The sequence below is a fragment of the Mytilus edulis genome, chromosome 2 (genome assembly GCF_963676685.1).
Source record: "Mytilus edulis chromosome 2, xbMytEdul2.2, whole genome shotgun sequence".
NCBI lineage: Eukaryota > Metazoa > Mollusca > Bivalvia > Mytilida > Mytilidae > Mytilus > Mytilus edulis.
Genome location: NC_092345.1, coordinates 96,368,853 through 96,513,031, shown reverse-complemented (window position 1 = coordinate 96,513,031; position 144,179 = coordinate 96,368,853). Strand labels below are relative to the sequence as shown.

General features: G+C 31.8%; 1 protein-coding gene and 1 long non-coding RNA gene across 3 annotated transcripts; one reads left to right on the top strand and one right to left on the bottom strand.

The window, feature by feature from the left end:
* Positions 1-39,953: 39,953 nt before the first annotated feature.
* LOC139513577 (uncharacterized) lies at positions 39,954-46,689 on the bottom strand. Its single transcript, XR_011662474.1, has 3 exons — positions 46,548-46,689; positions 41,968-42,016; positions 39,954-40,126 (listed from the first exon to the last, which is right to left on the bottom strand). It is a non-coding gene; the product is annotated as an uncharacterized lncRNA (long non-coding RNA).
* A 42-nt stretch (positions 46,690-46,731) lies between these two features.
* On the top strand, positions 46,732-126,182 carry LOC139513576 (methylmalonyl-CoA mutase, mitochondrial-like). Of its 2 annotated transcripts, none has more exons than XM_071302203.1 (19): positions 46,732-47,100; positions 49,511-49,636; positions 50,199-50,330; positions 51,020-51,126; positions 76,539-76,722; positions 77,448-77,582; positions 78,413-78,530; positions 79,151-79,230; positions 79,939-80,070; positions 83,128-83,304; positions 84,202-84,285; positions 84,860-84,965; positions 86,862-86,998; positions 89,092-89,217; positions 91,437-91,538; positions 101,011-101,151; positions 122,221-122,348; positions 122,967-123,055; positions 125,139-126,182. In XM_071302203.1, the coding sequence occupies exons 1-19, from the start codon at positions 47,047-47,049 to the stop codon at positions 125,219-125,221; spliced, it is 2,241 nt and encodes a 746-aa protein (XP_071158304.1). In that variant the 5' UTR covers positions 46,732-47,046; the 3' UTR covers positions 125,222-126,182. The 2 variants fall into 2 exon arrangements, 1 of the variants encoding a protein (XP_071158304.1); XR_011662473.1 differs by having other exon boundaries at positions 46,966-47,100; positions 122,967-124,457; positions 124,680-126,182.
* Positions 126,183-144,179: the final 17,997 nt, after the last annotated feature.

Sequence of the window (144,179 nt, the reverse complement as noted above, 5' to 3'; positions counted from 1 at the left end):
TACAAATTTATGCAATATTTATATAACACATAAATTACAAATAATTTAACAAAAAACAGCTCGTGTTTATCTTTTAAAACAAAAAAAGTTATGTGTTTCTATCGAAAGGAAAAATACGTCCACAAATCCATTTTAGAGGAAATAATTGAAATTTGAACCTCAATTTACTCAAAAAGTAGCACATGAAGGTATAGTTTTTATTATTTGGTTTAATCAGATAAAAAAATAGCCTACATGCAAATTGTCATTAAAAGTTAAATACGGGATCAAAACTGTATCGTATGCCCTTAAAAGGAACAAACCTTCACCCTCAATACAAAAATGAGCTTCAACCACTAGAAACGTATATCTTACAAGTCGCAAGCGAATTCAAGAAAAAAAGACCCAGACCAAAAACATACATCTTGACTAAGGAGTAAGATCTCGGATGCTCCGGAAGGGTGAGTAGATCTTACTCCTTATTAGAACCTGTCGTGTTGCTCATATAAAAACTCAGTGAGTGAGTAAGTCTGATTTTTTTTCTCACATTAACCAACTTATATAACTTAAATATTTCTATATCGAACTGAGGATCAATCGAGGGAAACCCTTGTGTATATATTAAAGAGTTTAATATACTAGTAAGCCGTTATTGTGACAGAAATTGAGTTTCATGATCTGTATAAAGATCTCATATTTGTGTCATTATATGGCGATCTTAATACTTTCTTTACGTAAGCGATTATCTATATGTAAATTATGTAAACAAAATTGTAAATATACACTGAATACTAGTACTTAGTATATGATTGGAATGATTATTGTATAGAACTTTGTGTCATCTTCTTAGAAAGTTAAAGAGTTATAAACCAGATCACAAAAAATACATTCTTAAGAAAGAAAATTGATGCATTTGTTGTGAACGAAATTTGGATGGTAATACTAAAAGTCGTTATATATACATTCCCGACCTGTTAAATTAATTTTATTTTGGGCTGTTGCCTTTATAAAGGGTTATTTTCATTATTTACAAAAATCATTATCATGTAAAATAGATTCTATAAACATGATAAAAAAATACGCAGGTGTATTATCAGAGAGGAATTCTTCTTAAAAGGTCGATGGTTTCATTTGTAAAGATTTGTTTGATTACCATTGTATAATTGGCAGAGATGAATATAGAAAACCTTTACGTACGAATTATCTTTATGAATCTTATATTTTAAGAGCGATCATAAGAAGTAATTAAAAGAGATATAGAAACTATATATGATAGCATACATCTCTTTATAATTTGAAGCTGAAAACTAGGAAATAACGAATAAAAAGCTCATGTGACTTATGGAGGGGAAAATCTTATGGAAAAGTGAAATAAAAACTAGGTATAAAATCATACTTTGATAATTTCAAAGAATTGTTTTTAAAGTATAGTGTAAATCAATTACATATTGAACAAGAAAAACCTTTCAAGTGGATGATCAAATTATTTGTCATATAATAAAAATAATAATAGACGAGGAGTATGTATATGTCTATACTTTCTAGGTTTTTTGTTATTTTTCCCCAAGGTATTATTTTTAAGTGCAGTTGCAGTGTCTAAGAATGAAATTGAAAATAAGTGACAGTAGTTTGCCGATGTTCAAATCTCATAAACTCAATCAAAAGACACAGGTAAAGGAAAAATACAAACACTATTGAAATAGCATGGTGCATGACCATGGCAGTGTCTTCTACTAATCAAGCAATATTTAAGTCCAGGAATATGACTTTTTAAATTGTAGTTATTTGAAAATCTTACGAAAGTACTAATTGATAAAATATGATATACTATTTTTCTCTCTTCACCTTAATCTTTTGAACCTGTACGAGCTCAACTATTTTCTAAACCTGACTCGATTAAAATAGACTCTTAATATAAACAAAACGACCTGACGACCTGTGATAAGCACAAAAAAACTAAGGATAATAAAAGACACAAGACACAATAGTCTTTTGATAAGAGCACTAAAAGATAGTGAAAGATATCTCAAATTCAATTGCAATCAATAATGAAATTGAAAATGGAAAAGGAAATTAGTAATGTGTCAAAGAAATAACAACCGGACATAAGAGCAAAAACAGCCGAAGACCACCAATGGGTCTTCAAAACAACGAGAAAATACAGCACACAGAGGCGTGCTTCAGCTGGCCCCTAAACAAAAAAAAAACGTTTAGTGAAATTGGACGTCAAATATATAAATGAACTAAAATTAAAAGCATACACGACTAACAAAAGGCAGAGAGTCCTGACGTGGGACAGGCGCAAAAATGCGGCGGGGTTAAACATATTTTGTGGTATCTCAACCCTCCTCCTATACCTCTAGCCAATGTAGAAAAACAACACACAGCAATACGCACAGTAAAACTGAATTTAAAAGAAGTCCTAGTCCGATGTTAGAAAAGGTAACAAAAGAAAGTAAGCAAAATGACTATGAAACATAAATTAACAAAGGACCACTAGCAATTACTGACAATCCAGCTCCACACCTCAATCAAAATGATTGAAAGATTATATTCATTATATGAATATCAAGCATGCACACTTACTAATAAATATACATTGATTCCCATAATGAATATCCATCTGTAGTTCTTCAATGGAATAATTGTTCTTTTTATAGTGATCAGGACTACTAGTATAACACAAAGCTGACTGCTGAAGCCCAATTTTTACATTTTTACCTATTATGTCTGTTTGCTTTGTTCACACTTTGTCGATATGATAGAAATGTGTTGGACTGTCATACAAGTGAGATGTTTATATCTAGCTATAAAACTAGGTTTCTACATAAATAAATGTCGGTACCAAGTCAGAAATATAACATTGTTTCTCATTCGTTTGATGTGTTTGAGCTTTTGTTGTTGCCATTTGATAAGGAACTTTCCCTTTTGAATTTTCCTTGGCGTTGGGTATGTTTTGTTTTATTTTACTTTTAAGCGTGAAGAAAACATTTTAAGCAGTCATGTTAATGTTTATATACAAACATATGTTTTTTTGCATTGCATCACATCATAAACAGAAAAAGAAGTTTGCAATGGATTATTTGTATATTGGTTATTTGTCCAGTAATCAACGTTGGTTTTCTTGGTCATGTTCATTGTAAAACTGAATATAAACAACGGATTGATTGGTTGATTGCTATTAGAAAATAAACTCATCATAGATACCAGGATTAAATTTTGTATTACGGCCACACGCGCGTTTCGTCGACGAAAGACTCATATGTGACGCTCGAATCCAAAAAGTTAAAAAGCCAAATTAAGTACGAAGGTGAAGAGCATTGAGGAACAAAATTCCTAAAAGTTTTGTCAAATACAGGTAACGTAATCTATTCATGAGGTAGAAAAGTCTTAGTATTTCAAAAATTTAAAAGTATTGTAAACATTTAATTTACAAATATGACCATATCAATTATAATTCATGTCAGCACAGAAGTGCTGACTACTGGGTTTGTGTTACCCTCGGGGAATTAAAACTCCACCAGCAGTGGCATCGACCCAGTGGTTGTAAAGAAACTCATCCTAGATACCAGGATCAAATTTTGCATTTACGCCAGACGTGCATTTTGTCTACAAAAGACTCATCTTTTACGCTCGAATCCAAAAAAGTTAAAAAGGCCAAATAAAGTACGAAGTTGAAGAGCATTGAGAATAAGAATTCCTTAAACATCTAAGGTAATCTATTCCTGAGGTAATAGTGGTCACGGACTTATGTTTCACCATTCTTACTAAAAAAAATAAAAATATAAATTGTTCAACGTTTGCTTGCTGAACCGCTGCTATTTAGAACAAACATATCTAAATTCATCAAAATATTTTACAAATGAGAATAAATCATTAACAAAATTAAATGTCATTTAGCGCAGTTGAAGACACTTTTGATACAATTTTTCTTATCTTTTTAGTCTTTTTGTCAAATTTGGCATCAAAGATAAAGGGTATTTCTTTGACGACAGTCTAGTGTGCGCAGAGTTCGATAAAAAGTAGTGTGTAGTGAAAGATTTAATCTTTGAATTTAATCACTACTTGTTCCGAACTGCAACCACCACCTCCTCCCCCACAATCACGTGACATTACACGCGGCAATAAAACCCTTTCCATTTAATTTATCAACTGTTGCAGCTATGACCTGTTACTCAAAGACATTTTACATTTGTTTTCAATCTTGTAGAATGAAACACGAATCATTCCCAGTAGAGAATGCTAGCATTACATAACAACAGATAATAAAGAGTAAGTGCAAGCAGTTTATAGTTTTTTGTAACTAAAGGGAGAGTTTACATAAAACAAATAAGTTTTTACATTATACGCAAATAATTAAGATCTATCTTTGTAAAATGTTCGAGTATCCTTCACAACGGGGGATGCTGAAATGTTTGGGGGGAACGAAGGATGCTATTCGAATATTCCTTTACACAAGGGAACGGTAAAATATTCAAAAAGGAAAATCACAAAAATACCGAACTCCGAAGAAAATTCAAAACCGAAAGTCTCTTCTCAAATGGCAAAATTAAAAGCTCAAACACATCAAAATAATGGATAATAACTGCTATATTCGAATTTCTTACACAAAATGGGAGGGTAAAATGCTTGAAGATCCTTTACAAAAAGGAATAGTAAATAATCAAATATCCTTCACAAAATGGGAGGGTAAAATATTCGAATATCTTTTACAAAATGGAAGGGTAAAATTTTCGAAATTTCCTAAAAAAAAAAATGGGAGGGTAAAATGTTCGAATACCCTTAACAAAAGGGGATGATAAAATAATTGGGTACCCTTTACAAATGGTGATTGAAAAATGTTCGAACGTCTTTTACAAAAGGTGATGGTAACGTATATTTTCAACATTCAGGGTCACTAGTTGTTAAAATACATAATGAATCTAGCATGTGAGGAGATTAAACCTAACTATGATAGTTTGAGGAACTTTACGTTTCTCTCTGCGATGCTTTCAAATCAGTTACCCGTTGTAGTAAATGTAAAGTGAAAACTATTTTCGGTCATTTAGATAATTTACTGATATTAAGGTCACACAGTGATAACGAGATAAAGAGAGTAATTATTCACTTAAATGTTCTTTTGAACCTCTAAAGAGTTAATCAATATTGTAGAGCATATGCAATGCAACAAAAATATACAATAGCTAAATATTGACAATAATAAATTATTCAGTTTATGACATGTCATAAATATTTTATTTTTGTATTTACTCCCACGAAGTTGATGCAAAATATGAAATGTATTGCGAATTTTCTCAATTCAATAGCTTTTCAAAACATTATAAGGGTAAATTAAAATATTCCATGATAGCAATATTGCGTTTTGCTACGTAAACAAAGCTGTATGCAAATTACATGCAGTTCTGTTGTGACCATATTAACCAGTCACAATTAATATGAAGAATGTATTCAGAAACAAATTACATAACACGTAAACGTTTGAGATGAATTGTCAAAGATTATATCATTTAAGATAACAAAAGTTAATTAATGTTATATGGTCACAAAATTAAGGAAATGTAATTCGTATTTTATAGAAACCCGTTAAACCTTAGAATTTAAAATGTCAGTTGTAATCGACGTAGAAAATGGTTCCTCCCCCATAATATCAAAGGTTATGGATTTCATTGTATACTTATTTGGATATGAATTGGAAGTAATGATAGAAACTTTAATTCTCTCCTCTATTTGTTCTTAAAATAGCCATATGCTCCATTTCCATTCATCAATGATATAAAATATTACTTTTAATTTTACCGAAATTAAGTAGAAAAGGGTTGATTATAAGACATTCCTCCACCAGATGCCAAATAAGAGTGGGCAAACAACTATATGTCACCGTAATACTATACTGATACGATGATCGTAAGTTAAGAAGGCTTTGTGAAATCAGGACTGACACAACGCTAATATAATAGAATAATAGTAAAATACGATGATTCAAAGAAGGTAACTTTACCTTGAGTGACACATAAGGACGTGATGACCCAAATATAAGAACATTGGTTATTTAATAAGTCAAATATCCATGGAAACAATTAAGTTGGTGCAGTAAATGATGAAAGTTTGCTCTCATAAATTCGTTTACAAACAATTATCTAAAAAAAAATTATTTATATATCTGGAGCCTGTAATTCAGTGGTTGTCGTTTGTTTATGTGTTATATATTTGTGTTTCGTTCATTTTTTTTTATGAATTAAGGCTGTTAGTTTTCTCGTTTGAATTGTTTTTCATTGTATGCGGTATGAGTTTTGCTCATTGTTGAAAGTCTATAATTGTTAATTTCTGTGTCATTTTGGTCTCTTGTAGAGAGTTGTCTCATTTGCAATCATGCCACATCTTCTTTTTTATATAACACTTTTCTTATTCTTTTATAAACTATAAAAAAGGCAACAGTAGTATACCTCTGTTCGGAAGTCATAAATCGATTGAGAGAACACAAATCCGGTTTACAAACTAAAACCGAGTTGAAAACATGAACTATAAGAGGAAAACAACGAAACAACAGAAACACTGAAGTGCAAAATAAACAAACGACAATGCAACACACAGAGAAACGAACTATAAGATAGCATTTTTCCCGACTTGGTACAGGACATTTAAAAAAAATGGTGGGTAAGACCTGGTTTTGTTGCTAACCAAACTTCGCGCTTTGTAAACACTTTTCCTTATTGATGCGCAAATGTTTGACTGATTATTCGGTATTATTTATTAAACTGTCAACACAATTAGCTATTTCATGGTGGTCAGTTTTCTTTGGTGGAGGATGTAGGAGTGCACGGAGGGAACACCATACCTTTAATAAGAAAACTGTCAATTATAGTCAATATAGATTGGAGTCAAACACACCTGTCACGTGCGTGTGAGGTTGTGGCTCACAACATCAGTGTTGAAAGCGTAGTTATAAAGTAGATAAAACTATTCAGACCATTCGACCATTGAAGCCCGCGACCCATTTAAGAGCAGATGTTAACCTCTTATGTCTTTATGTTCCCTCGGTTTTGGTTTGTAACCTGGATTTGTTTGTTTCTCAATCAATGACTTATGAACACAGGTATTCTACTGTTGCCTTTAATTCATCATATTGATGTAATCTCACCACGTATCTGCAGTTAATTTATCTGATGCACAGATATGTACATCTCTGGGTTTTTTTTTTGGTTTTTTTTTTTTTAGAATTTATTAATTTCTACATCAAAATTAGTTCACATTTCTCCTACTGAGATGTTAAAAAGAATCAAAACAGTCGGCCTAAACATGAAAACATTAGAACTAACTAGATTTTCTACATTAGTGGATTTCCACTGATTAAATCTTAATATGCTTTACGTTTAATAATAGTTTACATTGTATAACTGCTGTTGTGGTGGTGCTTTTAATTAACGTGTTTGTATGATTGATATCTGATTTCATTCATCATCTAACAAGTTATTTATTGCATTCCATCAATATTCAATGAACGTTAGTCTGAGATCATATGTTCTTATATTCCAAATAATATTTCAATTAGTTTTATTTCTGTGAATTTCAGGATGTTAGGACATGAAATGGTTATATTGGCAAACATCAATGACACGACTCCTCGGGCAAATCTGTCCATATGAAGTATTCTTTATATTCTAATCTTGTTTTAAAAACTCCAGTTTCAAAGCATGGAGAAAAATGAAATAACCCATTTTTCCTGTACTCATTTTTTTCATTTTAATATCTAATTTGTTGCATTTGATTTGAAGAAAACCCCAGTAAATGGAGAATATCATAGTGAAAACAGCAACCAAAATAAAGAAGTTTTGATTTTAAGGTTTTATAGAGTTATAATATTTGTGGCTATTTTGCACTTTTTAGCAATGAAATAGCACTCCCACATTTCTACAGACATGTACACATTGTTCTATTTACCATTTTGTGTGTTAAATCTATAGATTACTTTATAAAATTAATGATAGCTCATATGACGATCGTTTGCATATTTCAAAATGTTTATCCCTTAAAGTCAGAAAACTTTAAAAATTAGAAACAAAAAGAGTCCATCATACTTACATAATTTGGTAATGCTGCAAAAAAACACAGCTCATTGTGAGATCATCAAGTTATGACATAATTTCCTTTCGCTATGCAGCTGCAAATTTGGAATGAATTTCTACGGGTTTTAGAAAAAAACTATTTTAATCAATTTTCCTTGCTTAAAATTTGATAAATAGTTCTGATTAACGTGCTTTAACTGCTTTAGGGTTTTTAACTGCCTTATATATGTCCGTTTGATAATGATTTCTTGCTGTACTTTTAATTATGATCGCTTACTCTACTTTAAATAATGATTGTTTACTTAACTTTTAATATTTGAGCATAATATGACATAGTTTATTGCCTCATGTGATCATGTATGTCGTATATGTATGTATGTTTTCTGCTTTGATTATGTTCTTGTACGATGGAATTGTTTTAACCTTCATTATTAATTTGGTTTGTTTGTACTTATAAGATCAAAAGAGCTTATATTTTCTCTATGTTAAATTAGATAAAGCTTTCGTAATTTGAACTTGAAGCTGCTTTGCATGTAAACCTAGGACACTTTCAATAAAAAGACTGACACCGTTTGATTAAAATTAAATATATAGTTTGAACGTTTCCCTATGAGTGCTCTTGTTCAAGTCGAAAACCATTGTACAACGAAGCACAAACATTAATTAGCATGCGAATCGCCAGGTTAAATGTTTGGGAAGCGGTGTTTGAAACTTATGTAGGACTTTTTGTTATTACTATCTAGTTTCTACAGAATAACATTAATGTATTTTACGCATTACAATTGATTTGATTTTGTCCGATATAAAAACAATTAGTATTTCATCACAGAGATGAACCAAAATCAAATGATAAGAATCGGAAAACTATCACCAAAATGATATGTTATCTGTGTGCAGACCCTTAAGTTTCTGTGCAATATTCCCTTGATTTTAATCCACATTATTTCTTCGTTTTTCTTGTTATTTACTATTACACAAATGTATACTTAACCCATTCTTCCACTGCTTTGATTATAGATACAACGATTTAATAACAATATAACGCACCATAAAGTAAAACTTTATTTGATAATGTCAGTTTTATAGACCAAAACACGTCATTAGAAATAAAAGCAATAGTTTGCATTATCAGAATCAAAGGTTTGCAGTTGCAGAATGCTATAAGAAACGTGTTTAAAAAATAAGCATGTGCTCTTAATTATCATATATTATCTCAATTCATTGAGATAAGATGACAATCAGTTCAACTCCTACGGTGTATCAACATGTCTAAATTGAACCAAGAGTTTTCTAAAAGGGATCAGACATTTAAACTTGAAGCGAGTAAGATTAGTATACAAACAAGGGACATCTGAAAAACTTCAGATAATATGTCCCGAACGGTTCACAAAATTAAGCAGAAAGTATATAGCAATTATGGAAGGGACACGCGAAAGCAATTACTGTGTTTTAAAATGTTGAGTACAACTGTGCTCGAACAAATTTTTCCTTCACAACTCGATTATGGAAAGCACTTGATATTATACGTTGTTAAGCATTTAAAAATGAAATGAAATGTATAATTATTTCGAAGCCACCTATTTATGGCTATAATCATATTATGGGAAAATGGAATTTTAACTGATATATAATTAATAATATGCTCTTATTCTCAAAAAAAATCTTGATGTTACTATAGCTGACAATCAAAGTTATTTCACTTGTTGGTGATACCTTGCCTGGTAATACCTTGCCTGGTGATACTTTGCCTGGTAATACCTTGCCTGGTGATACCTTGCCTGATAATACCTTGCCTGGTAATACCTTTCATATCACTTTTGGTCATATTACAGCTCGCGTTTTTGAATTGTGTGCTTGAGCGTTACTGGTCATGAAGATATAATAAGGATTTAAGACGCAAGGAATTTATGAAGTGTTATTTTAAGCCCTAACTTGATATCGATTTTTATCAACTTAGTCGTAAATTAAGTCATTCATTGGTTGTTTCTTTCGGGTGGGCATTAACAAAAACAAAAACAAATGGCCACATTGCAAGCATCTTACACACAGACAAACATTGATTGGCATTTATCATGCATGATATCTAAAACCAATAAGAAATAATGATCAACATTAAAGACACAAGGCAACGCATACGATTAGTTGTAGATATCGTGACGTCAATTGACATATGTTACATGACCTTACATTATATATAAATATAAATGAAGTATATAAATACTTCCCCGTGTGTGATTCTTCAATCTTGCTGTAAGTTTCACAAAACGATTTTTTTTTTTATCTGCGTTACATGTAAAAGATACGGGAAACATTTCATTCCGGCATTTCAATATAAAACGCTATTAGCATTAAAAACTAAAAGGTATGCGGAATTTTCGTATTGTTTGTTTCTTCGTGTAATGCAGTTTTTCGGTATACAACAGGCGTTAGTATTACAAGACTATTTCACGTCCATTTTGAAAATACATCTATTGATTATGTCCGAAATTGGCAAAACGTACCATAAACTTGGAAATCAAACCATTTTTAATCCAGCAATATAAATAAAATAACATGATTAATGGAGATGTGCAGTAACATTATCGAGACGCAACAGAAAATTACTAAAAGGCATCTTTAAGTAAGATCACACTTTTACAGCAGATGTCTTTAAAGTTTATATGTTTGTGTGTCTAACATCAGAAATATAAACTTCCTCGCTTAGTACAAAACTCTCTTAAAGTTATGTCTTTAGGGATTTTGCTTATCATTAAAAAAAAAATCCCTTAAATTACGTAAAACTTTCAGACCATTTTTCGAAGAGTATATATATAGAATGCAATTTTTACACAATAAACAGCTTTGAAACTTTGACAAATCATTTTGAGAACTCTATGGAAAGGAACTCACCATGCATTGTTTGAGTGAAAGATACATTTTGAAATTATTAACAAGTCCGTCTGGATAAGTTAGATTACAAATACGCGGTCAGATTCAGACAGTTTATATATATGCGGTGATATGTCATGCGTAATGAACGTGCACTAGTCTGTATAACAACGTTTAATATCTTAATATCTGCACTGTGCGGACTACACTAGTCCTTACAGGGGCTAAAAGGTTTTGGATTTGAAAATATGCAGTCATTTCGGGACTTATTTTGGACAGTAAATACAATCCATAGTATGTGAGGGTTTGTCTTACTCTGTGCATGTACAATAGTCTTTACAACAAATCTTGCTAAGAGGCGTCCGTGTAGAGGTTTTGGTGTATAGATAAGCAGTCACGTCCGGAATGATTTTGGACAGTAGATACAATGCATAATATGTAGGATTATGGCATACTCTGTTGGTATACAATAGTTAATTATTCAAAATTAAAGGGCTGGAGGTGTAAATGTACAAATACACAATTTATGTCCGGACTGATTTAAGACCGTACATATTATACATATGTGAGAGTATGCCATGAGCTGTGACCATGAAATAGTTCATTCAAAAGTGCTAGCTTGTATGACTTCCATGTGGATATTTCTGTTGCATAAATACGTGACAATATCCGGATATATTTAGACAGTATATACATTTACATGTAAAGGAGCATGCCATGCTCTGCTGGTGTCAATAGTCCGTAAAACAATGCATGTTTTTATGGGTTTATGTTGGATGTTTAAATACACAGTCAAGTCCGGTCGGAACAAGGACATTAAATGTAAATACATGAAGGCATATAATGCTCATTGGCCAATATTGTATTGTTTGTTTGAATGAGTAACAGAATTGGGACAAGTCACTTGGAGAAGAAACCTAAACATACAGGTGATGATAATCCGGCGTGAATTTAATAAAATATGAGTATCGATGAATAACACACATTGTTGGATATACTCTTACAATTTAAAATATTCATCGCTTAATCTACATTTAACACGATTCGATTAATTCATTTTGTTCACATTAATGTTAACATATAAAAAGCTCTTTCCCTATAGCGTTAATTCGATAAGGGCTGAAATGTAATTTTTTTTAAATGTTGCGTTTCACAATTTGAAAGTATAGTTCTATAATTTGCGCTTTTAAAGTAATTTACTGTCGACATTGTATATTAAACATCAGAACATTCATTTAAAACATCATTAAATTTGTAAATCTGGCTGTGAACTATAGGTGACTCGTGACGAAGTCTAAGGTATCAATGGACTTCTACCTGAAGCAAGTTACAAGTTAATTTGTTAGAGAACGTGTCCGACAAATCAAAGTTGAGATCAGAATACTGGGAACCTCTTTGGTCTATAATGTGTTTGAGTTTTGAGCTATTTCATGTCATATGTTTCTTCCACAGTCCCTAATTCGTGAGAAAGGAGAATACATATTCCCTATTGGTCACACTTTGTATCATATTACTTATAATAATGAAACGGCGACCCTATAACACTTGAAGTGTTTAAAAATGACATATTGAAAATGAAAAGTGTGTCTATTTCTCTAAAAAAAAAAAGATCACACCAACACAAGAACAAAATAAAATTTATGATATTGCGAAGCATTCCGTACTTTTTACGGAAGGTTAATCTTGTGAACTATTATATAGGCTCGTCGAAGATAATAGTTATTAACATGGATACAGATGCAAGATAACTTGAACATTTTTAAAAAATCATCATTGTCACAACCAGTAACATAATAACTGTTTGACACACCAAAAACAATGTATTGGTTCATCTAAACTGATGTTATAACATTATAAAAAGTATTGTCTTTTGTCGAATAAGATCAAGTTAAGTTCAGTCTCAAGAAAATACAAAAATATACTTACAGAAATGGAAAAAAAATCTTTAAAATAGCCAAAGAATTGCTATATTCCAACAAATACAACACAATACTATCTGAATGGATGCATATTTTGATATTTGTGTACACTAATTCTACGTTAATGAGTATTGTCTTATCACAAATGGGACGTTGTAATACTGATTACGGACCAAGTCATTAAATGCTTATTATATATGAAATCACATTATGATTAAAAACACCCAATGTTCAAATTATTTACCGTCCGATCTCATAAAATTTGTACTTGCACTTGGGCCAAATTGGTTGTCCGTTATCTTTTACAACGTGTAATTACTTGTAAGGCCTTATCAACATAGAGAATGTGGGTTTCATTTGGATTTTGTATCAAATTAATTCAATTAAGGAAATTTCGGTTTATTATATTGAGGTTTATTTTAAGATTTTAAAAGCTGATTATGAAGAAGAAAAATTCTGACGGTCAATACAGATGGAACTACTATGGAAAAGTACTCAAAATGTGAAAGAAACTTTATGATCTCCAGTGAAGAGTGGTTTAACTGGTGACCATATATCTGATGGGGTGATACTAATCAGAATAGACGCATCCCTTTCAAAAACACATTGAAAAAATGAATTATAATTTTTATTTTATTTCCACATTTTTACAGCTGTCTTTCTCTTTTTGAATATGTCCTGTGACGTTGTTGCAATGTTCCTTAATTGTCATCAGTTATGAGTTGAGTTGTACCCATGGTATGCTATTATATACGCGGTTTTGTACTTTATCATGAAAGTTATACTTAGGTATATAGATATATAAATTGATATTTTGTGAACAAAAGATCTACATTGCCCTCTATTAATTTCCACGGACATATTTGTTGACTAAGCGAATATATGAACGTCTGATGCCTAGTCAGGAATGTAGCTAGCGACAGATAGCATCGATGTATGATTGAATACAAGCCACCAATTACAAATACTGTTTTCAAGCCATTTGTTTGACCGGACAAGCAGAAGAGATATATATCAGTCACATACTTATATTAAACTCTTTCAATAAATCAATGAAAGATACAAATTATACAGATCTTTTTGGCAGCGATAACTCAGCCTCAGCTGTTGGTATTTTCTTTTTGCTATTGTTATGGTATCACGCGACACAATTAAAACATAAGATATTGACACAAACAGAGGTTAATGCAGGGTTACAAGTCCCCGGGGGTAGTAAAAATTTACACAAACTGAGAAATACTGGATAGAAAGTCCCCGGAATTTCCATTAACAAAGTAGTTAGTGGCAAGCCATTTACATTATCTATAATATAGCACATATTTCTTAAAAATTTCCGTTGATGGATTTTTGAAAGAATTAAGAAACTACGGTTGCAGCTCCATTAATTGACAAAGTCGACCTTGTAATGTTTTAATTATTCTTTGTAATGTCCCTGTTGGTCATTAGCTCTTCAATTATTTAGTTTTTATATGTCCCGGCTCTTCAATTATTTGTCCCGATAATACGTTTCTCAATCCACCATTAATCCAATTTGTATCTTTCACATGGCAAAAAGCGACCGAATCTGTCCCGATTATACCGAATATGATCCAACTGAGATCAGACAATGACCAGACATGCAGTGAACCGATACTGACGGAAGATTCTTAAATAATTGAACTGTTTCGGCAAAGACGGTTCGCATTCGGCAAGATCTGGCAATGACAAATTTCACTTAATCATTCCCATTCCAAAGAACACCGTCCAGAGAACACAGAAAATTGTATCGAATTTGATCCAATACAGTAGAAGAGGGGCGAAAGATACCAGAGGGACATTCAAACTCATAAATCGAAAATATACTGACACACCATGACTAAAAAATAGAAAGACAAACAGACAAGTAATAGTACAAAAAACTCAACTTATTAAACTAAATACTAAGCAACACGAACCCGCCAAAAGCTGGGGTGATCTCAGGTAATCCGGACGGGTTAGCAGATCCTGCTCCAGATGTGGCACCCGTCGTGTTGCTCATGTTATTACAAGTCAGTAAATAGTATAATTCAGTAGGTCACATTCGTGATGAAAAGGAAAGTGAATTGTAATTACGAAATAAGGAACATATCCGATATCATCTGTGAAACGGTTATTCCATTACAGTCAATCAACTCGTAATGGCGTCCGTAAAAATTACGAAGGGGTGATTTCAACTTTACCATTTGGAACTCTTGGTTTGATAGCTTCCTTGTGAGCAGCAACCTTCTATCGAGTAAATCATGATAGGAAATACAAGCCAGGGCATATCGTATTAATTGGGAGAAGTATACTCCGTATGCAGGCGCTGTTGGAATGTTGCTACATAGAAATGGAAAGTTCACAATTTGGAAGCTGGAATCATCTCTTTTGTCGTAAAGTTTTGTTTTCATCCGACACTCATTGTCAATTTCTAGATGCAAGTCAAGATATGAGACATACTTAACTGTGTCTGTTGTATCCTTTATCTCTAGTTCGATGGGGTAGATGCGTTCAACATAGTTACCAAATTTTGAATTATTTAGTGAGAGAACATCATCTATATAGCGGAAAGTAAAGTAAATGGATATTGCAAACTTGCTATCTTTCTTCTTAAGAAGTTTCTGTACGAAGTCATCCTCATTATAATAAAGAAACAAGTCGACAAGAAGAGGGCACAATTGGTTCCCATAGGAATGCCGACAGTCTGTTGAAAAATACGTCCTCTAAACGTAACAAACATGTTGTCAATCAAGAACTCTAGTATCTTGATAATATTAGTTTTAGAGAATTTTTTGTTTGGAATGGGGAATGCTTGTGTAAAGTGTAGAATCTGTCCCGACATAGTCACAATTGTACTCCCACTGAGACAAAAATCGGCGGAGTCTCAGGATCATTGAAGGAATAGTAATCCAACGTTTTCAATTTTCGTGTCTTATTGCTGTCTGGTCTCAAACGGGAGCCTCAATCGGTACTGTGTGAACGCCGCATTATGGCGTTCTTGATGAAGTGAAATTCTGAAAAGTTGTTCGGACGTAACAAACTTATCTTTAGTTGATAATATGATAATTGCATATGAGTAACTAGTTATTTGTTCACTAAAATTTAGTAAATTTATACATGAGAAAATGGAGTAACACATACGCAATAAAATTTAGTCCATTCCAATGATTGACTCTCCCACTGGCGAACCGGAATATAAAAACTGAACTAACAGCTTATTCTCTTCTGTCAACTTTCATAACTTGCCCCTAGCAGAACTTTGTATTTTATATCAATTAAAGAGATATTGGTATACGTCAATAAGACACAAAACCGACACAATCAAACGACCGTGTCATGGAGGTCAAATCTCCTCGAGTTAGGATGTATGTCTTCTGAGCATTTAAACATCTAACCTTTTGGTATAAAAACTCTAAAACTCAATCCATTCTAAACTTGATTATGCCATACAACGGACAGACAAAACATATAAAAGAAGACATAGATTCGTTTCCAGTTGGAAATAAATATCAGGAAACTACCTGTTAGTCTATTATTAAAGAGCCTAAAAGCATCATTCAAAGATGTTTTATCAAAACCACAAATATGATTTTGATTATGTTTTTACATGTACAATGTATTTTTAGCTTTTCAGATTTTTATAAGTAAGTTTTTTTTTGTCAACTCCGGACTGTTGTTATTTATCAAGGCAGGTCTTTGACATCTTTTAGTCATTCAACAGCCTCCAATTTCTATAACGTATCATACTTATGAATTCTTCTTAAAAGTAAAGAAATGCTTATTCAGTTCGATATTTATCTTTCAATTAAGTATCTATATTTCTTGAAGTTATATATTTTGTAGATAATATGTTATCGACCAGATGAACAATGTAACAGTGAATGTTCCACATTGATAAATAATACCAAAGGAAGGATTTATCTATGGCACGTGTCAGGCAAGACAGAAAACACAATGATCACGTGAGCATAGTTTTCATCTCGCAACCTTGAACTTTATCTTTACAAATATAGGAAGATGTGGTTTCATTGCCAATAAAACAACTACCCTCAAGAGACCAAAATGACGTAGTCTATATGTAAGCAGCTATAAATTCAATGTTCGGTCTTCAACAATAAGTAAATACATTTATGTATTATTGTCATTTTGTTTATTTTCTTTGGTTACATCTTCTGACATCAGACTCGGACTTCTCTTGGACTGAATTTTAATGTGCCTATTGTTATGCGTTTACTTTTCTACATTGGCTAGAGGTATAGAGGGAGGGTTGAGATCTCAGAAACATGATTAACCCCGCCATATTTTTGCGCCTGTTCCAAGTCAGGAGCCTCCGGCTTTTGTTAGTCTTGTATTATTTTAATTTTAGTTTCTTGTGTACAATTTGAAAATTAGTATGGCGTTCATTATCACTGAACTAGTATATATTTGTTTAGGGGCCAGCTGAAGGACGACTCCGGATGCGGGAATTTCTCGCTACATTGAGGACCTGTTGGTGACCTTCTTCTGTTGTTTTTATCTTTGGTCGAGTTGTTGTCTCTTTGACACAATCCCCATTTCCATTCTCCATTGTATTAATCATTTAACAGCTTCACTCTTCCATAACAACAACACCAATGACAGCATGGAACCTCCTATGACATTCAAAACTGCATAAAAATTTACATGTTGACAACTAGAGCAGGGGCTCTCCTTTTAGTGAAAGAGTAGCCATTGATTAAATGTGCCACCAAATTAATCCTTAAATCTAGTTGGGTGTATCTTTTTTTTCTTTTTTTTTTTACTTGGTTGAAATGGTCATACAATACAAAGCCATTTATTACACACAAATTAGTGAGAACACAAATTAGTGAGAAAGAAGAAAAAGAAATTTCCACCACTTTTTGGAGCTTCTTCCAACAGGATATTTTGACCGAAGTTGGTCACAAATATTAATATCAACACCATGAAAGTTTGCCTGGTAATTAGTAATGATCCGTGGTCTTGTGATTTATTTAACAGTACCATCTTTTTGCCTCCTTTCAGCATTGTTCAGTAATATCACTCTAAAATAACTGGTATACAACAAGTAATATATTCTGTGAGTACAGGTTTTATGTGCTAAAGGTATCTCATTTATACATGTATTCTATATATATTAAGTAAATGTTTTGATTTATAAAGGATCAATTGCAAGGATAACACATTTTTAATTTAAACTAAAATAATCCTCTGGCTCATTCACATGTAAATACTGTGTCAGCTTTTTCATATCTTTTTACAGGCATGACCTCTTTTACACCTCCATTTGCAAGGAATTTATTTGTCGACCATAACAACTTGTAGTCCGGAACTTGTATAATCCCTATTAGAATTAAGATTCCTATAAAAGATAAAATATACACTTTTTACTTTTTGTCATAAAAATGTTACTTTAACTATCACTTTTAAATATACATCATGTACATGTGGATATAGGCTGTGCATACATATCTTGACATGTAAAATTTCTGTGATAAACCTACTTCTACTTTTGAGAATTATAAAAATACATGTATATATAACGTGCAAAGTTTTAACACAATTTTAAAATATCAGACATGTATAAAGGCATGTACAAACCAATAAATATTTTAAATAAAAGCATGTGGTTTGATTGCCAATGAAACAACTTTCAATCCAAGTCACAATGAATAAAAAAAAAAAAAACAATTATAGGTCAACATACAGCCTTCAACATAGAGCCAAGGCTTACATATTTTACACCAAACAGCAAGCTATTTAAAGGAACCAAAAATGTAAAAAACAAAAGTCTTATCTACAACACCTATGAACCGCATCAACAAACGAAAACCACTGAATAACAGGCCTGTACATAAACAGTGCATTGTTAAGAGTTTCTAGTGTAAAATTGAAATATCTAAATCAAAGAAAGGACGTGTTACAGTTAAGTACTGTGATAATATTAGAGAATTCTTAGTTATTTAACGAATACAAATATCATCAATAAGTGTTGTTGAAATAATCATTTAAATGAAACTTTAGACGACATTTTAGTGAGTACGACCATAAACTGTAATTCATAACAGTACATGAACAAGTCTGATATTAAAGGAGCACAATTGATACCCATAGGAACACCTACAACCTTTCCATACACTGTTTTGCCGTAACGTACATAAATGTTGTCAATTAGAAAATAGTTATTTACCATTTTGCTGTTGTGATTTTATGTAAATGGTAATTACAACTGGTTGAATGGTATTATGCCTTTTTGTCGAACTGTATTACCATAATTCATTCAATGTGGTTTAAGTTGTTTTTCGTTGTTTTTTGTTTTTTTATATTGATTGTTTGTTTTTACCGCAGTGTTTTCTTTCTACACGTACAAATAAAGCAAACTTGTATGTGTACCTGTTATTTGTACAATAGTTGGCTGATTACATCATAAATCGTTTGTAATATAAAAAAGAAGATGTGGTATGATTGCCAATGAGACAACTGTCCACAAGAGACCAAAATGACACAGACATTAATAACTATAGGTCACCATACGGCCTTCAACAATGAGCAAATCCCATACCGCATAGTCAGCTATAAAAGGCCCCAATATGACAATGTAAAACAATTTAAACGAGAAAACTAACGGCCTTATTTATATAAAAAAAATGAACGAAAAACAAATATGTAACACAAAAAACAAACGACAACCACTGAATTAAAGGCTCCTGTCTTGGGACAGGCACATACATAAATAATGATCACTTGTCGTTATGTTTGCCGTGTATATTGGTTGTAATGGGTTTTCAAAGTAAAAGTTTAATTATAAATAAAAAATAAAATGAAAAAATCTGTCTTTTTTCAAATAAATTATGAATAAACAAAAATGTCGGACACAAAGGCTGAAAACTGGATAATTATGTGTACAGAAATGAGACTATTTTAGGTCATTACGTTCAATTTCACGGACGTGTTTTAGCATTGAGTTAATTTGGTCGACTGAATTCAGGTTAGTTCTGCAAGTAAAATTATATAAAGTGTTAAAAGAACGGAAACAAATTCGTTTAAGCCAATCGTCAACGAATAGTTTTGCTATTGTTTGAATATATCCCCGGTTTTGTCCATAACAAACAGCCACCAGAAATGCGACAAGGCAATTATTTTTGAAGTTACTTCTGTAACCTTAATTTAAAAGCACTATTGAATAAGACTTACATATTCAAAAGTAACCGATGGAAAATGAACGATCGTTCAGTTGTGTTTGAGTTCTAGCCTTCATTATTGCTTATTGTTTAAATGTTCTCCTGGGGTTAATTCTAGGGTCCTTTTTATCATACCTATTTTTTCACAAGCATTCTGAGTTTTTAAGCTTTCTACGCCATTCGATCCACAATGCAAAACTTGTTTTATGATTTATCTTCTGATATGTTAGTGGCTTGAATATGACACAGCAAACAACAATCAATCCACTGTTGACTGCATGTATCTCTGACTTATATTATAACAATACATTTCTTACTGCATGTATCTCTGACTTATATTATAACAATACATTTCTTACTGCATGTATCTCTGACTTATATTATAACAATACATTTCTTACTGCATGTATCTCTGACTTATATTATAACAATACATTTCTTACTGCATGTATCTCTGACTTATATTATAACAATACATTTCTTACTGCATGTATCTCTGACTTATATTATAACAATACATTTCTTACTGCATGTATCTCTGACTTATATTATAACAATACATTTCTTACTGCATGTATCTCTGACTTATATTATAACAATACATTTCTTACTGCATGTATCTCTGACTTATATTATAACAATACATTTCTTACTGCATGTATCTCTGACTTATATTATAACAATACATTTCTTACTGCATGTATCTCTGACTTATATTATAACAATACATTTCTTACTGCATGTATCTCTGACTTATATTATAACAATACATTTCTTAACTTCATATATTTACTTACTAGCCCTTTGATAGATTATTTGTATTGATCCCTTTAAATATTACAGGTTTAACTTGGAAGTGATGCTGACTTTAATATTAATACTACCGATGCATTAAAAATGTGGCACAATCGTCTACAATATCATAATACTTTTCTTCTTCATAAAACCATTTCTTTGGCGCTTTTGTTGTGTTGTGTTTATACTTATGCTAATGCTGTCTATTATACCGGTATTATAGAATTAAGTGTTTCTGCTGAACTGATTTTATATTGTTTAATTTTGTGAACCTTTTTATGGCAAGCCGTCCTCGACAAAACTATGCTTAAACCCTTTTTCGAAAAAAAAATACACACTGAGATTTAAAAAAATAAAAAAACACACACTGAGAATTCAAAATTACACCGTGACTGAGATTTTAAAAAGACACACGGAGATAAAATAAATTGAAAAATACACACTGAGAATTGTTAATTACACACTGAGATTTCAAAAATACACACTGAGATTAATATGCAAATTACTAATGAATATTCATGAGATGAATAATTCAACAGATTAATATCTTGATCTCAATAACTCTTGTCATTATAATGAAATGCGATTCCTTCAACCAACATTCGTAATAAATTTCAAGACTTAACATCGCTCATATTCATAAGTTTGTTGCCTATTATAATTCAGATCATAACTACCAGTGTATCGGGATTTTTTTTAACTTAAAACCGTGGGTCCCTTTTCAAAAGTCTTCCAACTGTTTCTCTGATTTCGCTAGTTAATCTTTTATTTTTTTGTTACGTTTATATGCTATGATAGACACTTGAGTAAACATGTCACTGCATTCTTTTGCAGATTGTTATTTTGTAATAAGAGTAAGTGGGCATTTTTCTTGTTCTTGTATTTCTAAAGTTTTTTTTATTAATAATTTGGAACCAAATCGAAGAACTAACGAGTTCTGTCCCCTTGTTGTATTAAGCTTGTAATAGATTCAGATTAAGTATGCTTATTATATATGTGGGCATAAAAAGTGCTCACAAATCTCAGTGTGTAATTTTAAATTCTCAGTGTGTAATTTTAAATTCTCAGTGTTTAATTTCAAATTCTCAGTGTGTGTTTTCAGTTCATTTATTCTCAGTGTGTCTTTTTGAAATCTCAGTGTGTAATTTTCAATTCTCAGTGTGCGTTTTTCATTTTTGCAATCTCAGTGCGTCTTTATGAAATCTCCGTGTGTAATTTTTAATTCTCAGTGTGAAATTTTCAATTCGCAGTGTGTAATTTTCAATTCTCATGCAGTGTGCGTTTTGAAGATTTTAAATCTCAGTGTGCTCTTTTGTAATTCTCAGTGTGTAAATTTTTCGAAAAATGGTTTAAACATAGTTTTGACGAGAACGGCTTGCCATACCCTTTGTTATTCCAGTGTTTGAATATTTTTAATGGAGTTGATTGAGATCCCTAAAAACAACAGCCCGAAAAATGACCACTTGTCTACCTAAAATAGAAACATCTAAACGATTTATGTCATTGAGGTATGGGATAAGGATAGCAATGGCTGGTACTCGAGAGTCTACTTTGAATTATTTCAAATCTTTTCAATCTATTGGAGATTAAAATCTTATACCCAGTGGTAAAAATCATCAAAGAATTAGATAACAAGGCTTAAAATTGAGTGTACAAATGCGCGCGTCGTTTTGCACGAGATACTTCATTGAAGATCATTGAATACTAAAAGATCCATGATGTACATAAATATATACCCCACACAGTGAGATTTTACGTGAGTGTTATGTAACTCTCACGCCACTGAATTACGTGAGATTTATGTGAAATTCAAGTGAAAAAAAATGCCGTGTTAAATGTATTTGATCAAAAGAAAGATATTTCAACATTAAGTGCAGTCCAGTTTAACAAGTTTGCTTCTGCGAACGTGAATGACCCCTATCGTATCGGACCAACAAGCAAATTCGGAAAGGCCGACTGCTTGGCTTTGTTGATCTTTGTTAGAGAAATCAAAGTTTAAGCCTGTATCATCAAATTGCTGTTGATGCTATATTAAGTATGAAATAAACATTCAATTTAATTTATACAAATTTATATTTACATATATAAATGAGTCTGTTCTTGTTACAACTGTAGCGACTATGTGATATTTGTCACGGATGATGCTATAATTCTCTCAAGCATGTTTTTGTCATAACTAAAGCTACTGTGCAGTTTGGTGACAAGTATGACATGATGGTGTCAATTCTATTCTTATTACAACTGTAACGACTACGTGATTTGCGATTCTCTTAAGCATCAGCGATCTTCTTGTTATAACTATAGCTACTGTGTAGTAAGGTGACATGATGGTGTCAAGTCTGTTCTTGTTACAACTGTAACGATTATGTCATTTGTGATTCTCTGAAGCATGTTATGCTGTGCAGTTTGATGACAAGTATGACATGATGGTATCAAGTTTGTTCTTGTTACAACTGTAACAAAGCTGTGATATGTGACACGAATGGTAAAAGGAAAAGTGTAGGTTATCAAATTTGTGCCGTTTATGGTATGGGTTTTCTCATTATTAAAGGTCGTAGGGTTTCCTATTATTGCTTACATCCCCTTTATTGACATTTGGTGGATCGGCAATCAAATCGCTTCTCCTTATTTTGATATACATATATATAATTATGTCATATACATTGCATAATTCTCTTATATAGAAATTTTACTTCCATCCATATCAGGTCAGCTTTGAATTCATATTGTTTAATTCATACAACTCAACGAGTAAACGGACTGTTTAAAACAATACTATTAAATAATATATCTATCGTGCCTCTATGTCATATATATCATATCTTTCAATTTGTTTAATATCCCTGAATACAATTGCTAAAGTATCAAAAAAAAAAACCAAGTCAAGTCTCGTTTGTCTTGAACTGTTTCCAATCAATTTGACAACACTAGACTCTCAAGTAATTTTTCATTCTGTTACAGAACACAGTATCATTTTTCACTTGAGTTTTATCTCCATTTCTTTTAGAGGAATACTTATGTCATATGATTCATACCATCACATTAATCTAAACGTTAGAACCTGGTATGGACCATTTTTGATGCATGCTAATTATGTTGTCAGATTATTCTAGCTAATATCCATCGATTCAACCAAGTTTTTGTCTATTAAGAACTTAAGGTTATGTAAGCATTGACAATTCTGCATAACATGGTCTTACATAATTTCTAATCTCACTATATATATAGCGAGTTCTTACTGTGTCCTGTTACCCAACTGCCCCAGCTTAATAGAGGGTTGGTCCCCGCAAACATGTTTTACTATGCGTTAGAGTTAGAGTTATGCCAAGTTAGGCATATAACTTAGACATATTACTCTCTGATCTTTACTTGTTGTTTGAATGTATATTATGCATATAACATAGACATAGAGGTAGTAAAAAAGATAATTAAAAGTTTCAGTAAGACATCTCTTACAGCCGATTGTATTGAGTGTGTAGTTTAAGTTATTATCTTTGGTTAGCGTGCTGGCTAGCTGAACCTTAGGTATGGTATACTATCCTTCTTTCAAAGTAGTCTAGTCCTACAGATAGATTGGTTATATGTCGGACTACTCTACTTTTAAAATAGGGTAGTTTATCTAACCTAATTATGACTTCACGGTTCAGCTAGCAAGCAAGCTAACCAAAGATATTACATTTACCTAAACACTCAATGCAATCGGCTGTAACTGGGAAAACATTTTTCTCAGAGTTCCAGTTCAGAAGCGAAAACTTATCGTCACACTAAATTCTTATCAAGGTGGAACATAATAAAATAAGTTAACAAGGAATAACAGAAATGCATAACAAAAGTGTGCCAACAGGTCAAATTAACACGAGAGTATATATGAATAGGGATGTAGGGAAATTAAAATTAAAACCAGATGCTCCGCAGGGCGCAGCTATATACGACCGCAGAGGTTGAACCCTGAACAGTTGGGGCAAGTATGGACACAACATTTAAGCTGGATTCAGCTCTAAATTTGGATTGTGATTAAATAGTTGACACAGCATAGGTTACTGACACAGAATGAATGTGGTCTAATGAACTTAAAATATTTTTTTTGCCTTTGAGCAATTCACTATGCTGTTGAATATTAATCCTCTCAAAAAAATGTTTGAAGAAATTTTCTTTTTATTAATGAAATTTGAAATGAGAAAAATTTAACCCCCCTCCTCATTTTTTTTTTCACATCCCCCTTTCCCTTTTTTCAAAACTGATCTCAATTCAAATTCCTAATAGAGTTTGCAATAATAATTACTCATTTAAATACATCATAAAATATTAAAATGTAAAATAAAGTGCTTGTTATCACTGAATGGTAAAGATTGTTTTAATTTATCAGTTGGTAGTAAAAGTGAATATACATTGTATATTGTATAAAACAATGATTTAAGTTGATTCAACTACTATTCTGGACAAAGAAAGATAACTCCAATTGAAAATTTCTTGCTATTGCACAATATTGTGCAATTAGATATTTCTTGCTATTGCGCAATACTGTGCAATTGAAAATTGCTTGCTATTGCACAATACTGTGCAATTGAAGATTTCTTGCTATTGCTGAATACTGTGCAATTGAAAATTTCTTGCTATTGCACAATACTTAATATAATAATTTTGGATCCTGATTTGAACCAACTTGAAAACTGGGCCCATAATCAAAAATCTAATAAAATTGAGCATGGAAATGGGGAATGTGCCAAAGAGACAACAACCCGACCATAGAAAATCAAAGTGATGGAAATTACTCATGAAAAGATTAGAAGAGTAGTTTGAATTATTTCATATTAAGGTATGGTGGGGAAAAATGAACATTTATAAAGCATTGCATTTACAGCAGGTCTTTAGAAGGAAACTTGCTTTTCCAGTATGAGGATAAAATGAGCTCAAATTAAATAATATGGGTCTCTTAATTTGCACAATTTTATTTAAACTGCAGTTTATATCTTATCAAAATTATGTTGCCGGTTCTGAACATGTTTCAAAAAAACAAAAAAATTTCTAGTAAATATTACAAACTATCCTTGTAAGACATAAATCTGGACCAACAGCTTAAAACTTTAAAGTGTCAACAAAAAAAATGAAAAATGTTGTTTTGGGGCATTTTGTAAGTTGAAACAGAGGTTATATGGCATTAAAGATTAAAAGTTTTAGAGTGGCTTTTGATCTGAATTTTTAAAGTATTTTTCAACACAGGGCATTGAAAATGTACTTTTTCAACGTAAACCAATTAAAAAACTTATCTTATTGAAATGTGGATTCTTTCTTGATTGCAAAAATATATATTCACTTCTAATAAAAATTCAAATGACTAAAATAGACATAATGATTGATGGGAAATAAACTAATAAATAATGGTTTGTTATAATTAAAAGTTTTAAAATTTTAAAACTTTTTCAAGCCAATCAATTCCTGATAAAAATCAAAGCGCTGTAAGCACTGTAGGCAGTTAACCAAAAACCAAGGCAAACATAATTACGAAAACTGTGGCAATGTTGCTTCAACATTTTTTAAAGATTTAAAAGAACAAACATTAAACATTCATATATAATTGTACATTTATGTTCATTTAATGAATTAATTATTAAGGCAAATAATTCATATTTTATTAAGGTTTTCAATAGCAACGCACATGACCATTCGTGGTCATGAGTCTTTCATGAGTCAGCAGTGGTACAAATTTGCAATGATTGCAGTTCTTCTAGTTGATCGTAATTGTTCGTATTAGTTGACTGTTAGTAGTTCAAGATGACTTTAGTACGAGCTTGTAAAAGTATGAATGGACTTGCTTCCCTGGAAAGCAAACTGAGTTTGTGTTGTACAGTACAAAAGTTATGAGACACAAATCAGACAAATGTTTACTACTACAGGGATCAATGGTGAGGTCTGACTGACCTGTCCATAGTAAATGTAAACGACTCCCACCTTCACCCCAAATCAACGATGTCTAAGTTTGGAATAAAATGACAGGTGTTAGGGTCTAGCAAAGTGATATGCATATGTGTCACATATGAGATTGACCTTGTATGTCATTCAATTTTTTCTGAAATGACAAACAGGAATGAATATGGTTTAGGCGTTGGTATCTCAATCTTTTGCAAGTTTTAAAAACACACACAAGAGGGTGTGGGGTGACCCTAGGGACTATCCCTATTTTTCATTTGATTTTTTATATTGTCCCATATATGAATATAATTATATGGTTTATGGGTGGGGATCTCGGCCGTTATCAAGTTTTCCAACAGGAGGGGTGGGGGACCCCAGTGACTTCCCCTATATTTCATTTGATTTGTTAAATTGTCCAATACATGAATATATATGGTTGAGGGGTGGGGATAAAGGAAATAAAGATATGAATGAATGAATGTTTCTAAGTTATCAAACAGGAGTGGGTAGGGTGACCTTAAGGACCCTCCCTATATTTCATTTGATTAGTGCTCATACATGAATATATATGGTTTAATTTAAAGGTTGGGATCTCGACTCTTTCCAATTTCTTAATCAGGTGACTGCAGGGACTCCCCCTATATTTCATTTAATTTAGAGTTGGGGATCCCAACTGTTTCAAAGTTCTTCAACATGAGGGGTAGGGTGACAACAGGGACTTCCCCTATATTTCATTTGATTTGTTATATAGTCTTATACATGAGTATATATGGTAAAGGGGTGATGATCTCGAATGTTTCCAAGTTCTCAAACAGGAGGGGGTACAGTGACCATAGGGACCCCCTTATAATTCATTTGATTTGTAATATTGTCCCATACATAAATATATATATTGTTTAAGATTGTGGATCTCGACCATTATATATTCTCAAACAGAGTGGCCCCACGAACTCCACCTATATTTCATATGATTTGTTATATTGTCCCATACATGAATATATATATATAGTTTAGGGGTGGGGATCTTGTGCTTTACCAAGTTTTGGTCATTTTTGTCTCTTGTGGATAGTTGTCTCATTGGCAATCATACCACATCTTTTTTTTTTATATAAGAAACTTCCAGCTATTTTAACTGACCTATCAAAATTGAGAAGGAAAAAATACCCCTTGAAATTGCAGTAATATGTTCAACTTGAAAAGCATTTAACATGCATTACCAACATTTATCACTGATGAAAAAAAATTATACTGTTACCAGGAACATATATATTGTTAGATAAACTGTTCCCAGCTGTCACAATGTATTGGATTTTCACTTTAAAATTGGTGTACAAAATATTTTCTGCTTTTTCTTTCTTTTTCATATAAGTCTTTTGGTTTTTAATTCTAGTGTTTATATTTATTAACATGCATAGATGTATTTTGTAACCTGTCTGGATTTTTTTAGTAGCCAAGTCCGGGATTACCCTCATCCGCTTCCGGAATCGGATCCGATATTGTAATCTCGTGGCAGCCATTTTGGTTTCAATGTTGTTTTTGACAGATAGTGAGATACGATTTTACTCGGATTTACACATTATTTATCGGCGATTATAAAGCTAGCGGTAGAACAAATTGAACATGGCTGTCATGAATAGTAATCAAAGAGCTGATAGCTCTGAAGTGGAAGAAGGTGAATAAAAGGTAACTTGAATTACCATAAAAGCAGCCCCACTTACCCAGGCTGCTTTATTCCATTATCTTTAAAATGTATTTTTTTTTCTTCAAACAAGAAAAGGTCATAAGTACATGGATTTCCCATCCGTACACACATTTTCTATGTTCAGTTGACTATGAAAATTAGGTAAAATCTTTAATTTGGCAGTAATTAAGAAGATCATATCAAGAGGAACACATGTGTACTAAGTTTCAAGTTGATTGGATTTCAACTTCATCAAGAACTACCTCGACCATAAACTTTATAACCAGAAGCAGGACGGACGGACAGACTAGAAAACATATTGCCCATAAATGGAGCATAAAAATAGCAAGACTTGTTACATACCTGCCAACTTTTGAAAGTTCCCATATGGGTTTTTACTGCACAACAACAATTTTAAAGGTTACAATTTTTAGCGACGTATTTTGCAAGATCTGGATTGTCTAGAAAAAGTGTCATATTTGTATGATGAACTTACATGCCTTTTCCTTAAGTCTGGTTGCATGATTCTAGTTATATATTAAATCGGTAGAAAAAATATACATGAAGCTAGCAGACCAGGGTTTATTTTCCAAATTAAGAATATTAGATGCTTGTTGAAATTTCCAATTTTGAATTATGCAGATGGACCTTTAACAGGTTGGGAACAACACTCCAAATGAGGGTTACCTAACTGGAAGATCATCACAACCCACTGTCAAAAATGAGCACAAAAAAAGTCATTTATATTCATATTATTTGATGAAACTTTTCCCCAAGAACTATGCATCTATTAAGTACTGAATGGTCAAAACATCATGTTTTTTTATCGACATAAATTTTGTCGTAAATGTAACCAAATGATGTAGAAATTGTGTTTTTTCTTCAAATTTCCATCAAATTGTAATGTTTATAGTTCTAGACTCGTTAATAATAAGAAGAATCTGTTTCTTGTTTTGTTTTGTTTTGTTTTTGACAAATGATTGATCACTGCTTGCAAATGAATCATTATATTTATATATCTTATCTGTATATATTTTTGTTCATGTCTCCATCTCCGTATCATTTGTAAATGTATAGACAAATAAGAAAGAAATAAGCTACACATGTATATTTGCAACATCGTAAATTAATTAAAAAAAAATAACATACACTAACACTAGTACTGCATGGATTTTAAGCATTATGAAAGTCATATTTGTAGAAAGCTTATTAAAAAAGACTTAAAAACAGTGTAAAATGTCTTGCTATTTCTTAGCTTACACAATAAATTCTAATATGTACTAACATTTACAAATTTAAATTTCAAGATTTTACTAGGAATTAATCTAACTACTAGACCTTTTATTAGTCTAGTTGCACATATTGTATGTTAACTTCTAATCAGTTATAAACAAATTTATGATATAAACTTCAATTTAATCCTTGAAAGGAGGTCTAGATTGCTAAAATAATTTATAAATTTTAATTTTTTTATTTGTCCAAAATCACTTTAATTCATTTAATCAACATCCTTTTATGATTATTTGATTAAAATATTAATCATTTATAGTCTTTTTACAATTTACATTTTTAAAAGCAAAATAACTGAAAACAGGATAAAACAAAGGGAAGTAACAAAAAAGTATTTCAATATTCCTAATACACATCGTTTTGATAACACAACGGCAGTTAGCCGGAGGTAAACATCGTTGATTACCAGTATGTTTGACACCCAAGCTGTCAAGTGAAGCCATATAATTATACATCTTCTTTGATGTTCAGGTAAAATTTAACACAGGTGTCAATTACACCCGTACAGTAGTAAGAAATGATCAAATATAGCGTCTGAAAAATTTCATACACGGGAGTTTTTTCTCCTTAACGGGAGGTTCACATGTACAGTACTACCTGTGACATTATCTTATTCATGGTGGCCATAAAAATTATGTTCACCATGGTGGCCCTATATGTCCATCATTATACCCCCTGTCGCTTAATTAATACACAAGGTATTAATCAAAAACTAGTCAAGGGTAAAGGGAAATCTTGACTGCATTGAAGTGTTAAAATTATATAACTTACAGGTCATGTGTCTCAGGTAAAATATACATATATGTGTGTTTGTGAAATTTAATTACTGTGATTATGACAAGAAAATTCAAAAATAAAATAAAATAATATAAATAGTTGAATAAATAGCTGATTTTTTTTTTTAATTTGACTCATGACTATTTGTTTTGACATTATACCTTTCTAATCAATTTAAGCTATTTTTTACATGTACTTTATGATAAGTGAAGAATAAATGAATATCATCTTCCAAATGCCTGCCTTTTTCTATTGAAAAGTTGTTTCTCAAATTAATTTTCTTAAATCAAAATGATTTATATTTAAATCATAGTAGCCATGGTAGATAGACTTATCTGCATTCAATACTGTTTTACAAATTTAAAGATTGTCTTTAGAACTTATTCTAAATAAAATTTAGGCAATTCCTTATTTCTCTATTGAAGAAATATATTCAAAATATTCATTAATTCAACAAAATTTGATAATATTTGTTTTGTCATATAAACATATGGTATTTAGTTTGTGACAAAAAAAAACAAACAAATAAAAACACAATTATAATGGCAATGCAAAGAATTAACAATTCTATAAGAAATTAAAACACATGGATTTTTTTTAGGTTTCTGCCCTCAGTTCTAATAATGACTATTTTATAAGGGAGCCAATATTTTCAACATATTCATGTAATAAAGGTTTAGCATTTCTTTCACTTTTTGTTCTTGGGTAAGAGACATTATTATGAGAAGGTAAACAATTTTCAAATAGATTATCTTAAGTTATTTTGTTAATTTTACAATTAAGGAAGGAGTGGTCTTCATTGTCCAGCAAGTGGCGAAGTTTACATATTCTATCTTTTCTAGGAATTTTATATTGTCCACTATTTTCTATTTCTAAGTTATGACCACTAACTCTCTATGTGACACATTTGAGTATACAGTTTTTACCAAAGTTTTTATTCTTAAATCTATTTTCAAAAATGTTCTTATATTTTTCTTTAAATTGATTTTTCATCAAGGGTTTTAATGTCTTAATTCATTGAAGTCTCTGAAATTGTTAACTTTATCTAAAAGACCTGGGTTTAGGGAAATATTTGCAAATGTATACCAAGAATATGTATCATACCAGTCCAGCACTTCCAACAATATAAATGTACACAGAAAAAAATGATTTAATTAATAGACCATAAAAGTGTAACCATCTATATAAGTGTATTTTGTCAAATTTTGGCTTTTAACTGACAGATTTTAGCTAAACTGAAGATGCCATATTTAATAAGTTCACATTTGTTTAAAAAAGGCAAAAGAAGACAGTTTTTTTCTTTAAATATTTTTTTGGAAAATAACTCTCTTCAACATGTCCATTACGTTAACTCCTGATTTCAGATTTAAAAAAAAAGATAGACAAAACTAGTTTTTCCTATTAAAATCATATAATGATATTTGTAGTTTTCCTGAATAATGGATGTTATAAAAATTTATTATAAGAGGATTGATATATTGTCTGATCATTTTATAATGTTAAGAAACAGGCTTGCTAAAAATTACTTCCTTCATGGTTTCTTTAAAAATATCATTTGCTTGATTATTAGTTATTATTAAAATGATAATTCATTAAATAATGCAATCTTTGATATTTTATTGTCTTTTTGCTTCTCAAGATTCTTACTAAGGAGACTTTAAAAGAATTTTAAAGAAACAAAATCATACAAAAATTAATAAGAACAAATTAAAAAAAAAAAATGAGTTTGAATAAATTCAAAAGACAGAAAAATCAAAAATAATATTAATTAACAAAGACTAAAACAATGTCTTATTCTACATTTTCAAAAAAAGGTGAAATGTCAATTTTGAAAGAAACCTAAGTTACCTGTACAGGTAAATTTTAAAGAAACATACAAGTTGAAAACTTCAACCCTGATTGATTACAACAGGTAACATTATTAGATAAAACATCAACCCCCAATAAATGGCCAACATCTCAAAATTGAATACCCCAATAAATGGCCACCATTGGATGTTGACCATGCAACAGGGTGGACATAATTAAGAGAATGTCACAGGCTGTACTGTATGTTACGAAGGGCATCTAATTCACATGACAAAGGAAAACCATGAATAAAGACAACACTTTATATATCCTTTTATTTATATAAAAACAAAATCTTCTTGTATGCAGGATTGCAAATTCGTAACTTCAAGGGCGAACTTCTAAACAGGGCGAGTTGTCCCGATACCAAATTCACACATGCGTAATACAAATATCTACAGTGAAAACATCCTGTTACATGTAAACAAATAACGTTCATGTGGATGAGATGAAATCTAATAATTTACATAAATAAAAGGGTTATATTTACGATAGTGATTGTTTTACAATCATAATTTACAAATTAAATGATTCAGATGCCTAATCATGTGTAAAAATCGGTGTCAGGAATCTAAGTTGTTTTGAAATTGTAATACACGAAATGAATGCGGCATACGGAGACTCAATGCAAATGGTCGGCCCCTTAAGTCTTCAGAAGACTTGACGTCTTCTTCCACTAATGATGAATATAAGTTTGAGATCGTTTATTAGGAAACTTTGGTAAAAATGTTTGCAAAGTTATTTTTTTATATTATTTCAAGGTCCGTCGGGCATGTCGTGCGTAGCTAGTAACAAAGTAGAAAGTCCGACTGCAAAAGTGGAAGGTCACAGACCTTGGACCACCGCTAATTTAAGAGGGGGGGCAAGGGGGGTCCCCATAACAGCAAAACAGTGAATTGATTTGGTGGAAAACAGATAACAAGGAATTGAAAAGGGATAATAACAGATAACAGTAAATGAAATATGAAAATAAATCTGCCCAGGACCAATCCAGTAGATGACTCGTAGATCTTAGTATATAACTTGTGGTATGGACCTAGAAAATTTTAAATAAGTTATAGTATGATTGTTGAATTTTTCTGAACGAAATTACTTGTTTCTGTTTTTGATATAGGGATATTTTTAATCTAGGGAATTTGAGGGATCAATTGTTAATGATTTAGGTTTTTTTTATTTAATTTTTGAAAATAGTGCAGCCAGTGACAATTTATTATCAATTTGATTTTTAGATTTTTTTTCTTCTGAAAAGCAATATATCAGATCAGTTGAGACAGGACATGTAACTGAAACACGCATGCCAGTTATGGTTCTTCTGATAATAGAAATTGCCTCAAGTGACAATTCTGATGGTATAATAGAATTTGCACCTAGTGAAAATTTGGATGACATCAAGTGAAACACCAATCATGCCTCTTATGTGAAATTATAGAATATGGAAAATTTGGGTACAGCATGGTGGAAGCTGTAGGATTTTACAAAGGGTATTTATCGAAAAATTAAACTGAAGACACATCTTTATTTGCAACAATGGTTTCAGAGCTTCAATTTTCGCCATGTGAAGCAGTTAAAAAACTGGTGGTCAGGGTCGTCTTTCATGTAAATGAAAAGAGAGGGAGTAGCACTTATAATATAAATGCTAAAAGAAAAAGATGTTGTATAATTTCAAAAGCCATAATTCAAACCCATGCCACTTAGTAATGTAAAATAATTCAAAGGAGAAAACTAACTGCCTAATTTATCCACAAAATAGTGAACGAGAAACTTAGTAACACAGTAACAAACTACAACCACTGAATCCAGGCTCCTGACTTGGAAGTAGGCACATACAGAATGTGATTGCGTCAACGTTAGCATGCTAGTTGGTGTCCAATCCTCCCCTAATCAGGGACAGTGGTGTAACAGTATATCATAAAGATTATTATGTGGTCATTGAATAAAAATAATCTATAGGGTGTACCAATGCTTTTTGTATAACAAAATCCATACTATAAGTTATTGTACAAGTAATAAGTGAATTATAATTTGTACAAAATGCTACATGTTCACAGACAATGGAATTTAATACAAAGTATAATAATAATATATACTGGAATGGTCCTGGGTCCAATTGATTTTAATATGTTTATGTGATGTATGTTACTGAAATTCTTCTGCAAATACAGGGCCACCCGATATTACCAGAAGAAAGACCCCAATAGATATACATTGTAAGAAGATGTGGAAAACGTGCCAATGAGACTATCATCCATTCAAATCACAATTTTCAATTATCTTCAAATTCTACGGAAGATTGGCTGTCAAATTGCTAACATTCCAGTTTTCAATAACAGTTAACAGCAAATACATTCTCACAATAACAGATAACAAAATAGATAATAGTTCTATAACAGCTAACAAAGAATAAGTCAATAACAGCTAACAGTAAATATATTTTCAGAATAACAGATAACAAAGAATTAAAATGCCCAATAACAGCATAACAGTTAAACCCCTTGCCCCCCCTCATTTAAACCCCTGCGTCCAAATTGAAAAGATATGAAAATTTCGTCTTCTTTTAAATTCAAAATTGCCGCCAACAGTTGAACTTATATACGTAGTTGACTACGTATTGTCGACAAACAATATTCCTACGACTTTTGCAATTTGGGAAATCTTAACTACTTGTCTTTAGAGATTTTCGGCGATTAGATATTTCATACATTTGTTCTTTGACATCTTAGCCAAAAGCTCAGAGGATAATAAACTACATAAGGATTCCTAATGTGCTCTACTTCCTATGTGCAACTTCAAAACTTTTGGGAAAATCGACGATCATTTATGGTTTTTCTGGTCATATTTTTTGTAATTCAGAATGAAAAGTATAAAAAAAACTGTCCAATAAGTTACAAATAATATAGTAGCCAGCTAGATTATAACAATGGCACGTATTTCAGCATTTATTGGGTAGCACACAAATCCAGAGTGCTCGCATAAGGCAGCTTAACTGCCTAAAAAGTGTACTAATTTAATTGTTGATTGATTACAGATGATTATTGGAAATTTATCAAGTAAATTCTAGACCTTACTTGAATACCTTTTATTTATTCATATTTCATTTTTTTTAAAGATTTTGTTAATCCATTAATCATTCATCTTTCAGATATAATTTACAGAATCACTTTATGTAATGTAGATCAAAAGTAATTGGCAATAAATAAATCTAACATCCTTATAAATATCAAACATCTAATATACACATTTGTGTATTCAATTATGAGGTCAAATACTTGTGTATTAAGAATTATATTGAGTGGTCTATATAATTATGTAAGACTGAGGTTGATAGGTAATGTGGTCAATTTGATTGTCAGTTTAGGAGGTGGGGCATTGTAGTTAAAGTTCCACCTTGTCTCTAATTGTTTAGTAATAATGACAGTTGTCAATCATACTAGTTGAATCAATACCCAGTTACCTAATCAAAATGTTTTTCAAAAAGCCTGCACATCAACACACCTTAATGACATACATTCTCTTAAATGAATACTCCAAAAATATACCCAGTTTTTTTTCAGTTTATATGTGTATTATGTGCACATACATCAGAACCATAGGGAACTATATTTCAGTGTGAATACATTTAGTAACAGTAGCTAACCTGTCCTGTTGTTAGGGAGGCCGGTGCCTAAGTAAAGATTTAGAACAAGTTCTAATCTTTCCAAAAACAACAGCAGAAGGTCACCAACAGGTCTTCAATGTAGCGAGAAATTCCCGCACCCGGAGGCGTCCTTCAACTGGCCCCTAAACAAATATATACTAGTTCAGTGATAATGAACGCCATACTAATTTCCAAATTGTACACAAGAAACTAAAATTAAAATAATACAAGACTAACAAAGGCCAGAGGCTCCTGACTTGGGACAGGCGCAAACATGCGGCGGGGTTAAACATGTTTGTGAGATCTCAACCCTCTCCCTATATCTCTAGCCAATGTAGAAAAGTAAACGCATAACAATACGCACATTAAAATTCAGTTCAAGAGAAGTCCGAGTCTGATGTCAGAAGATGTAACCAAAGAAAATAAACAAAATGACAATAATACATAAATAACAACAGACTACTAGCAGTTAACTGACATGCCAGCTCCAGACTTCAATTAAACTGACTGAAAGATTATGATTTCATCATATGAACATCAGGCACAATCCTTCCCGTTAGAGGTTTAGTATCATACCATCATAACATATATGAGAAGAACATAAACCGTGTCATGCCAACAACTGGTTTTTGAATCAATGTGTTTAGTTCCGATGCAAAGACCCTATAAATGAATCAATATTAACGCCAAAATATGCAATCTTTAATGACCTGACAACAGTATCGTAACTATATCCCTTCTTAATAAGTCTATTCAAAGGTTTTGTTAGTTTTTGAGGTGAATACTGACACCTTTGTGCTTTATAAAGAATATTTCCATAAAAAATTGGATGTGAAATACCTGAACGTTTAAGAAGTCTGCATGTTGAGCTATATTTACGAATAATGTCCTTATACCGATGATAAAATTTAGTAAATGTTTTGACTAGTTTGTGATATCGAAAACCCTGGTGTAATAATTTTTCAGTAATACATAAATTTCTCTCGTTAAAATCTAAAACATTGTTACATACACGAGCGAATCGTACAAGTTGAGATATATAAATACCGTAAGATGGTGACAAGGGAACGCCACAATCTAAAAATGGATAATTAACGATAGGAAATGAAAAATCATCTCTTTTGTCATAAATTTTAGTATTCAGCTTTCCGTTAGTGATACAGATATCAAGATCGAGGAAAGGGCAGTGGTCATTGTTAGTATTAGCTTTATTTAAAGTAAGTTCAACAGGATAAATTTCTTTAATATACATACTGAAGTCGTCATTATTGAGAGCCAAAATATCATCCAAATATCTAAAAGTATTATTAAATTTGTTTATCAGATGTTGTTTCAATGGGTCTTTGCTTATTTTTGTCATAAATTTTAACTCGTAGCAATACAAAAACAGGTCCGCAATAAGTGGTGCACAGTTAGTCCCCATTGGAATTCCGATAATCTGACGATATACGGAATCCCAAAAGCGAACAAAAATGTTATCTAGTAAAAATTCAAGGGCATATATAGTATCAAAGCATGTCCAATTGACATAGTTTTTTTGTTTATTGCTACTAAAAAATGACCTAAAAGAGTTTGAACATATATATTCACATTCTGACTTTTTAAATGCCCATTTAATTAGGTGTGTGATTTTTTTCTTAATGAGAATGTGAGGCAATGTGGTATACAGGGTAGAAAAATCAAAACTTTGAACAGATTTACAATCAATCAATCTAAGTATATGTTTAGATTCAGCATATCAAAAAAGCCCAAGAACTCAATTTTTGTAAAAATCAAACTTAGTTTAATTTTGGACCCTTTGGACTTTAATGTAGACCAATTTGAAAACGGGAACAAAATTTAAGAATCTACATACACGGTTAGATTTGGCATATCAAAGAACCCCAATTATTCATTTTTTGATGAAATCAAACAAAGTTCAATTTTGGACCAACTTGAAAACTGGGCCAATAATCAAAAATCTAAGTACATTTTTAGATTCAGCATATCAAAGAACCCCAAGGATTCAATTTTTGTTAAAATCAAACCAGTTTAATTTTGGACCCTTTGGACCTTAATGTAGTCCAATTTGAAAACGGAACCAAAAATTAAGAATCTACACGCACAGTTAGATTCGGCATATCAAAGAACCCCAATTATTCAATTTTTGATGAAATCAAACAAAGTTCAATTTTGGACCCTTTGGGCTCCTTATTCCTAAACTGTTGGGACCAAAACTCCCCAAATCAAACCCAACCTTCCTTTTATGGTCATAAACCTTGTGTTTAAATTTCATAGATTTCTATTTACTTATACTAAAGTTATGGTGCGAAAACCAAGAATAATGCTTATTTGGGCCCCTTTTTGGCCCCTTATTCCTAAACTGTTGGGACCTCAACTCCACAAATCAATCCCAACCTTCCTTTTGTGGTCATAAACCTTGTGTTTAAATTTCATTGATTTCTATTTACTTATACTAAAGTTATTGTGAGAAAACCAAAAATAATGCTTATTTGGGCCCTTTTTTGGCCCCTAATTCCTAAATTGTTGGAACCAAAACTCAAAAAAATCAATCCAAACCTTCCTTTAGTGGTCATAAACCTTGTGTTAAAATTTCATAGATTTCTATTTACTTAAACTAAAGTTATAGTGGGAAAACCAAGAAAATGCTTATTTTGGCCCTTTTTGGCCCCTAGTTCCTAAAATGTTGGGACCAAAACTCCCAAAATCAATCCCAACCTTCCCTTTGTGGTCATAAACCTTGTTGTAAATTTCATAGATTTCTATTCACTTTTACTAAAGTTAGAGTGCGAAAACTAAAAGTTTTCGGACGACGACGATAACGACAACGTGATACCGATATACGACCAAATTTTTTTCAATTTGTCGTATAAAAAAAAATATTTTTGGCTTTTAAAAGTGAATTATTATTTCACTTTCATTAATAATTGAACGAAAAAAAACATACTTTAGATTTTTTATATATCTCGTAGCTAGTGCCCCTTTAGGGAAAACTGAAGTTGGAGAATCATCTGAATGAAAACAAACTTAGGGATTCACGAAGGTACAGACCAACAAGGGTATAAACTTAAAGCACTCTCCGATACTGTGGGGGCATAAAGTGGAGGTGAATGGTACTAGTACTTCCCAACAACAAAAAGACACCCAAGTACACTCAGTTTCTAACAGCTATTATACTCAGTTACTGACAGCTTTTATACTCAGTTACTGACAGCTAGTATACTCAGTAACTGACAGCTAGTATAGTCGTTACTGACAGCTAGTATACTCACAGTTACCAACAGCTAGTATACTCACAGTTACTGACAGCTAGTATAATGCAAGATTGTATAAAGCCCTCTCAACATTGATTTGGTTATTTGATTTGTTTGATTGCTGTCTTAAAAAAGAATACCAATCATTTCCTTTAATTCATAATAATCATAAGATTAAAGCATACCGAAAAAAGTTGCAGAAAACTTAAGTGCAACAGACTGATAGGTAAAAAGACAAGAGAGATGGAGAGCAAAACTTTATTCCTTAAAGACTATAGACCGCTGGGAAATGATGCAAACTTAGTACTGTGAACAACAACTAACTGGTAAGAGCAATAGTTTTAAACTATAGTCCTGAAAGATTAGAGACCGCTTGGAAATGCAATTTGAATTATTTGTGATGTTTAATTAAGTTTAAACCGCTGCATTTTTGTGCCTGTATGGAGGCAGGAGCCTCTAGTCTTTGTTAGTTGTGTATGATTTTTAATTTCAGTTTCTTTTATATATTTTAGAGTTGAGGATGACATCCATTATCACTGAACAAGTACACATTTTTGTTTAGGGGCCAGCTGAAGAACACCTCCAAGTGCAGGAATTTCTCGCTGCATTGAAGACCCATTGGTGGACCTCAGCTATTTTCTGCTCTTTGGTCGGGTTGTTGGCTCTTTGACACATTCCCCACTTCCATTCTAAATTTAATTAGTACAACATGTACTGTGAACAATGCCTGACTTGTATGTTTATATACAACTACAAAGACTTCATATGTTAAACATGTAATCATGGTAATATGAGTTGTAATATATAAATATCACAGGTTTTTACAGTATAAAGCTACAATGTCAATCCATTTTGAAAAGTTCTGATGTTATGACTATCCATGGACTGTCTGGTCTTCAATATCTCTGTAGATAACTTCAACCCCAAAGTATACTGTAATGAAACATAAAAAGTTATTCAATACATCATGTATATGTTCAATTATCACACTTTTCTAATTGAAAATTTTCTGCTATTTAGTATAATTCATTATGTGTATTTTAATTTTAGAAATGATCGTATCTAATAACATGGAGTTATTGGAGTTAGTTTCACAAAAAAACTTACTACTAAGATTGGTCTTAAGTCATGAACAAATCAGTATACTTACGATCACACTTAGTTGTAAGTTTTTTTGTGAAATAGACTCATGAATATTAAGAGATATGTTCCATAGTTGTTTCATTTCAATGTTTTCAATATTTACATGGATAATGGAGGAAACTTATTTATACAAAATAGATGCTGATTGCTTTAGATGTACACATAACATATATAGGGTTGTTAACATCAACATTTTTCATAATAATAAATCAAACATTTTTTACCCAACTATTTTAATACTTGGATAATCTTTCAACAGATTAACAGGTTTACAGGTATAAAGTTGATGGTCAAAGACAATGTCTGCAGTGCTTTAAAAATGCATGGTTGTATAATATGATGTATTGGATTTTTTGAATAATATTTAGTATGGCATCCTTTCCTAAATCAATATGTAAACTTCATGTTTGCATGTTGCTGGTACAACCAGTTTGGAACAGAACAGAATTTCAAAGTCATTGAATCAGCATTTTGTTTTAAAATACAAATGTACTACCAAGTCTTATGCTTACAGCCACCATTGTCCACACAATATTTACATGGTTAAGTTAAGTAAAGCTGAAAAACTAAATCAGCAACATAGATCAGCTAACGTCATATACCACTGTTCAAGGAGTTCATATTTTAAACACCTTGTAAATCATGTTGACTTAAGTTTATCTGTCATTCTAATTGTATCAGTGAGGTTATTAATTATGTACAAGTGGAATGTTTTCATTGTTTATCAACAAAATAATATACTGGTCCTTTTCATTTAGTACCATGTGAATATATACTAAATTTAACATTGTTATCTTTGATTTCAGAACACATTTCTATCAAATTAATCCACATTGTAAAAGTCTGATTAACAGGTAAAGGTGTTTTATAACAATCTGCCTGAGAATAAGGCACTTGGTGAAATTGTGACAAACAAAAACTTGCTCAGCTTTACATAAATTGAAGTTCAGAATGTTAATTGGTATACTGTTTGTTTCCTTTCCCTGTTCTGGTAATTTAAGATATCATTTGGTTTAAAAACACTAGAAAATAACAATTAAGGGGAGATAACCTGTAATTTGCTATCATTCTAACCAATATATATCTAAATATTTGTTGAATTACCCGACATGCAGATACGAGAAAGTAACTCAGGTCACTATAACATTTAACAAACTTAATTCTATAATTCTTATTTCATGTACATGTAACAGATATAGAGCTGTCACAAATTAGTTTTAGATAGTGGAAGATTAAGTCTAATAAGAATTGGAATTCTACCAGTAGATTAAAATGGACCCCTTACATCATGTACACGCTCTACAAAATCAATTTCAGTTTAATCAATTGTGTCATAGTGTTAACATGTCAGAAATATGTAATTAGCAGGGTATTTTTTTCCATCAAATTTCTTAGTTTTTATGAAGGATTAGTTATATAATGGATTCTGGGTACAATCTTTGAACTGCATACAGCTGATGTACATTATTTATTAGTTTATACTTTAGATGTACAATATATGATATATAACAAGTCTTACCACCACATCCATCATACTAAAAATTTATATAAATTGCTTGTTTTGAATGTATATATTTAAAAAAATGATCATTCAAATCTATTTGATCATCCCATAGTTTATAACAACTAACCTTGCTAATTCTAATGGAGGCATTCCTTCATCAGCACCTCTCTTGAATCCTAAGAAAAAGAATAATAAAACAAGTTGCATTAATACAGTAAGTTACTAACTATGGTTACTTAACTATAGGTGAACAATGATTAATGCATACATGTCATGGCCATGTTAATTTTAAACTAACTTGAGAAAAAGAAATGTTAAAACTTTTTTATACAGATATGATCATGGATATAAAAAAAACTGAAACAAGTCAGAGATTATCTGTTCCCTAACTTTCCTTTGATATATTTTTTATATGTATATTAACATGGGATATGTCTGAAATAATAGAAAAACAAAAGATTTTGGGTTTCCATCCCTGTCAAAAAATATCACTACTTACATACCAAAAAAAGCAAAGGCATTTTCTAACCAATGCACATAATAAGTCATGCATTACATGAGGGTCTTGATTGGGGGTCTATAATTGTAAGTCATTTTTCTCTATTCAGACTTTTATTTATATTTCTAGACCATTATATTATGAATCTCTATTGTTTTTGTTTCTCTAAATCCCATTAAATATCGACTCAGGGACAGTAAAAGAGAAACAACAAAAACCAAAATGTGTTATTATTGGTCCTGAAAACAAACAGAAATCTAACTTTGTTAACCAGAAATTGATGCTAGCAATAATTATTTGAAACTTCTAAAAATCACGAAAAGAATATTTTGACGAATCGCAGTAAAATTTAACCAATTTGAAGCAAACGGAAGCAGTAAATTACTATTTGACGCCCGACAGTTAAGGGCATTACTACCCTCATACATATCGATAAAAGATCTTGCCATAGACTGTCTAGGGTATGATAGACAGAAATCAAAGCGCTGTAAGCGCTGAAGGCAGTTAACCAAAAACCAAGGCAACCGTAATTATGAAAACTGTGGCAATGTTGCCTCAACATTAAACATTCATATATAGTACATTCATGTTTATCTAATGATTTATTTATTAAGGCAAATAATTTATATGTTATCAAGGTTTCAAAAGCAAAGCATATATCAATGTATATTTTTTTATGGTGAGTCTGCAGTGGTACAAGTTCCCAATGATTGCAGTTGTTCTACTTGGTAGTTAACCTTGGTTTTATTTGACTGCTAGAAGTTCAATTTGACATAGTATGAACATGTAATAGTATGAATGGACTGGTTTCCCTGGAAAGAAAACTGAGTTTGTGTTCTGTAGTACAAAAGTTATGAGACACGAATCAGACAAATGTTCACTACAACAGGGATCAAAGATGAGGTCTGACTGACTTGCCCATATATAGTAAATGTAAATGATTTGTTATTTTGTCCCATACATATGAATATATATAATTTAGGGGTGGGGATCTCAACGGTTTTCAAGTTCTCAAACAGGTAGGGGTAGGCAGAGGATTTAGGGGGCAGGGGGCCAGGCCCCCCTTTTTGGGAAAAAATTTGGTTGCTTATATAGGGAATCACTGAAGCGTGACTGAAGCGGGCCCCTCTTAGGTCAGTCAGTGGGCCCCACTTATGAAAATTTCTGGATCTGCCACTGGGGGTAGGGTGACCCTAGGGACTTCCCCTACATTTCATTTTATTTGTTATATTGTCCCATACATGAATATATATGGTTTAGGGGTGGGGATCTCATTGGTTTCCAAGTTCTCAAACAGGAAGGGTAGGGTGACCCAAGGGACTCCCCCTATATTTCATTTAATTAGTTATATTGATCCATACATGAATATATATTGTTTTGGTGTGGGGGATCTCGACCGTTTCCAAGTTCTCAAACAGGAGGGTTGGGATGACCACAGGGACTTCCCTTATATTTCATTTGATTTGTTATATTGTCCCATACATGAGTATATATGGTTTAGGGGTAAGGATCTTGACCATTTCCAAGTTCTCAAACAGGAGGGTGAACAGTGACCTCAGGGACTCCCCCTATCTTTCATCTGATTTGTTATATTGTCCCATACATGAATATATATGGTTTAGGGATGGGGATCTCGATCCATTTTTAAATTCTAAAACAGGAGGGGTGGGGTGACCCCTAGCGACTCTTCCTATATTTCATTTGATTTTTCATATCGTCACAAACATGAATATATATGGTTAAGAGGTGTGGATCCTGACCGTTTCCAAGATCTCAAACAGGAGGGGGTGGGGTAACTCCAGGGACTCCCCCTATATTTCATTTTTTATTTATTATATTGTCCTATACTTGAATATATGCAGGGGAGGATTCAGACGGGGGAGGGTTGCGGGCTTGCACCCCCCCTTAAATTTGCAAAGCATGGGTTGTTCTCAGCTTAATAAAGAAAATTCCGATAATTTTAACCTAAAATCCTGGATCTGCCCCTCATATGGTTTAGAGGTGGGGAGCTCGACCGTTTCCAAGTTATCAAACAGGAGGGGTAGAGTGGCCCAAAGAATGCCACCTATATATCATATGATTTACTTACATTAAGGTATATGTAATATAGTTGCATTATTTGTGAAAATAAAGAATGAAACTTTCAGCTACTTTAATTGACCCTTCAAAATTGAGAAAAAAACAAATAACCCCTCGAAATCGCAGTAATATGTTTACACTTTAAAAGCATCTCACATGCATTATCATCATTTATCATTTATAAAGAAAATTTAGACTGTGACCATGAACATGTATATTGTTAGATATACTGTTCCCAGCTGGCACGTTGTATTGGATTTTTAAATTAAAATTTATCAAAAAGTAATTTTTAGTTTCTGAATAAAATATTTTTCTGCTTTTTCTTTCTTTTACATATATCTTTTGGTTTACAATACTAGTGTTTATTTTCATTTACCATGCATAGATGTATTTTTCAACTGCTTAGATTTATTTTGTAAATGATCGTCAAACCCGGAATTACCCTTATCCGCTCCCGGAATCGGATCCGATTTTGTAAAATTTTGTCTTCACGGCCGCCATTGTTATGTGTTTACAATGTTGTTTTTGTCAATCAGATACGATTTTACTCGAATTTATACAATATTTGTCGGCGATTTTCTGTATAAAGCTAGCGGTTGAACAAAATGAACATCGCCGTCATGAATAATAATGATAAAAATAAGTTTTTAGCTCGTTTAATTGGAGACTTTGGTGAACATGGTGAAAAGGTTTGCAAAGTAAATTCTTATTTTCTTTCAAATGTAAGGCGACTACGTCGGGCGTAGCTAGAAACCAACTATCCTAGTCGAAGTTCCGCTTGCAAAAGTGGAAGGTCTCGGACCACCGCTAATTTGCACACCTGCCTCCAAATTGAAAAGCTACGAAAATTTCTTTTTCTAATTTGAAATTGCCGCCAACAGCATGAACAGTTGAATTATATAATAGACTACTGATGTAGTTGTACTACGTATTGATGACAAATAATATTCCTACGACTTTTGTCATTTGGGAAATCTAAACTGCTTGTCTTAAGAGATTTTCGGCGATTAAATATTTCATACAATTGTTCTTTGACATCTTAGCTAAAAGCACAAGTCATAATGAACTACACAAGGATTTTTAATAAGCACTACTTCCTATGTGTAACTTTAAAACTTTTGGATAAATCGACGATCATTTACGGTTTTTCTGGTCATTTTTTTTGTAATCCAGAATAAAAAGTATTAAAAAAGTGTTCAATTAGTTATATATAACATAGTAACAAGCTAGATAATAACAATGGCAAGTATTTCAGGATTTATTGGGTAGAACAAAAATCTAGGGTGCTCGCATAATGCAGCTTAACTGCATAAAAAGTGCCCTAGTTAGTAATAAACTACCAAATGAAATAAAATGTTGTGAAAACCTGGACACTTTTAAACAAAAATGTGTTGATTTCTTGACTATAAATGATTTATAACAACTTACTCAAATATTCTAATGATTTGTATGTTATGTATATATATTTGTAGAGTTGTCACTGACTCAGACGTACTTATAAATATAATTATTTTCTGTGACTGTATATTACATTAATTTGTAGGATCCTTTACTATAGATAATTTAGCTGATCTGTAACAATAACATCTTCATGCCTCATATATCATGTACTGTAGTACGCCGCTAGATTAAAACTGACGAGGAAAGGTAACACACGGCCAGCGAAAGCTCTTTTTTGAGAGCCCAGGTGGTCGTGTGGTCTAGCGGGACGGCTGCAGTGCAGGCGATTTGGTGTCACGATATCACAGTGGCATGGGTTCGAATCCCGGCGAGGGAAGAACCAAAAATTTGCGAAATCAAATTTACAGATCTAACATTGTTGGGTTGATGTTTAGACGAGTTGTATATATATGAATTTATTTTTCTCTTGTTCTAGACAGTTTATAGTAAGAATGAATAGTGCATTTACATAATATGTTAGAAACTGTAAGCTTTGTAATATTGTGAGGGCCTCAAGGTAGATTAGTGAAAGCTAATTGAGTCACCCTCTTTAAATAAAGCCATTACTTACATGTACTTACTTACTTACTTACAAGTTCTGAGAGGAGTGCTATAGTTAAAATCAGCACTATAAATCTAACTGACCTATTGACGATTTTGTTTTTTTTTATTTCTAAAACCTAAATTACCCATATATAAAACTGTTGGAATGAATCCATATTGAAATGTTACTCTAACAAGTTTAAGAACAGAGGAAAGTCTCTTTTTAGCTTCTGGACTCATGTCTGCCATAGCTTTACTTTTAAGGTTAATGTTGAAATAACGTACAATTTCATTGGTTAAAAGTTTCTTTCAACCAATCAAAACCAGCCTTTCATCTGACAACAAAAATGTCTGCGCCCATGCACAACGATTTTTCAATGATTTCAAGGTCTTTTTATGCTTTATCATTCTTATCATTACTCTTTTATTGCAAATTTCTAAGCATCTTTAAAATATTAAGTAAAATTATCATTAACGACCTTATGAAAAAGAGAGAAAGTATACTATTTGCAGAAAAACGTCTATTCCATTCGGAATACACAAGTTTTTACGTAATAAAACCTGACCTTGAGAAAACATTCGTATGCCCCCGGTTTTTTCCTTGTCTAGTGCTAAGCCCACAGAGAAACCTCGTAAAAACAAATAATGTATAAAATACGAAATGTCACTGGCCGGTTTCTATGCAGACAAACATTACAGGTATATTTGAACCTTGAAAAAAGAAATCAAGAGAATGCCACTTCCATGAAAACAGTTTAAACTCGAAAAGACTCACACAACTTCACAAGTGAAGAGTGAAGAGGTTTATAGCTTAGAGAAACTTGAGCTGTAAAGACATTTCGGCCCTGGCATATTTTGTTTCGGACATTAACGTCTGCAGCCCTGTCATTTCATACTTACTTTCATTGTACTAAAAAAAACCAGGCTTCCCTCTACATGGTGTCTGTCACTGCGTCTCTCTGTCCTGTCTGGTTAGCGCTTTCATGTGTGCAATTCTTGCAAGATTTTTATTAACAGTATATCATCTAGGTTTATATCAGCAATGTCATGGATGAGTAGAAAAATCAGTGCCAATCAATTACTTTTTTATACGCCCGTTTAGTGTATTATGGTATACCGTCATGACCCTTGGCGTTGTCCGTATGTCTGTCTGTCCATCGTCAACATGTCGGACATTTCATGTAACTCCAAAACGCTTTACCCAATTTGCATAAAACTTAGTGAATTGCATTTTTCTATTGATGTTGGCTCCCTTTTGTTATTTCATAAATTTTATATTTTAGGTTTCAGAGAGGGGTTTAATTCATTAATAGAGTGTGTGGGTTTTTTTTATCTATTGACACAAGCTCCCTTTCAAATTTTGATTGTGCATTTCCAAGTTTAGTTATGGCAGGAACATACTGTTCCCAGGTTATGGGGTTTTATTCATTAAAAAAAGGAGGATTTTCTAGTTTTCAGACGTACATTACTTTTATAGCGCTTTGAGCAGTTTTCAATAAACATTTTTGCCTGTCTATTAAGATAACTTCCCTTTAGTTTTTCATAAATTTCTGATATATGACATTGAGAAGTTATTGCACTTTATTCTTAGAAAACATAAGGGGTGTATCATGCACTCCTGGCGCAGCTGTTTATTAAAATAGTTTTGACCCTACATGTATATAGCTAAGAAACATTAATTTTTGTGCAAATTCTCAAAATTGCATTGTGAATGCTGTCATGTGTTCAATTCTTGCCAGATTTTTTATACAACAAATATCATAGTTGATTATATTTAATGTGAACAATGTCTTTGACTAGTTAGTCAGTGAGGAGTTAGCAAAGAGTTATGCCCCTTGAAAACATTAAATATCTATGGAAAATTGCATTGTTACATGAAGCACTGAGACTCATATCTTCAATTTTTGAATTAAATCACAGGTTTATATATATCAGCAATGTCTCTGGCAAGTTCAAAAATCAGTGCTGATCAATCATTTTTAGAAGAGTTTATTAAATATGTGGGAAATTGCTATAGAGGATCCATCTATGCATCCTTCCATCCGTCCCATCTTGTTGACGCTTCAAGTGTAAAATTTTTACCAGAATTTTATAAACATTATATCATAGGTTTATAATATCTCTTGCAAGATTTTGAAAATTACTGCAGATCAATAATTTTTAAAAGAGTCATGTCCCTTGGAAATTAATAATATTGAAAATTGTCCTTTTGTCCAATCTTCAATTCTTGTCAGATTTTTATGAAACTTATATTATAGGTTTTATATCAGCAATGTCTTGGATGAGTATGAAAATAAATGCCAATTAATTTTTTTTTTTTTTATAAAGTTTTTGATAAAACATCATTACTTAAGTGTAATGAAGTTATTCCTTGAGGTTAAACAAGGTATAGAAAATGAAGAATGTATATCAAAATCTTTTTTAATGTAAAATAAAAGAACCCAGTTCCAATGTCCCTAAATTGCACATATTTTTTCTATCCTAGCTGTGTCAAAATTATGGTAAAAATTTAAAATGGAAAAGCCTCAAAGAATGAATGAAAACTAATTAGATTATGTGTGCTATTCAAGATCCAGCATGACATATTAAACATAGATTTTCAACATTATTTGACTTTAAACAATAACCGAACCAGAGGTAAAAACAGAGTCTACTAAGAAAGAACCAGTGCAGATGCCAACAGGTAATCTTTCCGTAAATCTTTCATTTAAAATGTAAATAGCCAAGAGAGAACTTTCTGTGTTAATGCCAGTCACTGTGCAAAGTTTTCGTGCAGATCCATGTAATTCAAATATTGAAATCCAGTCCCTTTTCTGAAAGAAGAAGAAGAAGAGTTGGTTTCTATCACACTGGATTCACTTGACTTTGACCCCATATCATGGACCTATGATCACCAGTACTAGTTTCAAGTGGTTTATATAACAAACTGTGCTCCCAAGCAATCATTTAGCGACACTTGGCTGTTCTTTTTGTGGACTATTATGTTTTGTTTTATGGTCTGTTTGATAGTTTCACAATAGTTCTTTAAATAAATGAGTTTATACTCTACTTCTACAGAGAACTGCACCAGTATGCTGCAGATGTTTACACATATACTCTACTTTTACAGAGAACTGCACCAGTATGCTGCAGATGTTTACACAGAGAACCAATAGATCAATCATGGAAAGAGAAAGCAAAGAAAGAAATCAAAGGAAAAGATCCAGATGATGTCCTGATGTGGCAGACTCCTGAGGTAAATTGTCATCATCATGATCATTGGATAAATTTTTCCAGGTGTACAAGTTTCTCTGTACTCATAGTGAAATTTGAGGTGTAAATACCGCCACATTTCATGTATTTACAAAAAGGTTATGATGAACCTTATATTTTGTTTTTGTGTGTAATTTTTATGCCCCCATCGTAGCAGAAGAGGCATTACGTTGCTCCTCATATTTTGAACACATTTGAATACTATTTGTAGATGATAAAACTGTTCAGTAGCATTCTTCATGTTTACCTAGGAGGTATCCATTTTGTGTAAAAAGAAAAAACTGCTCCTACAGTTTTAAACACATAGACAAACTTTTTTTAATATATTTTTCACCTTACTTAGTGTACTTATTAAGATGATCCTTGCCGACTTTTCAGATTGTGAAATTTAGTCATTTTTCTTGATGAAGGGTACAATTTATTATAATTTGGTCCATACTTACTTACACCTCCATGAAGTTTAATTTTCTATTGTTAAAGAAATCAGGTCATAGTAATGTATCAGGTAACAATAAGTTAAGTTGAAGATATATATTTAATTTCAGGGCATCAATGTTAAGCCAGTTTATACAAAGAAAGATACAGAACATGTGGAGAAAGAACTTCCAGGCCTATATCCCTACACAAGGGGACCTTATAGTACAATGTACACATACAGACCTTGGACCATCAGACAGGTTAGTGGATACACAAGGTCTATATAGTGTAGAGTGTTAAAACAGAGACTTTCAAACAAGATTTTCATACGTATGCTGTCCCTATATCACAGTGTATACATTCTGACTTTATATATCAGACATTCTAGTAGACCTCTTAACTAGAATACCGTTAATTCAGAAATGTTTGTGTTAACTGTTGCCATGTTCAACAAAGAATGGACAAACATATTACATCAATTGTGATTTAAGAAATGAAGCAAAGATATAATGCATGTTATCAAAATATAAAAGTGAATTGAAAAGGTTGAAAAGTTAAATGAAAACATTGTACATACAGACACTAGTTCTCTGTCAAATACAGGAGAGAACACATTGAGTAATATCCTTACAGAAATAGTTGCAACAGATAAACTGTCTTTTTCAACATTAATCCTTCAACTATGAGACCAAGATCCATAGATAATAACTTGAAAAAGAAAGGATGTATGGTAGTTGTCAATGAGTCAAAATGTGAGAATACAAAGGGAAACTTTCATTTAAATATTGATTGATTAATTAGAAAGATTACATTCACTTCTCTTATTTTCCTACAATAAAAATACCAACAACAACATGAAATGAAACAAATAAATATGATAAATAGAAGCTGTAAATTCACACCATATATAAAAACTGTTTAACAATAAAGTTTTGTCTCATTTTAAAAGTATGCAGGATTCAGTACTGTAGAAGAAAGTAACAAGTTTTACAGAGACAATATAGCAGGAGGACAACAAGGTCTAAGTGTGGCATTTGATCTTCCTACACATAGAGGGTAAGATTACTGTATTTATTACATTATTTCACCACCATATGCTTTTTTTTTGTCCTAGGATGTTTTTGTCGAGCCTTCGACTTTAGTCGAAAAAGCGAGACTAAGCGATCCTACATTCCGTCGGCGTCGGCGTCGTCGGCGGCGTCAACAAATATTCACTCTGTGGTTAAAGTTTTTGAAATTTTAATAACTTTCTTAAACTATACTGGATTTCTACCAAACTTTGACAGAAGCTTGTTTATGATCATAAGATAATATCCAGAAGTAAATTTTGTAAAAATAAAATTCAATTTTTTCCGAATTTTACTTATAAATGTACTTAGATTTTTCTGCAGGGAAACATAACATTCACTCTGTGGTTAAAGTTTTTAGAATTTTAATTACTTTCTTAAACTATCCTGGGTTTGTACCAAACTTGGACAGAAGCTTGTTTATGATCATAAGATAGTATCCAGAAGTAAATTTTGTAAATAAATAAATCCATTTTTTCCATATTTTACTTTTAAATGGACTTAGTTTTTCTGCGGGGAACCATTACATTCACTCTGTGGTTAAAGTTTTTAAAATTTTAATAACTTTCTTAAACTATCCTGGGTTTGTACCAAACTTGGACAGAAGCTTATGTATGATCATAAGATTGTATCCAGAAGTAAAGTTTGTAAAAAGATTACTCTGTTTTTTATGTAATTTACTTTTAAATGGACTTAGATTTTCTTACAATCATAAAATAGTAACAAGAGGAATATTTTTATTGATTTTTTTCCTCATTGTTGTTGAGCCTGCGATTTACAGCAAAAATAGGCGAGACACTGGGTTCCTTGGAACCCTTACAAATTTTTTTACTACTTTGACCAAACAATCTACACACCAATTTGAAGTTGTATGTACTATTTAGACATAAGAACTAATAGTCATTTATGAAAACTATCCATATTACCAAGTCAAGAGTATTACCTATTAATATCTATACCCAGAAGTTTTGAAAATAGTTAAGATCTTTAATCCTTTTCAAATTAAGTTAGTTCTATTTATGAATGGAGAGGATGGTTAGATCCATACACTAGTGCAGAATTACAGTTGTAAGGTCACTGTGATGTCATAAAATTGTTAACAATAAAAAAAAATCACATATTTGACCTAACATGGCCATTTGGTATATAGTTTTTTCAAAAATTAGATATTTAACACAAGTCTAAAATTCAGGTCTTAAGTAACAGCTTTAAAAAAAATCTTTTTTTTTAAAGGAACCTCATCATTTAATCTTGTAACAGCAACATTGAGGCTGTTTTAGCAAAAAAAAAGGCTATCATCAGTTCCAAATTTTCTTTTCTCATACTGATAACATGGAACTTGTATTCTACAATAAATAGTTTAAAACACCTTATCGCTATTTGACCGCCATTACTGGACACCACACAGGTTCCTGTAAAATTTTGATGTCATAATACAAAATATCTGATGCTACAATGGGAAAGTGATTGTTGTATGAGGTCAATAGTTCAAGCGGTACAGATTCTCAGGTCAGCAGGGAATAGCGATAAGGTGTATGCACATAAATATTGGCAGATGGAGATTTATTAAACATATAATTATTTATTCCCAAAACATGAACATTTCAATGCTTTAAAGGTTCTTATATTAATTTGAATGTTATTTTAGTTATGATTCAGACAACCCAAGAGTAGTTGGAGATGTTGGTATGGCAGGGGTAGCTATAGATTCAGTACTTATATTTAGTTGTTATTTTAGTTATGATTCAGACAACCCAAGAGTAGTTGGAGATGTTGGTATGATAGGTGTTGCTATAGATTCTGTACTTATATTTAGTTGTTATTTTAGTTATGATTCAGACAACCCAAGAGTAGTTGGAGATGTTGGTATGGCAGGTGTTGCTATAGATTCTGTACTTATATTTAGTTGTTATTTTAGTTATGATTCAGACAACCCTAGAGTAGTTGGAGATGTTGGTATGGCAGGTGTTGCTATAGATTCTGTACTTATATTTAGTTGTTATTTTAGTTATGATTCAGACAACCCAAGAGTATAGTTGGAGATGTTGGTATGACAGGTGTTGCTATAGATTCTGTACTTATATTTAGTTGTTATTTTAGTTATGATTCAGACAACCCAAGAGTAGTTGGAGATGTTGGTATGATAGGTGTTGCTATAGATTCTGTACTTATATTTAGTTGTTATTTTAGTTATGATTCAGACAACCCAAGAGTATAGTTGGAGATGTTGGTATGGCAGGTGTTGCTATAGATTCTGTACTTATATTTAGTTGTTATTTTAGTTATGATTCAGACAACCCAAGAGTAGTGCGAGATGTTGGTATAGCAGGGGTAGCTATAGATTCTGTACTTATATTTAGTTGTTATTTTAGTTATGATTCAGACAACCCAAGAGTAGTTGGAGATGTTGGTATGGCAGGTGTTGCTATAGATTCTGTACTTGGGCCATTTTAAAAAAAATGAAGCAAAAGTGTGACATGGGGGGTCCAATTTCAAACTTAATATTTTGTAGTTCTTTTTGTCTTGCCCTATTACCAATACTTTAAATTTTATAATTCCAAAGTTTCAGGCAGAACGAAACAGACACATTGAATAATCTTAAATTTTAATAACATACATCTCAAAATTTTTTAACAGAAACCATACTACTTAAAAACAAGTTTGGTAATAAAACAGTCAAGAAAAAATTGCTCAGACCTTTTCCAAATGAAAGTCAATATAAAAAGGAAAATTTTAAAACCAAAATTTCCATCTTTTCTGCTAAATCATATAATAACAATCAAATTGAATAGCTTAATTTGAAAAAAATAATAGTAACTAGTGATTGAAGTTTTTGCCAATAAAAAGAATCTTAATATATTTCGGTACAATAGTAAACTTTTAAAGCCCTGAGTTTTTGTGATCATTTGCAAAAAACAAAATGTCATTTCATTGTACCGTTTTAATGTAATTGTATGTAGAAAAAGCCTTCTATTTTCAGTATTTTGTCACACTCCTGACATATTTTATAAAGATTGAAAAATGCTTTAAACTTTCACAAAAAATCACTAAACACATTGCTTTATCATTGATTTCAATTTCTGGTATCTTTTCCCGTAGAACAGAACTTTCTTTTTAGGACCATTTATAAAAAAAAACGAAGAGAGGCACCCCAAAATGTCAGGAGTGTGACAACTGTCTTTAAACATCTACCAAAGAACACAAAGGACTTAAATGTTTTCTTTTTTTTTATTTTTCAGAAGTGGCTATTCCAAAGAGAAGAAAAAAAATTATTACCACTGTGATATGTTCATATCATAGATGTGGGAGTGCATTATATATGTCAGGAGTGTGACGTTTTTTTAAGGCATTTTCTGTCAATTCATAATTTCACTAGGACAAGTTCCACAAGTTTCTTTGTGTTAGAAATGTTAAAACCAAGTAATATTCATATCATTTACCTCTTAAATGTGTTATTTATCATGATTGTTTTGGCACAATCAGTTTTAATTAGTCATTTTTCTATTTTATGTGCACAGTAATGCAAATTTATCAAAGGAAATAAGTGTGTACAACTATAATATCATATAGGAAAGTGAGGAAATGAATTTTGTACAAAATAGAACAATCATTTTGATTTAAAATGGTATATTTAAAGATGTTTCAAGGATTAACCATTCAGATGTTATTTGTCACACTCCTGACATGAATTTAACAATTTAAGAAAAATATGAAAATAAGCTTTATTTTTAGGACAGATAATTGAAAGACAGCTAGTAAATAGAAACAAATTTTGGTAAAACTTCCATTCCTCAAAACATCCACTAGATTTGCTGAAATAAGCAGGGCAGAATTCTCTAGAAGAAATAAATCAAAGAAGGAGACTTGGAAAGAGCGAACCTGTAAATACTGGCTGAATCTGAAATTTAAACATGATCAGAGGAAGTTGGACAATCTTAAACAAAATAAAAACCTATAAAACGAAGCTAACAAAAAAAAGGCTTAAAGTAAGAAGAACTTTGAATTCCAAATTTGATAAACAATATAAAGAAAAACAAAGGCAGTGGCAGAGAAACAGTAGAAAAAAGGAAGAAAGATAAAAAAAGAAGTTGGCTTGAATAAGGACTTAGAATCGAACAAAAACACCTCAGATTCAAATGAGAACAGATCTGTGACTGTGTCAGATTCCAGATCTACAGTGAGAAAACCTGCACAACACACAAGAAATCAACTACCACAAAACCCAAATGCTTGGACGAGTACTTTGAAACACATCATAAAAAATGCTAGGAAAAAATGGGCCTTCTAGACGAGATCATTTATAAGCATTTGGGTTTTGTGGCAGTTGATTTCTTGTGTGTTATGCAGGTTTTCTCACTGTAGATCTGGAATCTTGACACAGTCACAGATCTGTTCTCATTTGAATCTGAGGTGTTTTTGTTCGATTCTAAGTCCTTATTCAAGCCAACTTCTTTTTTTATCTTTCTACCTTTTTTTCTACTGTTTCTCTGCCACTGCCTTTTTTTTTGCTTTATATTGTTTATCAAATTGGGAATTCAAAGTTCTTCTTACTTTAAGCCTTTTTTTGTTAGCTTCGTTTTATAGGTTTTTATTTTGTTTAAGATTGTCCAACTTCCTCTGATCATGTTTAAATTTCAGATTCAGTCAGTATTTACAGGTTCGCTCTTTCCAGGTCTCCTTCTTTGATTTATTTCTTCTAGAGAATTTTGCCCTGCTTATTTCAGCAAATCTAGTGGATGTTTTGAGGAATGGAAGTTTTACCAAAATTTGTTTCTATTTACTAGCTGTCTTTCAATTATCTGTCCTAAAAATAAAGCTTATTTTCATATTTTTCTTAAATTGTTAAATTCATGTCAGGAGTGTGACAAATTACATCTGAATGGTTAATCCTTGAAACATCTTTAAATATACCATTTTAAATCAAAATAATTGTTCTATTTTGTACAAAATTCATTTCCTCACTTTCCTATATGATATTATAGTTGTACACACTTATTTCCTTTGATAAATTTGCATTACTGTGCACAAAAAATAGTAAAATGACTAATTAAAACTGATTGTGCCAAAACAATCATGATAAATAACACATTTAAGAGGTAAATGATATGAATATTACTTGGTTTTAACATTTCTAACACAAAGAAACTTGTGGAACTTGTCCTAGTGAAATTATGAATTGACAGAAAATGCCTTAAAAAAAGTGTCACACTCCTGACATATATAATGCACTCCCACATCTATAATGTAAACATATCACAGTTGTAATATTTTTTTTTCTTTTCTTTGGAATAGCCACTTCTGAAAAATAAAGAAGAAAAAAACATTTAAGTCCTATGTATTTTATGGTAGATGTTTAAAGGCAGTTGTCACACTCCTGACATTTTTGGGTGCCTCTCTTTGGTGTCCATTAAAACAATAAAATATGTATTTTAGAGCACCAACATACCCTTAATTATAGTGCTAATATACCAATACAAACTTATTTCACATACTGACATTATTGGACTTTAAAACTTGGTTACAAGGAAGCTTTAATTTTAAAAGTGTCATTTTTTAGAAGATTTTTTTTTCTGTACATACCTTCACAATAAAGGTCAGTGTTTACTTATTTTACAATTTTATTGAACAAAATTGCAAAAATATTTAAGACTAATAATGTAGCAACTACCAGAAATATTTCAGTATTGCATCAAAACAATCCACTTTTTTCAATACTACTTTGAAAATTTTAATTTTTTTAAATGTCACGCTAAAAGCGTCACACTCCTGACAAAAATGGCCTGTTTTTTTAACATTTCTCTGAAGTGGTTTGAGATATCTTCATGAAACTTGGGAGCAAGCTAGCCCTGACTAACCTGCATTTTATAACACCTTTGTTATAATTATAAACTTAACTAATATAAAAATATACCACAAAAAGTAAAAAGCCTCATTTTTTTTGAAATGGCCCATTTATATTTAGTTGTTATTTTAGTTATGATTCAGACAATCCAAGAGTAGTTGGAGATGTTGGTATGGCAGGGGTAGCTATAGATTCTGTACTTATATTTAGTTGTTATTTTAGTTATGATTCAGTCAACCCAAGAGTAGTTGGAGATGTTGGTATGACAGGTGTTGCTATAGATTCTGTACTTATATTTAGTTGTTATTTTAGTTATGATTCAGTCAACCCAAGAGTATAGTTGGAGATGTTGGTATGGCAGGTGTTGCTATAGATTCTGTACTTATATTTAGTTGTTATTTTAGTTATGATTCAGTCAATCCAAGAGTAGTTGGAGATGTTGGTATGATAGGTGTTGCTATAGATTCTGTACTTATATTTAGTTGTTATTTTAGTTATGATTCAGTCAACCCAAGAGTAGTTGGAGATGTTGGTATGGCAGGTGTTGCTATAGATTCTGTACTTATATTTAGTTGTTATTTTAGTTATGATTCAGACAACCCAAGAGTAGTTGGAGATGTTGGTATGGCAGGGGTAGCTATAGATTCTGTACTTATATTTAGTTGTTATTTTAGTTATGATTCAGTCAACCCAAGAGTAGTTGGAGATGTTGGTATGGCAGGTGTTGCTATAGATTCTGTACTTATATTTAGTTGTTATTTTAGTTATGATTCAGACAACCCAAGAGTAGTTGGAGATGTTGGTATGGCAGGGGTAGCTATAGATTCTGTACTTATATTTAGTTGTTATTTTAGTTATGATTCAGACAACCCAAGAGTATAGTTGGAGATGTTGGTATGATAGGTGTTGCTATAGATTCTGTACTTATATTTAGTTGTTATTTTAGTTATGATTCAGACAACCCAAGAGTATAGTTGGAGATGTTGGTATGATAGGTGTTGCTATAGATTCTGTACTTATATTTAGTTGTTATTTTAGTTATGATTCAGACAACCCAAGAGTATAGTTGGAGATGTTGGTATGACAGGGGTAGCTATAGATTCTGTACTTATATTTAGTTGTTATTTTAGTTATGATTCAGACAACCCAAGAGTAGTTGGAGATGTTGGTATGGCAGGGGTAGCTATAGATTCAGTACTTATATTTAGTTGTTATTTTAGTTATGATTCAGTCAACCCAAGAGTAGTTGGAGATGTTGGTATGACAGGTGTTGCTATAGATTCTGTACTTATATTTAGTTGTTATTTTAGTTATGATTCAGTCAACCCAAGAGTATAGTTGGAGATGTTGGTATGGCAGGTGTTGCTATAGATTCTGTACTTATATTTAGTTGTTATTTTAGTTATGATTCAGTCAATCCAAGAGTAGTTGGAGATGTTGGTATGATAGGTGTTGCTATAGATTCTGTACTTATATTTAGTTGTTATTTTAGTTATGATTCAGACAACCCAAGAGTAGTTGGAGATGTTGGTATGGCAGGGGTAGCTATAGATTCTGTACTTATATTTAGTTGTTATTTTAGTTATGATTCAGACAACACAAGAGTATAGTTGGAGATGTTGGTATGATAGGTGTTGCTATAGATTCTGTACTTATATTTAGTTGTTATTTTAGTTATGATTCAGACAACCCAAGAGTATAGTTGGAGATGTTGGTATGATAGGTGTTGCTATAGATTCTGTACTTATATTTAGTTGTTATTTTAGTTATGATTCAGACAACCCAAGAGTAGTTGGAGATGTTGGTATGGCAGGTGTTGCTATAGATTCTGTACTTATATTTAGTTGTTATTTTAGTTATGATTCAGACAACCCAAGAGTAGTGCGAGATGTTGGTATGGCAGGGGTAGCTATACATTCTGTACTTATATTTAGTTGTTATTTTAGTTATGATTCAGACAACCCAAGAGTATAGTTGGAGATGTTGGTATGACAGGTGTTGCTATAGATTCTGTACTTATATTTAGTTGTTATTTTAGTTATGATTCAGACAACCCAAGAGTAGTTGGAGATGTTGGTATGGCAGGGGTAGCTATAGATTCTGTACTTATATTTAGTTGTTATTTTAGTTATGATTCAGACAACCCAAGAGTAGTTGGAGATGTTGGTATGGCAGGTGTTGCTATAGATTCTGTACTTATATTTAGTTGTTATTTTAGTTATGATTCAGTCAACCCTAGAGTATAGTTGGAGATGTTGGTATGACAGGCGTGCTATAGATTCTGTACTTATATTTAGTTGTTATTTTAGTTATGATTCAGTCAATCCAAGAGTAGTTGGAGATGTTGGTATGATAGGTGTTGCTATAGATTCTGTACTTATATTTAGTTGTTATTTTAGTTATGATTCAGACAACCCAAGAGTAGTTGGAGATGTTGGTATGGCAGGGGTAGCTATAGATTCTGTACTTATATTTAGTTGTTATTTTAGTTATGATTCAGACAACCCAAAAGTAGTTGGAGATGTTGGTATGGCAGGTGTTGCTATAGATTCTGTACTTATATTTAGTTGTTATTTTAGTTATGATTCAGTCAACCCAAGAGTATAGTTGGAGATGTTGGTATGATAGGTGTTGCTATAGATTCTGTACTTATATTTAGTTGTTATTTTAGTTATGATTCAGACAACCCAAGAGTATAGTTGGAGATGTTGGTATGATAGGTGTTGCTATAGATTCTGTACTTATATTTAGTTGTTATTTTAGTTATGATTCAGACAACCCAAGAGTATAGTTGGAGATGTTGGTATGACAGGGGTAGCTATAGATTCTGTACTTATATTTAGTTGTTATTTTAGTTATGATTCAGACAACCCAAGAGTAGTTGGAGATGTTGGTATGGCAGGTGTTGCTATAGATTCTGTACTTATATTTAGTTGTTATTTTAGTTATGATTCAGACAATCCAAGAGTAGTTGGAGATGTTGGTATGGCAGGGGTATATATAGATTCTGTACTTATATTTAGTTGTTATTTTAGTTATGATTCAGACAACCCAAGAGTATAGTTGGAGATGTTGGTATGATAGGTGTTGCTATAGATTCTGTACTTATATTTAGTTGTTATTTTAGTTATGATTCAGACAACCCAAGAGTATAGTTGGAGATGTTGGTATGATAGGTGTTGCTATAGATTCTGTACTTATATTTAGTTGTTATTTTAGTTATGATTCAGACAACCCAAGAGTAGTTGGAGATGTTGGTATGGCAGGTGTTGCTATAGATTCTGTACTTATATTTAGTTGTTATTTTAGTTATGATTCAGACAACCCAAGAGTAGTGCGAGATGTTGGTATGGCAGGGGTAGCTATAGATTCTGTACTTATATTTAGTTGTTATTTTAGTTATGATTCAGACAACCCAAGAGTATAGTTGGAGATGTTGGTATGACAGGTGTTGCTATAGATTCTGTACTTATATTTAGTTGTTATTTTAGTTATGATTCAGACAACCCAAGAGTAGTTGGAGATGTTGGTATGGCAGGGGTAGCTATAGATTCTGTACTTATATTTAGTTGTTATTTTAGTTATGATTCAGACAACCCAAGAGTAGTTGGAGATGTTGGTATGGCAGGTGTTGCTATAGATTCTGTACTTATATTTAGTTGTTATTTTAGTTATGATTCAGTCAACCCTAGAGTATAGTTGGAGATGTTGGTATGACAGGCGTGCTATAGATTCTGTACTTATATTTAGTTGTTATTTTAGTTATGATTCAGACAACCCTAGAGTATAGTTGGAGATGTTGGTATGGCAGGGGTAGCTATAGATTCTGTACTTATATTTAGTTGTTATTTTAGTTATGATTCAGACAACCCAAGAGTAGTACGAGATGTTGGTATGACAGGTGTTGCTATAGATTCTGTACTTATATTTAGTTGTTATTTTAGTTATGATTCACACAACCCAAGAGTAGTTGGAGATGTTGGTATGACAGGTGTTGCTATAGATTCTGTACTTATATTTAGTTGTTATTTTAGTTATGATTCAGACAACCCAAGAGTAGTTGGAGATGTTGGTATGACAGGTGTTGCTATAGATTCTGTACTTATATTTAGTTGTTATTTTAGTTATGATTCAGACAACCCAAGAGTAGTGCGAGATGTTGGTATGACAGGTGTTGCTATAGATTCTGTACTTTTATTTAGTTGTTATTTTAGTTATGATTCAGTCAACCCAAGAGTATAGTTGGAGATGTTGGTATGACAGGTGTTGCTATAGATTCTGTACTTATATTTAGTTGTTATTTTAGTTATGATTCAGACAACCCAAGAGTAGTTGGAGATGTTGGTATGACAGGTGTTGCTATAGATTCTGTACTTATATTTAGTTGTTATTTTAGTTATGATTCAGACAACCCAAGAGTAGTGCGAGATGTTGGTATGACAGGTGTTGCTATAGATTCTGTACTTTTATTTAGTTGTTATTTTAGTTATGATTCAGTCAACCCAAGAGTATAGTTGGAGATGTTGGTATGACAGGTGTTGCTATAGATTCTGTACTTATATTTAGTTGTTATTTTAGTTATGATTCAGACAACCCTAGAGTATAGTTGGAGATGTTGGTATGACAGGTGTTGCTATAGATTCTGTACTTATATTTAGTTGTTATTTTAGTTATGATTCAGACAACCCAAGAGTATAGTTGGAGATGTTGGTATGATAGGTGTAGCTATAGATTCTGTACTTATATTTAGTTGTTATTTTAGTTATGATTCAGACAACCCAAGAGTAGTTGGAGATGTTGGTATGACAGGTGTTGCTATAGATTCTGTACTTATATTTAGTTGTTATTTTAGTTATGATTCAGACAACCCAAGAGTAGTTGGAAATGTTGGTATGACAGGTGTTGCTATAGATTCTGTACTTATATTTAGTTGTTATTTTAATTATGATTCAGACAACCCAAGAGTAGTTGGAGATGTTGGTATGACAGGTGTTGCTATAGATTCTGTACTTATATTTAGTTGTTATTTTAGTTATGATTCAGACAACCCAAGAGTATAGTTGGAGATGTTGGTATGACAGGTGTTGCTATAGATTCTGTACTTATATTTAGTTGTTATTTTAGTTATGAATCAGACAACCCAAGAGTAGTTGGAGATGTTGGTATGACAGGTGTTGCTATAGATTCTGTACTTATATTTAGTTGTTGTTTTAGTTATGATTCAGACAACCCAAGAGTATAGTTGGAGATGTTGGTATGACAGGTGTTGCTATAGATTCTGTACTTATATTTAGTTGTTATTTTAGTTATGATTCAGACAACCCAAGAGTAGTTGGAGATGTTGGTATGACAGGGGTAGCTATAGATTCTGTACTTATATTTAGTTGTTATTTTAGTTATGATTCAGACAACCCTAGAGTATAGTTGGAGATGTTGGTATGATAGGTGTTGCTATAGATTCTGTACTTATATTTAGTTGTTATTTTAGTTATGATTCAGACAACCCAAGAGTAGTTGGAGATGTTGGTATGACAGGTGTTGCTATAGATTCTGTACTTATATTTAGTTGTTATTTTAGTTATGATTCAGACAACAGAAGAGTAGTGCGAGATGTTGGTATGACAGGTGTAGCTATAGATTCTGTACTTATATTTAGTTGTTATTTTAGTTATGATTCAGTCAACCCAAGAGTATAGTTGGAGATGTTGGTATGACAGGTGTTGCTATAGATTCTGTACTTATATTTAGTTGTTATTTTAGTTATGATTCAGTCAACCCAAGAGTATAGTTGGAGATGTTGGTATGACAGGTGTTGCTATAGATTCTGTACTTATATTTAGTTGTTATTTAAGTTATGATTCAGTCAACCCAAGAGTATAGTTGGAGATGTTGGTATGACAGGTGTTGCTATAGATTCTGTACTTATATTTAGTTGTTATTTTAGTTATGATTCAGTCAACCCAAGAGTAGTTGGAGATGTTGGTATGGCAGGTGTTGCTATAGATTCTGTACTTATATTTAGTTGTTATTTTAGTTATGATTCAGACAACCCAAGAGTAGTTGGAGATGTTGGTATGGCAGGGGTAGCTATAGATTCTGTACTTATATTTAGTTGTTATTTTAGTTATGATTCAGTCAACCCAAGAGTATAGTTGGAGATGTTGGTATGACAGGCGTGCTATAGATTCTGTACTTATATTTAGTTGTTATTTTAGTTATGATTCAGTCAATCCAAGAGTAGTTGGAGATGTTGGTATGGCAGGGGTAGCTATACATTCTGTACTTATATTTAGTTGTTATTTTAGTTATGATTCAGACAACCCAAGAGTATAGTTGGAGATGTTGGTATGACAGGGGTAGCTATAGATTCTGTACTTATATTTAGTTGTTATTTTAGTTATGATTCAGACAACCCAAGAGTAGTTGGAGATGTTGGTATGGCAGGTGTTGCTATAGATTCTGTACTTATATTTAGTTGTTATTTTAGTTATGATTCAGTCAACCCTAGAGTATAGTTGGAGATGTTGGTATGACAGGCGTGCTATAGATTCTGTACTTATATTTAGTTGTTATTTTAGTTATGATTCAGTCAATCCAAGAGTAGTTGGAGATGTTGGTATGATAGGTGTTGCTATAGATTCTGTACTTATATTTAGTTGTTATTTTAGTTATGATTCAGACAACCCAAGAGTAGTTGGAGATGTTGGTATGGCAGGGGTAGCTATAGATTCTGTACTTATATTTAGTTGTTATTTTAGTTATGATTCAGACAACCCAAAAGTAGTTGGAGATGTTGGTATGGCAGGTGTTGCTATAGATTCTGTACTTATATTTAGTTGTTATTTTAGTTATGATTCAGTCAACCCAAGAGTATAGTTGGAGATGTTGGTATGATAGGTGTTGCTATAGATTCTGTACTTATATTTAGTTGTTATTTTAGTTATGATTCAGACAACCCAAGAGTATAGTTGGAGATGTTGGTATGATAGGTGTTGCTATAGATTCTGTACTTATATTTAGTTGTTATTTTAGTTATGATTCAGACAACCCAAGAGTATAGTTGGAGATGTTGGTATGACAGGGGTAGCTATAGATTCTGTACTTATATTTAGTTGTTATTTTAGTTATGATTCAGACAACCCAAGAGTAGTTGGAGATGTTGGTATGGCAGGTGTTGCTATAGATTCTGTACTTATATTTAGTTGTTATTTTAGTTATGATTCAGACAATCCAAGAGTAGTTGGAGATGTTGGTATGGCAGGGGTATATATAGATTCTGTACTTATATTTAGTTGTTATTTTAGTTATGATTCAGTCAACCCAAGAGTAGTTGGAGATGTTGGTATGACAGGTGTTGCTATAGATTCTGTACTTATATTTAGTTGTTATTTTAGTTATGATTAAGTCAACCCAAGAGTATAGTTGGAGATGTTGGTATGGCAGGTGTTGCTATAGATTCTGTACTTATATTTAGTTGTTATTTTAGTTATGATTCAGTCAATCCAAGAGTAGTTGGAGATGATGGTATGATAGGTGTTGCTATAGATTCTGTACTTATATTTAGTTGTTATTTTAGTTATGATTCAGACAACCCAAGAGTAGTTGGAGATGTTGGTATGGCAGGGGTAGCTATAGATTCTGTACTTATATTTAGTTGTTATTTTAGTTATGATTCAGACAACCCAAGAGTATAGTTGGAGATGTTGGTATGATAGGTGTTGCTATAGATTCTGTACTTATATTTAGTTGTTATTTTAGTTATGATTCAGACAACCCAAGAGTATAGTTGGAGATGTTGGTATGATAGGTGTTGCTATAGATTCTGTACTTATATTTAGTTGTTATTTTAGTTATGATTCAGACAACCCAAGAGTAGTTGGAGATGTTGGTATGGCAGGTGTTGCTATAGATTCTGTACTTATATTTAGTTGTTATTTTAGTTATGATTCAGACAACCCAAGAGTAGTGCGAGATGTTGGTATGGCAGGGGTAGCTAAAGATTCTGTACTTATATTTAGTTGTTATTTTAGTTATGATTCAGACAACCCAAGAGTATAGTTGGAGATGTTGGTATGACAGGTGTTGCTATAGATTCTGTACTTATATTTAGTTGTTATTTTAGTTATGATTCAGACAACCCAAGAGTAGTTGGAGATGTTGGTATGGCAGGGGTAGCTATAGATTCTGTACTTATATTTAGTTGTTATTTTAGTTATGATTCAGACAACCCAAGAGTAGTTGGAGATGTTGGTATGGCAGGTGTTGCTATAGATTCTGTACTTATATTTAGTTGTTATTTTAGTTATGATTCAGTCAACCCTAGAGTATAGTTGGAGATGTTGGTATGACAGGCGTGCTATAGATTCTGTACTTATATTTAGTTGTTATTTTAGTTATGATTCAGACAACCCTAGAGTATAGTTGGAGATGTTGGTATGGCAGGGGTAGCTATAGATTCTGTACTTATATTTAGTTGTTATTTTAGTTATGATTCAGACAACCCAAGAGTAGTACGAGATGTTGGTATGACAGGTGTTGCTATAGATTCTGTACTTATATTTAGTTGTTATTTTAGTTATGATTCACACAACCCAAGAGTAGTTGGAGATGTTGGTATGACAGGTGTTGCTATAGATTCTGTACTTATATTTAGTTGTTATTTTAGTTATGATTCAGACAACCCAAGAGTAGTTGGAGATGTTGGTATGACAGGTGTTGCTATAGATTCTGTACTTATATTTAGTTGTTATTTTAGTTATGATTCAGACAACCCAAGAGTAGTGCGAGATGTTGGTATGACAGGTGTTGCTATAGATTCTGTACTTTTATTTAGTTGTTATTTTAGTTATGATTCAGTCAACCCAAGAGTATAGTTGGAGATGTTGGTATGACAGGTGTTGCTATAGATTCTGTACTTATATTTAGTTGTTATTTTAGTTATGATTCAGACAACCCAAGAGTAGTTGGAGATGTTGGTATGACAGGTGTTGCTATAGATTCTGTACTTATATTTAGTTGTTATTTTAGTTATGATTCAGACAACCCTAGAGTATAGTTGGAGATGTTGGTATGACAGGTGTTGCTATAGATTCTGTACTTATATTTAGTTGTTATTTTAGTTATGATTCAGACAACCCAAGAGTATAGTTGGAGATGTTGGTATGATAGGTGTAGCTATAGATTCTGTACTTATATTTAGTTGTTATTTTAGTTATGATTCAGACAACCCAAGAGTAGTTGGAGATGTTGGTATGACAGGTGTTGCTATAGATTCTGTACTTATATTTAGTTGTTATTTTAGTTATGATTCAGACAACCCAAGAGTAGTTGGAGATGTTGGTATGACAGGTGTTGCTATAGATTCTGTACTTATATTTAGTTGTTATTTTAATTATGATTCAGACAACCCAAGAGTAGTTGGAGATGTTGGTATGACAGGTGTTGCTATAGATTCTGTACTTATATTTAGTTGTTATTTTAGTTATGATTCAGACAACCCAAGAGTATAGTTGGAGATGTTGGTATGACAGGTGTTGCTATAGATTCTGTACTTATATTTAGTTGTTATTTTAGTTATGATTCAGACAACCCAAGAGTAGTTGGAGATGTTGGTATGACAGGTGTTGCTATAGATTCTGTACTTATATTTAGTTGTTATTTTAGTTATGATTCAGACAACCCAAGAGTATAGTTGGCGATGTTGGTATGACAGGTGTTGCTATAGATTCTGTACTTATATTTAGTTGTTATTTTAGTTATGATTCAGACAACCCAAGAGTAGTTGGAGATGTTGGTATGACAGGGGTAGCTATAGATTCTGTACTTATATTTAGTTGTTATTTTAGTTATGATTCAGACAACCCTAGAGTATAGTTGGAGATGTTGGTATGATAGGTGTTGCTATAGATTCTGTACTTATATTTAGTTGTTATTTTAGTTATGATTCAGACAACCCAAGAGTAGTTGGAGATGTTGGTATGACAGGTGTTGCTATAGATTCTGTACTTATATTTAGTTGTTATTTTAGTTATGATTCAGTCAACCCAAGAGTATAGTTGGAGATGTTGGTATGACAGGTGTTGCTATAGATTCTGTACTTATATTTAGTTGTTATTTTAGTTATGATTCAGTCAACCCAAGAGTATAGTTGGAGATGTTGGTATGACAGGTGTTGCTATAGATTCTGTACTTATATTTAGTTGTTATTTAAGTTATGATTCAGTCAACCCAAGAGTATAGTTGGAGATGTTGGTATGATAGGTGTTGCTATAGATTCTGTACTTATATTTAGTTGTTATTTTAGTTATGATTCAGACAACCCAAGAGTATAGTTGGAGATGTTGGTATGATAGGTGTTGCTATAGATTCTGTACTTATATTTAGTTGTTATTTTAGTTATGATTCAGACAACCCAAGAGTAGTTGGAGATGTTGGTATGGCAGGTGTTGCTAAAGATTCTGTACTTATATTTAGTTGTTATTTTAGTTATGATTCAGACAACCCAAGAGTAGTGCGAGATGTTGGTATGGCAGGGGTAGCTAAAGATTCTGTACTTATATTTAGTTGTTATTTTAGTTATGATTCAGACAACCCAAGAGTATAGTTGGAGATGTTGGTATGACAGGTGTTGCTATAGATTCTGTACTTATATTTAGTTGTTATTTTAGTTATGATTCAGACAACCCAAGAGTAGTTGGAGATGTTGGTATGGCAGGGGTAGCTATAGATTCTGTACTTATATTTAGTTGTTATTTTAGTTATGATTCAGACAACCCAAGAGTAGTTGGAGATGTTGGTATGGCAGGTGTTGCTATAGATTCTGTACTTATATTTAGTTGTTATTTTAGTTATGATTCAGTCAACCCTAGAGTATAGTTGGAGATGTTGGTATGACAGGCGTGCTATAGATTCTGTACTTATATTTAGTTGTTATTTTAGTTATGATTCAGACAACCCTAGAGTATAGTTGGAGATGTTGGTATGGCAGGGGTAGCTATAGATTCTGTACTTATATTTAGTTGTTATTTTAGTTATGATTCAGACAACCCAAGAGTAGTACGAGATGTTGGTATGACAGGTGTTGCTATAGATTCTGTACTTATATTTAGTTGTTATTTTAGTTATGATTCACACAACCCAAGAGTAGTTGGAGATGTTGGTATGACAGGTGTTGCTATAGATTCTGTACTTATATTTAGTTGTTATTTTAGTTATGATTCAGACAACCCAAGAGTAGTTGGAGATGTTGGTATGACAGGTGTTGCTATAGATTCTGTACTTATATTTAGTTGTTATTTTAGTTATGATTCAGACAACCCAAGAGTAGTGCGAGATGTTGGTATGACAGGTGTTGCTATAGATTCTGTACTTTTATTTAGTTGTTATTTTAGTTATGATTCAGTCAACCCAAGAGTATAGTTGGAGATGTTGGTATGACAGGTGTTGCTATAGATTCTGTACTTATATTTAGTTGTTATTTTAGTTATGATTCAGACAACCCAAGAGTAGTTGGAGATGTTGGTATGACAGGTGTTGCTATAGATTCTGTACTTATATTTAGTTGTTATTTTAGTTATGATTCAGACAACCCTAGAGTATAGTTGGAGATGTTGGTATGACAGGTGTTGCTATAGATTCTGTACTTATATTTAGTTGTTATTTTAGTTATGATTCAGACAACCCAAGAGTATAGTTGGAGATGTTGGTATGATAGGTGTAGCTATAGATTCTGTACTTATATTTAGTTGTTATTTTAGTTATGATTCAGACAACCCAAGAGTAGTTGGAGATGTTGGTATGACAGGTGTTGCTATAGATTCTGTACTTATATTTAGTTGTTATTTTAGTTATGATTCAGACAACCCAAGAGTAGTTGGAGATGTTGGTATGACAGGTGTTGCTATAGATTCTGTACTTATATTTAGTTGTTATTTTAATTATGATTCAGACAACCCAAGAGTAGTTGGAGATGTTGGTATGACAGGTGTTGCTATAGATTCTGTACTTATATTTAGTTGTTATTTTAGTTATGATTCAGACAACCCAAGAGTATAGTTGGAGATGTTGGTATGACAGGTGTTGCTATAGATTCTGTACTTATATTTAGTTGTTATTTTAGTTATGATTCAGACAACCCAAGAGTAGTTGGAGATGTTGGTATGACAGGTGTTGCTATAGATTCTGTACTTATATTTAGTTGTTATTTTAGTTATGATTCAGACAACCCAAGAGTATAGTTGGCGATGTTGGTATGACAGGTGTTGCTATAGATTCTGTACTTATATTTAGTTGTTATTTTAGTTATGATTCAGACAACCCAAGAGTAGTTGGAGATGTTGGTATGACAGGGGTAGCTATAGATTCTGTACTTATATTTAGTTGTTATTTTAGTTATGATTCAGACAACCCTAGAGTATAGTTGGAGATGTTGGTATGATAGGTGTTGCTATAGATTCTGTACTTATATTTAGTTGTTATTTTAGTTATGATTCAGACAACCCAAGAGTAGTTGGAGATGTTGGTATGACAGGTGTTGCTATAGATTCTGTACTTATATTTAGTTGTTATTTTAGTTATGATTCAGTCAACCCAAGAGTATAGTTGGAGATGTTGGTATGACAGGTGTTGCTATAGATTCTGTACTTATATTTAGTTGTTATTTTAGTTATGATTCAGTCAACCCAAGAGTATAGTTGGAGATGTTGGTATGACAGGTGTTGCTATAGATTCTGTACTTATATTTAGTTGTTATTTAAGTTATGATTCAGTCAACCCAAGAGTATAGTTGGAGATGTTGGTATGACAGGTGTTGCTATAGATTCTGTACTTATATTTAGTTGTTATTTTAGTTATGATTCAGTCAACCCAAGAGTAGTTGGAGATGTTGGTATGGCAGGTGTTGCTATAGATTCTGTACTTATATTTAGTTGTTATTTTAGTTATGATTCAGACAACCCAAGAGTAGTTGGAGATGTTGGTATGGCAGGGGTAGCTATAGATTCTGTACTTATATTTAGTTGTTATTTTAGTTATGATTCAGTCAACCCAAGAGTAGTTGGAGATGTTGGTATGGCAGGTGTTGCTATAGATTCTGTACTTATATTTAGTTGTTATTTTAGTTATGATTCAGACAACCCAAGAGTAGTTGGAGATGTTGGTATGACAGGTGTTGCTATAGATTCTGTACTTATATTTAGTTGTTATTTTAGTTATGATTCAGACAACCCTAGAGTATAGTTGGAGATGTTGGTATGACAGGTGTTGCTATAGATTCTGTACTTATATTTAGTTGTTATTTTAGTTATGATTCAGACAACCCAAGAGTATAGTTGGAGATGTTGGTATGATAGGTGTAGCTATAGATTCTGTACTTATATTTAGTTGTTATTTTAGTTATGATTCAGACAACCCAAGAGTAGTTGGAGATGTTGGTATGACAGGTGTTGCTATAGATTCTGTACTTATATTTAGTTGTTATTTTAGTTATGATTCAGACAACCCAAGAGTAGTTGGAGATGTTGGTATGACAGGTGTTGCTATAGATTCTGTACTTATATTTAGTTGTTATTTTAATTATGATTCAGACAACCCAAGAGTAGTTGGAGATGTTGGTATGACAGGTGTTGCTATAGATTCTGTACTTATATTTAGTTGTTATTTTAGTTATGATTCAGACAACCCAAGAGTATAGTTGGAGATGTTGGTATGACAGGTGTTGCTATAGATTCTGTACTTATATTTAGTTGTTATTTTAGTTATGATTCAGACAACCCAAGAGTAGTTGGAGATGTTGGTATGACAGGTGTTGCTATAGATTCTGTACTTATATTTAGTTGTTATTTTAGTTATGATTCAGACAACCCAAGAGTATAGTTGGCGATGTTGGTATGACAGGTGTTGCTATAGATTCTGTACTTATATTTAGTTGTTATTTTAGTTATGATTCAGACAACCCAAGAGTAGTTGGAGATGTTGGTATGACAGGGGTAGCTATAGATTCTGTACTTATATTTAGTTGTTATTTTAGTTATGATTCAGACAACCCTAGAGTATAGTTGGAGATGTTGGTATGATAGGTGTTGCTATAGATTCTGTACTTATATTTAGTTGTTATTTTAGTTATGATTCAGACAACCCAAGAGTAGTTGGAGATGTTGGTATGACAGGTGTTGCTATAGATTCTGTACTTATATTTAGTTGTTATTTTAGTTATGATTCAGTCAACCCAAGAGTATAGTTGGAGATGTTGGTATGACAGGTGTTGCTATAGATTCTGTACTTATATTTAGTTGTTATTTTAGTTATGATTCAGTCAACCCAAGAGTATAGTTGGAGATGTTGGTATGACAGGTGTTGCTATAGATTCTGTACTTATATTTAGTTGTTATTTAAGTTATGATTCAGTCAACCCAAGAGTATAGTTGGAGATGTTGGTATGACAGGTGTTGCTATAGATTCTGTACTTATATTTAGTTGTTATTTTAGTTATGATTCAGTCAACCCAAGAGTAGTTGGAGATGTTGGTATGGCAGGTGTTGCTATAGATTCTGTACTTATATTTAGTTGTTATTTTAGTTATGATTCAGACAACCCAAGAGTAGTTGGAGATGTTGGTATGGCAGGGGTAGCTATAGATTCTGTACTTATATTTAGTTGTTATTTTAGTTATGATTCAGTCAACCCAAGAGTAGTTGGAGATGTTGGTATGGCAGGTGTTGCTATAGATTCTGTACTTATATTTAGTTGTTATTTTAGTTATGATTCAGACAACCCAAGAGTAGTTGGAGATGTTGGTATGGCAGGGGTAGCTATAGATTCTGTACTTATATTTAGTTGTTATTTTAGTTATGATTCAGACAACCCAAGAGTAGTTGGAGATGTTGGTATGGCAGGGGTAGCTATAGATTCTGTACTTATATTTAGTTGTTATTTTAGTTATGATTCAGACAACCCAAGAGTAGTTGGAGATGTTGGTATGACAGGGGTAGCTATAGATTCTGTACTTATATTTAGTTGTTATTTTAGTTATGATTCAGACAACCCAAGAGTAGTTGGAGATGTTGGTATGGCAGGGGTAGCTATAGATTCTGTACTTATATTTAGTTGTTATTTTAGTTATGATTCAGACAACCCAAGAGTATAGTTGGAGATGTTGGTATGATAGGTGTTGCTATAGATTCTGTACTTATATTTAGTTGTTATTTTAGTTATGATTCAGTCAACCCTAGAGTATAGTTGGAGATGTTGGTATGACAGGCGTGCTATAGATTCTGTACTTATATTTAGTTGTTATTTTAGTTATGATTCAGACAACCCTAGAGTATAGTTGGAGATGTTGGTATGGCAGGGGTAGCTATAGATTCTGTACTTATATTTAGTTGTTATTTTAGTTATGATTCAGACAACCCAAGAGTAGTTGGAGATGTTGGTATGGCAGGGGTAGCTATAGATTCTGTACTTATATTTAGTTGTTATTTTATTTATGATTCAGACAACCCAAGAGTAGTTGGTGATGTTGGTATGGCAGGTGTTGCTATAGATTCTGTACTTATATTTAGTTGTTATTTTAGTTATGATTCAGACAACCCAAGAGTAGTGCGAGATGTTGGTATGACAGGTGTTGCTATAGATTCTGTACTTATATTTAGTTGTTATTTTAGTTATGATTCAGACAACCCAAGAGTAGTGCCAGATGTTGGTATGACAGGTGTTGCTATAGATTCTGTACTTATATTTAGTTGTTATTTTATTTATGATTCAGACAATCCAAGAGTAGTTGGAGATGTTGGTATGACAGGTGTTGCTATAGATTCTGTACTTATATTTAGTTGTTATTTTAGTTATGATTCAGTCAACCCAAGAGTATAGTTGGAGATGTTGGTATGACAGGTGTTGCTATAGATTCTGTACTTATATTTAGTTGTTATTTTAGTTATGATTCAGACAACCCAAGAGTATAGTTGGAGATGTTGGTATGACAGGTGTTGCTATAGATTCTGTACTTATATTTAGTTGTTATTTTAGTTATGATTCAGACAACCCAAGAGTAGTTGGTGATGTTGGTATGGCAGGTGTTGCTATAGATTCTGTACTTATATTTAGTTGTTATTTTAGTTATGATTCAGACAACCCAAGAGTAGTTGGAGATGTTGGTATAGCAGGTGTAGCTATAGATTCTGTACTTATATTTAGTTGTTATTTTAGTTATGATTCAGACAACCCAAGAGTAGTGCGAGATGTTGGTATGGCAGGGGTAGCTATAGATTCTGTACTTATATTTAGTTGTTATTTTAGTTATGATTCAGACAACCCAAGAGTAGTTGGAGATGTTGGTATGGCAGGGGTAGCTATAGATTCTGTACTTATATTTAGTTGTTATTTTAGTTATGATTCAGACAACCCAAGAGTAGTTGGAGATGTTGGTATGACAGGTGTAGCTATAGATTCTGTACTTATATTTAGTTGTTATTTTAGTTATGATTCAGACAACCCAAGAGTAGTGCGAGATGTTGGTATGACAGGTGTTGCTATAGATTCTGTACTTATATTTAGTTGATATTTTAGTTATGATTCAGACAACCCAAGAGTATAGTTGGAGATGTTGGTATGACAGGTGTAGCTATAGATTCTGTACTTATATTTAGTTGTTATTTTAGTTATGATTCAGACAACCCTAGAGTATAGTTGGAGATGTTGGTATGACAGGTGTTGCTATAGATTCTGTACTTATATTTAGTTGTTATTTTAGTTATGATTCAGACAACCCTAGAGTATAGTTGGAGATGTTGGTATGGCAGGGGTAGCTATAGATTCTGTACTTATATTTAGTTGTTATTTTAGTTATGATTCAGACAACCCAAGAGTAGTTGGAGATGTTGGTATGGCAGGGGTAGCTATAGATTCTGTACTTATATTTAGTTGTTATTTTATTTATGATTCAGACAACCCAAGAGTAGTTGGTGATGTTGGTATGGCAGGTGTTGCTATAGATTCTGTACTTATATTTAGTTGTTATTTTAGTTATGATTCAGACAACCCAAGAGTAGTGCGAGATGTTGGTATGACAGGTGTTGCTATAGATTCTGTACTTATATTTAGTTGTTATTTTAGTTATGATTCAGACAACCCAAGAGTAGTGCCAGATGTTGGTATGACAGGTGTTGCTATAGATTCTGTACTTATATTTAGTTGTTATTTTATTTATGATTCAGACAATCCAAGAGTAGTTGGAGATGTTGGTATGACAGGTGTTGCTATAGATTCTGTACTTATATTTAGTTGTTATTTTAGTTATGATTCAGTCAACCCAAGAGTATAGTTGGAGATGTTGGTATGACAGGTGTTGCTATAGATTCTGTACTTATATTTAGTTGTTATTTTAGTTATGATTCAGACAACCCAAGAGTATAGTTGGAGATGTTGGTATGACAGGTGTTGCTATAGATTCTGTACTTATATTTAGTTGTTATTTTAGTTATGATTCAGACAACCCAAGAGTAGTTGGTGATGTTGGTATGGCAGGTGTTGCTATAGATTCTGTACTTATATTTAGTTGTTATTTTAGTTATGATTCAGACAACCCAAGAGTAGTTGGAGATGTTGGTATAGCAGGTGTAGCTATAGATTCTGTACTTATATTTAGTTGTTATTTTAGTTATGATTCAGACAACCCAAGAGTAGTGCGAGATGTTGGTATGGCAGGGGTAGCTATAGATTCTGTACTTATATTTAGTTGTTATTTTAGTTATGATTCAGACAACCCAAGAGTAGTTGGAGATGTTGGTATGGCAGGGGTAGCTATAGATTCTGTACTTATATTTAGTTGTTATTTTAGTTATGATTCAGACAACCCAAGAGTAGTTGGAGATGTTGGTATGACAGGTGTAGCTATAGATTCTGTACTTATATTTAGTTGTTATTTTAGTTATGATTCAGACAACCCAAGAGTAGTGCGAGATGTTGGTATGACAGGTGTTGCTATAGATTCTGTACTTATATTTAGTTGATATTTTAGTTATGATTCAGACAACCCAAGAGTATAGTTGGAGATGTTGGTATGACAGGTGTAGCTATAGATTCTGTACTTATATTTAGTTGTTATTTTAGTTATGATTCAGACAACCCTAGAGTATAGTTGGAGATGTTGGTATGACAGGTGTTGCTATAGATTCTGTACTTATATTTAGTTGTTATTTTAGTTATGATTCAGACAACCCTAGAGTATAGTTGGAGATGTTGGTATGATAGGTGTTGCTATAGATTCTGTACTTATATTTAGTTGTTATTTTAGTTATGATTCAGACAACCCAAGAGTAGTTGGAGATGTTGGTATAGCAGGTGTTGCTATAGATTCTGTACTTATATTTAGTTGTTATTTTAGTTATGATTCAGACAACCCAAGAGTAGTTGGAGATGTTGGTATGACAGGTGTTGCTATAGATTCTGTACTTATATTTAGTTGTTATTTTAGTTATGATTCAGTCAACCCAAGAGTAGTTGGAGATGTTGGTATGACAGGTGTTGCTATAGATTCTGTACTTATATTTAGTTGTTATTTTAGTTATGATTCAGACAACCCTAGAGTATAGTTGGAGATGTTGGTATGGCAGGGGTAGCTATAGATTCTGTACTTATATTTAGTTGTTATTTTAGTTATGATTCAGACAACCCAAGAGTATAGTTGGAGATGTTGGTATGGCAGGTGTTGCTATAGATTCTGTACTTATATTTAGTTGTTATTTTAGTTATGATTCAGACAACCCTAGAGTATAGTTGGAGATGTTGGTATGACAGGTGTTGCTATAAATTCTGTACTTATATTTAGTTGTTATTTTAGTTATGATTCAGACAACCCTAGAGTATAGTTGGAGATGTTGGTATGATAGGTGTTGCTATAGATTCTGTACTTATATTTAGTTGTTATTTTAGTTATGATTCAGACAACCCAAGAGTAGTTGGAGATGTTGGTATAGCAGGTGTTGCTATAGATTCTGTACTTATATTTAGTTGTTATTTTAGTTATGATTCAGACAACCCAAGAGTAGTGCGAGATGTTGGTATGGCAGGGGTAGCTATAGATTCTGTACTTATATTTAGTTGTTATTTTAGTTATGATTCAGACAACCCAAGAGTAGTTGGAGATGTTGGTATGGCAGGGGTAGCTATAGATTCTGTACTTATATTTAGTTGTTATTTTAGTTATGATTCAGACAACCCAAGAGTAGTTGGAGATGTTGGTATGACAGGTGTAGCTATAGATTCTGTACTTATATTTAGTTGTTATTTTAGTTATGATTCAGACAACCCAAGAGTAGTGCGAGATGTTGGTATGACAGGTGTTGCTATAGATTCTGTACTTATATTTAGTTGATATTTTAGTTATGATTCAGACAACCCAAGAGTATAGTTGGAGATGTTGGTATGACAAGTGTAGCTATAGATTCTGTACTTATATTTAGTTGTTATTTTAGTTATGATTCAGTCAATCCAAGAGTAGTTGGAGATGTTGGTATGGCAGGTGTTGCTATAAATTCTGTACTTATATTTAGTTGTTATTTTAGTTATGATTCAGACAACCCAAGAGTAGTTGGAGATGTTGGTATGGCAGGGGTAGCTATAGATTCAGTGGAGGATACGAAACTGTTGTTTGATGGAATCCCTCTCAATAAGATTTCTACATCAATGACAATGAATGGGGCAGTACTACCTGTTATGGCAATGTATATTGTGGCTGCTGAAGAACAGGTGGGTCACAGGTCAGACCAGGTTTTACTGTCAATGGCTGTCACTATCTTATGAAAAAACAATAGAAATATAGTATGTCACCATGAGATTTAAGGGAGATAACTTGGGTTATATTTGTTTATTATCTCCCTTCTTCATCTTTAATTTAATAGTAATAACTGTAGAAAAAGAAATATTTAAATATCTTTTGAGCATCTATTTTTTAATAGGAAAAGAAATAATTTTCAAATGTATTGGGGAAAATTTATATATTAATTTATACTAAACTGATGACTTTAAACTACTCTCATGAATCATAATTATTTTTTAAAAGTAATTTTTGTTTTGTCTACTGAAAAAAGTAATTCTTTGATTAGTATTTTGCCAACATATAATTTATTCTGGAGAATGTTTATTTGAGAAATTCTTAAATGAGACTTTTTTTTAGATGATAGAGAAAGTAGTTAATACCAGTTAAATTTAAGTAAGGTTATTGATTTTGGATAGGTGAGGATTTGATTAGATTAAACCTCCCCTGCTTAAACAATTTGTTTTAGAAAAATAACCATATAATATTGTCTGATAAGAGAATTAGTTTCCATCACTAAGGTGATTTTTCAATTTTTACCAAATGAGTCATAATTTTTTAATAAGAAATATCTTTTTTCTAATGACAGCTAATATCTGAAACATTGGCTGTCATCTTCCAATGGTTACAACAGATTGTTTTGTTATTTTGTTGACAGGGAGTCAAGCAGTCAGAGTTAGCAGGTACAATACAGAATGATATCCTCAAAGAATTTATGGTCAGAAATACTTATATATTCCCTCCAGAACCATCAATGAAAATCATTGGAGATATCTTTGAATACACATCAGAGGTAAAGTATCCTTAAATTATTGGAGATATCTTTGAATACACATCAGAGGTAACCTAACTGTTATTTTGAAATTAGAATAATAGATCAGTTGGATAGGCTAATTACTGTCTTAAAATTTTATTACCCATACAGGTTTGAAAAGCAGATCTATATAGACAAATTTCAATACCTTTGATAAACCAAACTTAAGGAATACAATTGCTTTCCTGACCATAAGCCTCTGCTCCAGACAGTTGAATGTTTAAATTTAAAGTACAAGGCTTGCTGGGCTTTTTAAATACTGAAGAATAACCGTTGAGAGTGGAGAAATATTGTATTGTAGAGGTTCTATGGTGTGATCTGTTTTTCTGATGACTTTTAGAATTAATTTAGACTAACTTTTAGCTGATCTGCAACGTTACAATATAAATGTATGACAGGTGTTGTAAATGACTACAAAAAAGCTTCATTTGTTTTCCTCATATTATAAAAGTAACAATAATGTTATTATTTAAAAATGAAACATTCGTGACCACTTAAAGTTATGGAACTCCTGCAAAATATTTTCTGATAGCAAACATGGGAGTATAACATGATTTTCAAATGAACAGGTAAATCTTCTTACGCATAAATAATTTAAATGCAGAATTCTATGAAAACTGTTATTTATATTTTATTCAAGTCAAGTCTTAAAATTCAGCTGAATTAGGTAGCTAAGGAACTTATGTATTCATGGAGTCAAATGCACACATCAAAATTTTTTATGACAAAAACTAATTCATTACATGATATCTACATTATTTGTATTTACCTTATTTCAATATATAACTTTTACTTGATTTTCTTCTCAGAACATGCCAAAGTTTAATTCCATATCTATTTCGGGATACCACATGCAAGAAGCTGGTGCAGATGCAGTTTTGGAAATGGCCTTTACTATAGCAGATGGTTTGCAATACATCCAAACAGGTAAATGACTAGAAAATAAAAACAAACAGATATGGGAAATAAGTATCAATGAAATATCAAACTAACAAAACTTCTTGCAAAATGTTTTAATGAATGGGAACAAAAAAGGATTTATTCTTACTTTACAATTTGCAAGCTTCACTTAGAAATTTAGAGAACAAATTATTTACAAGTGATAACATCCCAAAATCATTTGCACTGCAGCACATGAGAAAATAAACACACGAAATGTGATAGAAATTGCAAGCAAATAATTACGAGTTACATGTATTCTCCATTTTTAAGATAAACACTTTTAGTTTTAAACTGCCAGAAATAATTATATTCCAAGAAATTATATTCCAAAGAAAGCCAAGATAAAAAGATATGTCATGATTATGGCTATGGAGCAATTATAGAAGAATGAGTGAAAACAGTTTCAACAAAATGACTGTGGAAAATATTCTGAATGAGGATTTGTCCGCTATGCTCTGAGACATATTTTTGAAATTAAATTCAAATTTTTTTTCTTCATTTTTCATTGGTCAGTAAAAAATTTACTATGTTTTCTGCTGAAATGAAGAGTTTAGAAGAATAAATCTTTTGAAACAAGGTGACTTTTAAATATATTTCTTTTTCAGGTTTGAGCAGAGGTCTTGATATTGATAAGTTTGCTCCACGTTTGTCATTTTTCTGGGGAGTTGGAATGAATTTTTATATGGTATGTCTGAATAAAATATTTTATAGTATCATAAACCTTTAAAATTGAACTATATCAGATACTATGTATGCATTTCAGCTCACATTTCAGAAGCTCAAAAAGTAATAGCAAACATGGCATGAAAATATAGCTACTTCAACAAAAATTCAAAATGTCTATGTAAACCATACTATTCACTTCCTTTACGGAGACTAAAAAATATATTAAAAGTATCCATTTAATTTTTATCAACTTTTACTACTGATTACCATTTTAAAGAGCCCAAACCCTACACAAAACTGAAAATTGGGTCAGTGAGTTCTATTTTTTTTTAATGGACTGTGCTCTGACATCTGACTGCCTCAGCAAATCCTTATATATGTTATATGTCAGAGCATCTCAGCTGACTTATAATTATAATAGTTATAATTTTAATGTAAAGATTAGACTCAACTTTTTATAAGAAATTGAAACTTCTACAATTGTAATTTTACGAAGGAATGTTTTTTTTTGTTGTTAATATTGACAAGAAAAAACAGTTAAAAGTATTCCAGTCATACATATGATTACTTTTATAATATGTTGTACTATAATAGTATTATGTACATGATGTATAGTACTGTAACATGCAAAAAGTGAATTAAAATAAAGAATTGAAATCTTGATCTTTCTTTTTAAGTGTAAGTAGATAAATAATTTATTAATGTATATGAATTGTTTTTTAATTAGGAAATTGCAAAAATGAGGGCTGCAAGAAGACTTTGGGCAAACCTATTAAAAGAAAAATTTAATCCAAAGAATCCTAAATCTTTATTGCTACGAACACACTCACAGACTTCTGGATGGTCATTAACAGAACAGGTATGTGATAAATATACTGTGCCAATTGCCATGTATTATGGTTTTTGTCGAGCCTTCAACTTTAGTTGAAAAAGCGAGACTAAGCGATCCTACATTCCATCGTCGTCGTCCTCGGCGGCGTCCACAAATATTCACTCTGTGGTTAAAGTTTTTGAAATTTTATAACTTTCTTAAACCATACTGTATTTCTACCAAACTTGGACAGAAGCTTGTTTATGATCATAAGATAGTATCCAGAAGTAAATTTTGTGGAAATAAAATTCCATTTTTTCCGTATTTTACTTATAAATGGACTTAGTTTTTCTGCGGGAAAACATTACATACACTCTGTGGTTAAAGTTTTTAAAATTTAAATAACTTTCATAAACTATCCTGGATTTCTTCCAAACTTGGACTGAAGCTTATTTATGATCATAAGATAGTATCCAGAAGTAAATTTTGAGAAAATAAAATTCCATTTTTTCCGTATTTTACTTATAAATGCACTTAGTTTTTCTGCGGGATAACATTACATCACTCTGTGGTTGTAGTTTTTTAAATTTTAATAACTTTCTTAAACTATCCTTGGTTTGTACCAAACTTGGACAGAAGCTTGTTTATGATCATAAGATAGTATCCAGAAGTAAATTTTGTAAAATGACAAATCCACTTTTTCCATATTTTACTTTAAATGGACTTTTTTTCTGTCAGGAAACAACACATTCACTCTGTGGTTAAATTTTAAACTTTCTTATACTATTTTTTATTTGTACCAAACTAAGACAGAAGCTTGTTTATGATCAAAAGCTAGTATCTAGAAGGAAATTTTGTTAATATTTTGTACCTGTGTACAGTGATGTCACTAAGTTTTGTAGAAGCAGGCTGAATTTCTAAAATAGGTGGCAAGTACATGCGGACGGCGAAGCCGTTCGCAGCGACGAGCTTGCTCGTCGTTACTACGGCCGGGGGTCTGGGGCCCGCTCAAGGGCCCCTGGATTTTTTTTTAAAATGGTGCAAAATCCTGCATTCTGGGGGTGTCCTAGACCCTTATTCAGACCTCTGAAAACATCATTTTTTACTGAAGATAATGTAAATGATTAACTAAAATTAGCAACATGATGGGTAAATTTTCTGTACATGTGATCACATCATTGATCATCTTGATGGACCAATATACATTTTTGTGCATTTTCCTGCAGACTGCTAGTAAATATTTTTGAACTGAAAGAATCCAAAAATCTTAGTTTGAATAGAAACATATTGTCTCTGGTTTGAATTATCACTTGCATTGAATAATTTAGTTTTAAATGAAAATTGTAATTCTGACATTGAGAACATTATGTTTTAATTTTATATTAAAAAAGTGTTGGTTTTGTTTTTACAAAATTAAAAACAATATTCACTGACTAGTAGTCAGCTGGAGCTTCGATTTCAAAGTTAAAACTGTTACAGAGGTGCTATATTTTATAAAATCGTATACTCTCCCCAAAAAGATTTGAAAATTTAGACTAAAATTCCTGCATTCTGAGCATACCTGGGAGTGATTTAGATGCTTGGGAAAATGTTAATTTTGTCTTATTTTTGATTTTTTTTTTAAATGAGAATCCGTATATAGTCCTGGCAAGGCTAATCTATATCAGATTTTTTTCTGGGAAGTCTGTTCTTGAATATATGTAAATAATACACAGTCAAGTGCCTGTGAAATAATAGGTGAAATATTATAATTTTATTTCAATAATAATCGAATTTATTAAATATCTTGATTGATTTATTTGCGTACGTACTTAGTGACAAATGATCGACCCCAATTTTTCTCATAAGACTTGTACACGTATTTCAAACATGTTGTCAAGCTATGTCGTTTTATTTTTTCTTATTTGTTAACTGTTCTGTAAGCAGTAAACTAAAATCCTTTTGAACTAAAGATATTTTTAAAAATTATTTGTGGTCGACAATATTCTACTTTCGTTATTGACCTTCATTCTCTGGACACCACGTGGTCGTGGGCTTTGAAATGTGAACTACAAAAGGTGCTGTTTTCCAGATTCTTGACAACATTATATATATTATACTTTCTTTTATTTGACTGATATATTTTCATAACATGCTATTGTCATCTTTGGCCTATTCCTTCTCTTGAAGCCAAAACCAAACAGGGTCATAATGTCCATCGGAACGTCTCTCTTTTTATCCTTGCAAACATACAATACTTACCGACTTTAAATAGACGACCAATCAGCGGACTGCATTTACATGAACTATATTTAGTCAAAGGTAAACACTGATTTACATCCTTGTTTATCGCGACTTTAATCGTGGAAGCTGATGCATTGAACAATTATTTGTTAATATTAACCTGATTATCTTTTTTATCTTATTATTTTTTTTTACTCATGCAAAAATAGCCGGCGGGAAAACGACAATAACCGGCGAAAATCGCCGGCTGCCGGCTTCTAACGACATCACTGTGTGTATCTGTATTTTACTACTTATAAATGGACTTCTTCCAGTTAACATTACATCCAGTCTGCAGTTAAAGTTTTTAAAACATTTATTAGATTCATAAACTATCCAGGATTTTTTACCAAACTTGGACAGAAGTTTCCTACAATCCAAACATGGTATCAAGCGGAATATTTTTATTGATTTTTTCCCTCATTTTTGTTGATCCTGCAATTTACAGCAAAAGTAGGCGAGACACTGGGTTCCGCGGAACCCTTACAAATTTTTATTTTAATGCCCTGCCTATGAAAGCAGGGGAACATAATGTTTTTTTTGGTCTGTGTTTCAGTCTTTCTGTTTTGTCCATGCATTCATATGTGTCTGTCCAATTTTAATTTAATTTTTGGTTGAATGAAGTTTTCCATAAATGATGTGAATTTGCAAAAAATAAATGTAAAAATTAAGGTTTCTCCTAATAATTAACATGAATAGGAAACCATTTACATTGACACATGAAACAAAAAACTAATAAATGCCAAATAAAGTATGAAGTCAAAGAGCATTTAGGACAAATAGATAAAATATGTACAGGGATTTAGTTTTCCATAAAAACCAACCTAGCAGTTTATGTTTTAGGATCCCTATAACAATATTATAAGGACATGTGTAGAAGGCATGGCTGCAGTATTTGGTGGAACCCAGTCCTTACATACTAACTCATTTGATGAAGCCTTAGGATTACCTACTCGATTTAGTGCAAGAATTGCTAGAAATACTCAGATTATACTACAAGAAGAATCTGGTATCACTAAGGTATTGTTTTATTCTTTCTTTTGTAAATAACAAATAATGTATGGATTACATCAATCAGGCAATACAGTTGAGTATGCTGTTAAACTAAATAAGTATCTTTATTCATCAAAACTACATACAATTTTGGCCTCATATACTGTCATGACTGTTTGTATCGTAACAAATGATTCTCTACAATAAAATACAAATACACATTAACATACATTGTAAGTAAAAATATAACTTAAAACACTAAAGGCATAATACTAATCAAACAATATGATTCACTTTCTTTCACGCTTAATAAATAACTTGTTAAATTAAAAAATTAATTGAAATAAATATTAATTTGTTAGTACTTTTACAATTCTTTATATAACAATTTATATGAGCGCAATGTTACATATGCGCAAATACTAAAAATATAGTATCTGCAATATTATAAATAAAATAAATAAATTCAGTTATAACAAACGAAAGAAATACTCATCAGAAATACCAGGATAAAATTTGCGTATACAATAGGCACTTTTTGTCTACGGAAGACTCATTAGGACGCTTCAATCAAAAGGTTTAAAATGGCCAAATAAAATACCAAGTTAAAAAACATTGAGGACCCAGTATTACACTCAAACCAAACATAAAAGCCTATGATATAAATAAGACCTCAACACACAAAGATGTTAATGTATGACCATTTGTCTACAAAGTTCTATACAGATTATAATACATTCCTCAGTAATAAAATAAGACAAATACCAAGCCTTTATGGGCTTATGAAACACAAGCTTGATTAAACATGCTTTAAATTTTGATATAAATATATTGAAATGTTACTTTTGAAAAGACTGTTCAGTTTATATATTCTTTTGAAAAATCATAAATGTAAAAATAAAGCATTTATTAATTCGTTGACAGGTGGCTGATCCATGGGGAGGATCTTACATGATGGAAAGCCTGACAGAAGAAATCTATGAAGCAGCACTTAAAGTTATAAATGAGGTATTTCAGTCAATGTCTGAATCTATGAAAGTTATCAAAGACCTAACTAATAGCCAATGAAAATGTCATTATATTGTCTCACAATGCTGAATAAGCCAATCAAAATAATGCATTTTTTCATATCATTGCTTCGTATCACAATCCATGCAGTGTGATACTAGAAATATCTCTATATGCTAGAAATAGATAACAGGTTGTGACCATAAGAGAATTCATTTTTCTATATAAAAAAAGAGTTTATATTTGCCTTGTAAATGTCTAGTATGATGGTTTTGCTATGAATTATTACCAATTGTTTTTATAGTAAAACTCTCAAATTATGCTGTATTTGAGGGGTTAGGCAATACTTGAAATATTTTATTCTCCTCTCACAAATGATATTTCATTCAGATAATTTATAAATTCTTTTGGCTTTATGAAATGTCAGATATTTAATAAGGATATTTAGTTCAAATTATAATAAAAAAGATTATTATTTCATCTGTTTGTGCTTTTATCTATCCACAGAATAGAGTAGGCAACTGTTATCAACAGAAATTTATTTATGACTGCACATTTCACTGTATACTTGCAGGTAGAAGAAATGGGTGGAATGGCAAAAGCTGTTGCTGCAGGCATGCCAAAGCTGAGAATTGAAGAATGTGCTGCAAAAAGACAGGCTAGAATTGATAGTGGTTCAGGTAATATCTATAGCTATAGCTAATAGCATACAAAGACCCATTGGTGGCCTACAGCTGTTTATTGCACTATGATTGGTTGTTCACATTCCCCATTTCCATTTTTAATTTTATTCATATTTATACAGTTTTTGTGTAAAAAGGGTTGTATTTATTTTACAGTTTTTAGGGTAAGTATTGTGTAAAATGCAATCAAAGTCAAATTCTCGCGGGTTTGATGGCTATATATCCCAGACTTTGTTTCTACCTTTGAGAGCACAGAAAACATAGTGTAGTGATTTGAACAATCTTTATATCCTATCAATGTCCATTACCAGCAATATGTTAGACAAACCCTTGATTCTCAAAACATAAAATGATTTGTATATGTTGCTATTGTATATTTATTTCCCCCTTTAGACCCCATTCACACTAGGACATTTTTAACAATTTAAACTAGACAGGTTTACTTCAGATTGATTTAAGGGCTTATGTGAACTCTTCAAATTTATCTTCAATCAGTCTAAACTAAAACACCAAAAGAAGTGGTTTAGTTTGAATTAATCTAAAGTAAACAAATCTTTCTTTAAATGTGAACGCAGAAATCGGCTTAAACTAGTACGATTGAATGGAAAATAATGTATGCACATGTATAGCGGCAAAACTATCTCAGAGGTTTGTTGTTTAACCCATATTTCTCTGTTAATAGATCTTTAAAACAAACTGAAGACATGTTGTCTTTGCCGTAGCATACATTTGCGAAATCAATGTCTTCTTTTCTTACATGTTGATTTCTTTTTCTCTTCAGAAACTGCAGTATTTCGTCATATTTAAACTTCATTGCTACAGTTATTTTATTTTTTTCAAAATAAAAAAAAACTGCAATAACACAAGTATCAAAATTTTAACTTGTTTTTCAAGAGAAACAATATCTTTATCCAAATTTATTTTTTCAAGTGTGTTTATCAGTGTATCAACACATGAATTTAATAGATCAGTTCTATTTATACACAATGTTTACAATTTTAAGTGTAAAAAAATTAGACCGATTGCCTTTATAATTGTAGCGTGAACGCAGTGGTTCAGATTAAACCAATAGTGATCCTAATGTGAACACTAACTGGTTTTATTTAGATCGATTCAAATTAGGTTGATTAAAAAAATGCTAGTGTGAACAGGGTCTTAAATATTGATTGTGAACTTTTATATCCAATTCAAAAACAATAAAGTTCTATCAAGAGAAATTCTACTGGGCAAGAACTTCTCTTCTTTAAGATTTATATTAGAAAATAAGATATTTTTATGTCCCTCCATATAGTGGTCACAGCAGTATAGTTGTAAGTTCTACCCTCATCCGTCATTCCAAAACAAACAGTTCTACAGAATTTTTATCTAAAAGCTTTCACATATTGAGCTATGTGAGTCTACGATGATGAGTTACATATCATGATTACTCTGGCTCTGATCTGCTGATTTTTGTCAAAAAAAAATTTTTGTCAGTCTTTGTGGGTGCAGAAACTTTCTTGCTGTGTTGAAGACCCATTGGTTGACTTCGGCTGTTATCTGCTCTTTGGGCCATTTTTTGTCTCTTTGACATATTCCCAATTTCCATTCTCAATCTTATTTAAACTTTTTAATTTCATGCAATTACTGTAATTCACAAATTTACATTCCTAAAAATAGCTTTAAGCTTTTTTTGCAATTGCAGCCATTTGTATCGTTATGACACACTTAGTTTATTATACCAGCTGCTATCAATGATTCCCAAATAAACCATCCATATTGCCATATATGCATTTCTTTAGGTGTATTTCATTAATGTACAAATACATGTGTACATTTGTTAAACTCTAGCCAATATAGATCTTTACAACGATACCTAGAAAAAAAATGGTAAACATTGTATGTTTTATATTACAGAGGTGATTGTTGGTATAAACAAATATAAGTTGGCTGAACAGGGTGAAATTGATGTTCTATGTATAGATAATTCAGTGGTCAAACAAAAACAAATGGAAAGGTTGATGAGAGTCAGAGAGACCAGAGATACAAAGAAGGTATGTGAAATTGATGTTCTATGTATAGATAATTCAGTGGTCAAACAAAAACAGATGGAAAGGTTGATGAGAGTCAGAGAGACCAGAGATACAAAGAAGGTATGTGGCATTGATGTTCTATGTATAGATAATTCAGTGGTCAAACAAAAACAGATGGAAAGGTTGACGAGAGTCAGGGAGACCAGAGATACAAAGAAGGTATGTGAAATTGATGTTCTATGTATAGATAATTCAGTGGTCAAACAAATCAGATGGAAAGGTTGATGAGAGTCAGGGAGACCAGAGATACAAAGAAGGTATGTGGCATTGATGTTCTATGTATAGATAATTCAGTGGTCAAACAAATCAGATGGAAAGGTTGATGAGAGTCAGAGAGACCAGAGATACAAAGAAGGTATGTGAAATTGATGTTCTATGTATAGATAATTCAGTGGTCAAACAAAAACAGATGGAAAGGTTGACGAGAGTCAGGGAGACCAGAGATACAAAGAAGGTACTGTATGTGAAATTGATGTTCTATGTATAGATAATTCAGTGGTCAAACAAATCAGATGGAAAGGTTGATGAGAGTCAGAGAGACCAGAGATACAAAGAAGGTATGTGAAATTGATGTTCTATGTATAGATAATTCAGTGGTCAAACAAATCAGATGGAAAGGTTGATGAGAGTCAGGGAGACCAGAGATACAAAGAAGGTATGTGGCATTGATGTTCTATGTATAGATAATTCAGTGGTCAAACAAAAACAGATGGAAAGGTTGACGAGAGTCAGGGAGACCAGAGATACAAAGAAGGTACTGTATGTGAAATTGATGTTCTATGTATAGATAATTCAGTGGTCAAACAAATCAGATGGAAAGGTTGATGAGAGTCAGAGAGACCAGAGATACAAAGAAGGTATGTGAAATTGATGTTCTATGTATAGATAATTCAGTGGTCAAACAAATCAGATGGAAAGGTTGATGAGAGTCAGGGAGACCAGAGATACAAAGAAGGTATGTGGCATTGATGTTCTATGTATAGATAATTCAGTGGTCAAACAAATCAGATGGAAAGGTTGATGAGAGTCAGGGAGACCAGAGATACAAAGAAGGTATGTGAAATTGATGTTCTATGTATAGATAATTCAGTGGTCAAACAAATCAGATGGAAAGGTTGATGAGAGTCAGGGAGACCAGAGATACAAAGAAGGTATGTGGCATTGATGTTCTATGTATAGATAATTCAGTGGTCAAACAAATCAGATGGAAAGGTTGATGAGAGTCAGAGAGACCAGAGATACAAAGAAGGTATGTGAAATTGATGTTCTATGTATAGATAATTCAGTGGTCAAACAAATCAGATGGAAAGGTTGATGAGAGTCAGAGAGACCAGAGATACAAAGAAGGTATGTGGCATTGATGTTCTATGTATAGATAATTCAGTGGTCAAACAAAAACAGATGGAAAGGTTGACGAGAGTCAGAGAGACCAGAGATACAAAGAAGGTATGTTAAACAAAGTATCAGACATTCTCTAGCATTATTTTTTAGCTCCCGGTATATGCATATTTCTATGCTGATGTTACCACTCTGCTTTTTATGATAGATATAAGATGATTGTATAAGTGTCAATGAGAAATGAAGCCATCCAAGTCACAATTTGTAAAAGTAAACAATTATTTATAAGTCAAAGTTCGGTCATCAAGACGGGGCCTTGGCTCACTGAACAGCAGGGAAAACCAACAGTCTCATCAATATAAAAACGAGAAATAAAAAACACTAAAATTAATGTTGGATCAGTCAGACACAGACTTTCTGTTTTGGATACTATGAAGTTCAACTTGTGGTCTGCTTAGCATGACAATGCCTGCAATCTTGTTAAGTCTGAAAGATGTCACAAATTGAAATTATTTAAATCCTGTCAAAGCAACAAATACTCATCGTGATAACAATATCTGCAAGCAGTGTTAATATTCCTCTTTAATAAGATAGTACTTGGCTGCTCATTATTTGTTAAGTCTTTGTTTTACAATTCTAATTATATAGAACTTATAATTTATTTTATACGAATTAAGATATCATTTTAAATCTTATTATATTTTCCTATAATTTAGGCAGAAGATAGTTTGGAAGCCATTACTAAATGTTGTGAGTCAGGTGAGGGGAACTTGTTAGCCCTGAGTATAGATGCTGCAAGGGCAAGATGTACAGTAGGGGAGATAACTGATGCTATGGAAAAGGTAGGTATAACATAGATAATATCTTACTTTTGAAAGTAGAAGTAATGGGTTCTTATTTAAACAAAAGTGTGGAAAACATGAGCTAATCAAACTCTAAAAGTTTGAATGGATATATTAAAATGTTAATACCTGAAACATCATGAAGTCTTGTTAATATGACATTCCTCAAGAAAAAGACAATAATACCATATAAGATGTGGATGAAGACATGCATCTTCGTCTGATTACAAACAAAAATTCAATCCCTGTCTGAGACAAAGAAAATGTACTTATAATAGTATTCAATGTGATTTACATCTATACATTTTTAAATGTTTGCTTATTTCACATGATGATGATAGTAAAACAGCTTCTGTGATAAATATTTTTGGTTTACCACTTACCTGCATAATTATGAAAACAAGGTGCTTGAACCAAAAGTCTGTTTTCTGTAAGTCAAAGAAAGTTGTTGAATAAAACATTAATTTTTTTCTAGCTTTAGTGAGATAGGAAGATTTTTCACCTATGAAAGAGTGTATTTCCAGAAAGGCATTCCCTTGGGAAATATAAAATGTTTATTCTACATTTAAATCTGACCCCAGATGATGTGAATAAATTTGACTCTTCAGTTCTTTTCCAGTTTTATATGCTGATGACTTTTTCAAATGGTCAAATTTTGTTTACCAGCTTTATAGTTTAATGCTTACCTTCAATGAAATGCTTTTAATAATCCTGTTTATAAGTAAAGAAATAAATATGCATGCACAAATTTATTTTAACATATGACATGATCCAACTTCTCAACAAAATGTGAACTTGATCATATGATTCTTTAAAAGAATTAGTGAAACATCTTTATCATTTTAATATATTTATATTATTGTCTAACTTCGTAAATAATCTTGTATGGTTAGAGTTATGCTTCTTTACATTTAGATTGAAGAATAATTTATCTCAAAAAGGAATTTGCACAAATCACTTATTAAATATTATATCAATATAACACTTTATGATAGGTTTGCAAATCAGAAGTAGCTGTTGTTTGTAAGAAAATGATAAAAATCTGAATATCAAGTAATGTGTTATAGTTTGCAACAGAGGATGACTATAATTTAGTATTTATATGTACTATACAATAATTGTCTGGTCAGTGTTTGTAAAAGATGTAAGTAGCTTAGATGAACTATTCACAGATAAGCTACTGTAATTCATCGTAAAATATCATCAGTGAAATTTTCTACATCCTCGAAAGAATTTGTTCCATTCATACTTGTCAGTACCAATTTATGGGTAATGAGAAAAAATTGTATATGAATGGGTACCTGATTATGTGTTTTTAACCAATAAAATTGAGAATGGGAATAATTTGTCAAAGAGACAACAACCCGACCAAAGAGCAGATAACAGCCACAGGTCACAAAAGGGTCTTCAATGCAGCGAGAAACTCCCGCACCCGGAGGTGTGTTTAAGGTGGTACCAAACACTTTTTAAAACTAAAATTAATTTGGCTCGTTTAATTTTCATAAAATTTTGACAAAGTATTTACTCTGACCCTTTGACAAAAATACAGAAATCTCAAAAAATTTGAACCAAACGTTTTATCAGAAAAATTACACTGGTTATATAGCAGTTTGACAAACACTTATTTTGATCATTGAGAAGCTTAATATTCCCTTTACAACACAACGTAATTAAAACGTTTAGCTAATTTTACAGAGTTATCTCCCTGTAGTGTTAGGTACCACCTTGAGCTAGCCCCTAAACAAAAATGTATACTAGTTCAATGATAATGAACCGTTCAGAACGTCATACTAAACTCCAAAATATATAAAAGGAACTAAAATAAAAAAATTAAACAAGACTAACAAAGGCCAGAGGTTCCTGACTTGGGACAGTTTGCTTACAAATCCCAGGAGATTTTGTATTTTGAATACTTAAAATCCTGTTTAAAATTGTGAAATATTTACTGCAATAAGCAAAGATAATAACTAATTTGTATCCTGTAATCAACCTTTCTTCATATACAGGGTGACAGATAACAAGATGAATGTATAGAGTACCTTTATAGCTATAGTCTCCTGGTATAGTTTATCTATTAAAAGCTTATGGTTATGTACAAGTTACTGTGTATATAATAGTTCAATGTTGGGTCCTCATGGTGGAAGGCATGAGCCTCTAGTATATTTTCTTACTCCGTATGAATATTGAATATGTCATTTGATGTACAAATTTTGTTGTAGATATATGGAAGACATGTAGCTAGTGACAGAATGGTCAGTGGAGCTTATAAATCAGAGTATGGTGACACTGATGATATCTCTAAAGTTATTAAAAGGGTAGAGGTAAGTTTATAATAATTGGTCATCATATCAATTAGCTGCGGAACCGTAGCTCTTAGGTCCTTATGTTATTTTTTGACTATTTGCGGACCATAGATCCGCAAATAGTCAAAAAATAACATAAGGACCTAAGAGCTACGGTTCCGCAGCTACATATCAATGTGTTTAATGATTGGTCATCATATCTATGTGTTTAATTATTAGTCATCATATCTATGTGTTTAATGATTGGTCGTCATATCTATGTGTTTAATGATTGGTCATCATATCTATGTGTTTAATGATTGGTCATCATATCTATGAGTGAACAATATTTTCCAAAAGAACTTTCTGTAATTGGGTATATCAGTCTTCGATTCTTAGCTTCGGTTTGCATGCAGCAACAGCTTTTGCCATGCATTCCATCCATATCATCTGCCTGGATGTTTACAGTAAAATTTTCAGTCATGAATATAAACATCATGTCCTTGGATAAATATTTATCAAAGGTACCAGGACTACAATTTAATACGGCAGACACGTGTTTCATCTACATAAGACTCATCAGTGATGTTCGCATCAAAATATTTATAAAGCCAAACAAGTACAAAATTGAGGACCCAAAATTCCAAAAAGATGTGCCAAATTCATCTAAGGTAATCTATGCCTGGCACAAGATTAACTAGGGTAGATTAACACAATAAGAAAAAAATCATCACCCAAGACAAAGTCATGGGTGATAATTTTCCCACTGAGGGTGTTAATTACCCTAACACCTTCATCTTGTGGCAGTGTGTTTTTTTATTTTACTGAATGCCTTATGATTGAAGTGTGCACTATGTTATTAGGAGGACAATTGTAAAAAAATAAAGTCATAAAATAAGATAGCTAACTAATAAGTGTAATGACTTAATTGTGCAGAATGTTTCCTTATACTTTAGTTTTCCATATGTAATGTCACTTCCTTGGATACATTCCACTGTCATTTTGTCATCAGTTATTTAAATAACAACAACAAAATGATTTTTGTTAATTATTGGTTTGTTTAGTAATAATAAGGTGTCTTTCTAAAATTTGACAGTAAATTTGTTCCTGTATGTTTTTATATTATTTAAAATATATATATATATTAGATTAATGTAAACATTCATAAGATTGTCAACTCTATCCCGAATTTGTCAATTAAAACAGCAAAAGACGTAGAAATATATGAATTTTTTGGTATTTGAGCAAGTGTAAAATCATTTGTTCCCAGGACTAATGCTATACCGACCAGAAACTTTTAAAAATTTTACGACACTAGAGAGACAAAAGTCAATAATTTTCTTCAGTTTTACCGGTTTAAGGAAAGTAAGACAACATAAAAAATATGAGGGCAAATACAAAAACTATGACCTCTTGTGTTTTAGAAATTGAAATTTAAGTTAAGTTAAGTTAAGTTATTTAATATTATATAAATCATTCATATTATATAAATCAACCGAAGTTAAGTTAAGTTAAGTTATTTAATATTATATAAATCAACCATCGTTGCACGGGATTCTTACTGTTGCCCGGTCTGATTGCATTGATATCTGCATCGTTAGCGAGAGCCTTATCCCTACTGCTACCGGGGTTTAACATTATCAATTGGCAAATCAAGCCTTTTAAACTGTACTTTGAAAATGATTGAAATATATGAAATAATACATTAAAAATCTTGATAAAACTATAGCGAGGGTCTCAACACTTGCAGGTGCGTGTAGCTCACAGCTTAAGGATATGAGGAAAAGTATATGTGTTTTATAAATCACAAGTCTACTACCAATAATTATGCACACTTTTTAGAATTTCGTAAAATTTTCGTTTTTGTACTTTTTCGCATGGACTGGCTCATATCAGACTAATACCTTTAATATTGTATAACGTTAGGCATGATATATTAATATGAAAGACACAAAAATATTGAAATGATAAACACAATATAATTGAATGATAAGCACAATATAATTAATTTATCAGCAAAATATATATTGAATAATTGATGTTTTGTTTTTAATACTGACTTTATCAGCAATAATATCAAGCGAGCCCTTTTTGATATTTGTAAACTGTCTCAGTATTAATAATATCAAGAGAGCCCACAAGGGCGGGTTGATGAAGTTAGTATGAAACATGATTAAATGGCATAATGATTATTTTTTTTATCGTATTGTTTTAGCAATAGGTTGAGAATATGAATTAAACTGAATTTGTCATCAAAACTATTTTTATGCGTACCTTTCTTTTTGATAAATGTTAATTTTATGCACAATATTTTAAAAATAAACATTTTATTTAAAAACTAGATTTAGATGGCATCGACTATTACACATTTGTCCTGTTTTTTTCATGTATATCTATTAAATTCATATTTATTTTTACCACAATATCAACATTTAAAAAACCTTGTCCTCCATATCCAATCGTATTTTACGGCACGTCTCAGAGAAATAGAGTTTCAGCACAAACATCTGAAGGTACCAATGAAGGGAAATCAGCAACCTCCAACTGATTTCTTGTATTAAAGATCCGAGCAGGAGTCCATTGCTATATGGCAAGGATCTCCCTTTCCTGGAACCACTTGTGGAATTGGTTTGAGATATATGTTGTTTTTCCTCTGCAATTTGCATTAACTTTTGAGCATACGTTTTCTTCAACCCAAGCAACACCTGTACCTGTGCCAAGCTTATTTGTTAGTAGCATAATGAGGTCCAACACTTGGATAAAATATAAAGGAAAAAACTCATCACTTAAGAATCAAATAGTAGATCAGGAATGAAAACTGCATGTTTACTTAAATTTTCAAGGAATAAGAAAATAATGATAATTTGTCTATGTTAATTTGTTTCATCATCTTTGGAGCTTTTAATTATTGATAATCACTGAAATCATATTAGGGAATTTGTAGAATACTAATTAAAATTATCAGTGATTATGTAAAATCACTGGTAATTTTCAGGGAATCTGTATAATCACAAATGATTTTAGTGATTCTACATAATCCCTGAAAAATCAGGGATTCTACATAATCACTGATTATACAAATTCACTGTAACATATATAAGTAATTTGTATCGTAATTGCCATCAGTGATTTATCAAACCCTTATCTGTATTATGTCTAGGTATATTTTAAGTGAATAAAGAAATTGGCAATTGGTAATTAAAAAATACTATTTTTAGAAACATTTAAAAAAAAATATAAAACAAAAAATCTTAACAAAACATGCTTGGACCCTGTGATGGACAATTTTTTTTCAGGTGTCTGTAACTCTTGTAACTCATTTCAATAATTATGATAATATGCAAAACGTAACATAAGAAAACGACATTCTCATCATGTAATAAAATAACAGTATACTTCACTTTAAAATGCCTATTTTTTGATAGGCTAATACAAGGGAGAGAATTTACTCAATCCCATGGCTTTTTTGACAATTGTTTTAATGTCACCCTCTCGTGCAGACCAATCAAAAATTGATAGTTTAAAGGACAATAATTTGAATTTACATGAAATACATAAAGACAATGCTCAAGTTTAACATTAGGTCTCAGAACTTTTTTCTAGACTGTCATATAATGAAAATAAACCACCTTTTAGTGTCTTGTGTACAATTTGGAGTTTAGTATGGAGTTCATTATCACTGAACTAGTTTATATATTTGTTTAGGGGCCAGCTGAAAGGATGCCTCTGGGTGCATTGCAGACCTGTTGGCAACCTTCTGCTGTTGTCTGTTCTATGGTTGGGTTGTTGTCTCATTGACACATTCCCCATTTCCATTCTCAATTTTATTGCTTCACTTCTGTTGATTTTTTAGCTCACCTGGCCCGAAGGGCCAAGTGAGCTTTTCCCATCACTTTGTGTCCGGCGTTCGTCGTCCGTCGTCCGTCGTCGTCGTTAACTTTTACAAAAATCTTCTCCTCTGAAACTACTGGGCCAAATTAAACTAAACTTGGCCACTATCATCATTGGGGTATCTAGTTTAAAAAATGTGTCCGATGACCCGGCCAACCAACCAAGATGGCCGCCATGGCTAAAAATAGAACATAGGGGTAAAATGCAGTTTTTGGCTTATAACTCAAAAACCAAAGCATTTAGAGCAAATCTGACATGGGTAAAATTGTTTATCAGGTCAAGATCTATCTGCCCTGAAATTTTCAGGTGAATCGGACAAATGTTGTTGGGTTGTTGCCCCTGAATTGGTAATTGTAAGGAAATTTTGCTGTTTTTAGTTATTATCTTGAATATTATTATAGATAGAGATAAACTGTAAACAGCAATAATGTTCAGCTAAGTAAGATTTACAAAAAAGTCAATGTGACCGAAATGGTCAGTTGACCCCTTTAGGAGTTATTGCCCTTTTCAACCATTTTTCGTAAATCTTAGTAATCTTTTACAAAAATCTTCTCCTCTGAAACTTTTGGGCCAAATTAATCCAAACTTGGTCAAAATCATCATTGGGGTATGTAGTTTAAAAAATGTGTCCAGTGCCCCGCCCAACCTACCAAAATGGCCGCCATGGCTAAAAATAGAACATAGGGGTAAAATGCAGTTTTTGGCTTATAACTCAAAAACCAAAGCATTTAGAGCAATCCTGACATGGCTAAATTGTTCATTAGGTCAAGATCTATCTGCCTTGCAATTTTCAGATGAATCGGACATTCCGTTGTTGGGTTGCTACCCCTGAAATGGTAATTTTAAGGAAATTTTGCTGTTTTTGGTTATTATCTTGAATATTATTATAGATATAGAGAAACTGTAAACAGCGATAATGTGCAGCAAAGTAAGATCTACAAATAAGTCAACATGACCAAAATGGTCAGTTGACCACTTTAGGAGTTATTGCCCTTTATAGTCATTTTTTAACCATTTTTCGTAAATCTTAGTAATCTTTTAGAAAAATCTTCTCCTCTGAAACTACTGGGCCAAATTTAACCAAACTTAGCCATAATCATCATTGGGGTATCTAGTTAAAAAAATGTGTCCGGTAACTTGGTCAACCAACCAAGATGGCCGCCATGGCTAAAAATAGAACATGGGGGTAAAATGCAGTTTTTGGCTTATAACTCAAAAACCAAAGCATTAAGAGCAAATCTGACAGGAAGTAAAATTATTGATCAGGTCACGATCTATCTGCCCTGGAATTTTCAGATGAATCGAATAATCGGTTGTTGGGTTGCTGCCCCTGAATTGGTAATTTTGAGGAAATTTTGTTGTTTTTTTGTTATTATCTTGAATATTATTATAGATAAAGGTAAACTGTAAACAGCAATAATGTACATCAAAGTAAGAACTAAAAATAAGTCAGTACGACCAAAATAGTCAATTGACCCCCTAAGGAGTTATTGCCCTTCATAGTCAATTTTTAACAATTTTCTGAAAATTTGAAGATTTTCAATAACATTTTCCACAGAAAGTACTGTTATAGATAGAGATAATTGTTAGCAGCAAGAATGTTTAGCAAAGTAAGATCTACAAACACATCACCATCACCAAAACACAATTTTGTCATGAATCCATCTGTGTCCATTGTTTAATATTCACATAGACCAAGGTGAGCGACACAGGCTCTTTAGAGCCTCTAGTCTGATGTAATTGTAAAGTTGTGATGTCAAAGTTAAATACTTAAAACATAAAATTCAAAAATAAAAGACAATAATGATAGGACATTCAGTACAATGAATTACATAACACTTACACATAGCTGAGAGAGTGATAGAGCATATTTGTACCCCTCGAAAAAAATATAATGTTTTCTCAGGTTAACAATCTGATCTATCACTCTCTCAGCTATGTGTTATTTTTATAGTGCTTTATAGGAACGTGATAAATAAAGTAATAAAGATCCATACAAAGAACAAAATTGAACTATCTTTATGCTTGAGAATTAGTTAAATTCATAATGGTTAAGATATAAACAAAATTCAAAATTAATGCACAGATGTACAATATAAAAAGTATGGATTACATAACAATGATACCTGATCTATTTTATTAATATTGATAACAACATTTAATATCATTTATAAAAAAAATGGTGAAATTATTATGGATATTAAGCAAACAACAATTAAATGAATCAATAGTTAATTATCTTTTTTCTTTAATCATTGAAAATGTTGATGTGTAAACAGAGATTTATTTGTCAATGTACCTTCTGTCATGAGTAATCTATTATTTACTGTTTAAACACCCATTGAAGTTATTGTTCCAACAAAGATGCAGCATTGCTTCGTTTAAATGATGTTTTGTGAAGTACTTTTAATGTTGAGAACCTGTGGAGTGATATTGAATGAATCTTTGAATACTTTTGTGGGTATTTGTATGTCTGTCTTTTATCTCATCAGTCTATGTGATTAAGTGGACTATTTTAGACTCTGACAACAGTTGTGATTTTATAAAATAATTTAAATCATTACGTATCTGGGGAATTGTTTGAGCCTGAAATATAAAGCAAGTGTTCCAGTTACAGGTGAAATACCACCATTGATTCTTCCCTATTAGTCTTTGTTCAATTTGCATTTTTCAAAAAATTGTGCAGAATTTATCTTTGTTTCAAATAAAGAAATACTTGGCATGAGTAAGGCTTTATCCTGTCCATTACTATTGACAAAATTTCGCATAACTTTTCATTGCATATAAGAAAATAACCCTCACTGGAAGTTAACCAATCAAATTTCCACCTCTTTTTTACGTGTGTGGAAGCTTTAGTAATCATGTAACCTTAAATTTCAAAACTATTCTCTAGTAAAATAATGGTGATTTGAAATAGCCATCTTAATGACCCAGAACTCTGTTACTGCAATGAAATGTTGGATAACTTACCTACAACTGTCAAATACAAGTGATTTTTTTACAAAGCTTTTGACTTATGCAACTGAATGTGACTTACTATGGTTTGATTGTTTTACACCTGGATGTGACTTACTATGGTTTGGTGGTTTTACACCTGGCTGTAACTTACTATGGTTTGGTGGTTTTACACCTGGATGTGACTTACTATGGTTTGGTGGTTTTACACCTGGCTGTAACTTACTATGGTTTGGTGGTTTTACACCTGGATGTGACTTACTATGGTTTGGTGGTTTTACACCTGGCTGTGACTTTCTATGATTTGGTGGTTTTACACCTGGATGTGACTTTCTATGATTTGGTGGTTTTACACCTGGATGTGACTTACTATGATTTGGTGGTTTTACACCTGGATGTGACTTACTATGATTTGTTGGTACTATGGTTTGGTGGTTTTACAACTGGATGTAACTCACTATGGTTTGGTGGTTTTACACCTGGCTGTGACTTTCTATGGTTTGGTGGTTTTACACCTGGCTGTGACTTTCTATGATTTGGTGGTTTTACACCTGGATGTGACTTACTATGGTTTGGTGGTTTTACACCTGGCTGTGACTTTCTATGGTTTGGTGGTTTTACACCTGGCTGTGACTTTCTATGATTTGGTGGTTTTACACCTGGATGTGACCTACTATGATTTGGTGGTTTTACAACTGGATGTGACTTTCTATGGTTTGGTGGTTTTACACCTGGATGTGACTTACTATGGTTTGGTGGTTTTACACCTGGATGTGACTTACTATGGTTTGGTGGTTTTACACCTGGCTGTGACTTTCTATGATTTGGTGGTTTTACACCTGGATGTGACTTACTATGATTTGTTGGTACTATGGTTTGGTGGTTTTACAACTGGATGTAACTCACTATGGTTTGGTGGTTTTACACCTGGCTGTGACTTTCTATGGTTTGGTGGTTTTACACCTGGCTGTGACTTTCTATGATTTGGTGGTTTTACAACTGGATGTGACTTACTATGGTTTGGTAGTTTTACACCTGGATGTGACTTACTATGATTTGTTGGTTTTACACCTGGATGTGACTAACTATGGTTTGGTGGTTTTACACCTGGCTGTGACTTTCTATGGTTTGGTGGTTTTACAACTGATTTGGTGGTTTTTCACCTGGCTGTGACTTTCTATGATTTGGTGGTTTTACACCTGGATGTGACTTACTATGGTTTGGTTGTTTTACACCTGGATGTGACTTACTATGGTTTGGTGGTTTTACACCTGGCTGTGACTTTCTATGGTTTGGTGGTTTTACAACTGGATGTGACTTACTATGGTTTGGTGGTTTTACACCTGGATGTGACTTACTATGGTTTGGTGGTTTTACACCTGGATGTGACTTACTATGATTTGGTGGTTTTACACCTGGCTGTGACTTTCTATGATTTGGTGGTTTTACAACTGGATGTGACTTACTATGGTTTGATGGTTTTATACCTGGATGTGACTTACTATGGTTTGGTTTGGTGGTTGTACACCTGGCTGTGACTTACTATGGTTTGGTGGTTTTACACCTGGCTGTGACTTTCTATGGTTTGGTGGTTTTACACTTGGATGTGACTTACTATGGTTTGGTGGTTTTACACCTGGATGTGACTTACTATGGTTTGGTGGTTTTACACCTGGATGTGACTTACTATGGTTTGGTGGTTTTACACCTGGATGTGACTTACTATGGTTTGGTGGTTTTACACCTGGATGTGACTTACTATGATTTGGTGGTTTTACACCTGGATGTGACTTACTATGGTTTGACTTACTATGATTTGGTGGTTTTACACCTGGATGTGACTTACTATGGTTTGACTTACTATGATTTGGTGGTTTTACACCTGGATGTGACCTACTATGATTTGGTGGTTTTACAACTGGATGTGACTTACTATGGTTTGGTGGTTTTGCACCTGGCTGTAACTTACTATGGTTTGGTGGTTTTACAACTGGATGTGACTTACTATGATTTGGTGGTTTTACACCTACACCCACATACTTTTCTTACACTCACATCTACTTATTTTTAAGAACTTAAATTATGTTATCAATTTTCAAGAATTAATTTCATTTGTTGTTTAAAATGTTTGGCTGATAAAAAGTCATCTAGATTAAACAAGGAAGAAAATTCAATTAATATATATATTTTTGAAGGATTGGTTACAAAAATGTGAGAAACAAATTAAAATCTAGATATTAAAATGCATACATTTGTTATATATAATCTTCAAGAGTTATTAAACGGAAGTGTTTGATTTATTTATGCCACTAGTATTGATATTCAATTTAGATTTGCTAGAGTAAAATAAAAATTTGAGTTTTTGATTATATGATCATTCTAGCATATGAAATAGCAATGTTTTTCTTACATTAGAAATAATAAATCTTCATTTTGTCATCAATTTTATAAGAAATAGATGGACATCTACTTAGAAAACATGCCAGCCTAAATTATTACAGGAATGATAGAACTAATATGGAGGATGATACAAAAACTTATTTCACCATTTATTGGTGATAGTTACTCAGATTTTTCTCAGCACATTAATACAATTCACTTCTTAGTATTAAAATAATTGAATGAAATATGTCACTGCTTACTTGAATTACCAACTTTATTTCAGCAATTTGCAGAAAATGAAGGAAGACGACCCAGAATATTGGTTGCTAAGGTTGGACAGGATGGCCATGACAGAGGTGGCAAGGTCATAGCCACAGGATTTGCTGACCTTGGATTTGATGTTGATATTGGTCCATTGTTTGCTGTAAGTTATTAATTATAGATAGTCTGTTGACTCTGTCAAACTTAGCATGTGCTTGATAGTACTGCAACCAGAGTTCATTTTTTAAAACTTTAATGGTCCGGAAGAACACACACCTAAATTATATATCGATGGAAAGAGGAAAACTTGTACAATAAGAAAAGTTGGGTCGTAAAAATCCAGAGTGGTCACAATTTTGTGAAATTGAGGTCAAAGGTCAGACCTAAAAATATCAATATTTCAACCACAAGGACAAAAAGGAGAAATATTCTAATATTTATTCAATAGAATGCTACAGAAACGATTCAATCATAAGCATATGCTATAAACGATGTTAAAACGACAAATTTGACTACTTATATGAAGAGCTGCCATTACAAAATGGCGTTGATTTGGAACCTTCTGATTTTTCCATTTAAGACATAACAAAAGAAGAAGTGGCCTTGACCTTTTCACATCCATAAACTTTCATATTGTGTATAGTATTTCACTATAGTATATTACAGAATTATTTTCTAAAGTTTAAAACACCACTTTATCAAATTATTTCAATATTTTTTCTATCTTTGAAAAAAACAAAATTCAAGCGCTGAAACAGTGTAATAATTTTGCATCTTAAAGGTTGTGTATTTTGTGAAAATTAGTATCTAGTTATAGATAAATACATATTGTGTTTTTGCAAAGTCTGGACTGAGCAGTTATAACACAAAATATACTATAGTCACCCGAGGCGAATGCGAGGTCCCTTTTTTATAAGAACAAGTTAGGCCCAGGACAGAGTTTGTTCAAAGCAAACACAGTTTTTGAGTACAACTGCTATCTGGAGCGTAAATACCGTCATGATTCGGTCAAACTCGTCAGATATAGTCTTACCTTTGCATAGGAAACACAAAAGAAATGTGAGTACAAAGTTTCGATCAATGTTCGTGACCCATATTCCCATATGCATATGCATGATGTATCTGCACTGCCAATCCCAAATGTAATGGGGCGAATGTTGCTGCAGAAACGATTGATTTTATAATAGCCATACGTTTACGAATTTTTGTTATCTTTAGGGACAATATACGGTTCAGAAGCGCCTTTGTGTTATTTTCCATCAATTAACTAACAAAAGAATTTTTGAGCCTAGGCTCCGTGTTGAAGACCGGACCGTGACCTTTAATGGTGGCATTGGCACTCATATCACATCTATTAACAAGCTATGCGGGCATCATTTCCATAGAAATACCAAAACGAGGACATAGCTCATAAGAGCACTGGTGGCAGTGTGAAGTAATTGTTCTTCTTTTAATGTATCCTTGATATTTTTAGACACACCTTGGTGTAATTCTGAAAGTCTTAACATAGACTTCAATTTTCCTGCAGCAGATATGGCATCCCCTAAATTGAGTTCAACTCTATATTTCATATCCCTTGGCCCCACTGTGTCTGAATTGTAAGGTGTCATAATATCTAGTTAGTTCAGGAGTATGGCAGTTTGGTAAGCATCACAGACAATCTTGGATAAAATTGATCGGTATATATAGAGGATGTGCTATATGAGAAAGGCTTTTTCTTATGGAAGAACAAATCACATCACTAACAATCGTTATTAATGAACTGACAGCAAGTTCAAATTCTAATTTTTCAGTAACTGTTTTACTTAATTGCACAGGTGTTGACTTCAATAAGTACTTGGTTATGCATGGATAAATGTTTACTCACATTAATAAGCACAACTTAAAAGACTGTCAACACGTTTAAAGGACTCAGTTTTGCGTAGTTTTCTGGGTTTTTTTTAAAGGTTTTTCTTTTACAAAAAAACCCTGTTTTCATATCCAAACTACAAGGAAGAAACTGAGCGCGAGATCGTATAAAAGTGTCAGGTTGTGAGGATACATGTCGATTAGTTTGATCACATATATGGATTTCTGTTGTTTCTAATTTAAAGTTCCCCAAGGGTGACTGGGGAAATGAAATAGTCACTTGGTCTTCCCCCGACCGACAGTAAAACGAAGTGGGGCGTCCGTTTGGCTGTGCGGGATGTATCAAGTTTGCAGTCACGTCCGGTCAGAATGGGGACGTTAAATCCGATGCCTCGTGTAAAGGGAGTGTCACGTTCTTTGCACGTTAAAAACCCTTGCATCAACTCTTTGAGGGGTCCGTAGGTGGCATGTTGCAATGGACAATTTCTGTCCTAATCCAATATACCATCATTTTCCATTGGCAGTCTAAATTTTCCCGATCATCATCCCGAATGGCCTCTATTATGACAAAACCTAACTATTGTTTTTATTTTTAACTTGTTCTCATCCTGAACATGCATGCAATATTTGCCACTGGACGTTAAGCAACCAAGAATCAATCAAACAATCTAATTTAAAGATGCACATCAAGTTTGCCTTCTGGTGCAAGTCTCATACATCACTGATGATTCGCCCACGGAAAGCAGAATATCAAGAGAAGTTGGTTTTAGCATCACCTTGTCACACACCAAATCTCTGCGAAACTTCAATAGTTTTTTTCCCCCGACCACTTGCATGCATATTAATGGCTCTGAGGTTAAACATTGACATACAATGTATTTACTATAGTCATTATCCGGAAAAACCTCTTATCCGAAGGATTTGGTTAACTTTTATATAAAAAAATTTTATTAACAAAAATATAACTTTTTTATAGAAAATACACGAAAGAACTACTATATATATTCAAATCACTCAAAAATAAATTAACTTCTCCTACAAAATCTACATAATCACATCGAAACTATCAAATTGATTGTGAAGGAAAAAATAAATGGTGGAGCTGATTGACGGATAGGAAATTTCCGTAATTAAAAAAGGTACAAATGATGTTTTTATTTTTGAGTTTTTGACAAAATTGTTTGGAATTTGCCCAACAAAATTTGCATGCAGTATCGCAATAATATGTTTTGTCCTCTCAAATGTCAAATACTGTTTTTGAATCATATGTTTTCTCGTTTTCAAAGAAAAACGCGTTAAATTTCTGTCTAAAAAATCAGCCAACTTTAAGTTTGAAAGTTTTACTTGGAGATGGTATTATATTTATGTCTTCATCATTCCGATGATCCTTGATGATATGTGCATAGAAAATATTTACGAAAATAGCGGGAAATTAAACCAAAAAATATATTTTGGGATTTTAAGGTAACTACCCAAAAGCGTAAATTGAGGGGTACCCCCATTAAAGGGATAAAATACAAAAATGTGACCATAGAAACTTTTTACGACCCGACGGAAATTAAAATATAGATATTATTCTATCATTTAAAACAATTTGCAGCCGTGTGTTATTCCGGACCATTAAATTCGTTAACTAAGCGTCTTTTTCGATGTCAGTTGCAGTACTATGAGTAATTAATATTTACATTATCTTTATTGAAGAATATAATTTATGATGTAGGAGTAATACATAAATTTCAGATGAAAATTAATCACCATAAAAGCTATTAAATGCATTTGATGTTAAAACTAACATGCAAACTTCTCATTTACTATCAAAATTAGACATTAAAATTTGAAAAATGGTTCCCACATGATAAATTTCAAAGTAAATCTTTTATAGCAGTACTTTAAAGAAACACCATTAAACCAGATTATGTTCCAATTTCTTTGTTGACATAACTAGGTGTTTTTTGTTCAGAATTTGCTTGATATTTTAAGTAATTGTCATCTTCATGCTTTATAGATCTGTAGAGAGGACAAAAATTTCATTTATTAATTTGTCTGCCCATTTGATTATCTGTCAAAATGTTTTGTTATAAAGCTAATATTCCTTGGGGAAAAGTTCCTATTATGGAACAAGAGTATTTTTCATGTAAATTTTCATAAAATTGTGTTTTTGGGCTTTTTTCACAATCTGGATCTTGTAATCTGGACAGAGGGTCAAAATCGTGTAGTAAACGCTAAATCGTGAAAGTTGACAGGTATGAACTATTAGTAAAAGGTGAATGATAGTTATGTCAGTAAGCATCAGAACTAAATAGAAAATATGGTCAACTTAACCTACATTTTATGGAATATTATTTGACAAAGGTATTACAGTGACTTGACTGTTAGTGTTGCTCTCCACCAATTGCAACCTATTCAAAATTCTGACCAAATTGCAATTTGGTCAAAACTTTGAATGTGTTGCAATTGGTGGAGAGCAACACTAACAGTCAAGTCACTGTAAAAGATTCTATTGGTTTTGGTTAATAGGCTTCAACAACCTTAAGAATGAAAGATGGATAAAATGATTTTTTTTAACATTCATATATTTATATATCCATGGCCTGATTTCCATACAAGGAATTAAGAATATGAATGTGTCTGAGAAAGAAGTTTTGGATTTAATACGTCAAATATGAATGAAAAATTCATAGATCTGTAAAAAAATTAACAGAATTTTTTTTTCTTTTCATTTTACCATATTTATTTATGTTATAGTAAAAAGTTTAATAATGGATTACAAGTTATCTCTGGTTCATTCAGGGATTGAGTGTAAAATCCTAATCATTATTATGATTTTATGTAATCTCTATAATTCCAGTTTTACATGTAGTTTCTAAAATGGGGAATTTTACACATATTCCCTGACCTTAAATAGCCATAAAAAAGGCTGCTGTTTTTACCCGAAATATTGTCAAGGATAGGGAATTTGTGTAATGTTTGGTAAAAATTGCATGGATCACTTGAAATCTCTATCTATATCTTGGGATTATAACTGTAATTACTACACTGCTTAGGAATTAGGTGTAAATTCCCTTATTTTTAGGATTAACCTGAAATACCAGATTACACTGCCTCTTTTTTGACCTCAGAAAAAAAGTGCATATGAACTTTCCATACTAAGATATTACTTTTTATGAAACTTTGTAGTAAAAGTGTGAGGAATTCCTATGGGAAATTGCATTGTCTATATTTTATACAGAAGTTCAACCTTTAAATTCATGTGGTACATGTAATTCCAAGAGTATCATGCAAAAACCATCCTTCAATATTTTTATGGCCTGAAAAATAATTGTTATAAATATGGTCATTGTTTTGACTAGTGCAATACTTTTGGTCCCTCTATTTATATTCTGCATTGTTTGCACATTATTCTCTTTTCTGCAAACCCTATTCAAAACCTCCTTCAAGGCTTTTATTTAAATAAATATAATAAAATGTACCCTTTCCAGCTGACTTTAGTGTTCAGTATCTCATAAAAAGTAAAATCACAAAAATAAGTTACATCATAGTCAATCCTGCATGCTAATTAACAATAAATTGATGGGCAAAAAAGAAAAATAGTTGACTGGTAATAAATATTACGGGGTAGCGAATTAAATGTTTAATGATTTATAAATGTTTTAGGGTAAATTATTGATCAATTAGAAAGTACATTTTCCGCACCTTTAATTATGTAGTAGAATTGTACCCATGAGCGAGAGGAGTAATTACCCAATAGGATTTACAAAACATGTATCCAATTTACACTATTATGGGTGAGACAAAATAATATCTTTTGATGATTTAAAAAAGAATTAACTTTATTTCAGGATAAAGCATGATAATTTGATATTTTAAAAAGAATTGACCCTATTTAACAAATATTTAAGGATAAAGCATGATAATTGCAGGATATCCAATTACATATAATGACATCATGACGCAAATTGTTTTGTTTTGATATCATGCCTTTAAAATGCCTTTACAGTTTTGATATGAACATAGTAAAATTGAGAATGAGAATGGGGAATAAGTCAAAGAGCAGAAAACAGCTGAAGGCAACCAATGGGTCTTTAATGCAGCAAGAAAATCCTGCACCCAGAGGCAGGCCTCAGCTGGCTGCTTAATAAAAAAGTGTTCAAGTTTAGTGAATATTGACGTCATACTCCAAAATATATAAAATGAACTAAAATTAAAAAACAAACAATACTAACAAAGGCAAGAGGCTCCTGACTTTGGACAAGCACAAAAGTGCAACAGGATTAAATGTGTTTTTATACGCCCGGGACGGGACGTATTATGGTATACCGTTGTCCGTCCGTCCGTCCGTCGTCCACACTTCGGACAATAACTCAAAAACACCTACACCAATTTCCATGAAACTTGAGTGAATTGTTTCTATCTATTGACGTAAGCTCCCTTTCGTTTTTTTTTAATTTCAGATTTTAAGTTTTGGATTTATGGGGCTTTATTCATAAAAAAGGGGGGATTTTCAACACTTCCGACAATAACTCAAAAAGGCTTTCACCAATGTCCATGAAACTTTGGTGAATTGTTTATATCTATTGATGTAAGCTCCCTTTCGTTTTTTTTTAATTTCAGATTTTAAGTTTTGGATTTATAGGGCTTTATTCATAAAAAAGGGGGGATTTTCAACACTTCGGACAATAACTCAAAAAGGCTTTCACCAATGTCCATGAAACTTGGGTGAATTGTTTATATCTATTGATGTAAGCTCCCTTTCGTTTTTTTTTTAATTTCAGATTTTAAGTTTTGGATTTATGGGGCTTTATTCATAAAAAAAAGGGGGATTTTTAACACTTCGGACAATAACTCAAAAAGGCTTTCACCAATGTCCATGAAACTTTGGTGAATTGTTTATATCTATTGATGTAAGCTCCCTTTCAATTTTTATAAATTTGAGATTTTAAGTTTTGGATTTATGGGGCTTTATTCATAAAAAAAAGGGTGATTTTTAACACTGCGGACAATAACTCAAAAAGGCTTTCACCAATGTCCATGAAACTTTGGTGAATTGTTTATATCTATTGATGTAAGCTCCCTTTCAATTTTTATAAATTTCAGATTTTAAGTTTTGGATTTATGGGGCTTTATTCATAAAAAAAGGGTGATTTTTAACACTTCGGACAATAACTCAAAAAGGCTTTCACCAATGTCCATGAAACTTTGGTGAATTGTTTATATCTATTGATGTAAGCTCCCTTTCAATTTTTATAAATTTCAGATTTTACATTTCCGTGTTATGAATTTTTATGCTTAAAAAAGGGGGGATTTTTCCAATTTTGGGACAATAACTAACACTTTCACAAAATTTTATGTATGGATGAAAAATTAAAGACAACAAACTTAGTTAAATTTGAGGTAGCCTTAATAGTGCCAATTTTTTTGTGCATTTTTATTTATTATTTGGGGGGGGGGGGGTATTTGACAGGGCTCACACTATTTCTAGTTGATCATATAAATTCATTTAAAGCATAAAAGACAAGTTAAAAGAGCAACGGGCGTATCATGCGCTAAAGCGCAGCCCTTTATTTGAGATCTCATGGATGCATGGAAGTAATATTTAAAAGGAATAACATCGACTAATTAGCATGTATTAACAGCCTGCAGAGCCCTGTACTAAAGTCATATGATTTTATCCAATTATAGTCTCAGTGGTAAGACCCCTTTGGTTACTATCTGTGATACCGCGGTTGTAAAATGGCATCTGGAATTTCTTATCAGTCACGTGATTTTATCGAGTCCTTTAATTATATAGTACCTGTGTGAAATTTGAGGTTTATTAATAAGAAGGTGGCGCTGTATCATATTAATCCTCTACCTTCAGATAAAGTCATATGATGTAAAAAAAAACTTGAATAACGGACGAGCATTGTTCAAACTACAACATTTAGCATGGAAAATTGTATTAATTTAGCCAAGGATTTGTATAGTCTTGATATTCAGGTGTATCATAAGCCTGAGATCAAGACTGCATGACTACTAGGAAGTACTATTTCAAGACTTGATATGTAGGTGTATCATAAGCCAAATATCAAGATCACATGACTATCATGACATACTATTCCAAGACTTGATATTTAGGTGTATCATAAGCCAAATATCAAGATCACCTGACTATCATGACATACTATTCCAAGACTTGATATTTAGGTGTATCATAAGCCAAATATCAAGATCACATGACTATCATGACATACTATTCCAAGACTTGATATTTAGGTGTATCATAAGCCAAAGATCAAGACTAAATGATTACCATGTACTTCTTAAATTATTAAAACACCCTTTACCCAATGCTAAAGCCAAAGTATGGTTATATCATCAGGTCACATGATTACCGTATAATGTCGAAAAGTTATCCGTAACATGCAAAGAAAGTTTACTGTAACATGTACATTAGCTAAATATAGATAACTGTAACCATGGAAAATCCCACTGAAAGGATAATTGAACCTCTTTAGATATCAACAAGATACATATTTATCCACTGGATAACTTTGATCCGCCGGTTCACTCTGAACCGCCGGTTAAATCTCAACTACTGGTTAACTCAACCGCCGATTAACTCAACCGCAGGTTACCATATCTATATAAATAGGGTGCAAACATTAATCCATTATTCTGCCTCTGATGAAGGTCCTTTTTCGGACCGAAACCGGTCAGGCTATAAAACAGCACCAGGCGCTGTTAATTATGTGTATTGGTATATATACTATATTTTTATGATTTGTATAGTCTTACTATACAAATCCTTGTTTTAGCATATTTTTGCTTTTTACCGTTTGTTTTAAACTGCTCTAAAAGTGTTTACCGGTTAAAAGCAGATCCCGAGTTAAACAGTTAAATACCGATGAATTGACTAGGTTTCACATGATGTTAAACAAAATAATGTAGACAAATTTAGACATAGATTTTTTTACTGTTGAAATATGCAAAGTTTATTGAGATTGAAAAAAAAAGGATATTTATTTTCAAGTATTCTAAATTTATGTATATGTGTCATTGATTTCATTATTGAAACTGGACAACTAAAATGGGGCTTATATTTTCGTAAATAAAATTTTAATAAAATATAATAAAAGACTAAAATAAAGATTGAACGAATGATTCTATTCGGCAGAGTACATCACGGAATGTAACAAATGGGCTATTCGGGTTACTTCGCACGTATATACGACAAAAACTTGTCTGTTCGTAACTCTCCGTGAACACGAAAATGACTGATAAGTGTCAGTGATTTGATCGATCACATGCGGAGAATCAACTTCATGCCAGATATTGAACCAATTAAAGAGTCATTAAAAAGATGGGCAGTAACCGGATGAAACCTTTGAAGTGACGACGATGTTATTCCTTTCAATATTACTTCCATGGTTTTTGTAAGGAAGAAAAAAATGAAAAGAAAAAAAAGAAAAAAGGGTGCTAAAGATTTTAATGTTGCATATTTTTACAACACCCAATTGATCCAGCCTCCCAGGAGCCTCTAGTTTATCATACATTTTGTGTTATGTCAAAGATTCACCAAATTAAATGTTCACATAATAGTTTAGCATATTACATCATAAGCCTAATGAATAAAACATTACAGTTCTGAAAGTATTATTTGGTAAACTTTAATCTGTACTTTGTGATGACATATTTAGTTGTCTTTGATAATTGCCTTTCTGTCTGATACCATTACAGAGTTAACATTACATTGTAGTACCGAGTCTTCTAGCTGTCACAAATAATTTACACATCATTTTTCACAACATTCCATTGAACTATTAAAGCTGGACATGTTTAAATGAGACTTTCCCTATCCCTGATTATCAGAATAATTATATGTCACTCATACTGGTAAGACAAAGACAAGATTTCAGTTTAAATTAATAATGATAAATTGGTATAGAGTAAGTCTATGATAGTATGTGGGGAAGATATTTCTCCATTAATTGACTGTTATAAGATTGTAATTTCCTAGATTGCAATTCATCTGGTCTAGTAAGACATATATTTGTTTCGTTATCAACTTCACCTGGTCTAGTAAGGTATATATTTGTTTCAATATCAACATGCTTTCTCTTTCAATATACATATATGTTATTTTGGTTGTTGCCTATAAAGTAAAATATAATTCAGTAAATGGATGGAAAACATTTTGTGAAATTTGATTTGTACATAGCAATGTTGTAGACACCTATTTCAAAAGATATTGAAGTTTAATTCTCTTCTTGCTCCAAACAAGATAAATCAAGTGGTGTTACACTGTTTTGTCTCTCAGTGTCCATCTAAAACACAACACATATTTAATGGATTTTTCCTCAGAAAAATTAAATATAACAAGTTGGTATGGTCACCAAGCTTCATCTGGTTATGCCTATTACTAAGTCACACAGTTCAGTTTTGTCAAAGTTCTATCCCCTATTTTCTAAAAATTGATATCTTAATGCCATACAGATGTACACAATTTACTTGAAATTTTTCTCAAAACAAACAATTTATATTCCATGCTGTCACAATGTACATACTGTCATATTCTCTTATAAATTTCTTTCCTTGTTATTTTTTTGCTATTTTTTTGTTTGTTTTTGGCGTTCCTGTCTGATTTGATGCATCTTAATTTGTTTTTATTTGGTTATTTCCTTTCTTAAAAAAGATTTCAATGATTAAATTACCAGAGATAGATAAGATAAGGTATCTTATTTTATAATGACAATGTTATTATGTATATTGATGTTTTTTGTAGAAAAAGAAATTTACAATTTAGTAAATAATAGATGATATTGTTATTGCATTATGGGAACTGTCACGATCAATGTCATATTATATAAAAAAAATAAAAATTCTTTAATCTAATATTTGCTTTTTAGATGTGTTTTTGGTTGTGTAAACTTTATCATACTGGTGTTTATTTAATGGCAAATCCATATCTCTTAGTTTAATTGCAACAGAAAAAATCATTTAAAACTTTTTGCAGTTATTCCTTGAGATAATTTCGTTCTAAAACACTTACATAAGTTAAACTTTAAAGCTGACTGAATTTGAAATTTGAATTAATAGCTTAAGCTGATTTAATCGGTTAAATTGTTTTAAAGTTTCATGATTGCAGCATTTAGTGTTGATGAATTTCTAACTTAATATTTTGATGAGGCTGAGTTGTTGGTTTTAAGTGAGACTGTTGCCCTATTGAAATTAATAGTTCCTGCAATCGCCATGGAATTTTGATTAAAATGTCTTTAATTTTCTATTTGATTTTAAGTTATCATTTTGTCTTTGGTGGGTGGGGTTGTGTGTTTTACTGAAAACTGATGTCAACTGTCTATATCTGTAACCTTTTCATACTTTTTATACAAGACCTATAAACAGAATTCCTTGGTGGTTTCTGATCCACATTCCCTCAAATATCTCTTAATTGTAATAGATTTTTTAAAAATGCCTTTGAAGGTAATTGAAATATCCTGTAATTAATAGCAAACTAAATAGCTGCTTAGCTTGGTTGAATAGGGTTTAATAATGATTAACATTGAGCATGGATCAGGATGAACTGTACAGACTATAGGTTGGTTTTAGTTAAGATCTACCGTCCTTTGTAATTTTGACAGCAAGAAATCATTGAACAGGTTTCTTTATTCAAAAGTAATTTCATTTTTAGATACAGTGGATTTACTTACCATGCTTATTACAATGTATTATCTTGAGTATCAAGGAGATTGTAATTTTATGGATACTTGATTTTTTTCTTATGTTGAAGGAGTCAGAAAGTTATGTATGGCTGATTTAATATGATATAATATGCTGTTTTGTGAAAAGGTCAGTTTAAGGCCAAGGGGATATCACTAATGGTAAACCAATGATATTTTGTGTGCAGTTGTAAAGCATTTGCACATGTCCATCTTGGAAATTACTTTGCCATGCCCCCTCAGTCATGGTTGATTGACTTTGAAATGTAAAAAAACTTATACTTAACAGAAAAACATAATTTGCATCTCATAATTCCAATAGAAATTGTTATCTTTCTGACAAAAATAGTTATTGACATAGACCTGTAGAATTTAAACTGCATATTTTCAGGTTCATTATGATGAATTTGATATTATTAATAAGGCAAATCTGTTAAATTAGTAATTGATCAGCATCAGACTAGTGAGATCAGAATTATTTATGGCAAATTTGTCATCATAAATTCCCAATTCTATGAATTTATCTAAGTAAATCAATATTCACATGTATTAATTGTATAAAGGACTAAATATTACATCATAATTATTTCATATGTGCTCCCACATGCTAAGTTTTCTCATTATGCAAAATTAAATTTGTTGTTTAAATTCTAAAAAAATAATCTTAGATATTCCATTAAATGTTTGACATTTAACATGCTTGATATTTGATGAGGTTTTTAATTGTTTAATGCATATTATTCTGTAATTTTACAAAATGCAGATATTTGTTGTTAACATTCTTTTATAACACTGCAAGTCTGTTGGATTGCAGTAATTGGTATTAGATAAATATTAAGTTCCTAAATGTTCTAATATTTGTTTATTTGTCAATGATTAGACTCATAATTCGACTATTAAATTCTGCTTCAGATTTAAACATTTGTTTGTCAGTAGGAAGATGTTTGGATGTTTTTCATTTTGTCCTAGAAGACTCTCTATTGAGGATGTTGATCAATGCTGTTTGGCTTCTTCTTGTACTACTTTTGGTTTTGTTCTTGCATTTTCAGTTGTCTTTATATCAGCATTTCTATTTCATATCTTAATACTTATTTGTTCATAAACATTATTAATTGTTTGATACCTATCATGCTATGGCTCACATTTACAATATTAACTCAAATTACCTATAAAAAAATGTAGTTATAAAAAATAGTGGAATAAATTACAGTTAGTAATTTTTCTGCACTTATCACATTTATAAAGATCAATACTCTGTCTATGAATCATTGGGATCCTTATTGGTATATGTTGCTTCATGAAAAATAGCATAAGTTTGCTTTGACAAATTTTAATGATATTTTACACAATACAGGATAACTAAAAGCTAGAGTCCTTGTAACATGTCTTTCCAGAGTTATGGAACTTTGTTCATAAAAAAAATGGTTTCTTTTCTTCATTTGGTATGATAAATAGATTTTTCAAGGCCAAATCATGTAGAATATATAATATGTATTTGTCTCCCTTGTACATAAATTTAATGGTCTTTTTGTCACTGCATTTCTGTTTCTACCCAAGTCTAATGAAAAATTGAGGAAAATTAGTTCTTTCTGCATAGGGAATGAGATGCTTCTAGAATGAAGACAAAATCCATTGAGTTTTTTATGCCCCACCTACGATAGTAGAGGGGCATTATGTTTTCTGGTCTGTGCGTCCGTTTGTTCGTTCGTCCGTTCGTTCGTTCGTCCGTCTGTCCCGCTTCAGGTTAAAGTTTTTAGTCGAGGTAGTTTTTGATGAAGTTGAAGTCCAATCGACTTCAAACTTGGTACACATGTTCCCTATGATATGATCTTTCTAATTTTAATACCAAACTAGAGATTTTACCCCAATTTCACGGTCCACTGAACATAGAAAATGATAGTGCGAGTGGGGCATTCGTGTACTGAGGACACATTCTTGTTTTTTTATGTTTTTCAAGTATAAAATTGATAAGGTATGGGGATTTAATTTTCAAAGATTACACGATTTAGAGATGTCTCATGATAATGTTTTATGTAATGTTTAAGGTATGGTGATTTAACCTTCAAAGATTACACGATTTAGAGATGTCTCATGATAATGTTTTATGTAATGTTTAAGGTATGAGGATTTAACTTTCAAAGATTACACGATTTAGAGATGTCTCATGATAATGTTTTATGTAATGTTTAAGGTATGAAGATTTAACTTTCAAAGATTACACGATTTAGAGATGTCTCATGATAATGTTTTATGTAATGTTTAAGGTATGGGGATTTAACCTTCAAAGATTACACGGTTTATAGATGTCTCATGATAATGTTTTATGTAATGTTTCTTTCTAAAACATTTGCACAAACTTTGGTTCTATAAAGAAAAAAACTGCTGAGTCAGAGTTTCTGGCAGCTTGTATATTTCAGGTTATTTGACCCTGCCCATTTTTCCATTTCTAGGAAGCAAAGTTTGATTTTAATTTATATAAGGAAATCTATTTTCGAATATTTACCCTTCAATTCAATATAACATTCTTAAGTATACTACATTACACATGCAATTTAAGGACAAATGCAGCAATCTTTGCATACATTTATCCAATTAAGATCAACAATTGATTTCTATTTAATCGTGATAGTAGAAGTTAAGGAATGAATGATTTTGCTTTAAAGTGTCGATTTTAAGGTCTTAACTTAAATTGTCATTCAGTTTCAGTGTAAAGAGAAATTGAATGTGTAAATTATAAAACTCGTTTAACTCTTCACATTGGACTTTAAATGGAACTATGAAAGTGTGAAATGTCAGTAGGGTAATGACATTAGGAAACCATCAGAAAAAACAGCTTTATCAATTTATGAGGTGCGCCAGCAAACTTTTAATAATATTTTGTTTAGTTAGCAAAATTATGGAATTTAACATTTAAGGAATGATGTAATATCGCTTTATTGGAATTACTATTTCAGTAGGTTTTAATCTATGTTTTAAATATTAAAAAATATATTTATTAGTAAAAGCAATGATTACAATTGTTATAAATAAAAAAAGAGGAAATATAACTAGAATGATTGTTATGAATTGTACTGTTAAATATACTACAATGTCAGCCTTCTTTAGTTCTGTACCTCGAAATAAACACTCATCATTTTTGAAGTACAGGTAATATAATGCAAGCTCTGATATATTGTATCAATTAGAAGATATATACTCCCTATGAGGCTAACTATGCAAATAAAAGCAATTTTACCTCTATTTTTTTTTTTATAGTTATGTGTGTCATGAATGTACCCCAAGGATTACTGTGGAATAGAGATAGTGTCACTTGCTCCTCTTCCAACCGGCAGTAAAATGCTTGCCAAAGTGGACTGTCTCTTTAGCTATGCAGGATGTATCAAATTTGAGTCATGTCCTGTCAAAATGGGGACGTTAAATCTGATGCCTTGTGTAAAGAGAGTGCCAACTCTGTGAGGGGTCTGTAGGTGGCCTGTTACAAGGCAAAATTTATCCCTATCCAATATACCCTTATTTTCCAGTGGATGTCCAAATTATTCCAACCATCATCTCCAATGGCCTCTATTACAAGACCTACTTTTTATTGTATATATTGTTAACTTGTTCTGTTAATGTTTTATTTTTACATGATCATGTTTGGGGTTCAGATATGCAAATATCATTTCCATTACATGTTTTAATTTTACGTAAATCAGGCTAGTAGTTTTAATTGTTTTACATTTGTCATTTTGAGGCCTCTTAAAGCTGACTATTTGATATGGGTTTTACTTATTAGAATGCTGTACTCTGACCTATACTTGTTGATTTCTATGTCATTTAGTCTCTAGTGGAGAGTTGTCTCATTGGCAATTATACCACATCTTCTTATTTTAATATGATTTATCTACTGCAATGTAAATTCAGCCATGTCTATGCCATTTGTGCACTGCATGTCTCTTGTGTCCAGTGTTTGAATGCCCTTTAAAGTACTGATGAAAGATTATGGTGACACTATTGATTTTGGTAACCTGATTGGTTTGAGTCAATACCACCAGGACTAAAATGTCATATTATGTTTTAATTAATTTTGCTGTGTAATGACTGCTGGTTTGGATTTTAACATAGGATTGTCAAGATTGATACATCATTCTGTAATAAAATAAAATGAAACATCCGTATGACAAAGTAAACTTTATATAACACCAATTATACTTGAGATAAGAGCAAGTATCAGTTATCTAACTGACAGAGAACCCTACCCAAAGGTAAACAATCATTTATTAAGATTATTGGAGTGCCTATATTGATCTTACTGTGTTACGATATTGTTGGGAATAACATGATGGGAAGTCTTTTTATAACTTGTTAAAAACCTCATATCAGTCAGATGATAACCTTGATATTGCTGATACTCTAGTTCTTGATCATGTTGATAGCTATAGAATTGTTTTATTTTATTATCATATTCAAATCAGGGGCCATTGTTAATTCTTAAACTTCCAAACTCAACTAGGAAATGATAATATAACATTTACCATAAAAGCACTACAGAATTTGATCAAATTTATAAGTGTTGTATAGAAGTGACTTGTATAATAAACTTACTGGTGGTTTTTTTTTAAATTTGGTTGAGAAAAGATCTGCCAAAAAATTGTATTGGTATTGGATACAACTTTAATACTTTTCACACTTTAAAGAAGTTGGAAAGAATATAGATTAAGAGTTTATTGTTTAGTCTGTCTAATAACCAGCCTCTTTTTTGTGACATACAACTTTGTTTCTAGACTTCCTATCATTTTTGTACATGATAGATGCAAGACATAATAAACTGGGGGTAATCTCAGGTTCTCTGGAAGGGTAAGCAGATCCTGCTCCTCATGTGGCTCCTACCATAAGTGTTCTATCATTTAAATTACTTCTTAACACTATTACAAATGTATTGGCATATTTTCTGTGAAACATGTGAAACATATTTTAAGGGGTCTAAACTAAAATTATATAGTTTCTTATGTGGACCCTTTCTTTCAATATTGGTTTTTGGTCTTCAGGTGTGTTCCTAACATTGTTTCAATGAGATCAAGGTTACTATGTTTTGAAATGTTGAATTTCATGGAAGGATCTAATTCTAGACCCTAAATGTAAGTTCTTAGAAATGTGGATCTTAGCTTCATTTTTGTTTTTTTATTTCATGTATTGTTAATAAACAATGAGATTTTGAATTTTTAACCTATAATTTTGAATTGCCAATATTCAGTGGGATATGGTACTGACAAAAACATTGTCTATAAAGGAAACAGTTCTAGTTGAGGAATATAATTGGAGATTTAAGAGGATGATCATTTAGACTAAGTACACATTATAACACATGATAAGAAGTGACCAAACATTACTTGTATAAACATTAATCTTTATTGGCAGCGAATGTTTATTTTGTTGATGCCTGATATAGTCAGAACTTTGCAGTGTCATAGAAATAATACCCATCTCAGACATAATTTCATAATAATTGACATAATCAAAACAATAAATCCAAGTTGTATGTAATTTATAGTCACGGATATGTTATTATACAATTTTTTATAGCCTAGATCTATTATCTAACTAGAAACTAGTCATTTTTCCATTACCTCCTATTGAATATTCTGTCATGAAAATAAAAAAATGGGTGCTTTACGATCGTTTGTTATTAAATGTGAATTTACATTTTGGTCTGTGATATGATTATGTTTTAGTTAATAAGGATAATAGCTATCATTGTTTTATTCCAGTCAGTAATCTAAGGGAAGGTTATTGTTGACAGAGCATTAGTCTATTTAAGGAAGACATACCAATTATATTCTCATTTAGAGTTATCTGCATGTAGTTTTTGCTTTATTTGTGCCATTATGGTAGTACGATAAGATTTTTCTTTCAAACTGTTTTTGTTCATAAACAACTAAAGGAAAGTCTCAATTGTTAATAAACTATGGTACAACAGCCTATGGTGCATTCTAACTGAGGCTTGAAATTTGAAGCAAAATTGAACAAATTTTTTGAACATGAATTTTAAATATCAATCCATTAATTGAAGCTGTTAATCATGTTAATAGTCTTTGATAATAGAATTGAATGCACATTAAACAATTGATTAGTTTTTATTAGGAAGAAAACAAAACATGTATCAAGGGCAGGTTGAAAGCAGCCATAATAATTTCAGCTTGGTTAAAAAAAAAATACAAATCAATAAGTTCTAAGTTTTCTTAAGAGATGAAATCTACCTGAAGGTATACCCATAAAACATTCAAACGAATAATGTATCTGTACTATGTGTTTACATGTCGGTATATCTTTACTTCAATGTGAATGTCTCTACAATGTGTGCTCACATTAGATGTCTTTATATCTTTAACACAAGATAAAGGTTGTTCTAATTCAACATGTCTTTTTTCATTAAACACATTAGTAAATATCTGTACCAAATGTGTGCTTACACAGTGTATCTTTATACTACATACTTCAGAAATATCTGTACTAAATGTGTGCTAATACAGTGTGTCTATACTACAGACTTCAGACATATATGTACTAAATGTGTGCTAATACAATGTGTCTATACTACAGACTTCAGACATATATGTACTAAATGTGTGCTAATACAGTGTGTCTATACCAGGGATGGGGTAATTAAAAATGTAATGGTAATTAAGTGTAATGCATTACAATTTTCCATGTAATTGAATGTAATGTGTAATTGAGCATTTTTTTAATTACATGTAATGGTAATTTAATTAATTACATTGAAAAAAAGAATGTAATGCTCAATTACTTTTGAATTACATTTCAATTACATGTACTTTTATTGTGTTACAGTTAAGGATTTGTGTTTAATAATATAAATTGTAAAATTATTTGTATTTTTCAAATATTAATATCAATGTTTTTTAGCTCACCTGGCCCGAAGGGCCAAGTGAGCTTTTCTCATCACTTGGCGTCCGGCGTCCGTCGTCGTCCGTCGTCCTGCGTCCGTCGTCGTTAACTTTTACAAAAATCTTCTCCTCTGAAACTGCTGGGCCAAATTTAACCAAACATGGCCAAAATCATTATTAGGGTATCTAGTTTAAAAATTGTGTCCGGTGACCCGCCCAACCAACCAAGATGGCCGCCATGGCTAAAAATAGAACATAGGGTTAAAATGCAGTTTTTGGCTTATAACTCAAAAACCAAAGCATTTAGAGCAAATCTGACATGGGGTAAAATTGTTTATCAGGTCAAGATCTATCTGCCCTGAAATTGTCAGATGAATCGGACAACCCGTTGTTGGGTTGCTGCCCCTGAATTGGTAATTTTGAGAAAATTTTGATGTTTTTGGTTATTATCTTGAATATTATTATAGATAGAGATAAACTGTAAACAGCAAAAATGTTCAGCAAAGTAAGATCTACAAATAAGTCAACATGACCAAAATGGTCTGTTGACCCCTTAAGAAGTTATTGCCCTTTATAGTCAATTTTTAACCATTTTTCGTAAATCTTAATTATCTTTTACAAAAATCTTCTCCTCTGAAACTACTGGACCAAATTAAACCAAACTTGGCCACAATCATCATTTGGGTATCTAGTTTAAAAATTGTGTCCGGTGATCCGGCCAACCAACCAAGATTGCCGCCATGGCTAAAAATAGAACATAGGGGTAAAATGCAGTTTTTGGCTTATCACTCAAAAACCGAAGCATTTAGAGCAAATCTGACATGTAGTAAAATTGTTTATCAGGTCAAGATCTATCTGCCCTGAAATTGTCAGATGAATCGGACAACCCGTTGTTGGGTTGCTGCCCCTGAATTGGTAATTTTAAGGAAATTTTGCTGTTTTTGGTTATTACCTTGAATATTATTATAGATAGAGATAAACTGTAAACTGCAATAATGTTCAGCATAGTAAGATTTACAAATAAGTCAACATGACCGAAATGGTCAGTTGACCCCTTTAGGAGTTATTGCCCTTTATAGTCAATTTTTAACAATTTTCATAAAACTTCTAAATTTTTACTAACATTTTCCACTGAAACTTCTGGGCCAAGTTCAATATAGATAGAAATAATTGTTAGCTGCAAGAATGTTCAGTAAAGTAAGATGTACATACACATCACCATCACCAAAACACAATTTTGTCATGAATCCATCTGTGTCCATTGTTTAATATTCACATAGACCAAGGTGAGCGACACAGGCTCTTTAGAGCCTCTAGTTTTAATAATTTTTATGAAGTCTGTAATTTATTCTGAAGTTTTATATCATTTATTTAACCTACAGATTTTTTTGGAATAGTCTTATAATTTAAAAAATGTGATAATCATATATAAGGGTTGTTCAGTTTTTAAGAAAGATCAAAACTTAATAGATTGATAAGTAATAAACACCTTGTTAATAAAAACAATAAAATGTGTCACTGTGAAACATCTTTCTGAGACAGTTCATTTAGAATTTAAAATCACTGCATACAATCATTTTGTCAAATTAGTATACACAAAAGGATTATAGAAATAAAAATTAACAGCTGTAAAAACAAACAGCAATTAATCAGATTAAAATGTCCAGGGGCAATGCCACTATTACATATATTTTATCTAATTAGCAAAATATTGCTAATATTTGGACATAATATACATTGTTTGTACTAAAAATTATTTTCAATATTGTGACAAGCACACTTTTTAGTATTTTTAAAGTAAAATAAAAAAATATTTTAAATTCATTTATAATTTCTTTATTCATATTATGTTTAATTCAAATGAGTTCATTTCTGAGATGTCAAAATACCCCTTGATGTATTGGCAAGTTAATATGAACAAATTCCCTTTCCTATCAATAAAATGATCTTCTAATCATAAAACTTCCATGTCCTGATCAAGCAATATCTAGCGCACAACAATAGCTCCTGTCGAAAGACTATTTACAATTGCTTTTTTCAGACCGGAAGATTCAGACTTATTGACAAAACATTAAAATAACTATATTAAATGATTATCAAATGCAACACTTAAACTCTGCTTACATGACTATTTTACACATGCATTTTGTAAACATGTAAAATATTGTTAAAAAATATCATGATGAAATGTAATGTGTAATTTAATTAATTACTTTAGTAAAGTAATTGTAATTTAATTAATTACATTTCAAAAACTGTGTAATGTGTAATTAGTGTAATTGACCATTTTTGCAATGTAATGTGTAATTTAATTAATTACATTCCAATGTAATTGACCCCAAGTCTGGTCTATACTACAGACTTCAGACATATATGTACTAAATGTGTGCTAATACAGTGTGTCTATACTACAGACTTCAGACATATATGTACTAAATGTGTGCTAATACAATGTGTCTATACTACAGACTTCAGACATATCTGTACTAAATGTGTGCTAATGCAATATGTCTTTTTATTGTACAGACTCCAGAAATCTCGTACTAAATGTGTGCTAATACAGTGTGTCTTTATACTACAGACTTCAGAAATATCTGTACTAAATGTGTGCTAATACAGTGTGTATTTAAACTACAGACTTCAGAAATACCTGTATTAAATGTGTGCTAATACAGTGTGTCTTTAAACTACAGACTTCAGAAATATCTGTACTAAATGTGTGCTTATACAGGTTGTCTATACTACAGACTTCAGAAATATCTGAACTATATGTGTGCTAATGTAATATGTCTTTTTATTCTACAGACTCCAGAAGAAGCAGCACAACAGGCAGTTGATGCTGATGTACATGTGGTAGGAATAAGTTCTCTTGCTGCTGGTCATAAGACTCTTATTCCTGATCTAGTCAAACAGCTGAAACAGATGGGAAGACCGTAAGTACATGTATACAATGATAGGATTTAGAGCTCATGTAATGACTGTTTATCTAAGTACCGTACTTGTATCTAATGATAAGATTTAGAGCTCATGTAATAACTGTTTATCTTTTATCAATTCTGCTAATGTTCTAGGCAACTCTTTATATAACTGAACAGACATCAGTAAAATAGTATATAATCTTCTTTGACAGATTATTTGTTTGTCAATTATCTTTAGGTTTAAAAAGTGGTGGCTATATCATGTATATTGCAATCAACTAAGAATCAATAACTATCTAATGACTGTTCATATTTTAATCAAATATAAAACAATTTAGTTGTGAAATAATTTCACACATTAAATGATTTAATTTAGAGATGAATAATTGGTAAGGTATACCTTCTAGAATGTAGTTTCATTTTTTCAATTTTTGCAAGAAAATGAAATTTTCAATGAGAAGACAAAGTGCTTATATTTACATCACTGACCATTTAAAAGTAAATGAAGATGAAAACTGTACTTTTTTTTCAAACAAAAATATGATGATTAAACTGCTATTATGACCCTATAAATTGATAATACTTTTATTATTGTGCATTGATATTTTCTATACCTACTTTTCTATGTTTTAGGGATATATTGATAGTAGCAGGAGGTGTAATTCCTCCTCAAGACTACGATTTCCTGTATAATGCTGGAGTAGCAGCCATCTTTGGGCCAGGTAAGGCTAATCCTAAATAAAGATATTGCTTTATAAATTTGTGCATCTGAAGTGTTTGTAAGATTTCCATTAATCAGAATCGCTTAAACCAAAATATTTGAAAGCCAAGTACTTCAAAATATGATAAGGTATATGACCAAATTTGGATATAAAAAGAATTGCCAATCCCATCATAGTTCAACTCTTGCTAATTCAGTTAAAACCTTAGTTTCTTAATTTTTAAATTACAACATCATAGATACCAGGATTCAAATTTTTTACGCCAGAACAGCCAAATGTGTGTTTAACAGATAATTTGAGAATAATATATTATAAATGGTGTCAATAGTTAAGTAATTACTACTGACCTGATGCAGAAGGGGACCTGTAGTCCACAAGAAGTGATATCATTAAACTCATCATAGATACCAGGATTGAAATTTTGTCTTTGCACCAGAAGTGCGTTTGTATACAAAAGACTGATCAGTAATGCTCAAATCTAAAACAGTTAAAAAATTCAAATAAAGTACAAAGATGAAAAGCATTGACGACCAAACATTCTGAAAAGTTTTGACAATTACAGCTCAGGTAATCTATTCCTGAGGAAGAAAAGCCTTAGAACTTCAAAAATGCAAAGTTTTATAAACAGTTAATTTATAATAATGACCACATCATTGATAGTTAATGTCAACACAAAATTGGTGACTACATGGCTGGTGATATTAGTCCAGTGCTTAAAAAAATGTGTTTTCCTAACAGTCTTAGATTTAGAGAAAGTGTCCTAGATTATATCGTACTACTGTCAATGTTTGTTTTCAGTAAAGCTGATTGATTTATTCAGTTATTGTTTTCTTTTGATATACAAAGTACTAATGAATAACAATCTACTATACATATCAGCTGAATTCAATTTCAACACAAGGTAATTCATTTCCAATGCTACTCTTTTTTTTAACCTTACAATTTATCTCACATAAAATGTACTTCTGGTGACAAAGTTTCACTGCAAATTTTAATTTAATTAAAATTTTTCACATTAATAAGATTGCATGTTGATTGCTTTCCTACATGTCCAAGATTTACCAGTTTGTAAAGTTATGTTGAAGTTCTCTATTGAGCAGCAAATAATGGTAGCTGTTAAATGGCATTAAAATCAAGTAGAAAATGAAAAAGACATTTTAATGTGACACATTTAATTGTACAATACCAATTAACATGTTAGAAAGTTAATGGACTGTCTCGCTTCTGTTCCAATTTCAATTTTCTTTAATTCTACTTTCTGACAAAAGACTTGTCAAGGAAAGAAGCAAAGACAGCTAAAATAACAGTATTTATATTTTAATCAAACTTGAAATAGATTAGTTATTGTCCCTGATCCTCATGCCATGAAAGTAGTAACCATCTTTCTAGGTCTATCTTACGGGTGCCGCATGTGGAGCAGGATCTGCTTACCCTTCCGGAGCACCTGAGATCACCCCTAGTTTTTGGTGGGGTTCGTGTTGTTTATTCTTTAGTTTTCTATGTTGTGTCATGTGTACTATTGTTTTTCTGTTTGTCTTTTTCATTTTTAGCCATGGCGTTGTCAGTTTGTTTTAGATTTATGAGTTTGACTGTCCCTTTGGTATCTTTCGTCCCTCTTTTACAGTAGAGACCATTTGTAAGAAAGTTTGCCTACTTGATAGGATAATCTGTCATAATTTTCTTTTGACCATATACCAGTCACCAATATAAACCGTTAGTCACAGGCTCAATATTCATTTTTTGGAGAAAAAATATCATAATAACTACCTATTTTGTCTCCTATAATTTATTTTTCATTACCACTGTTCCTTTCATATATAGTAATCAAGTATAATGCCTAAACTATAGTTTGCAGAAACACCATATTTACCTTGAAACAACCAGAATAACAGCAACAGATACAAAAGCTCTAAATACACTTTATATTATGGTTCTGTTGGACAACTCTATATTGTATGCTTCGTTTTATTCCTGATATACATATTGTCGATGGACATTTCACTATTTCTTAGCTTTATCTAGTTTATTCTAAAATTCCATGTATTTGTGCAAAACTAACTCACCTTATTATTTATCCAATCAGGAACCAGAATACCAGATGCTGCTGAAAATGTGATTGACATGCTGGAAAATGGAGGTCAAAAGAAAAGAAAGCAAAGCTCATAAAATAGCTGGTTCTTTTAGGCAACATTAACTTTAAACCTGAATTTCTTCTGACACCAAGTTAAAACCATTTTATAATTCAATGCAAAGATGCAATAAATTATAACGGAAAAAAACTCCATTCAACATAATTGTTAATGGAAATAGAAAAAAAGCCTGTTGAATGAAATATATATTTTTCATGAAGATATAATTTGTAAGAAGCTAACAGCTTTGATATACAATATGTATGTATTGTTTGTATGTGTTAAATGGGATGGAATTCAAACTTAGATACTGTGTTATGATAGTATTGTTAGCATCTCATTATTTTCAAGATTTTTGTTAGCACTTATTTAAAATTATAACTTTGAGATATAATTTGGAATAAGTGTTCAATATTATTAAAATTTAGCAGGAACTATGTCAGAAGTCAGAGGTAATTGTTTAGAAGATCTTTCAATATTACTCTATATCCAATTATAAGACATTATGTAACCTGTTCTCTTTGGCCATGTTCCAAGATGGTTTAGCATTGGTATATCTCATTTCTTTAGAAATTAGTTAATGATGGTTAAACAGTCATAGTTGAATTTTGACTATATTGTTATTTATGTTTATGTGTTTGTGCTTATGAAGCTGTCATAATAATTCCAATGTGTAACTGATGTCCTAAACGTCATTAAATAATAATAATAGTCATGGAGGGATACACCATATCCTTTCTTTTCTATTATAGGACAAATGTATGCAAAAGTAGAAACATTGCTAGTTAAGTTGTTATTTACTGCTTTGAAATTTACTTATAAATGAGTATAAAAAAATTTATGTTCAAAGTTGTGTATTTTAGGAATGTGATATATGGCATTGATGGCATGTATTGTGTTTTGTACACTAATTTTTTTCTTATTCAAGCTATATAGCTTTGACCATACAATTTTGCTATGGTTATATGTTAATGTGATATTAAATGCTTTGTATCAAATTTTCACTTTTGTCAATTGTAAAAACCTCAGAACTTCTGCATTTATCATGGACTAGCTTCTGGAGAGGCAGTTGATAAGATTTCATGTTTTACTACTCTCAAAGCACAAATCACTCTTTGATATGGTGGACACTGAGAAAAAGATAAAAAAAAACAACATTACTTAGATATAAAAAGATGTGGTATGAGTGCCAATGAGACAACTCTGCATCCAAGTCACAATTTGTAAAAGTAAACCATTATAGGTCAAAGTACAGTCTTCAACTCAGAGAGCCTTGGCTCAGACCGAACAGCATGATATAAAGGGTCCCAAATATGACTTGTGTAAAACCATTCAAACGGGAAAACCAACTGTCTAATCTATATAAAAAAAAACGATAAACACTTATATTTTTATGAACCACATCAACAAAGGACAGTTATTAAAGATCAGATTGTTTAGTTAGAGTAGCGTATTGAATATAAGAACAGAAAAATGCCAATCTTCATCACTTTATATTGTATAAAGATGTACATTTGTTTTGTATAATTGTGCATCTACTGTACATGTTGCAACTTATTGACACAATGTGAAATTAAGCTTGATATATGCTACTGACACTTTTCTATTATTGAACACAATATGTTGGGTTTTAGATGTATTTTTATTTGGTTCTATATACTGTCAGAAACCTTCATCTGTTCTAATTCACATATTTCATGATAATTGGAAAATATTTATTTAAGCAGGTGATTTATATCTACATTGGCATTTCAACATTTGTCATACTAGAAAACAGTATAATGAAGTGAAAGTTAGATAGCACAATGAACCCTGATATTAAAACAGGAAACACACAGTTTATATCAAACATCTGTTATTGTAAAGTAGTTTTGATGAAAAGCAAATATGATAACAAGGCACTATTTCAAAAATGTTAACAGCAAATTGGAACTACCCAGTAAGCTTGTGTCAAATTGTAAAATGATTTGTTTTACCTCCAGTTCTAGGGTTCAATAAAAGTAATACTCAATAGTATAAAGATATGATATAAATAATGAGTAAACCAATACAAGTTTGGTTTAATTGCCTCACAAATATTAAAAAAAATGGTAGAATGGTTCAAGTTTGAATCTTCAGTAATATGTGATGATAGCTTAATTTTTCTTACGGAATGAATAAAACGAGCTCAGATTATTTATCTAGATTTTGATGCCTGTCTAGAATTACGTACGTTAATCCACTAAGCTGTGATTTAACTGAAATATATATGGTTAAAGAATGTGCTGATTTCAGTTTTAAGTTTTATAATTGTAAAAATACAGTTTAGGGTCCGACATGGAAACAAGGTGTGTAAGCTCATATGCCCTTCATACTCAAAGTACGTGTGAGCTATTGACTGTCACACCTTGGCTGTGACTTTTCAAGTTTGCAATCAACCTAGGCAAAGCTTGGCCATCCTCTTTCTACTGTAGTCGCCTTTCAATGAGATAAAAATGTGTGAGTTAAAACCAAGCGATGACAATAACGCTTTTCGTTGAACAGCAGGAAACATATTTGGAGATTAAAATGGTTGTTAGGTGTGCATATACGCCTGGCATTAGTGAGCTGACTATGCCTTCTGTCCATGATCAGATTATTTTGATGTGATGATGATTGATGGGTGTTAAATGTCCAACTCCAAATTAAATCTATATAAAATGTGCAGTGAAAGTAAGGTAGAAATAAGTCTTCGGTATACATTCAAATTCAACAAAGAAATGCATTGAAACCAATGGTCTAGATAGTTGTGGTCTGTGGCTATGGAAATGTTTTTATACACAAAAAAGCTAATTTACACTTCTCACTGAATGGAACGTGTTTATGTGTGTTTCGCTAAATATAGGAAATAGTAGTATCCCGCTGTTCAAAAGTCATAAATCGACATGGAGAAAACAAATCCGGGTTAAAAAATAAAACGGTGGGATACACATCAACTATAAGAGGAAAAACAACCGAAATAACAGAACACAGAAGTGATACAAAAAAACAAACATAAAGTATTATTCTGTAAATGTCACTATTTCTCCATTTTAATTTAGATTTGCCATTTCTGTTTGTTATTTTCTTTGACAATGTATTGCTGCCCGAAAATAGAGGTAATGTGTACCTTGATGCCATAAATTATAACAGCAGTTGACTTGTCTTCGATGAAAAAAAATTAATACAGTAACTTCTTTTTGCAGCGGTATAAATAGAAGTTTACTCAGAAAGAGCTGACCTTTCCATGTGGAGTGCATATCAGTACTTTACTCCAAACAGACGTAGTATTTGAAATCAATTTCTTTTAAGGCAATATTAACACCTTCATTTTCCAAGTAATTAAGGCAGACTTGTTTTGTTTCTCACATTTCATCAACAACATCTGTACATTGAATGAATTAGTAGAATGAATAATGACAGCACATCAGACCCATAGACACTAGAATTAATAATAAACCACAATTTACGTATCCACATTAAATTATATGTCAAGAACATTTAATGACAATTTAATACGTTGTCTGTTTCATTGACAGAGGTTATAAAACTAACAGAAAGTTAATATTTCAATTAGGAATTTATTTTCCATATATGTTTCCAATTTTCAATGGAAAATTAATCTTATAAATAAATTTCAATTAATTACTTTAACTATTCCAGATTTTCAATGGAAATGTAACACTCTAAATTTCAATTAATTACTTTAACCATTCCATGGAATCGAATTATTTATAACATAGCGAGGACAGTTTTATATTGTCTTAACAAATGCATGTCCAATAATTCAAATGGGTAAGTATGCTAACAGAAAAATATGTAGGTATAGAAATATAGAATAAATCTAATATATTCTTTAAACTAAATATTAACAGACTGAATAACATACATTCATTGAAGATATGTAAATGTTTTTATGTGTATTTAAAAATCATTCCTAAATTCCTTTTCATAAACAACAAGGGTTTGACAAGTAGAAAAAACATTAACAACACAAACGGCGGCACCGCATAAATCAAAGTTCCGTTTTCAAAGGATGATTCAAGGTAAAAAAATTTACCAGCAAAAAAATAGTAATATTTCAGATGATACCTACTAGTAATGATGCATTTCTTTTTAATTGAAAAATGAAATGTATGACATAAACATGTGACATTGCCGTTCTTTTCCCCCTTTGTTCTAGCCTTAATTGTATGACAAAATGATTTAAGAGCAAACACAAAGAAATATATACTGAGATTATGATGGCTTGGTGATTTCTGTTTAAATGATCATTTGCCTGTGCTTTATGCTATTTTAATCAAATGTTCACTGTATGTTCTATATCATCAGTTCATTTGGAACTGTTCCAGAATGTGGCAAGCTACCTCTGGGGAATAATGATTCAGTCGATCGATTCCATATTTGTAATTGCTATGTTTTTCGCTAACACTTTTTTATTCGGTTCACTCACACTTCTTTTGAAGAATTCTTTAATGTTCATGTAAAAGCATTAGCATCTAAAGAAAAACCAAACCTATATACTTTTATAGATCATTAAAGTATATAGGTTATTCATTTTCAAAAACAAGTGCATGTGTTTTCATATCGAGCACTAAACACTGTTACCCTCTAACTAAAATCAATCAATTTAGATGAATATATATATAATTTTTGTTTAAATAGAAACAATCAAAAATCTAAATTTAAGGTGGTTATTTAAGGTCTTTTCACCGTTAACTTTCAAACTCTATGACAGGAATCCACTTTTGGTTTACCCAAAGTTGCTACTGGTGTCAAATCATTAGTTCCTTAAATAAAGGAGACATATATAAGGTGGTTTTACTCTTTTGAACTATTACAGTTATTTTAAAGGGAAAAGTTTGTCAAATTCTTGTCAACTAAATTTATTCAAATTCACAAATTTGAACTCATATTCTTCAACATAATTCAGAACTACCCGTTACAATAGAAATTTATAATACTATAATAATTCTACATAACCAACGAAAACAGTTAAAGGATATGTTACTCGTTGTGAACATAGATATCAACAGAATGGTAAACATGACTAATATTAAAAAAGGTAAGCACGCGCAACAGTATCGTGTTGGATACTGATATATGTCTAAACTAACTAAATAAAGTAGATTTTCTCCCTTCTGTTCGATCTCATTTCATAAATGAACCCATAGAAATAAAAATAAAACATTTTTTATAATATTTGAATCAAACAAAAAATCATATTTTGTTGTTTTGTCTAAATTGTTGCCAGCCACTTTTAACATTGTAAACACGTATCTTCTTGTTTGTGTTCAAGTAAAATAAATCACAAACAAATAAAGAGTGCAGACATTAGCATCTGAAATAATTTCAGAATCTTTTTTTACATCCATTTTTCATTATCCTCGTACGGCCTCAGTATGCATGTCATACCCAATAATCACATTATAATGTACATTATTCAAATTTAATTACTCTTTTCCGAGCATTGCACACAAATCATTGCTTGGGGAATTTTAATATCGTTTGATTCAAAGTAAATGATGCACATGTATCAAGCGTGAATGAACAATTTATCTTTTTAAGCAAAAAAGTACATGTAAATGACAATTTGATATGAAATTTAGTTATAGTATTTGATGACCTTAATTAATGCTCTCCAATTTCGTTCTTTATATGGCCATTTTAGCTGTTTTATTCGAGCGTCACTGATGAGGATGTTGTAGATAAAACGGCGTCTGGTTTACAAAATTTGAATCCTAGTATCGAAAATGAGTTTACTTAAAGTACATTCCACCCGAATATCCGTTCATCACCTAGATATTTCTAGAAAAAAAACAGGTCTTCAAAGAAAGAAAGTTTATAAAGTTAGATGGCAAATTGTTAAAGTTCGTCTGTCGGAAAAAAAAATCATGTGCAATACGTGTTAGTGGTGGTTTATTTACTTTATTTGTTTTGTAAAAGAAATTAGATGCACTGGAAACGGCTATATGCCACCAATTCTGGACAGTACTTTCTGTCTGTTGATTAGAAATTAGAAGCCTCTTAGACTAAAACACGATTGTGCCATAAGGCAAGTATACTCATTCATACATGACTATTTCTCATTCTTAAGACGTAAGAATGATGGCAAATTACAGAAAACACTTTGAGCAGCCGAACTTAAAATAATACTTGGTGAGATTTGAACTGAACAATTTATCATGAAAAGCAGCTCATATTTAATGCAAGAAAAAACAGAGATATATCAGGTCTCCTATAAAAACACAATCCACAGTGATCCTTCTTTTATTGGGAAAAAAAATCCGACTACAAGCTGAATCTGTTAAAAATATAAAATATAAATGAGTAATACTAGAAAAACACAGGCAGGTACAGTTCTGAAAGCATTTCAAAGTTTCAAAGGTTCTAATTTTACTGGAACCAGAAGCGCAAATATTCGACAATGTAGGGCTTTCCCTGCGAAGTTCTTTTCACTTTTTGAAACAAAGTGAAAATTTAGTGTTGATAACAATTTTATTTCTTTACAGAGTTTGTCTTTAGTGCCGTGTGTAGACAGTAGAGTGCCTTCCCATGCTTCAGGTTTATGCTCTTATAATATACCAGATAATGGAGTGTGTGTCCGAGCGAGAACCTCTCCATATTCATTACTTTAGGAATATTTATCAAAAATTAAATATTTATATATATTCAGTCCATTCTACTATTTAGTCATACGTCATACGCTACCTTGACATACCCGTCTTTAATTTTGTCCTCAAGTTTATATATTTTGTCGGGTACTTTATGACTGATATCGTTTGACGTCTTTAGCCGAACAGTCTGATCATTTTCACACTATTCAATTCCTTGTGTGCTGGGCCATATTCTTGAAGCCAAGAATAAGAATAAGAATAAGAATACTTTATTAATCCAATCATGGACCCTTGCGGGTTTTAAATTTCATACAATGATTACAATGATTTGTGTTATAACATATACACGGCCGACACTCGGCTAACCGAGAGTTTGGTCGGTTAATCTATATTGAGTATGCGGCTATATCGACGGTTGGTCTGTTAATCGGGTTGGCTAAAGTCTGTTAATCAGGTGTTATCGAGAAAATCATTGCAAGGTCAGTATGTTTCATTGTATAACTTTTTAATTATATTTATATCATAAAAACTATTCCTGTCTGACAAAACGATTTGGAGCACTGAATCCAGTGGTGTAATTATTTTTTTTCTAGCTTCAATAAACGATCTATAAAATGAAAAGGCGAGTTACTCATCAGTAAATTTATACACATTTTACACACACAAAATGTACACAAAAATGACAAGTTGGTTGAGTTTACTTGCATGCAATATTTTGAACATCGAAAAAAGACAGGCATTATGTTTGTTTACCATATTAACATCAATATGTGAAAAATCTACACGAAAAACTGTATTTTGGTGACATAAATCAATTTTTGATAAAAATGTGGTCTGTTAATGGGTCGGATGTATAAAACTCGGTCTGTTAATTGGTCTGTTAAGAGTTATAAATGACATTACAAGCATAATTTAATTGCTATATGGGGTGTTATCTGAATAAAGGGATAGACTCAAGATTAGTGGCTAGAATATATGGAAACAACACATGAACAATGAAACATAAGTTTAGACAATGGAATCTGAAAATTGATAGAAATGGTTTCAAAAAGTGTAATATCAAAGTAATATTAATTTTAAAAGACAATACATACCGGAAATAAACTCCTCATAGATACCAGGATTGAAATTTTATATTTACGCCTTATATTTACACCAGATACGCGTTTCGTCTACGAAAAACTCATTAGTGACGAAATTTTTTTTTAAAAGGCCAAATAAAATACAAAGTTGAAAAGCATTGAGGAAACACAACTAATACCGGCGTCACACATCAGCGTATAGCAGTGGCGTGTTCAAAATCATTTACGCTGCCAATACACTAGTAATTTTGGATGCATTTAACCTGTCAATCATATTTGTAACGTGTGCAAAACGAGCTTTAAGCGTGTATTGGGCGTACTAGAAACGTATGTTGGCGTATGTTGTATGTTTTTTTATGCTGCATACAAATTTCCTGGGATTGTAGCGTTCATCAAGCGTATTTACTTTCCTTCATTAGCTAGAGGAATAGGGGGAGGGTTGATATCTCATAAACATGTTTATCCCCGCCGCAATTTTGCGCCTGTCCCAAGTCAGGAGCCTCTGGCCTTTGTTAGTCTTGTGTGATCTAGTATACATATTTTTTAAGGGGCCAGCTGAAGGACGCCTACGGGTGCGGGATTTTCTCACTTCATTGAAGACCCATTGGTGGCCTTGGCCTGCTCTATGGTCGGGTTGTTGTCGCTTTGACACATTCCCCATTTCCTTTCTCAATTTTACCGTTGTATTTCGACGTACTACAAACTTATGCAACGCGCTTTGAGCGATTGCTAAGCGTTCCTATGGCATGCAACTAACGTATACCGACTTTGTCAATTTTTTCTGTACGTTTGGTGCACGCCGGTCTATACGCCAATGTGTGACGCCGGCATAAGGTAATCCATTCCTGAGGTAGAAAAGCCTTAGTATTTCAAAGAAAACGCATGGAATTTAACCAGCTGCATTGCAACACATGACAGATTCATAGATGTTACAGACTTTGAACAGACAAAACAAAATAAGGCTCGGATTGATAACTTGGCGTAAATAATAAATTCGTGCGAATTCGAGCGGCCAATCAGTCCATATAACGCTATATTGAAGCGACACACTCTTCAATGAAATGCAAAGAAATATAATTAGAATAAAAGTGCTCTTTCTATAAGGATAATGTTGCACCGTATTGTAATTTTTTCGTCACAAGTACATCTCATTTTTTTCAATTTGAAAATATAAACTAAAGGTAGTAAGACTATTGTCGTGGCTAAATAACTCTTAACTGACACGATTTAAATTGTCCAACCCATTAACAGACTGTATTCTCCTAATATTCATTAAAATGTGGTATTACTCAACTTATATAACAATTATGAAATATTTATCAATGACAATTATTTTTTTAGAACCAAAGTACTATTTTGTGTCAATTTAATCATATATAAAAATGTTTTTTAGCCTTTTATCCAAAATATGGCTATGCGTACAAGCATAAAAACCACATACTTGCGAGACGCCTTTTCGTTTTACTTAAAACTGCGCAGGCTATGCATTTTTTTTACTGGTGGAAAATGTTCTATGATAGATATCATTTTGTCATCCACTTTTCTTTTTTTGATGTGGTTCTCATAATATGGCAAAAATCTGTATATTTAACAGAGTTTAACATTAAATTGTGAGTTTTACTCTTAACAGACGTATAACCAACCCGATTAACAGACCAACCGCCGATATAGCCGCATACTCAATATAGATTAACCGACCAAACTCTCGGTTAGCCGAGTGTCGGCCGTGATATAGACTTCACTTAACAAAAAACAAAAATAAAGCTTACAAAAGGAAAACATATTATAGACTAAAGTCGTTTAAAGGGTCTCTACGCGTCTCAATCTTCAAAATCGCTTATCTAAAAATACCAATACCGCTAACATTTTTAAAAAATAACAATCGTCGTTACCCTTCTATCGATTAGAGTCATGTCAAAAAAATGACTTACATGTCCCCGTTTTCCCACCAACAGTACGGTAAGGTCCACGTTCAATGGTCGCACATTTTCCTTAAATTTTAAAACTGATATAACTTGAAAAACAAACAGTATTATCTATTTACTCACATGAAACAAACTGAGATGCGGTATTCAGTACGTAGGTTAAACGAGACGATATTTATCTAAACGCGCGCAAGAACACCTTTATCGTTTTAAAAGACCAAATACTTTCAAAAGTATCATTTATCTAAACATTAGGAAGCACACTCATCCTATAAAGTAGTTAACAGTTAAACCTTAAGAAGAAGTAAATAAGCAGCCTGGTGAATCGCATTCTAAGTTTGTACGTTCACAGAAAATAATTGAATTAAATTGGATTAAACAATTACAGACAGTCTATCCGCTTGGACTTAATGATAACATTATGGGAACTGGTAATATATCAAGTATCAAGAACCGATTCTGTTAACATTTTGGATATAGTTTCTAAAACTGTTCTTAAAAACTGTTCTCATGGGCGTAGAAAAAAACGCAATCACAGAAAAATTCGAACCAACCGTACAAATATTTCGGACCTAATTTCTATTAAAAAAAATAACGGCAGACAATATCAGTTGACCAAGCTCTGTTCTTTACCTGTAATTACTAAAATTTTAGAGGATTGCGATACAGTCCTAAGTCTGAAATCGTTGAAATTATAATGGCATATTGTTATTCAATAGTTATCAAAAGTACCAGGCTTATAATCTATTACGCCAGACGCTTAGATCAAAATAGTTAAAAACCCAAACAATTATAAAGTTGAAGAGCATTGAGGACTAAAAATTCCAAAACGTTGTGCCAAATACGGCTAAGGTAAAAAAAAAAAGAAAGAAAGAAAAAGGGATACCAGAGGGAAGTCAAACTCATAAATCGAAAATAAACTGCCAAAGCCCTGACCAAAAATTGAAAAAGACAAACAGACAAACAATAGTAGACATGAAACAACATAGAAAACTAAAGAATAAGCAACACGAACCCCATTAAAAACTAGGGGGTGATCTAAGGTGCTCCAGGAGGGTAAGCAGATCCTACTCCACATGTGGCTTCCTTCGTGTTGCTCATGTTATAACAAATCCAGTAAATAGTCCAATTCTATAGGTCACATTCATGAAAGGAAAGGGGACTGTAGTTATGACACAAGGAACACATCCCATATCATCTGTAACTGGTGTTGTTGATCAATGGCTACTGAGCAGTTGCAATTATATTCTAGTTGTTAAATTCATTTGGATAATTTTATATTTTACTAAATTTTGAAACAGTGTATTGTATTGAAATTAAAAAAAAATTAAGTTGAATAAATTAAAAGATATTCAAATGAGATTTATTCTATTTAATCTTTAGTTTCATTATTTTACTTTTCACCTTTTTTTCAGAATGTACCAATAATTAAAAATATTTTGTTGATAAATTGAACTATTTATTCATTTCAGTACACATTTTCCACTAATTATTTTTAATAAAATACATTATCCTGCCAAAAATATAAAAAATATAGAAACTTTTTGCACATTTTCCTTGATTTAATAGCAGAATATAATATTCTTTTTTAATTTTACAGGTAAAATAAAAGGTAAAAAATATGACTAAAATTCAGAAATAAACTATAATTGTTAAAACAACAATTTCCTCTATGTTTACATATACATGTAATTAAAAGTGGGCAAACCAGGATGACACCATTCCATAACGGTCAACGAACTCGTGATGGCGTCCGTAAAATTTACAGAGGGATGATTTCAACTTCACTATTTGGAGCTCTTGGTATACTAGCTTCCTTGTGAGCAGCAACACTCTATCAGTAAAATCATGATAGGAAATACAAACACAGAAATATCGTATCAATTGGGAGATATGTACCCCGTAATATATGCCTGGGATAAGAAAATCCTTAGAATTTCGACTATTTCAAACTTTTGAAAACTTTTTCTAAACTATTTCCCAAAATTAATCGCCTTGAAGACCATAAAACATATTTTATTAAAATCAAGTATGTCAATAAAGGTTTTGGTTTTGTAAATATTGCCGGTTTTTTTTTTTGATGATCATTCTGTTAAACTCCCTCTTATTTGTAATGTCTACTTGGAAATATTTGTTTAATTATAGTCAAGTGTGCAAAGATGTAAATATCAGTGACAATACACCTACGTCATGTAATTGCAGTAATTCCGATTACATTTATAACAGGAGACCTTAACATCGTTCGTGACCGAGAGTTGAAATCATACCTCAGTAAAGACCCTACATATCGTCCCCGTCAATTATTAATTGGATATGAGCGTCACTGGTGAGTCTTATGTAGACGAAACGCGCGTCTGGCGTACTAAATTATAATCCTGGTACATTTGATAACTATTGTACCTAATCATGAAGTAATAATAAATAGTGTAATAGATAAAATTTGTAATGAAAAATTAAATGTAAAAACTATTTCTGAAATTTTGTACCCTTGATGGTCCTTAAAAGCAAATTTAACAACGTTTTACCGATTGGAAATGTGCTAAAGTGCATTTATTCAGCAAAGTTTTATGCTTGCATGTTTACTTTACAAAGAAAATAAATCACTCTTTTCAATTATAAGTTAATTAAGACGGATGGAGCCTGTTGAAAAGACATTGTCGTCAATATCTGCATTCTACTGCAAGTAAATCGGCTTTATTAGCAGTTATGGTCATAAAATGAACATTTATTATTTTGATTGACTGCACACTTTTATCTTTAAATACAGATGTAAGCGACTTATATTTTGTGACCTCATTAATCTGTAAAAGTACTTCTAGCAATTATCGTAGTTACTAATTTAAATGTAGCTGATCCAGGTTTTGTCATTTTAAGATTCTCATTGCAAGATTGTTCCGTTTTATCCTATTTACTCCTGTATTATTATAGGTTTACAGTCAAGTTATTTTTCATAATTTCAAACTTTCTTATGGTGTAATATCACCATTGTTTTTTTGTTTATTAGTCTTTGCTCAGTTTGCACTTTTAAAACGTGATGGAGAATAATTTGTCTTTGTTTCAAATAAAGAAATATTTGCCATGATTAAATTTTACTACAGACAAACTTTCAAACATCATTTCATTGCATATATAATAAAATAATCATTATTGGAAGTTAACCATCAAATTTTCGCCCCTTTTTTTCCCCTGTAAACAAATTTTAGTAATCGTGTAACCACTATTTCCATGAATACTCTATAGAAACATCAAAACTAAAAATAGAAAAAGATGGTGCTTTGGAACACAAAAGATATATGTTGATGACTCGCTTTGGAACACAAAAGATATATGTTGATGACTCGCTTTGGAACACAAAAGATATATGTTGATGACTCGCTTTGGAACACAAAAGATATATGTTGTTGACTTAGAAATGTTTACTGCATTGGCATGTAGGAATCATTTCCTAAACCGGATGTGACATACTTAGATATTCGCCAACTAACAACTAACATGAAGATATGTTTCTTAAACAACCACAGGCTCAACGCTATTGCTTATTATTGACTTGACAGTCCAAATTTTAAAAGATTTATATTGAATTAAAAATATTTTTATGGTTTACAATCATATGTAATTCTAATAGGTCAGGGATTTAACACCACCTTTGCTTCTAATGTTATGCCACATATATAAAAAAAGAAGATGTGGTATGATTGCCAATGAGACGACTGTCCACAAGAGACCAAAATGACACAGACATTAACAACTATAGGTCACCGTATGGCCTTCAAAAATGAGCAAAGCCCATACCGCATAGTCAGCTATAAAAGGCCCCGATAAGACAATGTAAAACAATTCAAACGAGAAAACTAACGGCCTTATTTATATAAAAAAATGAACGAAAAACAAATATGTAAAACATAAACAAACGACAACCACTGAATTACAGACTCCTGACTTGGGACAGACACATACTTAAATAATGTGGCGGGGTTAAACATGTTAGCGGGATCCCAACTCTCCCCCATTACCTGGGACAGTGGTATAACAGTACAACATAAGAAAGAACTATAAAAATGCATTGTTTCGATTGACTTGAATGGGCCTGTCCTTAATTTAAAATATACAAAATAAAAAATTTCAACAGGAACCTTCTGAAATCTAGGTCGCCACAAACTGATTGAGTAATCCCTAAAAAAATTGTTCCCTTTTTAAAAAGTGCTGTAAACGCTGAAGAAAAATCTAAATTAACTAATATAAACAAAGATTTTCAAACATTACAATAGTGCAAAAACATTACAATTATATTGATATTCACTAAAATTTGTGCAGTCAAGTGAAAGAACAGACTGGTTTTTACAGAACCTATCTGCACCTAATTTATTCTAGTGTTAATAGATCAAATATCTAAAAGATCTACGATTCAATATAAGTGTACCATTATCGATATTAATACGTTCAATGCACGACATTTCTTTTATTTATGACGTTCTTCAGACAAATTTGCGTATTTGATGAAAAAGTGATATGATTACGTATCATAGAACTGTTCATTAAAATGATTAAGAACTATCTAAGTATGTCTGGACGTTAGAGATATGAATCTGACACCACAATAGCATTTATCTGACCCAATACATTTTTGCATAAAGCATAAATATTGATACAAATACGTAACATTGTAAACTTTATTGCCTGTTTTATTGAGGGAATTTAGACTGTTGCTAAGTTTGTCTTTCTTGTAGTTGATGAGTTGCACTTAAGTATGGTATTTTATATTTTATCGGTATTTTGACTGAATCCGGAATTAAGTTATCATTTATATGTCCATTCTAATTCAGTTTCGCATCATTATGAAACTTGTTAAATATTTATCTCGATAAAGATGATCTCAAACCAAATGCGTACATTTCAGCCAAGTATCAACACTCTGCTCGATAGACGCACGACATTGATCACATCAATTTTTAGAGGACAAAACATTGTTTCAATACAAAAAATGTAAGAAAAACAACTACTGAATGATAATCAAGCACTGTCTTTTTATGCAAAGATTGTAATAATGTAACCTATGGTTTATATTATGTCTGAAAAAACAAATAAATTAATGTTTGAAATAAGTGTATAAATATCATATCTTAATTGCTTATTGTTTACTTAACCTGTACCGTCAAAAATGTGTTGCATTTTCAGAACGATAACAATTTAACCATCTTAAAAGAGAGTCGGAAAGGAAAATGATATTTAAACGCATAAGTCGATGACAAGATGAGAACACCACGGCAAAACAACGACCATAGCACAATGGTATTAGAAGAATATTCACATTGGAGACCGAGATGAAGGTTGAGAATGTTGACCGCCTCTGATAAATAAGATTAGTTTGTATATATGTGGACATTTTGCCCTGCAACAAGCTAGCTAAGAAACCCGCATAAATGTTTGAAAAGGATCTTTGATGTTCAAATAGCATGCAACGCTCGGGAGAGGTCTAAGGAATGACCATATTTATATATCCAAGTCAAACATGCAACGCTCGGGAGAGGTCTAAGGAATGACTGTATTTATATACCTAAGTCAAACATGCAACGCTCGGGAGAGGTCTAAGGAATATAAGATAATTCATGTCAGCACAAAAAGTGTTGACTACTAGGCTTGTGATACCCTCAAGGAAATAATTCTTCACCAGCAGTGTCATCGACCCAGTGGTTGTAAATAAACTCATCATAGATATCAGGACTAAATTTTGTATATACGCCAGACGCTCGAATCCAAAAAAGTGAAAAAAGGACAAATAAAGTACAAAGTTGAAGAGCATCAAGGACCAAAATTCCTAAAAGTTTGCCAGACACAGCTAAGGTAATCTATTCCTGAGGTAGACAAACATTTATGTATGTTGTCAGTTTTTCATCGACCTGTGAGTTTGAATGATTCTTTTCAATATATAATCATGAAGAATTCAATCCAAATTTGTATAATATCTGCATAATTTAAAGTATAAGACTGTTTTTCACAATAAATACAGTAAAACGGGAACTTTTCCATAACAAAATATAATGTTTAAACGCGAATAAAAAAAGTTAATTTGAAAAGAAATATATAAACAGTAGTCAATTTTGTGTTATAATCTTAATCACTATGAAAAATTAAAAAAAAAAAAATAACCGGTAGGCACTTTATAGACAATGCACATAAACAAAAATGAAAAAAAAGAATACAAAAAAATTTGAAACAGAGTGCTGTTCATAACTTAAAAGAACGAGGGCAAAGAGTCAGTTCTATCAATTGATATTAACAGACTTATAATGCTAACATGGGTGTTTACTTTAGGCAAATGATTTATTGTGTTCTATTAATGGATTGTTATGCAAGAGTTTGCAATTGCTACAAAAATATTCTAGCGAACAACTCAATATTTTAATGGTATAATTGGATTAGTTATACCACTGGGATTGGCGGATGCAGCGGGATGTCACACATAACAGATTGCAGGTCTATTGTTTTAAATTAACTGTCAACTTCAACGGCTTAATTTGTTAATGTTTCAGAGAATTTACCCAAGAGAGAACCATTACCGACTACATAATTAAATTACTTTTAATTATTTTCATGTTGACAAAATCTCGAAAAAATCTCTAGAACTATCAAACCTCAGTTTTACGTATTTATTAAGAATGACAAATATACGTTTTAACAGTTTGGTTTGTGTTAGTTATTAATTATGGAAGACTCTTATGTTTGTTTTAGCTATGGTGTCCGAATAACCGCTGATAAAAGGACCAAATAAAGCAGTAACAAATCATAAATTGGTGCATTTTATACCGGTATTGTGCATTATCGTTCTGTGCCTATTTTAAGATACTGATGAGTCTTATGTAGACAAAACACGTGTCTGGCGTATCAAATTATAAACCTGGCACCCTTGATAATTATGAAGTCAGGGATAAACTATTAATTTGGTGTCTTATATTCATTTTCTTTTTACATTACTTCACAAAATGTTTGGTTAAATGATTGTTCATTGTTCAACAAATGTATTGAACTCCTAGTGACCACAAGCCTATTATGAAGGCGACCAATTGTGGTTTACAAAATGTATAACTTGTCGGTAACTATCAATGCTAACCTTAAGTTATTATATGCCTTTCATTGGCAATAACTCCATTTCCCCTTTATCTATTATTAGCTACATTTGATCAAGAAAAGTTGAACATGAAAGGACATTTATGTATATTGTCTTTGTATCACAACTATCAATGCATGTACTTCGGTAAAGGTTTTGTTCGCTCAGTGTCTATCTCTCGAAAGAATTCATATTGCAAAAACTGAATGAGAATTGAGAATATGAATCAAATACCATTATAGTACGACCAAACATGGACCAAACGTGAGCAGAATATAATAATGCACACTCCCAGTGCGATATTAAATGATAGGTCATTAAAGGATATTCTCGATCAGGATACTATTAAATAATAAAACAGTTTTAAATAACATTTCCAATTTTCTATTAATGGGATGAATTGTTGATATACCAATCATATTATGAGACACTCTTAACATAAAACGAGTTCATATTGCAGTTTGTAGATATTTTCATTCAAATGAATAACATATAATTTTAAAATTTTCTAATATCGTCTACGGTGTTCATATATAAGTATACATTACATGGTATCTAACTCTATAAACGACTGAATAGAATTCCGCTTTTTAATATTTACGTTTCTCCTTTTCATTTTACTAGTGTGAAAATGGAATTTCCGATCGTATTTTGTAATATGACTTATCGGAATCTTACAAAATTTAATTTTTCCATTCATTCTTGGAATTCTTATATTATGGCTCGGGTAATCCTGATAAGGATAACTCGAAAAGGTGCTTCAGGTACACAACGTTTGTGAAGAAATACTTTCATGTTCTAGTTCCGCATCGACACAGCTGTTTGTTGACAGCTTGTCCTCCAGTGTAGCATAAGTCCAGTAGTCAGTGCGATAATCGTGACGACTGTTGACCTATGCAAAAACAAAATATTAACATAATCTATTCAAACTTGACGGAGCGATTTCGTCGTTTTTTGTGGGGTACGCATTGCTCAGTATTTATTTTTTTGTGCTTTATTTATGTAATGTTATTAATGTCTTTGGTAATTTTTCGTATTTAGTTTGGATGTTATATTGATTATTCTCATCGTATTTTGTCTAATGCTTAGTCCGTTGCTGTGTGTGTTACATTTTAATGTTGTGTCGTTGTACCCCTCTAATATTTAATGCGTTTCCCTCAGTTTTAGTTTGTTACCCCGATTTTGTTTTTTGTCCATATACTTATGAGTTTTGAACAGCGGTATACTACTGTTGCCTTTATTAGTCATGTTAGTTTGTGTTTTACTTATATACATTTTAACTTTTGATTTTGCCATTTGATTGGGGACTTTCCTTTTTGAATTTTCCTCGGAGTTCAGTATTTTTGTGATTTTACTTTTGAATACTAGTATCCCTTTGGTATCTTTCGGCTCATTCTTCATTTTAGTAAAAGAACATTTGAAGGGAGACTGTTGTTATGAGACAATGTACGTCAGTCATATGCCTGACTTTGATCTCAATTTGATGCTTCAACGGTACCTTTTTCAGAATAATAATTAAATTTTCATTTACAATAAACTATTTTCAAAATGAGAAGAAAATTTGCATCTCAGAAGATTCATTGGATTTTAGTTTCACTTATCATTAAACTAATTCGTTATTCCAGTAAATAATTATCAGTAAGCCAGACAATTTAGAGTGTTAATTTTTGCTTCATTTAGTCTCCTCGTGTTTCACGTAGCTTCAAACTTATCATTCTCTGTTTATATGCTCCTACAAAAGAAACTGAATGTATATGAAGAGATCACTGATGTAAACATAATATAAATTTAGATAATTAAAACAGTTACTATTTTGTTAGATTTGCTCTTGAGTTCTATATGTTCCAACAAGTAATGTACGTGATGCACATTTCTGTAATTTCAAGGCCTTATATGAATCTTTATTCTAACATGTTTAAGGAATAAAAGCCTTTCAAAATTATAATAAAACATTAACATTACGTGTAAGGGTAGTCGAAGGTGACAGATATAAAAAATAAACAATTTTAAAATATAATAGAGGCAATTTTATAGTATTTTGCACTTAACCACGATAACCAATTGACTCTCTCTAAAAGTAAAACGATATAAATATATATTGTGTTTGCAACGCCATGTAATGTCTTTGTCGTATATTAACTGAAAATAGACAAGTAACAGTTATAACATATACATATAGATTTTACCACTGCATCGAATGTGATTCGATATTTATCCACTCGATACATTTACATTATTCAAATTAAAACGCATGGCTCGCGTATTCAAC

What these genes read in the sequence shown, in the direction of transcription:
- LOC139513576 (XM_071302203.1), top strand. Translation starts at nt 47,047, where the DNA reads ATGTATAAAATACGAAATGTCACTGGCCGGTTTCTATGCAGACAAACA. An exon ending in TATGCAGACAAACATTACAG is followed by an intron (nt 47,101 to 49,510) that starts GTATATTTGAAC and finishes CTACTTTTACAG; the next exon opens with AGAACTGCACCAGTATGCTG. An exon ending in TTTGCAATACATCCAAACAG is followed by an intron (nt 78,531 to 79,150) that starts GTAAATGACTAG and finishes TTTCTTTTTCAG; the next exon opens with GTTTGAGCAGAGGTCTTGAT.